This window comes from Ceratotherium simum, chromosome 7 (assembly GCF_057802395.1).
Source record: "Ceratotherium simum simum isolate JZ-2026a chromosome 7, ASM5780239v1, whole genome shotgun sequence".
NCBI lineage: Eukaryota > Metazoa > Chordata > Mammalia > Perissodactyla > Rhinocerotidae > Ceratotherium > Ceratotherium simum.
This window is the reverse complement of record NC_141906.1, coordinates 24088500-24232678: the sequence shown is the minus strand read 5'-3', so window position 1 is coordinate 24232678 and position 144179 is coordinate 24088500. Positions and strand designations below refer to the sequence as shown.

Below are 144179 nucleotides of genomic sequence, written 5' to 3'. Positions count from 1 at the left end.
TTTGTTTTGTTGTTCCATTTTCTTTACCTCTGTACATCTACACATATGACCAGTCTGAAATGGTTGGACAAATGGTTCTGGAGATTCACAGGAGCAAGATAACTTTCACTAACCTTGGTATCGCCTTGTAATTTCCTTCTACTTCCTTTCCTTTGGGAATATTAATGTCTCATAGTTTGAAAGGAAATTTGGATGTGAGTTCTTTGCACCTGATACTTGGGTTCTAAATCTAATCAAACTATGCCAGGTTGACATGGGAGAGCTGGGCCCACTGAGCTCTGCCTTGGTCTCTCGGGTGGGAGATGGAATTTGAAATGAAGTGTCTTCCACCATTTTTTCCAGTTCTCACTTCTACTTTCCTTTTCTTCCCTCCCCTCTCACTCTCTCTCTCTCCACGTGAATACTGAGTAGAATTTTCTTCCATCACCATCTATCTTATAATTAGTTTTAAATTTCTCAATGATTCTGGCTTGATGGCTCTAATTCAATTGAATCTTAATTTTCAGAACTATATATATTATTTTTTCTGTGAAATTCATTTTTGAGTTTGTAATGGGGACGATGACATAAATTAATTGGAGATTGTTCCTCAGGTGCCTCAAATAAATTTTATTTATTGCATTTTATTTCTACAGATTTTCAAGTTTATGTTCTGGTTTTACTTTGTTGCTCTTTTTTTGTCCGCATCACCCCCTATCCACAGCATAGGCCTATTAACATATTGTATTTACACTTTAATATTAATGTTCTGAGATTCATCCCATCTTGCTATTTGTGTAGCTCATATTGTTCATCTATAAAATGAGGATAAGTCTAGCTACATCACAGTTTGAAAGTAAAAGTTCAACAACACATTATATATGAAGCCTTATTATATCTGACAAAATATATATGTTTAAAAATGGCAGTTTAGGAAAAGCAATTTCTTGATCTGTTTGCTAGTGTTTTGGTGTGGTTTAAATGAGAATACCTGATGAAGAAAGTGTACCAAACCCAGAAACATAATTTCAAGACACAGCAACTTTACTAAATGTAAGTTTATAATTTACATTGCATAGAGGCACTTTTATAATGTTAATTTTTTTTCAAACGCAGGTTTTGCTTTCAAACGTGAAAATTATATTGTGAAAAAAATACATGGTCTACTTACTATATTTCATAGTCATTTGACTACATATAACATGATATTAAAATCTATTCTCATATTAACAGATAAGAATGTAATCTTGAGAGAGGTGACATCAGTGTCAGCATCATGGCGGAGTGAGCTTTCCCGTGAATTCTTCCCCCACAAGATACAACAAAAGCAACAGCCACAGACCAACAACGGAATCCCAGACAGTGAAAACCTAGAGCGGAGGGATCCACACTGCCGCACATCTGAGAGCGGAACGTGCTGGGCCCCCGGAGGAAGTGGGGAGAGGTAAGGAGAACTCCGCTCCCTCCCCATCAGATCAGCGATCCCGGTCCGCGCGGCTCCCAGAGAGGGGGGAGGGGCGGCCCTCGGCGGGAAAACTGTAGCTCTTCGGGCTCTCTCAGCCAGTGGGAAACTCCTGCACAGAGGACTCAGAGGAGCCACAGGGCTACCATCAACATCTGAGCACCCCAGAGAGCGGATAAAGAGGGGCAAACAAGAAGCCTCTCACGTCAGAGACCCAGAGGGCAAAAGAGAGAGCTCCCCCCTCCCCGCAACCCGGAGTCTGCAGCTCGACCAGACCTAGCGATCCGAGGCAGACCTGAACAAACTGGACTGGACCCGTGGATCGCAGCGGGGAAAAAAACAAAAACAAAACTGCGGATCGCAGCAGAAAAACTGGGGCAGAGCGCAGGGGGCTTAGACTACACAGCCCTTTACCACCAGACAGTGGCGGCAGGTGGAAATTGCAACCAGAGACTTCCAGGATGAGGAAAATCAAAACCAACACAGGAACCACAATGCAAAAATATATGAAATCACCAGACCAGAAACAAAATGACAAGCACCCAGAAATCAACCCCGAAGACACAGAAATCCATAAACTAAATGACAGAGATTTCAAAATAGCTATCATAAAAACACTCAAGGAAATACGAGACAACACAGACAAACAATTCAATGAGATTAGGAGTTTCTTCACAAAAGAGATTGAAATCATAAAGAAAAACCAATCAGTGCTGATGGAGATGAAGAACACAATGGAGGAGATAAAGGAGAATCTGGAATCTTTAAAGAACAGAGCTGACAATACGGAGGAAAGAATTAGTGCTTTAGAGGTTAGGAATACAGATATACTCCAGATGGAAGAAGAGAGAGAACTAAGACTAAAAAGAAATGAAGAAAGACTCCGAGAAATATCTGACTCTATTAAAAAATGTAACATAAGAATTATAGGTATTCCTGAGGGAGAGGAGAGGGAAAGAGGAACAGAGAGCCTATTTAAGGAAATAATAGCTGAAAATTTCCCAAATCTGGGGAAGGACCAGGAAATACCAGTAAGCGAAGCCAACAGGACACCTATATATATTAACAGACAAAGGCCTTCACCACGACACCTAGTGGCAAGGCTAGCCAGGGTCAACGACAAAGAAACAATATTAAGGGCAGCTAGACAAAAACAAAAAATAACGTACAAAGGAACTCCCATCAGGCTCTCAGCGGATTTCTCAACAGAAACTTTTCAGGCTAGAAGAGACTGGAATGATATATTCAAAATACTAAAAGACAAAAACTTTCAGCCAAGAATACTCTATCCAGCAAAAATATCCTTCAAATATGATGGAGAAATAGTAACTCTCCCAGATAAACAAAAGCTAAGGGAGTTCATGGCCACGAGACCCCCATTACAAGAAATACTCAAGAAGGCCCTCAGGCCTGAAAAAAAGAAGAGAAAGGGAACACAAAGCTTGGAGGAAGGAGAAAAGTAGGTAGACAAAATCAGAGAAATAGTAGATCTTTACCGGAATAGGTTAGCAACCACTTAAAAACTAAACTCAAAGATCAAAGGAAGAAATTCACCAAAAATAAATTTAACCTCATCACTGTAAACACACAGCCACAACACAAGATAGAATAAAGTATAACAAGAGCAACTTAGAAGGGGAAGAAGAAAGTGACTGAATTGACTTAGTATAAGGAAATAGGAGGCTATCAGATAATGGACTATCTCATACACAAGATTTTTTGCCCAAACCTCAAGGTAACCACTAAACAAATAATCAAAGCAAAACCACATATGATAAACAAAGAGAAAACTAGAAGAATCATAAGACAGAACAACCAAACTGAATTGGCAGTCCAAAACAAATGGGACAAGAAACAAAGGAAATGCAAAAGAACCAGAAAATAAGTGACAAAACAGCAACATTCAGCCCTCATATTTCAATAATTACCCTAAATGTAAATGGATTGAACTCTCCAATCAAAAGATACAGAGTGGCAGGATGGATTAAAAAGCAAGAGCCAACAATATGCTGCCTTCAGGAAACACATCTTAGCACTAAAGACAAGCACAGGCTCAGAGTAAAAGGATGGAAGACAATACTCCAAGCTAATGGCAAACAAAAGAAAGCAGGTGTTGCCATACTCATATCAGACAAAGTAGACTTCAAGATAAAACAGGTTAAGAAAGACAAAGAAGGGAAATATATAATGATAAAAGGGACACTCCACCAAGAAGACATATCACTTATAAATATATATGCACCCAACATAGGAGCACCAATGTACATAAAACAACTATTAACAAACCTAAAAGGAGAAATCAACAACAACACAATAATAGTAGGGGATCTTAACACCCCACTTACAGCAATGGATAGATCATCCAGACAAAAAGTTAATAAAGAAATATTAGACTTAAATGAAAAACTGGACGAGATGGACCTAGTAGACATATACAGAGCACTCCACCCAAAAACAGCTGACTACACATTCTTCTCAAGCGCGCATGGAACATTCTCTAGGATAGACCATATGTTGGGAAACAAAGCAAGCCTCAATAAATTTAAGAAGATTGAAATCATAACAAGCATCTTTTCAGACCATAAGGCTATGAAACTGGAAATGAACCAGGAAAAAAAAACTGGGAAAGTGACAAAAATGTGGAGATTAAACAACATGCTACTGAACAACCAGTGGATCATTGATGAAATTAAAGGAGAAATCAAAAACTATCTGGAAACAAACGAAAATGATAACATGCCATATCAAACCATATGGGATGCAGCAAAAGTGGTCCTGAGAGGGAAACTCATAGCGATACAAGCCCACCTTAACAAACAAGAAAAAGCCCTAATAGGCAACCTTAAATTACACCTAACAGAACTAGAAAAAGAAGAACAAACAAAGCCCAAAGCCAGCAGAAGGAGAGAAATAATAAAAATCAGAGCAGAAATAAATGATATTGAGACCAAAAAAACAGTAGAAAGGATTAATGAAACAAAGAGTTGGTTCTTCGAGAAGATAAACAAAATCGACAAACCCTTAGCCAGGCTTACTAAGAAAAAAAGAGAAAAGGCTCAAGTAAATAAAATTAGAAATGAAAGAGGAGAAATTACAATGGATACCATGGAAATACAGAGGATTATAAGAGAATACTATGAGAAATTATATGCCAACAAATTGGACAATCTAGAAGAAATGGATAAATTCTTAGACTTATACAACCTCCCAAAATTGAGCCAAGAAGAAATGGAGAATCTGAATAGACCAATAACAAGTAAAGAGATTGAAATAGTAATCAAAAACCTCCCAAAAAATAAAAGTCCAGGGCCAGATGGCTTCTCCAGTGAATTTTACCAAACATTCAAAGAAGATTTAATACCCATCCTCCTCAAACTATTCCAAAAAATAGAGGAAGATGGAACACTTCCTGAATCATTCTATGAGGCCAACATCACCCTGATACCAAAACCAAAGACAATACAAAGAAAGAAAATTACAGGCCAATATCGCTGATGAACATTGATGCAAAAATCCTCAACAAAATATTGGCAAACCGAATACAACAATATATTAAAAAGATCATACACCATGATCAAGTGGGATTTATACCAGAGACGCAGGGATGGTTCAACATCCGCAAATCAATCAACGTGATACATCACATCAACAAAACAAAGAATAAAAACCACATGATCATCTCAATAGACACAGAGAAGTCATTTGACAAGATACAACATCCATTTATGATAAAAACTCTCAATAAAATGGGAATAGAAGGAAAGTACCTCAACATAATAAAGGCCATATATGACAAACCCACAGCTAACATCATACTCAATGGGGAAAGACTGAAAGCCATTCCTCTGAGAACAGGAATGAGGCAGGGCTGCCCACTCTCACCACTCCTGTTCAACATAGTACTGGAGGTTTTGGCCAGAGCAATTAGGCAAGAAAAAGGAATAAAAGTAATCCAAATAGGTAACGAAGAAGTGAAACTCTCACTATTTGCAGATGACATGATTGTATATATAGAAAACCCTAAAGAATCTGTTGGAAAACTGTTAGAAACAATCAACAACTACAGCAAAGTTGCAGGGTACAAAATCAATCTACAAAAATCAGTTGCATTTCTATATGCTAATAATTAACTAACAGAAAGAGAGCTCAAAAAGATAATACCATTTACAATTGCATCAAAAAGAATAAAATACCTAGGAATAAATCTTACCAAGGAGGTGAAGGACCTATACAATGAGAACTACAAGACATTATTGAGGAAAATCCACGATGACATAAAGAAATGGAAAGATATCCCATGCACGTGGATTGGAAGAATAAACATAGTTAAAATGTCTATATTACCTAAAGCAATCTACAGATTCAATGCAATCCCAATCAGAATCCCAATGACATTCTTCACAGAAATAGAAAAAAGAATACTAAAATTTATATGGGGCAACAAAAGACCCCGAATAGCTAAAGAAATCCTAAAGAAAAAGAACAAAGCAGGAGGCATCACAATTCCTGACTTCAAAACATACTACAAAGCAATAGTAATCAAAACAGCTTGGTACTGGTACAAAAACAGACACACAGATCAATGGAACAGAATTGAAAGCCCAGAAATAAAACCACACATATACGGACAGCTAATTTTCGACAAAGGTGCTAAGAACTTGCAATGGAGAAAGGAAAGTCTCTTCAATAAATGGTGTTGGGAAAACTGGACAGCCACATGCAAAAGAATGAAAGTGGACCATGTGCTATCGCCATTCACAAAAATTAACTCAAAATGGATCAAAGACCTGAAGGTGAGACCTGAAACTGTAAAACTCATAGAAGAAAATATAGGCAACACACTATTTGACATTAGTTTTAAAGGAATCTTTTCGGATGACATGCCTACCCAGACTAGGGAAACTAAAGAAAAAATAAACAAGTGGGACTTTATCAGATTAAAGAGCTTTTATAAGACAAATGAAACCAGAATCAAGATGAACAAACTACCAACCAGCTGGGAGAGAATATTTGCAAAACATACATCTGACAAGGGGTTGATCTCCATAATATATAAAGAACTCACACAATTGAACAACAAAAAAGCAAACAACCCGATCAAAAAATGGGCAGAGGAAATGAACAGACACTTCTCCAAGGAAGATGTACAGATGGCCAATAGGCACATGAAAAGATGCTCAACATCACTAATCATCAGGGAAATGCAAATCAAAACAACACTAAGATACCACCTCACGCCCGTTAGAATGGCTATAATCACCAAGACAAAAAACAACAAATGTTGGAGAGGATGTGGAGAAACAAGAACCCTCATGCACAGCTGGTGGGAATGCAAATTGGTGCAGCCTCTATGGAAAACGGTATGGAGATTCCTCAAAGAATTAAAAATAGAGATGCCCTATGATCCAGCCATCCCACTACTGGGAATCTATCCAACGCACCTGAAATCAACAATCCAAAGAGGCTTAAGCACCCCTATGTTCATTGCAGCATTATTCACCATAGCCAAGAAGTGGAAGCAACCTAAGTGTCCCTCGACTGACGATTGGATTAAGAAAATGTGGTATATATATACAATGGAATACTATTCAGCCATAAAAAAAGACAAAATCGTCCCATTTGCAACAACATGGATGGGCCTGGAGCGTATTATGTTAAGTGAAATAAGCCAGAAAGAGAAAGACAAACACTGCATGATCTCACTCATATGTCGAATATAAACCAACACATGGACAGAGAAAACTGGACTGTGGTTACCAGGGCAGTGGGGGGTGGGCACAAGGGGTGAAGGGAGTCATATATGTGGTGATGGACAAACAAAAATGTACAACCCAAAATTTCACAATGTTAGAAACTATTAAAACATCAATAAAAAAAAAAAAAGAATGTAATCTTAATCGATAAAATTAATATCTCCACCTACTTATCTATTTGTATCCGTTTCCTGACCACATTTTATTACTCCACTTTCCTCTTGGGTTATGCTCTTCTTCTTTCTTACTTTTCATTCAGTCTTTCTGTTTCTGAATACCACATTTATCATTCCACTTTCATTTCTTTTTTCTCTGTTATTTCCAGAAATGTAAATACGATACTCCTTTGTCCATTATCCCTGATCACTCAACATCTCCCTCTATGTTAAAATCAAGTAAGGCAGTCATGCCGAGGTATCCTTGATTGGCAAAGTATATGGATTTTCTCCAATTCTCCTTTCTTCTATGGACAAATCCTTTCCTCAAACAGCTGTCAGATGGTATCCACTGGGTCTTTCAACCTTCTGCTCCATGTTAACCGCAAGGAGTATGTCCCAGATTATGACCAACTCCAGTAATTGTATTTACTCCAGCTTCCTTTGTATGTACACTGGTACATTCATAGGAATCCAAATAATTATCTAGGCAGCGGAATGCCAGAGGTAAATGAGAAGACAAGATTTTTTTTCCCTAAAGTTATACAAGTTTCACATAAATGTGGCATAGGAAGGACGACAGGACCTCTGGAATTCAGCACAGATGTTCTGGGGAAGTGTTTCTTACTTCCCAACACATGGGACAGTTTGCTTCTGTGCCTTCCCAAATCTTCTGGAGTTTCTCTAGGCTGACTTCTTGATTCTTTCCCATAAACTCCGCCACAGTGCTAAACCAAAGTGCGTTAATCATCAGAGTTTACTTGAAGTTGGACATCCTAAATAACCCATTCTGTGCATTCCAGAAGCTCTAACTAAAGCTAAACTATGTGAGAAATATAATTATTTCCTGTCTATTTTATTTTTTTCTTTCAAGTTGCAGGTCTCAGGTTAAAAATTTTGTGATTATTTCATAAATTTTACAGCAGAATATTGACACGTATTTTCTCCTGACCTCATGGTTGTTGAATTTTGCATTTACTCTCTTCCTCTATAACTTGTATCTTTATCTTTATGCTAAATGAGGAATTCTACATCATAGATTTATCTCATACTCAAAATATCTTTCCCTCTAAAAAGCAATTTGATCACTCCTTCACGGATCTGCTTGGTCTTCACTCCATAGACAACTGGATTCAAGGTGGGATGCAGCAACAGGTAGAGGTTGGCTATTAAGATTTGGACATGATGAGGTATAGTGCATCCCCCAAAGCGATGAGTGAAGAATTTGAAGAAGGCTGGGACATAGGTGATGACAATTGCCCATATGTGTGATGTACAGGTGCTGAAGGCTTTGTGGCGAGCATCTGCAGATGACAGATTGACTACAGCACGGATAATCATGGTGTAAGACATGGAGATACAGAAGATAGCGAACCTTCCAATCAATATGGCAGCTATGAGACTGTAGATAGCATTAATCTTGATGTTGCCACAGGATAAATTGGCCACAGACATATATGGTCACAGTAGGTGTGGTGGATGAGATTGCCCCTGCAGTAGGAAAAACACTTGAGCAGGAAAGTAAATGGGATCATGAGCAACACACTTCAAATGAAAGTGGCAAGACCAACCTTGGTAATTACGGTGTTGGTGAGGATGGTGGCATAGCGTAGAGGGTAGCAAATGGCCACATAGCGATCCAGAGCCATAAGCATGAGCGTGCCAGACTCCATGCCCATCAGCATGTGGATGAAAAGCATCTGCACAAGGCAGGCATTAAAGTCAATCTCTTTGAGACTGGACCAAAAGATACATAACATACTGGGGACAAATGAAGTGCACCCACTAATATCTATAAGGGACAGCAAGGCTAGGAAGTAATACATGGGTTGATGCAGGGCCTCCTCATGGCTGATGAGATAAATTAGCCCACAGTTCCCCACAACAGCAATGATGTACATGAAGCAGAATGGCAGGGAGATCCAGATGTGTGTGACTTCCAGCCCAGGAATCCCATTGAGAATGAAGTACCTTGGTGTCAGGTTGGAGCTGTTGGCTCCATGCATGATGGTCAATTGCAAAGCATGTTACTTTTTATACCAATAAAGATGTCCTACACAAGAAGATAGTAGTGATGTTATTTTCAGCTAGATAAAAAAGAAGAAAAACTATTTTGCACAATATAAATAATAATTTTAGGAGAAAAATCATCTTTTTTGCACCTGAGCTATGTTCTTTGATGCTATTTAGTGGTCTTGACCCTGTTACTGAATCACAAGGATTCAAACATAATACAAGCATAGTAACAAAGCCCTGGTCTTCCTTAGTAAACTTACTGTAAACTCTGTCTGTATATACCTGCTTATTATATTGCTTGACCAGTCACTCATGCTTACGTTTGCCTCCTTGACCAATTTCAAATTATGGACCCTGTTTAAATAACACTGATTCTCCTAACTCCTCACATAATTTCCTTTCTTCCAAGTAGTCCTTTCAGCTGTGTCTAATTAAATTATGTGAGCACCTACTTATTGCACACGGGTATTAGAGGCTGAGCATGATCCATCTACAAGACTAAACATGGCAAGTCTGGATTTTCCAAATCAGAATACTCAAGCACAGAAGATTGGAAAGGCCAAAAATTTATGTAATAAGTTAAAACTTTCAAGGCATGGCCATGTGCATTTTGCATTATATCTCTAAATATTTCTTGCTGGTAAACATGAAAGATTTAAGCATTTACATTTAACCAATGACATTTTAAGCTGTAATTAATTTTCATAGTTTCTATTTCTTCTCTCAAATCTCTATGTAGATAAGCATGGTATATATCTATAAATAATCTTAATTTGTATGTCTTCTTTTGGTGTATTATTCTTAGCACCCAAACAACTATAATATTTATATTGGATAGGATGGAATTTTTATTAATTAATTTGTTTGTTTTTTCAAAAAGGTTAGCTTTCCACCTTTCTTCTATATTCTGGGACATGGATCAAACCTGAAAGCTTTCTGATTAAAATCATAATACTCTGGATCTCTTTCTTTTTCTGAGAAAATTCTTCTCCATCTTACGTTTTTAAAAGCTGTTTCTTAGTTGTTTTTCCTTTGAGATTACCAACTTGAGTTATTCATTTTCCCACAGAATTGTATTGTATATTCTATTGTATTTTCAAAAATTATTTTATACATTCTTCTGTTGTATTTTAATCTCCTCCAGAGAACAGTCTTTTCCAAAGTTCTATTTTTGATTGCTTTTATTTTCTCTCTCTCCAATAATTGTTTTATTGGGGAGATTTAGCTTAGGGTTTTCTATATAAGTGTTTTTTTTTTAACCATTACTTATAACCAGTTGAAAATTTTTCCAATGATGCTATATAAACAATATCAATACATAGAAAAGATAAAAGCAAATTTTTCTAGAAAATAGGAAAATATTAGAACCGTTGACATTTTAAAGCCATTTGCTCAACTCTAAATGCCTTTAACATGAAGTAGAGTAAACCACAGAGATTTTTACCACAGCCTGGAACCTAATAAGCAAAATGTATAGTACTATCATAATTATTGTTGGTATTATTATCATTATTTTGCTTTATAAAATAAATGTAAGACCATATCTAACCTTCCGTTAAACCTCCACTGTCTCTACAGCTCGCTCAGAGTAAAAGCCAACATCCTTATATTTGTTTACAACATCCTACACAATTAGGACCCTTTTAAATCTCTAAATGTGTCTCCCACTGCTCCAACTCTGACCCACCCAGTCTATCCAAATCTGAGTAGAGATTTCTCAAACTCAGCAATCATGTGAAGAGTTCAGGGAATTTCCACTTGCCACTGTCACTGCCTGCTTTATTATTCCCCAGATAATATCGTGGCACTTACCATCAACGGTTTCAGATCTCTACTCAGAGTCAAACCCAAAGTAAAGCTTTTCCTTACCTCTCAATTTAAAATTCAAACCTCCAGACCTCTGTCAATCTTGTTATAATATCTTCCTTTTATCTTTTCCTTACTCCACAACAATTAGTATTGTCCTTGGTCCCTCACCAGAATGTAAAATCTATATGCACAGGGATTTCTGTGTATTTTGTTCACTGCTATAGCTCTTTCACTTAAAATAGTAACTAGCACAGGAAAAAAGTTGTATAACAAATGAACAAATGAACGAATTCGGAAAAGTACTTTTCAGTTCTTCTTCTAGATTGTACATAAATACCTTAAAAAATTTCTGTGCCTATTGAAAAGTAAAGTGTGTATGGACGTAGGCAAATATGGTTTCAATCTGTCTGGAATCTTAAAGTTTTTTTTTTTTTTAATGAAATTGGAGATATTTAGAATTTTGATGAATACATGGAGTAGATGCACGCAGTTGCCTTTTCTATTATTTAGCACACCCTAAAGTCATACATATGGTGAATAGGAAAAGTTAAAGGAAAGTAGATTTGGGTTCAAGTAATGTTCATTCGTGCAGATAGAGATCTCTAGTAAGATATCAAGATTACTGTCATCAGATGTATTCAAGCAAAGAGAAAGATGCGTCATGAGTTTTGTTGTCAGGATGTTGGACTACAAGGTCACTGGAATTCCTTCCAACACTTGCACAAATTCATTTTCATTCATAGAGGTTTTACCACTTACCACAGAAGACTCCTCCATCTATGGGGAGCAGAGAAGTTTTTTTATTATTATACAGAAATTTGTTTGCCTATGACATTATCCCTTTGGTCTTTCTCAGATCAGCACTATGGAATCTCCTTTCTCCAGTGCCTAAACTACATTTAATTTCCCCCTACTTTTCCTTGTCCCTCTTCAAGCTAGTTTGAAAATCCATTTGGTTTCAAAAGTCTAAATAGTGAGATAATTTAGTGCTTCATATGTAACCACCCTCTGACTCAAATCCCTCCCATTTAGTTGCAAATTTTCTGTGTATCTTATATAATTTTTTTCTTCCGAATCACTCAAACTCACCCTGATGTCAGATGTTTTAAAATCCCCATTCATGACTGACATTGTTCAGAAAAATTGCACAGCATTGGTTAGGAACCCTAGATAACAACACCTTGTGGCTTCTCTGGGGATTTTCCAAGCAAAAGGAGAAAATTTGTTTGAGACTTTTGTCCTATGGGACATCTATGGGACATCTCCCATAGGACATCTATGAGACATCTCCTCTGAAGGGAGAGTAGGTAAATTTAGCTTTGTTGAAACTAGATGTATATTTAGAATATATTTGATCAGGGGGAGAAAAATCTCAATAATTACCCTCAAATTTTAATAACATTTTTCTGATGGGACATATGAACTGTCTGGTATCCATTGCAGTATAAACCTGGAATTACGTTTGGCTTCCTAGAGTGCTGTAATCCTAGTTTCATAACTTTTGTCATAGCTGTATCTACATGGGATGTATGGATCTCAAATGTTCCTCAAAAATATTGAGCAAACAATTTCAACATCTGTGTTAGAGACTCACTAAAATATATTTTGTGCAATAAGGCTGGGTTGTATGCTCGTTTGAAACACTGCACTGTAAAATGCATCATTTCTTCACTCCTGATACCTTCTACCTTGGTAGAAATACAGCCGTCTTTTAAGTTTTAATTCCATTTAGTAAATCTTGATCAAGTCTAAGGAAATATAAAAGACTGGATTGAAATTCTCCCAACAGTAAAGGGATTTGGGGGAAGGATGCAGCGAACATCATGATCACAATTTAATATCATCCCTAGGGTTTGTAGAAGTGAGTGTAGGCTATTGGAAAGTGAAAATAATAAGAAGGAGTCTCGTGTGTGATACATCTTTCTTCTAGAGCAGGCAGCTACAATGGACAGAAACATAGCAAATCTAGATTTTTCTTTTGCGGTAAACAAACCCACGCACCAAAGCACATAAAACAAAACAAACAAGCTCTATACTACAGAGCTTCTGCCCAGTGAGAGTCTTCAATTAGTAGAAATCTGGTGAGTGATAGTTTCATTCCAAAGCGGACAGCTACAATAAATGAAAAGCCTAGAGGCAAGACTTCCTCTTGAAATATGCCGAGTTACAATATTAATATTATTAGGTATAATAACATTTAAATAAAATAAATAATAAACTAGCAGATGGCAGGCATGCTCCAAGTCTTAAGCTCTATTAGGAGTTCCTCAAGTAGAAAATCTGTGAATGACAACATGCTTGCTTAAAATATTTTTTGTTATTCTTTCATTTTCTAACTAAAAACTATATTAAGCAAGCATACATGCTTATAAATATTATGCATTTATTATATACTTATGTATAAATAATGTATGGATGTGAAAGGTTAACAAATTCTGTTTATGCATATATATTTTATAAAATGTTTGTTATTTGGGAGTGTGTGATGATACATACCAAGACGTCTAATAAAGACCATTCCTCTACGTTTATGGGTGGGCTTTTTGAAGGGAAGAAATATACAAAAGTTCCAATTGATAAGAGGGATTTAGAAAGTTCTTTGTTTTTTCCCATCATATAACTGAAAACATGTTTAGTATTAGGTAAATGAGATAAAATGGAGGTGAGAGGGCTCAGAAATTTATGTTAATACTGCTTTCTTTGAGAAAGTCTCCCTGAGTCAAGCTTGGCCTCAACTACTGCCTGACACATGTCAAATTACCAAGAGATTCTCCTAAAATTCTATCAGCCAAAAGTTTCCTGATATATGAGACCCCTAAGACCACATCCTGCAGGATTGATAGTAGGGTTCAGTATTAGTTATACCATAACAGCAGGCAGAAAGCTGGTATGTAACTATCAGTACAATGTAGTTGTGAATAATAGTCTTCTGGTGAATAATAGACCTGAACTTGAATCCTCCTATTCCATTTAACAATTGTATGAATTATTATGTTGTTTATCATCTACAGACTTCCACTGGTACTAAATCATTTTAATCTCTATAAGACTGTAATATATATCTCAAAGTAGTTTTTCAGTTTTAAATGATATAATGTATTTAAAGATGATATGGCTTTTCTCTTTTATTCTTTTAATATCAAAAACAGCATTGACTGATGTTTAAATGTTAATTTAACACTGTATTTATGGGATAAACTCCAATTTGGTTATAAGTTAATATCTTTTTCATGCATTAATAAGTTCAATCTCAGTAATAATATCTTGTCTGAGATTTTTACACCTGCATTTCTAAGATACACTAGCCTGTAAATTTTCTTTCTTATAATGTCTTTGTAAGGTTTTGGTATTGAGGTTGTGTAGCTTCATTTAAAAAGTTTGGAAGTATTACATCTTTCTCTGTTCTTTGAAAGAGTTTAGTTCTTATTTGAATATTTGGAAGAATTCACCATTAATGTCATCTGGGCCCGGAGATTTTTTTTATGGAAAGCATTTAATTGTAGATTCTATTTCTCTAACAGATATAGGCTTCTTTAGATTTTTTTCTGTCTTCTGTCAATTTTGGTAATTGTATATTTCAAAGAATTTATCTATTTCATCTACCTTATCAAATCTATTGTACAATTCCAGTTAATTTGTAAAAATTATGCTATCGAAAATAGAAATGCAAAGGTGGAATAAAAACACCTTATTGAGAATCAGAGACACAAACTCATTACTCTGAAAAGAATTCTCTTTAGAAAATATAAACAAGCAACTCAAACACTTTAACTCACAATTTAAAGAAAATACCAACTTATGGGAGAAAAATTAAACTATATTTCTATAAAAGTAGTAGCAAATGCAGGCACCCTTTACAAAATATATTTTCCTAAAGAAGACATATTCCCTTCAGTCAGTTTCTTGGATGTAGACACATATAAATCTAAAACTGGATCTTTTTTCTTCTTTTCCTCATGACTTCATAATCACACAACTCTGTCTTTTGGTAAGAAATAATAACAACTTGAGTTGTTCCACATGGAGAAATGACGTTTTTACCTTGTTTGTTTTGTTAGGTGAGAAAATAACCCAGTGGTGATTTGTACACTGTTAGTTTGCGTAAGATTAAATTACATTTCCCAGAATCCTCTTCTTGCATGTTGGTGGGCTAGAGTTGGGCAAAAGAGGAATTTGCATGAGATTTGGAAAGTAGAAGTGAAGCAGCAGCTGTGGCACTCTGAAGGTCATCACGGAAGATGTGGTGCAAGACAGACACAGAGGTGATGGTCAGTTCCTGCTTGTCTTTATGCCTGAAACAGCAGAATACACATCCTTTTCAAATGTATATGGGTCATAAAACAAAGAAGAATAAATTTAAAAAGATAATAATCATAAAGAATACGTTCTCTAACTAAAAATAATAAATTAGTAATCAATAACAATAAAATATCAAATACTTCCAAGAAATAACACTGGATGTGCCCTTTTAAGCCTAGCATCTCTCACTAAGCAGTAGGTTTGTGAGATTCATCCATATTGCTTCATATAGCAGCACTTCATTCTTTTTCATTGCTGTGGAGTATTACAAGGTTTAAGACATATAATAAAATTATATAAATGTAATAAATAAATATAAATAATATTAAATTAAAATTTTATTAAAGTTTAAATATGTAAATGTTCTTACTCTCTATATAAATATATATATACATGCATACACGTGCTTCCGTTATGTTGTTGACCGACATTGTTTTCTATTTGGGGATATTATTAATACTACATTGAACACTCATGTACACATACTTTGGTGGATATAAGTACTTACTTCTTTTGGGCATATATGCAAAAATGTAATTTATGGGTCATAGAATATGCATATGTTTAGCTTTAACAGATGCTGCCAAACAATTTTCCAAAATGTTTGTGTTAATTTACACTCCTACCAACAGTATATTAATGTTTTAGTTGCTTCACATCCTGCCAAAATTGATATTGTCAGTTATTTTAACATTAAATATTCTGTGTGTTTAGAGGTATCTCTTTTGGTTTTATTTTGAATTTCCCTATTGATTGATGCCGTACAACATTTCACGAGTGTTTTTGATTTTGGTACTCTCTTTTGTGAAATGTCCAAGCCTTCTGCCAATTTTTCTATTGAATTTTATAATTTGTTGGAGTTTGTGTTTCATTTGTTAAATGTGGCCACTGCAAATTCTTTCTCTCTCTGTCTCTATGTCTCTTGCTTAGTGCAATTGTCAAATTTAGAGAATCTAGAATTGGCAAAATATTTTAAACTGATACACAGTTCATATACAAATTCTTTCAATTTTCCCCATAATGTTCTACTACAGTAAATTTTGCTCCCCATTTCAAGATCCAATCCAACAATATAAATTGTACTTGGTAACCATCTTAGGTTTTTTAAAACTGAAACAGTATTTCTGAATTTCTTTGAATTTTATAAAATTGACTTTTTTTAAGTTTTCTTTTAATAGAATGGCTCTCATTTTAGATTTGTCTAAAGATTCCTCATGATTAGATTCAGATTACGCATTTTTGGAATATATATTACCTACTGTGTCCTTTTCAGTGCATCACACTAAATGCATGTGATGTCAGTTTATTCCATACTTGGTGATATTAACATTGACACACTTTCAGTCCAACCAATTGGGATTAATACTTGCTGCGACAGTCTGCAAACCACATGAAACTGTGAGGCATCTCAGCAAAAGGGTTTTAAAAGGGGCACTTTTTTTGTCTTAAAAAATGGAGCTTGGGCACAAACTCAAGAATGAAATTCTGTGGAGTTGAGGGGCTGTCTTTCAATACGTGGTAGATATCTGCAGTAGAGTAATCACATGGTCTTGTGTCTTTGATAACTAAACCACAGCATTCAGAAGCCAATGGGTAGAAATAGAAGTAGCATTTATGTTATCACTCCAGTAACCCACGTTTTTCTTTCTCTCACTTTAGTCTCTACTGGTAATAGGTCCTAATTTTCAAGGGTAGAGAACCTCTTTTACTAGAGGACACAGTGCCTCAAACTATAGCTGCTGCTTGATAATTGTGCTCACCATGCTTATAAACTAGGAGGTAGATAAAGGAGTGACTCTGCTGGCAGAAATACTTCCCCCAGATTGTCATGAGGAGATATGATTGCTGCTACGTGGTGGTGGGAGGACAATGTCTGGAAGCAAGGAGAGTTCAGTGAGAGACCTATTGGTGCTTCCAATATCTGGTGATTATCAATTGGCAAGTATAGCTTAAAAGTACTAAAAAGTACATAAAAACCCTGGGTCTTAGTCCCCTCAGGGATAAAGGTGTAGAATATTTGCCTTGCAAAAAGCCTAAACTAGCGGATATTCTAGCCATGGGAGAGGGGAATCTCTAATAGGAAGTATAATAGGGGAGTGATGGTTATCAGTTATGGCCTCAAGATCAACTACAGCAGTGGGTTTGTATTTTGTCCACTTAACCCTCCTGTTGCAAGCTGTCTCTCTCTTTTTTTGTTTTTAGAAATCTTGGCAGGTGACTAACTCTAAAAGGCCATGAAAGTCTAGAGTTAACATAATGTGGGAACCAACTGTGTTGGATCTTGCAAGTGGTCGAAAATACTGGATGCTGTTGGTACCCCTCCCATGTCGCCTTGGCACTCACAGTTCCTATAGTGTCTTATTGAAAGCTATGACTCTGCGTGAGTGCTTTCTTCAGCTATCAGGCAGGGAAGTCCAGAAGTATCCAGGAATTAAGTCACCTAAGTTCCATGAGTGGGAATTTGAGGGCAAATACTCAAAATTTTTCACTTTGTGGCAGGAAAATGCTAATATGTGTCTCGTCTCATAACATTATAAAAAAGATCCCCAGTTTTACTGAGCCCATGTACCTACAGCCAGTAACCTGTTTATTTATATACCTTGCATTAACTTCCACTTCTTCCCTGTCATGGTCCTCTCAAAAATATTTCCCAGTATCATCTCTCAAATAAAACATATGAGTCAAATTCTCACCTCAAATCTGCTTCTGGGAGAACCCAGCATAGGATAGTGTCTCTTCTAAATCAGACTATAGTGTGAGAAAACAATTACTTACCCCAAAATTGATGCTCAGTATTTAATTTATTTATAATATATACGAATACTAACAGGTTGGATAAAAGAGAACATTATTTTCCACATTTTAGTGATGAAGTTCAGAGACTGAATAATTGTTTTCTAGTCATATAGATAATAAGAGGCCAATTTAGGGTTTGAAACCTGGTCTGTCTGATCCCAGAGCCAAAGTTTTTAACTGATGCACTCTTTCTTTATCTTATAGCTACCTGATGTGAGGTAGAAAAATGAACAGAAACAATTTATATTATTCAAATAGTAATTGGGAAATATTGATTCAATTATTTACTTTTCTCTAAATTGCTAAGTAAAGAATAGAAAAGAAGCCACAAAGCATACAAAAGTCATACACTAATTTAAGGAATTATGGATAACAGTATTCATTGCAGTATAAGAATTAACATACAATTATTTATAGACTGTTTAATTAACAACAAGGTGGCGTTTATAAAGTTCAAAAACAATAGAAACTAATCGATGTAGCTAGAAGTCAAGAGAGTGGTTACTCTCAGGTTACTGACTGAGATGGGGCATGAATGGAGCAATTCAGATGCTGGGAAAATGCATTTCTTGTCCTGGTTTGTGTTCTCTTCGTGACAATTCATCAAGCTGTGTAGTCATGACTTTTATTCTCTTCTGCCTGTTTGTTTTACCTCAATTAAAATATTACTTAAAAAATAAAGTGGCGATGTTTTATTCTTTAAATTAATTTAATATTTGTGTCTCAAATAATGTAGCCCATTGCAACAACTGGCTAGGCAGTGCACTAATTTTGGCATAAATTTATAGTGAAAACTTGTTCTATTAATCAAAAATATATACTGAGAAGATGCTTGGCATTATACAACGTGCTAACTTTACATCTATGAAAGCTTTATAGTCTCTTTCAAGGGAAAGTTCAAATCTAGAGGTGAATAGAGTCATGTAAAGATACTTATCATACAGTTTTTTAAAGATCATTTCAGAGACATATTTCAGTTTGTATGTCAATGCAGATGAGAGCTTTAATCCCTATCTAGTGCAAGTAAGGTCTGTAATTCAACCTTACCATTGCCAGATTTATGGGTCAGCTCTCAAGAAGAAACACCTGCTGACTCCTAGCTTGTTGCTAATGAATGAACTCAAATCTTTAACAAGAGTTCAAATAAAATAGATAATGCTAATAACAAACTTGCCTGAAGAGATTAAGGTATGCTTTATTTTATACTTGGATTAAAAAGATGAGCCATATCCTGTCAGACGTATACTATTTTTGTTTTTCCTTTTGGTATCCATTACCCTGAGATCCCTAGTAAGTTAAAACAGAGTGCATTGCTACTAGTAACCCATGGTCTTGATTTACATTGTACTGACTCTTGCTCTTTGTAGTACATCTCTCTCACAGAAGCTGGATACAATTCTGCAGCTCTATATGAATCAAACAGGGTCTAGAGGTAGACCTGAAACTTCTCCAGGTGGTTCCATGAGACTTAATGAATCTCTTAGATATATTTCTGCAAATCTCAAAATTCTTCCATACTATGTATATTCTCTGAAGAAGCTATCTATCTAAAACTTCACAATGAGCTAGTTACCATGCTAATTGTATATAAATTATAAGTCAATGACTGTTAAATTTAAGGTAAGAAAACCTACTTGCTCAGTGAGAAGTATTTATTTAGAACTTACACTAGATACCTGGCATTATGGTAAAATGCTATTGATGAAAAGATGATTAGATAACTCATCTTATCATGAGATAGTTGATCCAGAATTCCAGACATGTATAACAGGCACATATGCTATAATATGAACTACTGTATTATAGGAATTAAGAAGCTTCTCCGATATTGCAGATGAGATCTTCAGACTTCATCTAGGGCAAGCCTGTACCTATTATATAACTAGTTAATTAATAAAAAGTATGAATTATCCCTTAATTAACAACACATTATACTAGCTATAACCCTAATTTGTTTCTAAAAAAATTAACTAATTAATTTTATTTATTTTATTGAGGTCATGCTTGTTTACAACATTACATAAATTTCAGGTGTACGTTATTATGAGTCAACTTTTGTATAGCCTGCATCACGTTCACCACCAAAATTCTAGTTTCCATTTCTGTCACCGTACATACACACCGCTTTACCCCTTTCAACCTCCCCCCAGCCCCTTCTCCTCTGGTAACCACCAATCTGTTCTTATCTATGTCATTATTTGCTTGTTTATCTTCCACATATGAGTGAAATTATGTGGTAACTGTCTTTCTCCATCTGACTATTTTGCTTAGCATAATACCCTCAAGGTCCATCCATGTTGTCACAAATGACACTATTTCATATTTATATGACTGAGTGATATTCCATTACATATATAGAATATATATATATCACATCTTCTTTATCCATTCATCTCTTGATGGGCACTTAGTTTGCTTCCAAGTCTTGGCCATTGTGAATAATACTGTAATGAACATAGGGGTGCATATAATAACTTTTTGAATTAGTGTTTTCATGTTCTTGGGATAAATACCCTGAAGTGGAATAGCTGGATCATATGGTAGTTCTATTCTTTTTTATTTTTTTAAATCTCCATGCTGTTTTTTCATTGTGGCTGCACCAATTTATATTCCCAACAGCAGTGTTTGAGGGCTTCGTTTTCTCCACATCCTCTTCAACTCTTGTTATTTCTCGTCTGTTTAATAATAGCCATTCTGATAGGTTTGAGGTAATATCTCATTGTAGTTTTGATTTGCATTTCCCTTATAATTAGTGATGCTGAACATCTTTTCATGTGCCTGTTGGCCATCGGTATATCTTCTTTAAAAAATGTCTGTTCAGATGCTTTGCCCATTTTTTGATTGAATCATTCATTTTTTTGTTGCTGTGTTGTATGAGTTCTTTATATATTTTGGATGTTAACCCCTTATGAGATATATGATTTGAAAATATTTTCTCTCAGTTGGTGGGTTGTTTTTCATTTTGTTGATTGTTTCCTTTTCTGTGCAGAAACTTTTTAGTTTGCTGTAGTTCCATTTGTTTACTTTTTCTTATTTCCCTTGCCTGAGGAGACATGATATTCAAAAAGATACTGCTAATACCAATGTGAAAGAGCATACTGCCTGTTTTCATCTAGGAGTTTTATGGCTTCAGGTCTTACATTCAAGTCTTAAATCCATTTTGAGTTCATTTCTGTGTATGGTATAAGACAACGGTCTACTTTCATTCTTTTGCATGTGGCTGTCCAGTTTTCCCAACACGATTTATTGAAGAGACTTTCCTTTCTCCATTGTATGTTCTTGGCTCCTTTGTTGAAGATTAGCTGTCCATAGATGTATGGTTTTATTTCGGGGCTCTCAATTCTGTTCCATTGATCTGTGTCTGCTTTTCCATGAGCACCATGCTGTTGTGATTACTATAGTTTTGTAGTATATTTTGAAGCTAGGGAATGTGATGCCTCTAGCTTTGTTTTTTCCCTCAGGATTGCTTTGCCTATTCATATTCTTTTGTTGTTCCATATAAACTTTAGGATTCTTTGTCCTATTTCCATATTATATTTGGAAATATATGTATATATTTATATCCATATAATATTTTGTTGATGTTTACATCTATGTTCCACACCGAAACTCTTCTGTAACTTTCCTTTTTTGTGTTGTCCTGGTCTGGTTTTGGTATCAGGGTAATGTTGGCCTCACAAAATGAGTTGGGAAGTTTCCCATTCTCTTCAATTTTTTGGAAAAATTTGAGAAGGAATGGTATTAAATCTTCTTTGAATATTTGGTAGAATTCACCAGGGAAGCTGTCTGGTCCTAAACTTTTGTTTTTTGGGAGGTTTTTGATAACAGTTGCAATCTCTTTACTTGTGATTGGTCTATTCAGATTCTCTATTTCTTCTTGATTCAGTTTTGGGAGGTTGTATGATTCTAAGAATTTATCCATTTCTTCTAGTTTATCCAATTTTTTGGTGTATAACTTTTCATAGTATTCCTTTATAATTCTTTGTATTTCTGTGGTATCAGTTGTAATTTCTCCTCTTTCGTTTCTGATTTTATTTGTTTGAGTCTTCTCTCTTTTTTCTTAGTTTGTCTGTCTAAAGGTCTGTCAATTTTGTTTATCTTTTCCAAGAACCAGCTGCTAGTTTTTCTATTGTATTTTTACACCCAGTTTCTTTTGGTTGCCATTTGCTTGGAGTATCATCTTCCATCGCCTCACTCTGAGCCTATGTTTGTCTTTACAGCTGAGATGTGTCTCCTGTAGGCAGTATATTGTTGAGTCTTGTTTTTTAATCCATACAGCCACTCCTGTGTCTTTTTATTCATGAGTTCAGTCCTTTACATTTAGAGTAATTCTGATATATGAAGTCTTAATACTGCCATTTTGTCTTTTGTTTTCTGGATGTTTTATATTTCCACTCTTTCTTTTCATTGTATTTCTGTCTGCCATTTCAGTTTGGTGCTTTTCTGTGTTGTTTTTCTCAGTTTTCTCTTTATTTAAGTTATGTGACTCTTCTCTGATTTTTTGTTTTGTGGTAACAAGGAAGTTTGTAAAAAAGAACTCATAGATACGATAGTCTTTTTTCTGCTGATAGCATCTTATTTCTATTAGCCTCTGCAGGTTCCATCTTTTTCCTCTTCCCCTTCTATGTTTTTGTTATGACAAATTATCCTTTTCTGTATTGTGGTACATAGGCTGGTGCAGGGTTGCTTCTTGATTGATGATGATCAGGATAAGGGTGTTGGCGCTGAGAGCTAAGAAGTAGAGCAGAATCAGGCGGCAGGGAGAACCAGTGCTGCCAGCTGTGAATGCCTGGGAATCCCATCAGAATGAACTCAGAGACGTGGAACTTAGAACTGTTGGAATCTCTGAGATCCCAGAACATCCTTCACTAAGAGGAAAAGTATTCAAGGTTACTAATCTTTTTTTTTTTTTTTGAGGAAGATCAGCCCTGAGCTAACATCTCCCATCTCCCAATCCTCTTCTTTTTGCTGAGGAAGACTAGCTCTGGGCTAACATCCATGCCCATCTTCCTCCACTTTATATGAGATGCTGTCAGAGCATGGCTTGACAAGCCGTGGGTCAGTGCCTGCCCGGGATCTGAAACTCCAACCCTGGGCCACTCAGCGGAGGGCACGCACTTAACCACTTGCGCCACCAGGCCGGCCCCAATGGTTGCTAATCTTAATAATCTCTCTGAAAGTACTTGAAAAGGAGTAACCCAGGTTCATGATATTGAAGGAGGGGATTCATAGTCTTTAATATTCCCATGCTACCACTAACATTATTGGACATATGAAAAAGGAATGGTTGTTGCACATTCTAGATGTTAACTCAGAAAATCATCAGAAAAACTCCATAAGGCAAGTAATATAATCTCCACATTGTTGAGGAATAGAACCTTAGAGAATATCAGGACCTTGGTCATTATCTTCTGTTTCATAAGTCATGGAAGCTGGACAAGAGGAAAGCGATCTGATATCCAAGCCTGGTCTCTTAAGTTTCATTTTGCTAAAGCATTGGTTTCTATAGAAACTTAATGTATAGAATAAGTGTAGAGTTTTGTATGCACGGAGGCCTTTAGGTAAGAGATTAGAATATAGAATACTGAAAAGAACTCTTTTTATTCAAGGACTTGAGAATATGTGAAATATTCATGAATATCATTTAATTTTAATTAAGAAATATGAGGTATATTTATATAACCATGTTTTAGTGAGGAAACTGATGTCTAAAATTGCTCATGACCTGTTTAAAGCCGAGTAAGTATAAGAGAGAAATGTGGTTTAGGAATCTCAGCGTTCTTTAAATCCAGTTGCTTCTCATTTTGAATACCCCTCCCGTACTTGTTCACATTTTTCATTCTTAGAGCACTGAAGATAGACACAGTATAAGGAATAAAGCAGACATTTAAAAAAATCAGTTTCAAGTAAATGTTTTTTATATCAAAATACTAGAATCAAATCATTCTATATCTAAGAAACTTCCTTTTTTTAATCACTTATTCATTTTAAGGTAAAAACTGAAACATTTTCACGATCTGTTTCAACCATTTGTGTGCTATTTATTTTTTGTTTCCTTTCAATATTTCAAATGTTAAGGACATAGTATAAAGACACAGAACATTTAGAAAATATAGTGGTTTAAAATTATATTATTTGAAGAAGAAAAATGTGGATATAGACTTGGTGGATATATTCATCTTAACCCAAAGACGTTCCATTGTGCTTAACATATAATGAAGAAAGTTAAAGTAAAGGGATATATTGATATAAATACATCTATTCTTCACAAATACTATTTTCATAGCTTTTGAAATTCAGTCCTTTATTTTTTTAGCTTGCTCTTTTTTTATCCTTAATTTTGGAACTATTTCTCAAATGTCTTGCCATCTTTGACTACTGATTAAGACTTAACAAAGAGTCTTTAGAAAGCTGATTTGAAACTCCAGATAATGAGTGAGTCTCATCAATTGATAGGGTTTACATTTAGTGCTCTTGCAGGGACCTCTTTGCTTCATGTTCTTAGTTATCAGTATTTATAGATCTTTTCTCAGGAACTTTCAGTTTTTCCAGAAAAGAATCTACCAGTCTACACCCTTACACAAAACAAGGTCTACGCATAGAGCTTCTCCCCAGAATGAGAGACTTCAATTATTATAAATCTGGTGTGGTATAGCTTCGTCTCAGAGCAGATAGGTATGGTAAATGAAAAGCCCAAAGGCAAGCCTTCCTCTTAAAATATGCTGAGTTACAATATTAATAGCATTACGTAAAATAAATGTAAATACATTAAATGGTAAACTAACAGATGGCAGACATACTCCCAGTCCTAGGCTCTGCTAGGAAGTTTCTCAAGGTAGAAACTCTTTGAATGGCAATGTACTTGCCAAAATCTCTTTTGCTTTGTGTTTGTTTTTCTATTGAAAAACTACATTAAGCAAATGTACATGCTTATAAATATTATACATACATCGTAACGTATTATATACTTACGATATAAATAGTGGATGGGTGTGAAGGGTTAACGAATTCTGTTTATGCATAAATGTTTATAATATGTACATTATTTGGGAGTATGTGATAATATATGCTAAGATGTTTAGGAAAGACAATCCCTCTATGTTTACGGGGGGGCTTATTGAAGGGAAGAAATGTACAAAAGTTCCAATTGATGAGAGGGAATTAGAAAGTTCTTTGTTTATTCCTATCATATAACTGAAAACAGGTTTAATACTAGTTAAATGAGATAAAATGGGTGTGACAGGGCTCAGGAATTTATGTTAATACTGTTTTCTTTGAGAAAGTCTCCCTGAGACAAGCTTGGCCTCAACTACTGCCTGATACATGAAATTACCTAGAGATTCTCCTAAGATTCTATTAGCCAAAACTTTCCTTATATATGAAACTCCTAAGGTCATAGCTTGTAGGATTGATAGTAGAGTTCAGTATTAGTTACAAGATAAGAGCGGGCAGAGAGCTGATGTGCGACAGTCAGTACAACGTAGTTGTGAATAATAGTCTTTGGCAAATAATAGACCTGAACTTGAATCCTCCAATTCCATTTACGAGCTGTATGAATTATGTTAAGTTTGTTATCATCTATAGACTTCTATTGGTCTAAATCATTTTAACCTCCATAAGACTGTAATCATAATATCAATCTCAAAGTAGTGTTTCAAGTTTTAAATGAGATGATTCATCTAAAGCTGATCATATGCTTTTTCTTTTTTATTCTGTTAATATCAAAACAACATTGATTGATGTTTAAATGCTAATTCAACCTTATATTTCTGAAATGAACTCCAGTTTTTTATAACTTATTATCTTTTTCATGCATTAATAGGTTCAATTTTCAATATTAATACTTTGAGATTTTTTACATCTGGATTTATAAGATACATTGGCCTATAAATTTTCTTTCTTATAATGTCTTTGTAAGTTTTTGATACTGAGGTTGTGTGGGTTCATGAAACAAGTTTAGAAGTGTTACTTCAATCTCCATCTTCTGCAAGAGTTTAGTTCTTATTTACGTATTTGGAAGAATTCACCGCTAATGTCATCTGAGTCTAGAGTTATTTTTATGGAAAGGATTTAATAATAGATTCTATTTCTCTAACAGATATAGGCTTCTTTAGATTTTTTTCTACCTTTTTGAGTCAGTTTTGATCATTGCATGTTTCAAGGAATTTGTCCATTTCATCTACCTTGTCAAATTTATTGTTTATTTCTAGTTAATTTGTAAAAATTATGCTCTCAAAAATAGAAATGCAAAAAGTGGAATAAAAACTACTCTGATTATTGACAGTCACAGACACGTACTCATTACTCTGATAAGAATTCTCTTTGTAAGACATAAACAAGCAACTCAAACACTTTAACTCACTGTTAAAAAAAAGTAACAATATATGGGGGAAAAGTTAAACTAAATTTCTCTCAAGGTAGTAGCAAATGCAGTAGGCTTTCACACAATATGTTTTCCTAAAGAAGACATATTCCTTTCAGTCAGTTTCTAGGATGTAGACTCATATGAATCTCAAAATGAATATTTTTTCTTAATTTCCTCATGACTTCATATCCACACAGCCCCGTCTTTTGGTAATAAATAACTACAACTTGAATTCTTCAACACAAGGAAATGACTTTTTTATCCTATTTGTTTTATTAGGAGAGAAAATAACTCAGTGGTGATTTGTACACTGTTAATTTCTAAAGTGAAATTACATTGCCCAGAATCTTCTTCTTGTATGCTGGCAGGTTAGAGTTGGCCAAAAGAGGAATTTGAATGAGATTTGGAAGGTGGAGGTATAGCAGCAGTGATTACCCTCTGAGGGTCATCGTGGTGAAATGTGGTGAAAGACAGACACAGAGGTGATGGTCGGTTCCTGCTTGTCCTTGCTCTGTGCCCAAAACAGCAGAATACACATTCTTCTCAAGTTCATATGGGTCTTAAAACAAAGGAGAAGAAATTTAATAGTATAGAAATCATAGATAATATGTTCTCTAACTAAACATAATTAAATTAGTCATCAATAACAATAAAATACCAAATACTTCCAAGTTATGTATAAATTAAATATCTGAATACTCATGAGTAAAAGAGCTCATGCAGAAAATAAGCATATTTCAGTCCATCAAAATTTGAGAGAAACAGAAAAATATAGTTTAGAGGGAAATTATCAGATTTAAATACTTATAATAGTATTTGATATCAGTTATCTGAAGTTTTACCTGAAAATCTAGAAAAAAAGAGGATTGAATAAAAAACAAAATAAGAAAAGCAAATAATACAACTGAAATTAACTTCATTTATATTTAACAGCAATAAACATTAGGAAATTGAAAGTCTAAAAAAATTAAAATGATTTATCACAGGTTCAAAATTGATAAAACACAGGTATCTATTTAGTAAAATATTTGCAAGATCTTTACACTATACATCACTAAGAGAGTTCAAAGAAGATCTAAATAAGTAAATTTAATATGTTCAAGGATTAAAAGACTTGAGAGTGTTAAAATATCATTTTTCTCAAATTGATCTATAGGTTCAATACCATACTCATAAAAATCCAGGAAAGATTTTTATAAGTATAAAAATTAATCTAAAGTATCTATGGAAATGGAAAGGACAAAGAAAATATAAAGCAATCTTTAAAAAGAAGGAACAAATATAAGGGGCTTTCACTGACTAATTTAAAGACTTATGAGGCTACAGTAATCATGATAATGTAGAGATACTACAAGGATAGAGATAAAAATAAAGGAAACAATAAAGAGAGTCCAGTAATAGACTTACATATATGACCAATCGAATTTCAACAAAGGGATCAAAATATGTAATGAGATGAATAGGTTTTCCAAGTGGTGCTGGAACAGTTGTGTGTTTCTAGGGACAAATGAATCACTGCCTTTTCCTCACTGCATACACAAAAATTACCTGAACATGGAGCACATAATTAAACTAGAAGTTAAAATTACAGAATCTCTAGATGAAAACTTAAGGGATGTCTTAATGACCTTGGGCTAGGCAACATATCTCAACTAGGAAACAAAAGGTGTAAACTACAAAATAAAAATTTGGTGAGATGTACGTTAAAAACTACTCCTCTTTGAAAGACACTTAATAATATGCAATAAGAAATGACAAATTAGAAAATGAGAGAGAAAAGACTTGCAATAAATATATCTTAGTAATGAGTTTTAGTCATAATATATAATGAATATGTTCAATTCAATAATAATAATACAAATAACCCAAATAAAAATGGCAAAATATTTGAACAGACACTTCACCAAGGAAGATGTACAGGAGACAAGAACATAAAAAACACTTACTATCGTTAGTCGTTTGGGAAACAAAGCAAAATCACAATGAGATATCACTATACACACACTAGCATGTTTGAAATTAAAAAGACTGACCATATTAAGTGTTGGTGAGAATGTGGACGACCTGGACTACCATATACTGTTGGTTGGAATTTAAAATGGTAAAATCACTTCGCAAAGCACTTTGCCAATTTTATGAAAATTTAAACATGTATCTATTATATAATTCAACAATTCTACTCCTAGATATTTACCTAAGAAAACTAAAAATATGTCTCTGTACAAAGAATTGCCCGTGAAGGTCTAGAGTTAGTTATTTATAATAGCCCCAATCAGGAAACAAATGAATATCCAATAATGCAGGTGAATGATTAAACAAATTGTAGTAAATCCATGCTATGGCATACTAGAAGCAGTTTAAAAAGAATAAACCACTAATACTCAAAATTACATGAATGAATCTTACAAATATTATGCTGGGTGAAAGAAAAGACACAAAAGAACATACTGTATTGCTCCATGCATACTAATATCTAGGATCATTAATCTAGTATATAGTGTTACAAAGCAGATCAGGAGTTATTTGGGACTGGAAATGTGGTTGAGGATTGACTGAAAGAAGCACAAGGAAATTTTGGGGAAATGATGAAAATTTCTATAATTTAATTATATAGTAGTTGCCTAGGTGTATATATCTGTCAAAACTTCTTCAATAATATCCTTAAAATATGTGCATTTTAGTGTGTGTGAATTCTACATTATAAAGTTGAGATAAAAACTAATCAACATAAATCAATATATCAATAAAATGAAGACTAATCATATGATCACACTAATAGATGCAAGTTAATAACAACATTCAAACTCCATTTTTTCATAAGAAAAAATATCTAAGTGATCTTGGAACAGAAGGGAACATCTTTCAGCTGATTAAGAATATCTATTCATGGGGCTGGTCTGGTGGCTTAGTGGTTAAGTTGGCACATTCTGCTTCTGCGGCCTGGGGTTCTTTGGTTTGTTTCTTGGGCACTTACCTACTCACCGCACATCAAGCCATGGTGAGGTGGCATCCCATATAGAAGAATTATAACTCTTCAACTATGATACATAAGTATGTACTGGGACTTTGGGGAGAAAAAAGAAAAAGAGGAATATTGGCCACAAATGTTAGCACAGGGCCGATCTCTCTCAAAAAAAAGGCACAAAGATCTATAAGAATGTTTAAAAAAGAAAAAGAATATCTATGCAAGTGACGTCACCATGTTTACACTCCCAAACTCATTTCATGAGGTCAGCATTACCAAGAGACCAAAGCCACTTAAGAACATTACAAGAAGAGAAAACTACAGGCCAATAACCTGACGAATATAGATGAAAAAATCTCAACAAAATACTAGCAGACTGAATTCAACAACATATTAAAAAGATCATACACTATGATCAAGTGGATTCATTTCTGGGATGCAAGGATGTTTCAACATATGCAAATCAATCAATGTGATACACCACGTTAATGGAATGACAGAGAAAAATCATATGATCATCTCAACAAATGCATAAAAAGCATTTGACAAAATCCAACATCCTTTCATGATAAAAACTCCTAACAAAGTGGGTATAGAGGGAATGTACCTTCACATAATAAAGGACATGTATGACAATCCCATAGCCTCGTCTTATTCAACAGTGAAAGACTGAAAGCTTTTGTTCTAAGATCAGGAACAAGGCTTGGATGCCCACTCTTACCACTCTTATTCAACATAGTACTGAAAGTCCTAGCCAGAGAAATTAAACAAGAAAAACAAATAAAAAACATCAAAATTGGAAAGGAAGAAGTAACATTATCTCTATTTGCTGATAACATGACTTTGTATCTTGAAAATCCTAAGGACTCCACCAAAAAACTTAGACACAATAAACAATGCAGTAAAGTTTCAGGAAACAACATCAGCAGACAAAAATCAGTTGAATTTCTATACACTAACAATGAACTATCTGAAAGAGAAATAAGTAAAACATTTCAATTTACAATAGCATCAAAAACAGTAAAAACTTAGGGATAAATTTAACCAAAGAAGAGAAAGATCTATACACCAAAAATTACAAGACAGTGATAAAAGAATTTGAAGAATACACAAAAAAAATGGAAAGATAGTCCATGTTCATGGATCAGAAACATTAATGTTTTTAAAATATCCATACCACCTAAACCCTTCTACAGATTCAATGCAATTTCTATCAAAATTCAAATGAGATTTTCCACAGAAATATTAAAAAAACCCTAAAATTTTTATGGAATCACAGAAGACCCCAAATAGCCAAGCAATCACAAGAAAGAACAAAGCTGAAGACATCACACTTCCTCATTTCAAACATAATACAAAGCTATAGTAATCAAAACAATGTGGCATCATCATAAAAACGGACACATAGACCAATGGAACAGAACCAAGAGGCCATAAACAAACCCATGTATATATGGCCAACTAATATTTGACAAGGGAGCCAAAAATACTCAACGAGGAAAGGATAGTCTTTTTAAAAAGTGGTCTAGGAAAACTGGATAGCCATATGCAAAAGAATGAAACTAGACCCCTATCTTACACGACTCACAAAAATTAACTCAAAACAGATTATGGGCTTGAATGGAAGATCTGAAACCATAAAACTCCTTGAAGAAAACATAAGGACAAATATCCTTGACACGGGTCTTGACAATGATTTTTTGGATATGACACCAAAGGCACTAGAACAAAAACAAAAATCAAGTGGGACTACATCAAATTAAAACCTTCTGCACAGCAAAAGAAACAATCAACAAAATAAAAAGGCAACGTACAAACTGGGAAAAGATATTTGCAACCATATATCTGATAAGGGGTTAATATCCACAATATAAAAACATCTCATACTATTCTAGCAAAAAAAAAACCTAACAATTTTATTAATAATGTGCAGATGACTTGAATGGATGTTTTTCAAAGAAGACATACAAATGGCCAACAAGTACCTGAAAAGGTGCTCAACATCACTAATCATTAGGGAAATACAAATTAAATCTACAACGAGATATCACCTCACATCTGTTAGAATGACTATTATCAAATAGATAATAGATAGCAAGTTCTGGTGAGAATGTGGACAAAAGGGAAGCCTGGTGCACTGTTAGTGGGAATGTAAATTGGTAGAGCCACTATGGAAAACAACGTGGAGGGTCTTCAAAAAATTGAAAATAGAACTACCCTATGATCCAACAATTTCATTTATTGGTATAGATCTGAAAGAGATGTCACTAATCTTTATCTTAAAGAGAAATCTGCGCTCCCATGTTCATACAGCACTATTCACAATAGACTAGGACAGGGAAACAACTGAACTGTATGTAGATGGATGAATGGATAAAGAAAATGTGGTATTTGTACAATGAAATGTTATTTAGCTGTGAGGAAGAAGGAAATCCTGCCATTTGCAACAACATGAATGGGTCTTGAGGATAGTATGCTAAATGAGGTTAAGTCAGACAGAGAAAAACAAATACTGCATGATATCACTAATATGTGGAATCTAAAAACATCAGACTCAGAAAAAGATAGAATGGTGGACATCATAGACTAAGGGGTGGGGAAAATTGAGACATGTTGGTTAAAGGGTAAAAACTTGCAGTTATAAATATAAATAAGTTCTGGGGATCTAATGTACAGCACGGTGACTATAGTTGACAATACTGTATTGTATACTTGAAAGTTGCTCTGAGAACAGAACTTTAAGGTTCTCACCATAATAACACAACAAAGTGGTAATTATGTGAGGTGAAGGATGTATTATTGTGGTAAATATTTTGCAATATACACCTGTATAAAATCATCACATTGTACACCTTAAACTTACACAATGTTATATGTCAGTTATATCTCACAGAGAAGGGAAAACAGTATCTATAAAGCTCTATAGCAAGTATCATACACAATGCTGAATTATTCGATGTTAATCCAGAATTATCTTCTCAGTAATGAATTATACTTTCCTGAACATTGCAAACAGTCCTTTCAGGCTTTGTATGGGGATATATTTCAAAGTCCAAGTGAGTTTTATCAACCAGGAGGCACACTCACATTACTACAAATTACTGTGTGTCACCAAGCAGTTAGCCAAATACTAGTTATTCAGAATAAGTGACTTTTTATTTTATAATAATTTTAATCATTTCACAGCTATTCTGCATTGTAGCATAAGTCCATGTCTTCACACGACTGCTGGGAACCAGGTTGCCCTACCTCTAGTCGGCTTCACTGTACCCAGTCATCACTATACCCACTATAGCCGATGAAACAAAGATGTCCAGGATCACTCCTCCTGTTAAACATTGCAGAGGAGAGATATCTTAGCCAGTTGAATAAGGCAAGAAAAAAAATGTAACAAAAAAGATAGTAAAGGGAGAAGCTAAATGTTCTTCATTCACAATGAGATGTTATACATCTAGATAATCCAAAATAATCTATACCAAAAAATGTCAAAATTAATAAGTAAATTTATCAAAGAAAATTAAATACAAGATCACATATAAAACTTAATTATCTGCACACCAATATTGTTTAATTTTTCTCCAAAAATATTTTTTTCAGTACTAATTTTGTACAAGATGTTGTGCTAAGTTTTGAAAAAGATAGAAGACAGGTCCATCTTCCAAAAGGATTGATTTCTGAAAGTCCAAATGATTCCACATCTACATATTCTCTGTTGTACATGTAAAAAATTATGCCTTCAGGAGTCCTAGACTCTGACATCTAACAAAATAATTCCTAAGACAATTCCCAATGGCTGAGCCAGGGTTTTTAGGATGCAGATATATCTGATTCCTAAGTCTTCTTTTTTCACATTAAAAACACACATGGAAAATCACTTCTCTGAGATTATAGTAGAATGAGATAGCAACAGTTAAGTTTTCCCAGCACCCCAACTTCAGAATATCATACACATACACACACACACACACACACACACACACACACACACAGAATGGAAATGCTCCCTCCTCCACCTGCCTCCACCTGGTCTCAATATAGGTCTTCTATCTCTCCTGCAGGGCCAAGTCCGTCATATAGACATGAATATGACTTAACCCGTGCATATGTCTTCAGCTTGTTGAAGAACTCCAGAAGCTTTCAGGGTGAGCAGATTTCTGAATTGGGGTTCATGCTTCTTATTTTTTTTTAATTTTTGTTTATTGCAGTAACATTGGTTTATAACATTGTATAAATTTCAGATTTACATCGTTATACTTCTATTTCTGCATAGATTACATCACGTTCACCACTCAAATACCAATTACAACCCATCACCACACACATGTGCCGAATTATCCCTTTCGCCCTCCTCCCTCCCCCCGTCCCCTCTGGTAATCACCAATCCAATCTCTGTCTCTATGCGTTTGTTTATTATTGTTAGAGTGAGCACAGATTAGGATAGCTGAGGGGAGAGGAGGAATAAGGGAGTCATCATATACGGTTCTTCTCCTCACTTTTGAAAAGGCACGATGTACCGTACCATAAGGCTGCTTTTACAGACTGGCTTGGATGCTTCATTTTTATTTTGGATAAAACATTGGTGTTTCAACTACTGAAACATAATTTTTGTGAAGAGTATTCTAAAGAGAGATAATCAGTCCCGCTGGCTATGAAAGCTAAAAAGAGCATTTCTGAGAGAAAATAATTTATACTGTGGAAAAAAGAAAAGAGTGACGACAGCCTTATTCCATAATTTTCTCTCTTTCTCATCTACTTTTCCTTTTAAGGAACTGCCTCCATTTCACACTCATAATTATGATATTTGAATTATTTCTCAATTCAAAGTGTCCCTAGATTTCATCTATTCAGCCTTCATCTTTTAAAGAATAAAGATATAAAATTTTATAAATGACACATGAAGAAAGGAGAACCAATTTTACACAACCTTAAATTTCCAACAGAGACACCTCAAGTGGCAGGTGGGTCCCCCTCAGACGTCCACCAGGTACTCTCAATTTCAACATTGATATTTTGGTTTCAAAGAGACTATTTTTTTCTCCAGTAGCCTCCTGTATAGGACTATCCCCCTCATTACACTACTTGTACATTTTTTTCTAGTCAGTGCATTCTAGCCCAACATAGCCCACTTTTTCAGACTTGTGTATCCTACTTGCATCCATTATATGGTCATTAGTTTGTTCGTGTCTCCTCACGATAGACTATCACCCCTAATATTCTCCTCCTTACCACCCATAAGTGTTTTGTCAGTCTTTATTCTCTCGCAGCTTGTTTTTCCTATGGACTTAAAAAAACCGTATTGAGCTCTCTTTTATGCTAAAAACAACTTAGCTTTAAAGAGTATGTAGCCTGAGAAATATTTGATTCTATGATTCTCAGAAGTTGTGATATAGATAGAAAATAAAATGCTATGTACTAAAGGAAATGTCTATTGTCTTAGTTTAAGATGATGACTGTCTTTATTCTCAATGGATTCAACTCTAGAGTCCATTGGACTAGACTATAACCTTAGAAAAATATTAACTTCCCTAAGTTATTGCATTTCCAATGAATCTTCCCCATCTATTTATTGTGGAACTGATCAAAGGAACTAATAAGTAGCCTTTTGATGATATTTGAAGAGGATCATTATTTTTTTACTTTTAAGATCATTCTATGATTTCTCTAAAGAAAGCTTTTGACACAAGGGGATGACATACTTTTCTGCATTTAAGTTTCCTGAAAATTGAAAGGGGTGGGGATTTGGTTAAAATTAGGTTAAAATCACTGTCAGAATGTCAACTAGGTAAGACTGATCAACTTTGAAAAGTGAACCCACAAGAACCATAAAAGATGGCTAATATTTCAGAATGGAATAGGCATCTCTGATTAAGACGGTGAGCACCTAGAACACAGCAAATATTCAATCAATTCTTGATCATCCAGTTGGTCAGTTAGTGACCAACTTCAATCTGCAGAATGGAGTATGTGATTAAAAACAAAGACACATCTAGATTCAGCAAATTCACTCGAGTCAGTCAGTTCATTTCCTTAATGTCTAATGCTTAAGACATGGACCCAAAAAGTGGATATGTTTTGTATTCAACACAAGAGACCATGTATCATGATTGGATGTACGAGAAAGACTAATTAGCCATCAAGGTGAAGAAAATCTTGCTTACCAGCTACCCTCTGAACTTACTTTTTTTTTTTTTTTTTGCATATAGAGCAATCCTGTAACTGCCTTACCATGAACTTCCAACAGTCATTGTGTCATTTCTAAATGGCACCAGCCTAACTCCAGCTTCATTCATCCTCAATGGCATCCCTGGGCTGGAAGAAGTGCACTTGTGGATCTCTTTCCCCCTGTGTACCATGTACAGTATTGCCATTGCAGGGAACTTTGACCTTATGTACCTTATCTACTCTGACGAGTCCTCACACAGACCTATGTACATCTTCCTAGTCCTTCTTTCCTTCACGGATGTCCTCATGTGTACCAGCACTCTTCCCAACACCCTCTGCATATTGTGATTCAACCCAGGGAGATTGATTTTAAGGCCTGCCTGGCCCAGATGTTCTTGTGCACACTTTCACAGGGATGGAGTCTGAGTTGATCATGCTCATGGCCCTGGAATGCTATATGGCCATTTGCTACCCTCTGCGCTATGCCATTATCCTCACTAATTCAGTCAATGCCAAAGCCGGACTCCTCACTTTTCTTAGAGGTGTAATGTTTGCTATCCCTTTCACTTTCCTCACCAAGTGCCTGCCATACTGCAGGGGAAATTTCATACCCCATACATGTTGTTACCATATGTCTGCGGCTAAGATATCCTGCAACAATGTTAAGACCGATGCCATCTATGGTTTGATGGTCGCCCTCCTGATTGGTGGCTTTGCCATCTTGTACATCACAATCTCCTGTACCATGATTCTTCGTGCAGTTGTGAGTCTGTCATCAGCAGATGCTCGACAGAAAACTTTCAGCACCTGTACTGCCCACATCTGTGCCATCATCAATACCTATGTCCCAGCTTTCTTCACCTTGTTGATACACCATTTGGGGGGACACACTATTCCTCCACACATACACATTATTATGGTTTATCTCTATCTACTCATGCCTCCCACAATGAACCCTATTGTGTATAACCAAGCAGATATAAGGAAGTGTCATTAGGTTTTTGCTGAAGGGAAATGACAGTTCTTGTAATATTTAAATCGAGTCATCTGAGAAATTAGAGTTCTCTTAGCCAGGTTGAGATCACCAAGTCAGTAGAAAACCCTCCAAATAAAAGCAGACGTCTGGCCATAAGAAATGTTTTCATATGACTTTTATTCTTCTACCTCTTTTGACCCGTATGCTTTTGACCCCCTATAAGGGTACTCCTATGCTCATGTAGACAAAGACCCTCTTTTCTGAAATTCCATATTATTCAAAGCTTCTTTACTCATAGGGGACTATGAAGTTCAATGCATTTAATCTCCTAGACAGATATTTCCCTCCTGAATGACAATCTATACAACTTTGTGGCACAGTGGTTGGATCACTAGGATTGGAACTGAACTTTTTCAAAATTTTAACTCCCTGGAAAATCAGAAACCATGTTCACCAATGTCTGTGCTAAATTGTTTATCTCAGCATTCTTCCGACAAAATCATTTGGAGTTTATTTCCCAAGTTCTTATTTCCTGCCTTCTTTGCCAAGTTTGTCAGTTGTATATCCAGCAATGTATACATATGTTGACCAAAACACTTATAAAAGATGTAAGTTGCAGCTTGCTCATAATACCCAGAAGCTATGTCCATCAACATCAAACTGAATACGTAAATAATTGTGGTCTACTCAAATATAATGCAAAGTGAAAGAGACAAGATGATATATATTGTATAATTTCATTTATATAAAGCTCACAAGCAGGCGAAACTAATTTATGGTGTTAGAAATTAGTATGATGTTAAATTTGAGAATTAGAGTCTAGGTAATGATTGGACCGGGTATGAAGGGTATTTCTGAGATGCTGCCAATGATCTAGTTCTTGACCTGAATGGTAATTACAGGATGTATCCACGTGGTGGTATTTCATGAAGCTGTACACTTAAGATTTGTGATCTTGTTTGCATGCATATTACACTTTGGGAAAATATTCATTTTAAACAATAAGTCTTGAGCATACTCTCAGATCTTTCTAAACTATGAAACATTTTCTTTCTTGACTCTCATGCTATCTGCCTATGACTTACAAAGTATATATACTCTCTTTATTTAAAGATGTATGCTAAATTTAGTGTAAATAATGTGTATTTGTACAAATTATAATCAAACAACACAGACAAGGTAATTATGAGAAAAATAAAAATATCCATCTTGAAAATCTCTTCCACCTAGTTGCTTGACAGAAATAGCCTCTTAAAAATACTGTGTGTGTATGTGTATGTTTTTGTTATTCTTCTTTTCGGTGATTACTTCTTTTATTCCAAGCTAGGTTTGAATTTTAATTCAATTACCAAGTACTCTGTTGTAGGGAATGAGGATTTTAACTCAATTACAATATCTGTCACCTGTGTGTTATTTATATACGTGTCATGTATACACATGTATATAAGTATATACGTGTATAAACACGTATCGCATATATCACACACCAATATATTCAATGTTATATATTATAAAATATATTGTAATATTATATTATAAAATAGAATACATATATTAAATTTGTGTGTGTGTGTGTAGTTTCCTCTTTTTCCATACCACTTCGAAGCTCAATGTTAATCAGTTATATCTTTAATTTTCTGTTCTAAGATAATTACTACTTGCTATGATTCTGGATATCTTCCAAGATTTGTTTATAATTTGATTGTATTAGTGGAAAACTAATAAACAGTATTTGAATTACTGTAATTATGTGACTATTGAGTCTGAATGTATATTACTTTAAAACCAAGTCAGGATTGTATTTCCTTCTTTATTGGTACAATGTCACCATCCTTATTATTTTTGCTAAGAAATTTCCAGCATCAATATTTTTCAGAGATATCAGATAGTATACTCCACTCATAAAACAACAAAAGGATTTCTATGGAAAAGGAGCAAGCAAACAATTAGAAAATAACTTTTATAACATAAAAGAGTGAATGATGGAAAATATCTAAGGAAAGGAAAATAAAGTTCCAAAAATTTCACAGAAAGGAAAGAAAAAGTCAAGACAATGTAAAACATGAAAGAAAAGTAAAGAGATATAGAACTTCTGTCCAGGAGGGCAAAAGTCTGACTTTTAAGATTTACGTTAAAAGAGAAAAGTATTAAGGCGAAGGGAGAATTTATCTAAACAACTGTAAAATAATATTTCCTATAATGAAGTTCAAAATTTATTTTAAGAAATATCAAGAGACATCAAAATATCCAGAAAATTGTTTATAAAAGACTCAAACCTGGGTACACTATTGTGAAATTAAAGAACATAAAGATAACAAAAAGACCCCCAACATTTTCAGGTAGAAAACAAACATTAAAATATCAAAAATATCAATTCACACTTACAGAATTGAAAAGACTATCTACTAGCAAATATCGATGATGGAAGATAACGGAGCAGTTTTCTTACTTATGAAGAGAAATAATTATATTAGACTAGAATTCTGAACTCAACCCAATAATCAAATACATGAACAGTAAAATTATCTTAGATATGACAAAAATGAAGAATGTAGATATGCATAACCACTTTTCTTTGAAAGTTATTTGAGGATACACTCAAGAAAAATGAAGGAATAAAGCAAAAATATGGTGATATATGGGATTAAGGAATTAGCGGTTTCAGTCTAGAAAAGGAAAAAAAAGAATTCTCAAAGCTCAGAATGGAGAAGACTGAAGATAGACACAATTTCCTGTAGACCAACTTTCAATTATTACTCTTGTATTCATCCAATTTCTCTTTATTACCATTACCAGAAATGCTTAAGATTATTGTCACAACCTCTCTTGAGGGTGGTTTAAGTAGATCAGTTCCAAAGATCCTTGCAGCTCCTCTTGAGAGTGTTATTCTGAGAAGAATTTGTTATGCTTTCTTTCTTATGAATAATTCTGCAATGAACATGGGAGTGCGAATATCTCTTAGAGATCCTAATTTTAATTCTTTGGGATATATACCAAGAAGTGGGATTTCTGGATCATATGTAGTTCTATTTAAAATTTTTGAGGAACCACCATATTGTTTTCTGTAGTTGCTGCAACATTTCCCACCAATAGTGTACAAGTGTTCCAATTTTTCCAGATCTTCACCAACACTTGTCTTTTTATTTAATAGGTTTCCTGATAGATACAGGTGGATATCTCATTGCGGTTTTGATTTGCATTTCCCTCACGATTAGTGATGGTGAGTATATTTTCATATACCTGTTGATCTTTTGTATGTCTTCTTCGGAGAAATGTATATACAAGTCCTTAGCACAGTTTTTAATTGGCTAATTAGTTTTTTCACAATTGAATTGTAGGAGTTCCCTATATATTTTGGATATTAATCCTTTATAAGACGCATGGTTTGCAAATATCTTCTTGCATTCTGTATGTTGACTTTTCACTCTGTTGGTTGCATCCTTCTCTCATTAAAATCATCCGTCTTATTTCTTGCGAGAATTTGTTGAAATCTTTCATCCACTGCTAATCAATCACTTCCCTTTACTACTTTTCTTAACTATACTTTGCTGTTATGTGTCTTTTTGCATTTTGCACTTTTTTTTCTTTTTTGCCGAGGAAGATGCGCCCTGAGCTAACATCTGTTGCCGATCTTCCCCTTTTTGCTTGAGGAAGATTCACCCTGAGCTAACATCTGTGCCAATCTTCCTCTGTTTTGCATGTGGGTTGTCACCACAGCATGGCCGTCAACAAGTGGTGTAGGTCCATGCCCAGGAACTGAACCCAGGCTGCCAAAGTGGAGCACGCCAAACTCAACCACTAGGCCACAGGGTTGGCCCCACATTTTTCACTTTTTAATGCCAGAGGAATACAGCACTCTCCTCAACTTTAGCTCAAAACCACATCTTTAGTTCCATTTTCTCAATAGGAGTTGTATAAATAATTAAGGAAAGTGATTTGAATAAACTCATTTAAACTAATGTGTAAGTCACTGAAAATTCATTTGGTCTTTTTTTAAAACTTATTTTTATGAGATATAATTGACATGTAACATTGTAGGGGTTTAAGATATACCATGTGTGTTGATTTGATACATTTATATATTGTAATATGATTACCACCACAGCATTAGCTAACACCTCTATCACGTCACATAATTATCATTTGTTTTTTTGTGGTTGGAACAATTAAGATCTAGTCTTTTAGCAATTTTGAAGTTTATAATTGTTGCAATTATAAAATATTGTTGTCTGTAATCACTAAGCTGTGCATTACATCTCCAGGATTTATTCATCTACTAGCTCGAAGTTTGTACCTTTAAACAACATATACCCAATTTCCCCACCCTCCAGCCTCTGGTAACCTCCATTCTAGTCTCTGTTGTTATGAGTTTGGCTTTTTCAGATTCCACATATAAGTGATACCACACAGTATTTGTCTTTTCTCTATCTAACGTATCTCATTTAGCATAATGCCCTCAAATTCCATCCATGTTGTCGCAAATGACAGGATTTCTTTCTTTCTCATGGCTGAATAATATTCAATTGTGTGTATATGTAAACAGAAGCATTCAGTGATGAAATATGTAGCTGGTAAATTACGATCTTGATTTTTAAAAAACCATTACTTATACATGGAAATAAAGTCACACAAAATCCTAGTAGCAGGCAGTTTCTAGTGTCAGAAGTATGTGTTATTTAAAAATGTTTTCATTGCTATATTTTTCTCTATTTAAATTAACGAATATAATATTTTAGAATTCAGAATAACAAACAACTAAACACTTATTATAAAACAACACACAAACGTATACATTTTGCTTTACTTTTAATTGCCTTTTTTTTTTTTTGACGTTTTATTTATTTATTTATTTTTTTTATTGCAGTAACATTGGTTTATAACATTGCAAAATTTCAGGTGTACATCATTGTACTTCTATTTCTGCATGGACTACATCATGTTCACCATGATGGCCAACAGACACATGAAAAGATGTTCAAAATCACTAACTATCAGGGAAATGCAAATCAAAACTACAATGAGATATCACCTCACGCCTGTCAGAATGGCTATAATTAACAAGACAGGAAACAACATGTGTTGGAGAGGATGTGGAGAGAAGGGAACTCTCATACACTGCTGGTGGGAGTGCAAACTGGTGCAGCCACTATGGAAAACAGTATGGAGATTCCTCAAAAAATCAACGATAATTGCCTTTAGTTAAGAATTTCCAACTTCTAATCCTAGTGTTGGGATATCTGTACCACCAGAATTACTTTCTAGACTGCCCTTGTTTGGGCGCCAGCTATGTTCGGGGTGTTATTTTTTCCCAAATATATGAACTTTTGAGTTATGCTCTCCCTTAGGCTCTGTAATTTCTAGGGGTGCTTAAGCCCGTTTCACATTGAGATTTAGGTGTCCTGAGGATATGAGATTATGCCTGTTTCCTGTGGGAAGTCAGCTAGACTGAGCACTTCTGATCTAATGTCTATAAGATGAAACTAGGGTGCTGCCATCATTCACGTTCCTGGACCTTCTCCTTGGCATGAGCACCTTACACATTCCTTCTTGTCTGGCACTCCATTGTAGGTAAGGTAATGCCTTCCAGACATTTCATTCCTAGGCTTTGTTGGAGAAGAGGGAGAATCCCCCTTCGCCCTTTCTCTTAAGGTTCTTATGGCTGGCCAAATAATTAAAAGATAGGTAAATGTTTTGGTAAACAGAACTTTGAAAAGAATGGGCTTAGCAAGAACCCTCCCAGTCTGTCAATTTAAGGCATAAGTTTGGAGGAAGGTTAAAGTTTCTTTCAGAGAAAATAATCAAGGTAAAGAGATATGTTGAGGTAGCCAAATTTTGATCTCCCACAGTTTATTGCATGAAAAAGCCTAATTTTGCTCCAATCTGCCTGTATCATCTCAGGGATCACGGGCATTGCCCTACAGAGGATGTTGTTGGTGATTTCTTAGTCTGGGAAAATTAAGAACATGTTCATTATACATTCGAAACAGAAATAGTACTAGTAAGGGATGTGTGCTCTCGTGTGGGCAACTGAGAAGCCAGATGTTCACAAAATCTTCTTTAGATTATAGAGAATTCTTCCATTATTTTTATTCATTGTTACAAATATGTGGCAAAATGACAGAGGTAGAGAATTAGACAATAATAACCCAAAGCTGCCTTAGTTCAAGAAAAGATAAATTGGTACAATCTTTTCCCTCGAAATCACTAGCCCACCTGTCTGCAACCCCTTTCCTTTCTTCAATTCAGTCACACAACTTGCAGTCTGCCAATCTAACTCCAAGTTACTTCTTTTTTAATCCTGGTACTGTCCTCATTCATGGGGTCAAATAGGTGGCAGATTTGGCCCATATACTAAAAGAGCTCACAGGTCACTACAGGGATATGATAAATATACAAATAGTTCTCACACAGGTCCCCAGGTTATCATCACGAAAAATGGGGAAAATGTGAGGGTAGCAGAGAGGGAGAAAGGCGACTTTCAAGTAGAGAGCATGGTCTGACTTAAGACAGAAGCGGATGTGTTTCATTAGCATTTTGTGTAGAGAGTACAATATCCTGTATCTTTGGGCAAGCCATTGAACATACTGAATCTTGGTTACAGAAAATGGCTATGACAATATTGAATTGGTAGACTCGTTATAGGAATAAAATGAAATTCATCTTTGAACTTAAATAACAAATATCTAAATATGTTTAAGTAGGTAAATACAGAGAACTAAATACTACTTGTGATTTTTCTGTAGGCATGTGGATAAATATTTGAGTTGGTATGCAAGTTGGCTATTACACACCTAAAAAAACCAGAGTAGAGACACAGAAACGCCTTAAGCTGAGTGCCACCATGGCGTATGATGGATGCTTAATGGAATTTTTTAAAATCTAACAAATGAAATTTTTAATGTAATTTAGAGTCTTGAAATACTTAGTCTCAGTGATAACATTGTATGTCACTAGTCAATTAAATTTGACATTTCAGGAAAAACATTTCAAAACAGCAATAACAAAAAAAGCTGAAATAGTCTCAGAGAATCTAGAACTCTCTTTTCTGGATCCTACTTTTCCTGACCTTGCTCCCCAGAGGATCAGAGAGAGGATTCCTTAGATGCCCGATAGGATTTTATTCTGTGTCACAGACCCTAAATTCCTCTAAACAAATGCTGTCCTAGGCCGTCTCTAGAGAAACATAGCAAGGAAGTGAGAAGGACATGAAAAAGAAAGTCTCCTCATCCTTCTCAAGTCCTGAGCAGTATCTGATTTGTCCTGATTTTTCTGGGGGCTGAGATCAAGTGATAATGTAAAGGAGCTTGTTTTCTGTTTTAAACAGCCAGAGGCAACAATGGGTGCTTCAGGCACTTTGTGTCAAATGGCTGCCTAGTGTGGGATGAGGAAACAGCAGAAACAGCAGTGACGGTATCAATCATAGTATTTCCCATCAGATCCTGGAAGCATAAACACCTGGATCAGGTAATGGGACCTATGGTCATCAAGGGGGGAAGAGAAGTTGTGACTGACATGAGGTGGTATGGTGTAGCACATGTAGATGTGGTATGCCTTTTGTAGTAGAGTGCATTGTTGGTCTCTTTCATTGAAAAACCCTCAGTGCAAGACTGAAGAAAGAACGTGAGGTGAACTTCTCTTCCTGTGCTTTTGTCATATTGTACTTCTAATACTTTCCTATGTTCTCTCTCCTTTTTACTTTCCCAGAACCAGACAAAAATAAGGAAGTGGGGGATATTCGGGGTAAGTCTGAATGGTACTTGTAACCAAATTACCTTCCCCTTTGAAACAAAAAGTATGAATCATCCCACACAATCCTCTTGTTCTTTTTTTTTTTTTTTTTTTTTTTTTTTTTTTTTTAAGATTTTATTTATTCAGTTTTTCCCCCCAAAGCCCCAGTAGATAGTTGTATGTCATAGGTTCACATCCTTCTAGTTGCTGTACGTGGGACTCGGCCTCGCGTTGGACGGAGAAGTGGTGCCTCGGGGCGCGCCCGGGATCCGAACCCGGGCCGCCAGCATCAGAGCGCGCGCACTTAACCGCCAAGCCACGGAGCCGGCCCAATCCTCTTGTTCTTTACCTGGAAGATGGCTAGAGTACTGGACAAGGAGAAATTATAAGTAGGAGCTGTAGAGGTCCCAAGTTAGAAACGTGAAGCCTCATATTCCTCCAGAGAAAATAAACACAAAAACAAATCAATGAGAAGCAAATCACTGGTCCACTGCTTGTTAGTCTTTTTTGTTTGTTTGTTTGTTTTGTTTTGTTGTTTTTTTGTGAGGAAGATCAGCCCTGAGCTAACATCTGCCAATCCTCCTCTTTTTGCTGAGGAAGACTGGCCCTGAGCGACCATCCGTGCTGATCTTCCTCCACTTTATATGGGACGCTGCCACAGCATGGCCTGACAAGTGGTGTGTCCTTGCCTGCCTGGGATCCAAACCCGGGCCGCCAGCAGCGGAGGGCATGCACTTAACTGCCACGCCATGGAGCCAGCCCCCACTGCTTGTTAGTCTTTATAGAGCATTTTGTTTAATGGAACAAATATGAATTCTGAGCTAGAAAAACCTGGATTTCACTCTGAATTAATCACTAATAGCTTTGGACAAGCAAATTAAACATCCTGCTCCTGGCTCAGGGAGTTTAGCGACAACAGCTTCCCCTGGACTCTAGAATGCACAGTCCCCTGTAAAGGAAGTGACATTCTTTTTTTTTTTTTTTTTTTTAATTTTTTTGTTTATTGCAGTAACATTGGTTTATAACATTGTAAAAATTTCAGGTGTACATCATTGTACTTCTATTTCTGCATAGATTACATCATGTTCACCACCAAAATACTAATTACAACCCATCACCACACACATGTACCCAATTATCCCTTTCACGCTCCTCCCTCCCCCCTTCCCCTCTGGTAACCACCAATCCAATCTCTGTCCCTATGTGTTTGTTTATTGTTGTTATTATCTACTATTTAATGAAGGAAATCATACGGCATTTGACCTTCTCCCTCTGACTTATTTCACTTTGCATCATGCCCTCAATGTCCATCCATGTTGTCACAAATGGCTGGATTTCATCGTTTCTTATGGCTGAGTAGTATTCCATTGTGTATATATACCACAGCTTTTTTATCCATTCGTCCCTTGATGGGCACTTAGGTTGCTTCCAAGTCTTGGCTATCATGAATAAGGCTGCAATGAACACAGGGGTGCATGTACCTTTGCAAATTGGTGTTTGCAAGTTCTTTGGATAAATACCCAACAGTGGAATAGCTGGATCATATGGTAGTTCTATCGTTGATTTTTTGAGGAATCTCCATACTGTTTTCCATAGTGGCTGCACCAGTTTGCACTCCCACCAGCAGTGTATGAGAGTTCCCTTCTCTCCACAACCTCTCCAACACATGTTGTTTCCTGTCTTGTTAATTATAGCCATTCTGACGGGCGTCAGGTGATATCTCATTGTAGTTTTGATTTGCATTTCCCTGATAGTTAGTGATTTTGAACATCTTTTCATGTGTCTGTTGGCCATCTGTATATCTTCTTTGGAGAAATGTCTGTTCAGGTCTTTTGCCCATTTTTTAATTGGGTTGGTAGTTTTCTTGTTGTTGAGATGCATGAGTTCTTTATATATTTTGGAGATTAAGCCCTTATCAGATGTATGGTTTGCAAATATCTTCTCCCAATTGTTAGGTTGTCTTTTTGTTTTGTTGATGGTTTCCTTTGCTGTGCAGAAGCTTTTTAGTTTGATGTAGTCCCATTTGTTTATTTTTTCTATTGTTTCTCTTGCCCGGTCAGATGTGGTGTTTGAAAAGATGTTGCTAAGACTGATGTCGAAGAGCGTACTGCCTATGTTTTCTTCTAGAACTTTCACAGTTTCAGGTCTTACATTCAAGTCTTTAATCCATTTGGAGTTAATTTTTGTGTATGGTGTAAAGTAAGAGTCTACTTTCATTTTTTTGCATATGGCTATCCAGTTTTCCCAACACCATTTGTTGAAGAGACTTTCTTTTCCCCATTGTATGTTCTTGGCTCCTTTGTCAAAGATTAGCTGTCCATAGATGTGTGGGTTTATTTCTGGGCTTTCGATTCTATTCCATTGATCTGTGTGTCTGTTTTTGTGCCAGTACCATGCTGTTTTGGTTACTATAGCTTTGTAGTATATTTTGAAATCAGGGAGTGTGATACCTCCAGCTTTGTTCTTTTTTCTCAGGATTCCTTTAGCTATTCGGGGTCTTTTGTTGTTCCATATAAATTTTAGGATTCTTTGTTCTATTTCTGTGAAAAATGTTGTCGGAACTTTGATAGGGATTGCATTGAATCTATAGATTGCTTTAGGAAGTATGGACATCTTAACTATGTTAATTCTTCCAATCCAAGAGCACGGAATATCTTTCCATTTCTTTGTGTCTTCTTCAATTTCTTTCAGAAATGTTTTATAGTTTTAGTGTACAGATCTTTCACCTCTTTGGTTAAGTTTATTCCTAGGTATTTTATTCTTTTTGTTGCAATTGTAAATGGGATGGTATTCTTAATTTCTCTTTCTGCTACTTCGTTGTTAGTGTACAGAAATGCAACTGATTTTTGTATGTTGATTTTGTATCCTGCAACTTTACCATATTCGTTTATTACTTCTAAAAGTTTTCTGGTGGATTCTTTAGGGTTTTCTATATATAAAATCATGTCATCTGCAAATAGTGACAGTTTCACTTCTTCCTTTCCAATTTGGATCCCTTTTATTTCTTTCTCTTGCCTGATTGCTCTGGCTAGGACTTCCAATACTATGTTAAATAGGAGTGGTGACAGTGGGCATCCTTGTCTGGTTCCTGTTCTTAGAGGGATAGCTTTCAGTTTTTCACCATTGAGGATGATATTAGCTGTGGGTTTCTCATATATGGTCTTTATTATGTTGAGGTACTTTCCTTCTATACCCATTTTATTCAGAGTTTTTATCATAAATGGATGCTGGATCTTGTCAAATGCTTTCTCTGCATCTATTGAGATGATCATGTGATTTTTTTCTTCATTTTATTAATGTGGTGTATTACGTTGATTGATTTGCGAATGTTAAACCATCCCTGCATCCCTGGAATAAATCCCACTTGATCATGGTGTATAATCTTTTAACGTATTGTTGTATGCGATTTGCTAGTATTTTGTTGAGGATTTTTCGCATCGATGTTCATCAGTGATATTGGCCTGTAATTTTCTTTTTGTGTTGTCCTTGTCTGGTTTTGGTATCAGGGTAATGTCAGCTTCGTAGAATGAGTTAGGAGCTTCCCCCTCCTCAATTTTTGGAAGAGTTTGAGAAGGATAGGTATTAAGTCTTCTTTGAATGTTTGGTAGAATTCACCAGGGAAGCCGTCTGGTCCTGGACTTTTATTTTTGGGGAGGTTTTTGATTACTGTTTCGATCTCCTTACTGGTGATTGGTCTATTCAAATTCTCTACTTCTTCTTGATCCAGTTTTGGAAGGTTGTATGATTCTAAGAATTTATCCATTTCTTCCAGATTGTCGAATTGGTTGGCATATAGTTTTCTATAGTATTCTCTTATAATCTTTTGTATTTCTGAGGTGTCTGTTGTAACCTCTCCTCTTTCATTTCTGATTTTACTTATTTGTGCCTTCTCTCTTTTTTTCTTGGTGAGTCTAGCTAAAGGTTTGTCAATTTTGTTGATCTTTTCAAAGAACCAGCACTTGGTTTTATTAATTTTTTCTTTTTTTTTTTGGTCTCTATTTCATTTATTTCTGCTCTGATTTTTATTATTTCCCTTCTTCTACTGATTTTGGCCTAAGTTTGTTCTTCTTTTTCCAGTTCCTTTAGGTGCATTGTTAGCTTGTTTATTTGAGATTTTCTTGTTTGTTGAGATAGGCCTGTATTGCTATAAACTTCCCTCTTAGAACCGCTTTTCCTGTATCCCATAAATTCTGGCATGTCGTATTTTCATTTTCATTTATCACCAGGTATTTTTGATTTCTTCTTTGATTTCTTCATTAACCCAGTCGTTGTTTAGTAGCATTTTGTTTAATCTCCATGTATTTGTGGCTTTTCTGATTTTCTTCCTATAGTTGATTTCTAGGTTCATACCTTTGTGGTCAGAAAAGATGCTTGGTATTATTTCAATCTTCTTAAATTTATGGAGACTTGTTTTGTGGCCTAATATGTGATCAATCCTGGAGAGCGGTCCATGTCGATTTGGAAAGAACGTGTATTCTTCGGTTTTGGATGGAATGTTCTGTATATCTCTACTAGGTCCATCTGTACTAGTGTGTCGTTTAAGGCCAGTGTTTCCTTATTGATCTTCTGTTTGGATGATCTATCCGTTGGTGTAAGTGGAGTCTTAAAGTCCCCTACTATTATTGTGTTACTGTCTATTTCTGTTTTTATGTCTGTTAATAATTACTTTATATATTTAGGTGCACCTACATTGGAGTGCGTAGATATTTACAAGTGTTATATCCTCTTGTTGGATTGTTCCCTTGATCATTATGTAATGCCCTTCTTTGTCTCGTTTTACAGTTTTGTTTTAAAGTCTATTTTGTCTGATATGAGTACTGCTACCCCAGCTTTCTTTTCATTGCCATTTGCGTGGAGTATCTTTTCCATCCCTTCACTTTCAGTTTGTGAGTGTCTTTAGGTCTGAAGTGTGTCTCTTGTATGCAGCATATATATGGGTCTTGTTTTTATCCAGTCAGCCACCCTATGCCTTTTAATTGGAGCATTTAGTCCATTGGCGTTTAAAGTAGCTATTGATAAGTATGTACTTACTGCCATTTTTAACTTTTTTTCCTCAGTGTTTTAGTAGTCCTTCTCTGTTCCTTACTTCTTCTATACAGAATTGATGGTCACTTTAGTTTGACCTCTGTCTGAATGCTGTAGTCTTTTACTACCCTCCTCCCTCCTTTTATGTTTTTGATATCATATCCAACCTCTTTTTGTGCATTTGTATCCATTATGTTCTAATCGTGGAAATGGATAATTTTCCGTATTTGTGCTCTTCTCTTTTCCCCTTAAATCAGTCCCTTTAACATTTCTTGTAACACTGGTGTCTTGGTGACAAACTCCTTTAATTTTTGCTTATCTGGGAAAATTTTGATCTCTCCTTCCCTTTTGAGCGATAACCTTGCTGGGTAGAGTATTCTTGGCTGTAAGTTTTTTCCTTTTAGCACTTTAAATATATCATGCCATTCTCTTCTAGCCTGTAAGGTTTCTGCTGAGAAGTCAGCTGATAGCCTTATGGGGTTTCCTTTGTATGTAACTTGACATTCTCTTGCGGCTTTTAGGATTCTCTCTTTATCTTTAATTCTGGACATTTTGATTATGATGTGTCTTGGTGTGGGCCTCTTTGGGTTTATCTTGTTTGGGGCTCTCTGTGCCTCCTGTACCTGGATGTCTGTTTCCTTCCTTAGGTTAGGGAAGTTTTCATCTATTATTTCTTGAAATAGATTCTCTGCCCCCTTGTCTCGCTCTTCTCCTTCCGGGACACCTATAACACGGATGTTAGTGCGCTTGATGTTGTCCCAGAGGTCCCTTAGACTGTCCTCAGTCTTTTTAATTCTTTTCTCTTTTACCTGTTCACCTTGGGTAATTTCTTCTAGTCTTTCTTCCAGCTCACAGATCCGTTCTTCTGTATCCTCTACTCTGCTTTTGAGTCCCTCTAATGAGTTTCTCATTTCCAGTATTGTATTCTTCATTTCTGATTGGTTCTTTTTTATATCTTCCATTTCTTTGTTGACATTCTCACTGAGTCCATCTATTCTTCTCCCCAGATCAGTGAGCATCCTTAACACTCTTAGTTTGAACTCTCTGTCGGGTAGGTTGCTCATTTCTGTTTCACTAAGTTCCTTTTCTGGGGTTTTGTCCTGTTCCCTTACTTGGAATGTATTCTTTTGCCTCTTCATTTTGCCTCTTTCCCTGTGCTTGTGTCTACATATTAGGTAGGTCAGCTACGTCTCCTGCTCTTGGATAGGTGACCTTATGTAAGTGATGGCTTAGGAGGCTTCCAGTGTGCTTCCCTCAGTTCTCAATGTTCCAGGGTGACCCTATGTGGGCTACGTGTATCCTTCTGCTGTGGCCTGTTTGCTCTCCTGTAGGCGCCCAGGAGGCTGAGTTATGCTCCTGGCCAGCTGTTGTAATGCTCAGCTGCTTGTAGTTGTTGTGGGCCCTTCAGTCTCTTTATCAGCTGTGGGGAGCCCCAGCACAGTTGGCTGCAAGTTCTAATACCACATTTGTGTTGCAGTATTTCTTTTAAGTGAGTAGGCCCCCACTGTGGCAGGTTGTTAGGCTCAGGGCCTTACAATTGCTGTAAACCTCTAGCCTATTAGGTCTCTTGTCAGCTCTCTGAGGATTGCAGCTGGGTGGGGCTGGCCTCAGGCACAGGAGCACCCAATTGTTTCAGGTTTTGGAAGGTGGAGCAAACCTCCTATGTGGGTCTTTGAGAAGCACAAGTCTTCTGCAGCTGACAAGCCCTGTTACCCACAGGTCCACACACACAGTCAACACAGTCCTGCCCCGTGTGGCGCCCGACCTCCCAAGTGGACCCAGTCTCCCCGGCGGGAGCCCCACACACTCTGCCACCGCCCCACACTCTCCACCCGCTCCTTGTGCACACCCTGCCCCGCTCAAGTCAGCTCAGTTGCCAGGCTGCAGAGAATCTAGTCACCAATCTATGCAGGCCCACACGTTGCCTGAGGGCTTGTTGTTGGGTGGGGCCAGTCTCTAGGGTGGGCTGCCTGCCCTGGCTGAGCTGGATTAAATCGGTGCTCTAGCGGGTGGAGCAGACCCTGGGCTAGCAGGTCTCAGGGAGAACTCCAATGGCGTCTGTGTCAGCACGCTCACACCAGGCCACAACAATGGCCGCCGCCAATGTCCCAGTCCCTGGAGAGGTCTCACCCCTCACCGAGATGCACTCAGGGCCTATTAGGTGAGTCTCTTGTCACCGAAGCACTGTGCACCTTTCTTTCTGGTGATTTTAGGATGCTTTCTGGAGCAGGTGAGTTTGTGCGGGCCCTTTAAGAGCCAGTTTTAGTTTCTTTGTGAACCGGGTTTTCTGGGGGTGCTCCCCAATGCTTTAGTAGCAGGCACAGTCAGATATTATGCTGCTGGTCTCGCTTGTGCTGGGTCCACAAAATGCCCACAGCGGGGGCGCTCCCCGGCTCAGGGCCCCGCGCCTCCAGGGAGGCTGCGTACCTGTGAGCTGCTCCCGGCGGCCGTGAAGCTGGCGGCTTGTGAAGGCGGCGTTTTCCTCTCCGGAAGGGAGTCTCTGCCTCTTCTACCCCAGTTAGGATTGTCCGTTGTTGCAGGAGTTCCTCTTATCCAGTTTTCTGTTCTGTCTCAGGGGTAATTTTTCCACGAGTAGTTGTAAATTGGCTGTGTCCACGGGAGGAGGTGAGTTCAGAGTCTGCCTACGCCGCCATCTTGACTCCCCCTATGTAATCAGGAAGTGACATTCTATCTCAGTGTTCAAAGAAGGCTTTTCAAGATAAGTATATGGCAGAGAGATTTTCAAAGACGTGAAAAAATTTAGCAAAGTCAACGTAGGTTTGAAGTGTATGTAGTATTTTGGGCTTGGCAAGTAGTCCAGCAATATTTAAGCATGAAATGCTAGGATACAGTGACCATATAATTTATCACCCAAACCAGGACACTTTTGGGTGCTTAGGGAATGGAAATAAATATAATGGGAAAGAGAAGATAAGACCTAAATTTTACTTTATTAAATGCCATGCCAAGAAATTTAAGTCCTACCCTCAACTTGTTGAGAATACATGTAAGATTATTAGGCAGTGGATTAAAGTGTCTTCAGAATTATGCTGTAGAACAAATTTGATTTGAAAAATGCAAGAGACAAAACAAAGAAGTGGATGGATATAGCTAGGTGGTCTTTAAAAGACAATAAGAGTGGGCCGGCCCGGTGGCTTAGCGGTTAAGTGCACGCGCTCCGCTGCTGGCGGCCCGGGTTCGGATCCCGGGCGTGCACCGACGCACCGCTTCTCCGGCCATGCTGAGGCCGTGTCCCACATACAGCAACTGGAAGGATGTGCAGCTATGACATACAACTATCTGCTGGGGCTTTGGGGGAAAAAAAAAAAAAAAGACAATAAGAGTGAGGATAGAAATGAAGGGCTGATATTAGAAATATTTCTGGATTAAAAATAGAAGTTTTACTTGTCTGAGGAGAGAATACAAGAAAATAGACATACTGAGGTGACCAGGACAGAGTAAGAATCAAGACACTTTGAGCTATAAAGAAATTATACCTAAGATGAGGTAGAGGAATAGCTGAGAAGATCACAAAGAAGTTGGTAGATGATGACAGCATTATATGAAAGACAGAACTCAGAATTGGAGTTTATTTTGGCATGGACAAGAGGTTGAAGTGATGAGTTTAGTCTTGGACGCAGTGAATTTAAACTGTCCGTGGAAATAGCCAGTATGCATTTAGAAGGAGGACTCAACGATTTTGACATAGCTTTCTCATAAAATTATCTAAAAAATTATCTTCATGTTGGCTCTACTTGAGGTCACTAGAGTGCAAATATTTCTAAGAAGGAGAAAAAAGAGTGTCCAGAAAATATGGTTCTTAAGAATTGTGTAAAAACAGAAGACAGAAAGGTAATAGATGATCTCAATGACATTGGACAGTTACAGGGTATTTAAGTAAGGGAGATTTCTCATTTTTTCTTTCATGGGACAACCAAGTTAGATTGACCTTCATGACCATTATCCTTGAATCCCATATCTGTACAGCATCTACCCTTGCATTTGAAATTAGTATATTCAATCCACTTGGATACCAACCAAGGAGTCAAATAAACTTCTGATTATTGTTCAGAACTCTATGAGGTAGATATCATTAGCCTTGCTTTATAGAAGAGCAACTGAGACTTTGAGATTGAAGCAAACCTCGCCAAGTTATACATTTTGTATGAAAAGAGCTGAAATTTGAATAAGATCTTATTTGGTGTACATAACCATAATCTTCCCATTACAAAGTGCCACTCAAAATTAATGTAATAAACAAACTTCAGGCCATCCTTCATGCAATTATAACTTGCTGTCCTAAGCTATGTACTCTGTCAAACCAAGAGGCAGAGCAAAGAGATTTCAGGAATATTGGAGTCATATGTTAATATCATTTCTATCCCTGAATCTAATTTTCTGACATTCAAATTATTTGCTCTCTCTATGCCTCAGTTTCTTCTTCTATTTGATGACAAAAAAACCATTACAAGTTTGTAATTATGGCTTCAAAAATTACTTTTACACTGTTTATAAAACTTTCAAAATATTATCTGTAATGTAGTACTATTCAATAAATCGTGTATTTTCAGTCACTATTAGTCAAAATTGTTGGTACTATTATAAATGTAATTTTATTCCAAATTTAAGTCTGAATTCTCAAGGATGATGAATTAAATTTCTATTTCTTAATTCCTTCTCCTCAGGATAGAGAATTCTGGAAAAGTGAGTTCCTCTGTTGAATTAGTTATGCTGGTTTCCAATAATTCATATGTGGCCCCCAAATCTTTTATTCTTAATGGAATTCCTGGTCTGGAAAGAGTACATATGTGGATCTCTCTTCCATTCTGCACAATGTATATCATTTCCCTTGTGGGAAACCTTGGCCTTGTGTACCTTACTCATCATGAGGAGTCCTTACATCATCCAATGTATTTCTTTCTGGCCATGCTCTCCCTTATTGACCTCTTTACCTGCACCACTACTCTACCCAATGCACTCTGCATGTGCTGGTTCAATCTCAAAGAAATTAACTTCAGTGCTTGCTTAGTCCAGATGTTCTTTGTCCATGGGTTCACAGGTGTGGAGTCTGGTGTGCTCATACTCATTGCTCTGGACCGCTATGTGGCCATTTGCTACCCATTGCGTTATGCTACCATACTCACTAACTCTATCGTTGCCAAAGCAGGGCTTGCCACCTTCCTGAGAGGTGTGTTGCTGATGATTCCTTTCCCAATCTTGGCCAAGTGTTTGCCCTTCTGCCAGAGCAATATTATCTCCCATACATATTGTGACCACGTGTCAGTGGTGAAGTTATCCTGTGCCAGCATCAAGGTCAATGTCATCTATGGTCTGATGGTTGCCCTCCTTATTGGAGTGTTTGACCTCTGCTGTATTTCCATATCCTACACTATGATCCTCCGGGTAGTGGTCAGCCTCTCATCAGCAGATGACTGGCAGAAGGCCTTCAGCACCTGCACAGCCCATATATCTGCCATCATCATCACCTATGTTCCAGCCTTCTTCACTTTCTTTACTCGTCGTTTTGGGGGACACACCATTCCCCCTTCTCTTCACATCATTGTGGCTAATCTTTATCTTCTTCTTCCCCCAACTCTGAATCCTGTTGTTTATGGGGTAAAGACAAAACAGATCCGAGACAGTGTCATAAAGCTCTTCTAGGGTGAGAAAAGTGCAAGTATTCAGGACAACTGAAATTAGATAGAAGAAAGATGAATGCAAAACGACAAAGAAGAAACTCATATGTGACATCATACATTTCCTCATGTATGATATTGTATGTTTTCCATGACATATCCCAGAGTATGTGTTCTGTAACTATGGTGAGGAAATTTATAGCTAATTCTGGATTTACATCCAAATGCCTGTCCCTTATTTTTTCTATATCACCAGTTTTAATCAGGCCATTGATAGGGGCTCACAACAGCTTTCCTCTAATGTATCCATGTAAAATATTCTTAACATTATGAGAGGGTCCTTAAGTGTCTTCTCTGTGTTAGTAATCCTCCCTGTAGATATGAAATGAAATGGCTTTTCAAGAAGTTTTTCAGCCTGGGAAGTCTTTGAATCTAAAATTCGGTTTATGAGTTATGCTGATAATGCATAGATACAGGTAAAAATGGCAGTCAAGGATTTTAAAAGAATGGCATTTAGTAAATATCGTATTGTAAAAAGCTGTGCAGACCAATTTACATAAGAAATAAAGAGTACATATAATATATAGGTTAGTCCTCAAAAATAATAAATGCAATACACAACTCAAAACACTTATGCTGTTTCTGAATATCTATTTTTCCTCAGTTATTCAATGATATCAAAGTTTTTCTCTATTGAATAAAATTACTTACTAAAAATAGCCATGAATACTACATAAATAATGTTCGCAACTGCCAGGTGTGTGAGAACGTCTTGGATATAGTCTCTCCATATAATCTCTCAGCTCAGTAATCTCTCTTTCCTGGCTCACTAATCATCAATGATGTATCTCCAGTTTCCTCTACTTTAACCCCTGGAAGATCTAATGCAACAGTCATTGCAGTGTTATCCATGGACCCACGAAGATCTCAAGACCATTTCAGGGAATCTGTAAAGTCACAACAATTTTCATAGTAATACCAAGGCATTATTTGCCTTGTTCAATTTCATTGCCTTACTAATATACAAAGGAGTTTTCCAGAGTCCACTTAATGTGTGATTATTATCGGAAAATAAACTATGTCAGCATTTGGAAGATGTGCTTAATTCAAAAACACCAATGTTTTCCAATGACACATATTTGATGTTCCAGAATGACAAATGTGTAAATAGTAATTCCAATGCAAGATAGACCAATGGGTTTTAACGCAACAGAATGCCAAATGTCCATTGATACGGTTTCAGATTCTACGTTGCAAGTAATCTTTAAGCAACTATTGGTTGCCAATTTTGGGTGTAGTATCCAAGAAGAATATCCATAATTAACTGAAAAAGCTATTAAAAACTCAGCTCCTCCCTCTTCCAACTATATATCTGTGTGAGGTCATATTTTCTTCATAACTATTGTACAAAACAACATATTGCAACAGGTTGCATGCAGAAGCAGATATGAGAATCTAGCTGTTGTCTATGAAGTCAGACATTAAAATGCTTGCAAAAATGTAAAATAATATGACATTCTATTATTTTTTGTTTTGAAAAATATAATTATTTTTCATGAAAATATGTTTTATGGTAACATAGTAGATTCATTACTGCTATTTTAAAATTAATTAAGAAATAAACACTTAAAATTTCTGTTTTAATTTTCAATACAGTTATTATGTATAGATATGAACCACATAAGCAAAAGCTCTTTCAGGTTTTGGTAAAATTTAACAGGGTTAATTGAATAGTGAGACCAACAATTTTGAGAATTGCTGATGAACCATTTCTGTGAGGTCTTTCTTTTGTTCCACTTCTTTAAATTGAGATAGAACTTTTATAGAGTATAGTGCACAAATCTTAACTATACCTATGTTAGCAGTGCCAGGACCCAAGTGTAGAACATTTGCAGCACCCAAGTAATTTTCACAGAGCCCCCAAAGATAACCCTAGTGTTGACGCCAGCATCATGGATTTCCTTGTGCTTTTTTAAACTTTATTTCATAGAAATAACACAGGATGAAGTCTTTTCTGTCTAGCATCTCTCACTCAAGGATAGGTTTGTGAGATTCATCGGTTTGCTTCGTATAGCAGCACTTCATTCTTTTTCCTTGCTGTGTAGTATTATAATAAAAATATGAAATATAAATAATATACATTTTTATTAAAAATTTATCTATGTAAATGTTCTTTATATATTATACATATATACTAATATATGTGTATAATATATATATACACATTCTTTCATTCTGTCATTGATAGAAATTGTTTTCAATTTGGGAGTATTATTGACACTACCTTGAATATTCTTTACATGTCCCTTGGTGGATATAAGTGCTCATTTCTTCTTTTAGGCATATATCCAGAAATGCAACTTATGGGTCACAGAAAGGGTATATGTTTAGTTTTAATAGACACTGCCAAACAATTTTTCAAATTGTTTGTGTCAATTTACGCTCCTGTTAACAATATATGAATGTTTTAGTTGCTTCATATCCTGCCAAAAATTGATATAGTCATTTATTATAAATTTAAATATTCCGTGTGTTTAGTACTATTTTGTTTGGTTTTAATTTGCATTTCCCTATTGATCGATGCCATGCGACACTTCATATGAATGTTTTTTATTTTTATATTCTCTTTTCTGAGATGTCTAAGCCTTCTGCCAATTTTCTGTTGAATTTTATAATTTATTGATGTTAGTGTTTCATTTGGTAAACGTAGTCATTGCAAATTCTCTCTCTCTCCATCTCTATCTCTCTTGTTTAGTGAAACTGTCAAATTTGGAGAATCTAAAATTGGCATAATATTTTAAACTGATACACAGTTCAGACACAAATTCTTTCAACTTTCCTCATAATGTTCTCCTACAGTAAATTTCACTCCCTATTCCAGGATTCACTCCAAGAGTATAAATTGTACTTCATTACCATCTTCAGTCTTTAAAACCTAAAATAATTTTTCTGAATTTCTTTGAATTTTATAAAATTGACATATTGAAGTTTTTTTTTAGAATGGCTATCATGTTAGATTGCCTAAAGATTCCTCATGATCAGATTCATATTATGCCTTTTTTGAATATATATTACTTATTTTGTCCTTCTCAGTGCATCACACTAAAGGCATATGATGTCAGTTTTTTCCATACTTGGGGATGTCAAGATTGATATTTGGTTAAGGTTGTCAATGCCTTCCAGCCAAACACATTAGAAACACATTTGCACTCCAACCAAGTTGGATTAATATTTGCTGCAAAAGTCTGCAAAGCAAGCGAAACGTGAGGCATCTCAGTAAAAGGGTTTTAAAAGAGGCTCTTTTTCTGTCTTGAAAAATGGAGCTCGGCACCAACTCAAGAATGACATTCTGTGGAGTTGAGGGGCTGTCCTTCAGTATGTGGTAGATATTTGAAGTAGAGTAATCACGTGGTCTTTTGTCTTTGATAACTAAACCACAGCATTCAGAAGCCAATGAATAGAAATAGAAGTAGCCTTTATTGTTATCACTCCTAGTAACCCACGTTTTTCTTTCTCTCACTGTAGTCTCCACTGATAATAGGTTCTAATTTTCAAGGGTAGGGGACCTCTTCTACTAGAGGACACAGTGCCTAAAACTATAGCTGTTAATTAATTATTGTGGCTCACCATTCTTATAGACTAAGAGGTAGAGACAGGAGTTACTCTCCTGGCAGAGATACTTGACCCAGATTGTCATGAGGAGATATGGCTACTGATACAGAATGGTGGTGGGAGGATAATGTCTGGAAGCAAGGAGAGATCAATGAGAGACCTCTTGGTGCTTCCAATATCTGGTGATTATACGGGTAAGTGTAGCTTATGAAAACTAAAAACAGCATAAAAACCTAGGCTCTTAGTCCCCTCAGAGACAAAACTGCAGGACATATGTCTGTGCAAAAAGCCTAAACTAGCAGACATTCCAGCCGTGGGAGAGGAGTATCTATGATAGGAAGTATAATAGGGACATGATGATTATCAGTTATGACTTCAACATCAACTACAGCAGTGGGTTTGTATTTTGTCTCTTTAATCCTTCTGCTGCAAGTTGTCTTTTTTTCTTTTTTTTTAAAGAAATTGTGACTAGGCACTAACTTTAAAAAGCCATGAAAAACTGCAGTTAATATGATGTGGGACCAAACTGTGTCTGGATCTTGCAAGTGGTCAAATATACTAGATGCTGTTGGTACCCCTCCCATATGCTCTTGGCACTCACAGGTCCTACAGTGTCTCATTGCAAGCTCTGACTCTGATTGAGTGCTTTCTTCAGCTATCGGGCACGGAACTCCAGAAGTAACCAGGAATTAAGTCACTTAAGTCCCATGAGTGGGAATTGGAGGGGAAATACTCAAATATTCTCACGTTGTGGTGGGAAAATGCTGATGTGTGTCTCATAACATTATCCAAAAAGTATCATTGTACTGAGTCAAATTTTTATCTCAAGTCTGCTTCTAGGAGAACCCAGCATAGAATAGTGTCTCTTTTAAATCAGACTATAATATGAAAAATCACTTACCCGAAGAGAGATGTTCAGTATTTAATTTATTTATAATTTAATTTATGTACTAATACCAATATGTTGGGTAAAAGAGAACATTATTATCCACAATTTTAGTGATGAAATTCAAAGAGATTGAATAATTGTTTTCTAGTCATACAGATAATAAGAGGCCAATTTAGGACTTGAAACCTGGTCTGTCTAATCCTAGAGCCAAAGTTTTTAACTGGTGCACTCTTTCTTTATCTTAAATAAATACTGGCTGTAAAGGAGAAAAATGAATAGAAACAATTTATATTACTCAAATAGTAGTTGGGAAATATTGATTCAATTATTTACTTTTCTCTAAATTGCTGCTAAGGAAAGAATAGAAAAGAAACCATGAGGCACACAAGAGTCATACAATAATTTCAGGAATTATGGATAATAGTATTCATAACAGTATAAGAATTAACAAAGGTTTATATATAGACTGGTTAGTTAATAACAAGGTGGCATTTATATAAAGTTCAAAAACAAGCAAAACTAATTGATGTAGATAGAAGTCAAGAGAGCGATTACTTTTAGGTTAACGAATCTGAGGGCACATGTGTGGAGCAAGTCCGATGCTCTGAAAATACATTTCTTGTCCTGGTTGTGTTCTCTACATGATAATTCATCAAGCTGTGTAGTCATGACTCATGTTGTCATTTGCATGTTTGTTATACCTCAATTAATATATTACTTAAAAAATAAAGTAACAGTATTTGATTTTTTAAGTTAATTTAATATTTGTCTCAAAAATTTTAGCAGATTGCAACAGTGGACTAGGTAATGCACTAATTATGGCTTAAATTTATAGTGAAAACTTATTCTTTTAATCAAAAATATATACCTACTGAGAAGGTGCTTGGCATTATACAATGTGCTAACTTTATATCTATAAAAGTTTTATAGTCTATTTCAAGGGAAAGTTCAAATCTAGAGGTGAATAGAGTCATGTAAATATACTTATCACACAATTTTTTAAAGATCATTTCAGAGACATATCTCAGTTTATATGTCAATGCAAATGAGAGCTTTTATCTCTATCTAGTGCACATACAGTCTATATTTCAAAGTTACTATTGCCAGATTTATGGATCAACTCTCAAGAAGAAAGAAGACCTACTGACCCTTAGCTTGTTGCTAATGAGTGAACTCAAATCTTTAACAAGAGCTCAAATGACATGAATAATATCCATAAAAAACTTGCCTGAAGAGAATAAGATGTGCTTTATTTTATACTTGAATTAGAAAGGTGAGCCATATCACATCAGATACACACTATTTTAAGCTTCAGATATTAGTTTTATTGAATTGCATTTTAAATTATTCCTTTGTCCTGTATTGAAGCATCCAGTGTAAGAAACATTTATTTATTTATTTATTTTGGTATCTAGATCCTGAGGTCCAAGCAAATTAAAACGCAGTGTATTGATAATAGCAACCCATGGCCTTGGTTTACACGGTACTGACTCTCATTCCTTGCAGTCCATCTCCCTTACAGAAGTAGGACACAATTTCACAGCTCTGTATGAATCAGACAGGATCTAGAGGTAGACTTGAATCTTCTCCAGGTGGTTCCATGAGGCTCAATGAATCTCTTAGACATAGTCCTGCAAGTGTCAAAATTCTTCCATGCTACTTGTACTCTCTGGAGAAGCTACATATCTAAAACCTCACAATGAACTAGGTACCATGTTAATTGTAATATAAATTAAGTCAATGACTGCTAAATTTAAGATGAAGAAAATCTACTTGCTCAGTCAAAAGTATTCACTTAGAACTTACACTATTTATCTGGCCTTATGCTAAAATGTTGTTGATAGAGAGATGAATAAGTCCTTAATATTTTCACAGGATATGTGGTTCAGAGGTCCACACATGTATAACAGGCATGTATGCTATGACACGAACTGCTGTATTGTGAGAATTAAGAGGCTTCTCTGATCCTGCAAATGAGATCTTTTGACTTAGTCTAGGGCAAGCCTGTACCTATCATTTAACTAGTTGATTAACAAAAAATATGAATTATCCCTTAAGTAACAACACATTAGACTAGCTGTACCCCAAATTCCTACTAGTATTGATAACCATGAATATATAAAAAAGTCCAGATAGATATGATATCAATACAGGATTAACTAAAGGAAATCCAATCCTTGCATTCATCTATATATCCACAACTTTATACTTAAAGGGGAAAGAATAATAGAGAACTTTATTACCAGGACCACAATGCTATCAATGTTGCACCCTTACGAAATGGCTTTTACTGAATCTTTGTTTCTTATTTCCTTGATCTTATGAGGTATACCACGTGAAACAAGAAACACCAATTGTTTTTATTACACAGATGCTATTGGGAATGCCATATATTATAACAATTTGTTACATTGATTAAGACTCATGCAAAATAACATCCCTACCATTCAGTATCAAGAATGTGGTGCATCCCAAGAACAAATGGTTTTGATGAAGCTTTCATAAAACTTGTAACTTAGAATTTCTTTTTGTAGCCAAAATGGTTGAAGGAAAATTTGAAATCCCAAGTGGGGCAATTTTTTAGAAGCATGGTATGATTTTCTGTTTGTGAATTTGTAATTATATTATATTTTATTCATATTTTACATACACTGTAATTGGGTAAATAAATAAAAAATAAACAGAAAATAAAAAATGAATTTGAGTTGACTATGAGACGGCTTAGAGAAGCCAAATAAGGTTTGATTGAATCTAGAGGCTGACTTTAAGTAATGAAGCCTTCTTGAAAAAAATGAGCAGTCTGGGATAGAAGAATAAAAGGCTAAAAAGTGATCCTGAATGTGATCGTGATCTTTTGGTTATAATCATTGAGAATTTTTAAAGAATAATGTAACATTGACATTGGCAATATGAAAAACAGTCCTGACAACTTTTTCAGTCATAGTGTTTGCTATCTATTTCATACACAGTGAAATTATGAGGGTATATCCCCACCCCAATATAAATTATGTTGAATATTTCATCTATTTTACTCTCTCACAGTCCATTGTCCCCAGTAACATTCCTCCTGTCTCTGAGAACTGCCCTTCTATTCCTTCCCAATTTATCAACATGGAAGCTGTGAGAGTCACCTTACAATACACAAGCCACAAAGTAGTTTAATAATTGTAGAAGCCCTGAGTTCAAAATATGAAGGTGCTCTAATTGTACACAATTTTTAAGGTTTTATCAAGTTACAAAGATACCTATTTATGTTGATATTCATAATGTTTTTCTCTAGACGCTCAGATTGCAATATTAATAGTCCATGAAAAGTGCTCTATTCTCATGATTTTCAATTCTCATTTTGCTGGTATCCTAAGTACATCATTTAGTTCACTTATTGAATGATGTGTGAAGGATATGACTCTTGGGCAATGATTAATTATTCCATAAAGGATTTCCCAAACCAGACAAGAAAAATGAGAATGCTTCACTGGGCTTTTTTAGTAGGAAAAAAATATTCCAAATGATTCTGAAATGTCTTGGACTAATGAATATGATCAATTTTGGCAATCAATGTTAATCTTAATTGTGAACTGAGAAATAGAGAAAGACATTCTGAAGCAAGAAAAAAGAGTGCAGAAGATGCATATAAAGAAGACGTATGTGGAAAAAACAAAAGTCTGAGAATATACAGGTAATATATTTCCCTTGGATTCTTTGAGACAATAAACATCATAATGATACTCTTTTTTACTAAGATTTTTGCTTGCAACCCAAACGTTTCAAATAAGTCACTTTTTCTTTGTTTCATTTACTGCCACTGATTCCTTATAATAACTGGAAACCTACAAAGTGCCCCTTTTCCTAAGTTCTTCTGCTGTTAAAGACTCATTGGATATTGTACTGAGTAGATATCTGGAGAAATTAGGAAAGTGACGATCCTCTCTCCATTAGTTGCTATTGCTGTCCAGTTTAAGAACCTTATATAAGCCCTGCCTGAGCTCCTTGTTCTTGAGTACATACACCATGGGGTTGAAGACAGGAGGAATGACATTGTGTAGGACATTGAGTAGAACTGGGATGAGGGGAACTGCCATTGCTGCACTGTGAGTGATGGAAATGACAATGAGGACAGTATAGAAGAAAAGGATTAGGATGAGGTGGGAAGTGCAGGTACTTAGGGCCTTGGATGCAGCTTCTGCTGAGTTCAGCTTCAGCACAGAGTGAAGTATCAAAGCGTACGACAAAATAATTAAACCCAAGTCACTTCCCATGAGTGTCCAGGCCAGAAGGAGCTGGTAGATGCTGTTGATTTTCCTGTCATCACAGGATAGGCTAGTGACTCCAAGATTAGAGCACAGACAGTGCTCAATTTTGTTCTGGGAGCAATAATGTCTCTGAGCAGCCAACACAGGCACTGGCATGGTAGACACGCTGTTCCTGAGTGCCATGAACACAGTTGCTTTCACCACAAAAGATTCAGTAATTGTTGTTGGATAGTGTAGGGGTCGGCAAATGGCTACGTATCTATCTATAGCCATGCAGACAAAGATGCCTGACTCCATGGTCACAAAACAATGTATGACATACATTTGAAGAAAGCACTCAGGGAGACTGATGGCCTTAAAATTAAACCATAAGATGACCAGGATCTTTGGCATGATGGTGGTAGCCAGGCCCATGTCCACCGCAGCCAGGATGCCCAGGAAATGGTACATAGGCTGGTGCAGGGTTGCTTCTTGATTGATGATGACCAGGATAAGGATGTTGGCACTGAGAGCTAAGAGGTAGAGCAGAGCCAGGGGCAGGGAGAGCCAGTGCTGCCAGCTGTGAATGCCTGGGAATCCCATCAGAATGAACTCAGAGACCTGGAACTCAGAGCTGTTGGAATCTCTGAGGTCCTGGAACATCCTTCACTAAGAGGAAAAGTATTCAAGTTTAAAATTTTCAATAATCTCTGCCAGTATTTGAATTAGAGTAACCCAGTTCATGATATTGAAGGGGAGAATTTCATCATCTGTAATATTCTCACACCACCAGTAACATTATTGGACATTTCTAATGAAACAGGAACCGTGGTAACACATTCTATGTGTTAAGTTAGTTAGTCATCACAAAAACCTCATAAGGCAGGTCACGCTATTTCCAGCTTCTCATAAAGGAGGAATAGAACATTAGAACACATCAGGACCTTTGTTATTATCTTCCATCTTGTAAATCATGAAAAGTGGACCAAAGGAAAGCAAACTGATATCACAGCCTGGCCTCTTAAATTTTGTTTTGCTAAAGGATTGGTTTCTTTAGAAACCAAATGATAGACAGAGAGTAGAGGTTTTTATGCACAGAAACATTTAGGTAACAGAGCTGATAATAGAATATAAGAAAAGAACTCTTTTTTCGAGAGGTGCTTGAGAATTTGTGAAATACTCATGAATGGTATTAATTTTCGTTAAAATATACAAGGTAAGTTTGTATATCCTTTCTTTAGTGAGGAAACTGACGTTCAAAAATGGTCATGACATGTCTAAAGCCAAGCTACTATAAAAGAGAGAAATATTGTTGGGAAATCTCAGTATTCTTTGAGCCCAATTGATTCTGGTTTTGAGTAATTTTCCTGTACTTGGACATAGTTTTGCTTCTTGGAGTAATCCAGATAGCCACAATATAACGAGTAAAGCAGACAGGAAAAAAATAAAAAACGAGTTGGAGATAATGTTTTGACAGAAGTCCTGCTAAAATCAAATTACTCTATATTGAAGACATTCTTGATTTAATTATTTATTAATATTTCAATATCAATAATGAAAGCAGATTTTCATGATATTTTACCAAGTGTACGTTATTTATCATTCCTTTCCTTTCAATTTTTCAAATATTAAGGATGTAATATAAAGACATAAAGTTAACAACTTTATGGTTCAAAATTATTGTATCTAGAGAGAGGCAATGGGGATGTAGACTTGGGGCATATATTCATCCTAACCAAGTAATGACATTCCTTTATATCTATAATATGATGAAGAAAAGTAAATTGAAGAAGTTACATATTTATATAAATATATAAATTGTGCTTCACGTATATTATTTTCATAAATTCTGAGGTTCAATCATTTATTCTGGGAGCTTCCTTTGTCTTTTAATTTTAATTTTGGAACTTTTCCCAAATGTCTTTCAGTCTTTGACTCCTAAGTCATACCTAATAAAGAGCTTTTAGAAAGCTGATTTGAAACTCCAGGTGATGAGTGAGTCTCATCAATTGGTAACACTTACTTTGAGTGATCTTGTCGGGACCTCTGTGCCTCATTGTAGACATCCTTAGTTACCAGTGTTTACAGCTCTTTTCTTAGGGAATTTCAATTTTTCCAGGAAAAAAACCCACTAATCTACATTCTAGAGGGATATTTGACTGGCCACCAGTGTTCTTGGCATTGGGTAGTAGAAGGACACTGGGGATCTCACAGTTAAATATGATTATGTATTTAACCATCTAATATTTTTGATACCTTATCCTTGGCTTTCATCACATATGATATATAGGCATTCATAGTATTTGTTCAAGTTTCTCCACAGCATAAACTTCCAGTCATCATAAGAGTATAGTTAACATTGTTTAAGATCGTGAATAAATTAGAGATATTACGTTGTTCCTTATTCAGTTTTTCTGCCTACATCTCTGTTTTATCCTTATGTGTTTACATCAAAAGATGACAGATTAAATTCTTCAAAAAGTGACTTGTTTGGAAATAGAAAAGCACAAAGCAAATTATTTGATGAGTGCTTTTCAAAAACATCTCTTATGTCATCAGAAACTCTTAGAGTCATACAGGAGTAGACAGAAATGGAAACTAAGCAAAATTTTGGAAAAGATTAGGAAATTTTTCAAAGAGGAAAAGAAAAATGCTCTTAGACCTGAAACATGATTAGGATTCTGCCAGATCAGTGATCCGTTCTGTGGCTTTTTGCTAATTCTTACTCACACCACACCGATATTTTTAGTTTTGTGATTTTGCAATCCCCTGTCTTATTCTGTGCCCTGGCATGACCAAATCTAGCTTCAATTATCACCTTCTTCAGGAAGACTCAACTTTCTCCCAGAAGGGATAGAAAGCCACCCTTTAAATCTTCTTAGTGTGATGTAATTATAAAAGTGGTGGGCTTCATAGGTAAAGAATATATTTGTTGATGGATGAATATATTTCTTAAAATTTTAATATGATGGTATTATAAAAGCTTATTTATATTTTTGAGTCAACCACAATATAACTAAACTCTTAGTATATGGACATATTATGCTTACCTTTGTATTTCAGTGTCTAGCAACACATCATGCACATATTAGATGTTATAAATGTTTTTCAGTGAATGAGTAAATGAATCCAAGTTCATAACAGACTTTAAGAAATGTTACACAGTAGTCTAAATATTATTGTTGGGGAAGCATAAGATAACCATCAGAAGAAACAGAACTATAATGTCTACTTCATAAATTAACAGAGAACATAAATTCCTAAAAAAATTCCACATCATAAAATAGAGAAAACAAAGAAAATCCCCAAAAAGCAGAGAAAAAAATAAGGTAGAAGAAAAAACAAATATGTTGGTAGGGCAATAAAGGTTAATTAAAGGAACATATTCCACAGTGATTTTGTGTACATCTATGCAATAAAATATATACATATATAATTTATGTACATATAATATATACACAAATAAATTATTTATATATATATATATAAATATACAGGTATGAAGAAAAGCATACACAAAGTATAAACAAAGAGTTTTTGGGAAAACAAGAACCATACTAACACATTAAACACATAAACCAAAATTTGGGAGGAAATTATAATATCAGATAGAACAGAAACCAAAACGAAAAAATGTTAGATCAAGTAAATTTTGAGAAACAGTGGGTGACATTCTTGACATAGTGAAATTTAAAGCCAATTGTACCAAACTGTTTCGTCATCAGGTTTAATACAGTTTTTCACAAGCAAAGTAACAGAAAATACTGAAATTATCTTTTTCACTTTATCAGTACGTGGTAGAAAATTTAAAAAATGGAGATTTCAATTAAATTAATTGCAATTTATTAGCTAATTGTCAATTTTCTACTTAGCCACACCAGTGTGGACTAAAGCTAAGAATTGTAAGGCTAAAAAAAGCCCTGTAATTTGCATTATAGAAAAAAGAATAATATGAGTTTACAATATAAGAATGTTTCCTTACATACAATAACTGTCATCAAGTTTCTTTCTTTTAGGCTTGTAAATTTGTAACTAATGTTTGTATACAACATTATATTTTTTAGTTTCTTTTGAAACTTATCAAGAAACAAAGCTGTAACTATTCATGTGTAGGTATATTTATGTATATATTAAAACACGTATATATTTAACTACTGTGGAAGTAAGATAGACTTTGTAACGTATTATTGATAAATATTTGACTAGCATGTACACATTGTCATAGTAGTTGAACAAATTGGATCGTTACTTCTTTCTCTCTTTCAATATACTTGAATAGTCAACTCTTAACTCTATGTGTCCACGCAAGAGAAGCAAGTAGAGAAGTTAGGGAAAGCATAGATACCCATAAATTGAGAATAAGAAATATATCTCTGAGATTATTTATGCTTTATTCCTAAGAATGTATTTCCTACATATGAGATAAATATCCTATCTATGTCTCTTGCATTTCCTTTTTATAGTTCTAGTGTCAATTAATAAAACTGATTTTACTGTTACGTGAGACACTTAGGTTCAATACATTCTCAAAACTCTCAGTTAAAGATCCAAGCTTATACTAAGCAATATAATATTAACCACAAATTATATTAGATTTTTTCCAAGACAAATTTAAGTGATTCTGATACATTATAACTTAATTTTTCTGCAAAAGGACTCATATTATGCTGTAGGTGGACAGGTATAGTAAAGTTGTAACATTAACACACAAATGTGGCCACTTATAAAGTATAATTTGTATATCATCTGTTGTCTATTTTCATTCCCAAACCCCAGAGACAGTAGGTTTGTTTCCTCACTAGATGTTTCTCGGTTTTACAACCCATAAGCTTCTCTAAATATGATGATGAGTTCCTCCAAGTAGATTTTGCTATCAAAAATGGATTAAACAGTCACAAGTAAGTCTCTCTAGAAGTGAAACAAATGAAATAGATTCTCATTCTGAGAACAATGGGAGGTAAGTTAAAAAAGCAAAAGTGTTCTGACCATGATCAAGAACTATTCTCTATCCCAATCTGATACACTATACTCCCTGGTTAAGGCTGGAGGATTTAGAGAATCTCTGAGCAGATATTTTTTTAATTATCATATTAAACATTGAAAAGCCAATTGCTTCATTGAAGAAAATACTGTTTGTTTTCTATCAATCGAGTTGGTTCTTATCTAAATTTTAGATCAATTAAGTTGAAAATCACACATAGTCAAAATAGTTATAGTAGATAATTAAAATCTCAAATGTTAAATGCATTTGTTCTAGGAACTCATTTTATTGTATTTTTGTTGAACATTTATATATGTTGTTTTTTTTCCCTTAATCTTCATGAATGCATTTTTTTGAGGTAACACTGGTTTATAACATTATATAAGTTTCAGGTGTAGGGGCCGCCCTGGTGGTGCAACGGTTAAGTGCACGCGCTCCGCTTCGGCGGCCACCCGGATTTGCAGGTTCGGATCCTGGGCGAGCACTGGATGCATCGCTTGTCAAGCCATGCTGTGGCTGCATCCCATATAAAGTAGAGGATGGGCACAGATGTTAGCCCAGGGCCAATCTTCCTTGGCAAAAAAAAGAGGAGGATTGGTAACAGATGTTAGCTCAGGGCTGATCTTCCTCACAAAAAAAATGAAAATAAAAAAAATAAATGAATAAAAAAAAAAAAAAAAAAAAAAGAACTATTCTCTAGCTCTTCCCCCGTTTCTCCTTGTCATAAGAGTGATTCATATCTGACTTCCACTGCAAAAGAACCTACGATACCTAGTTGTTTAGGAGAGTGGCATAGATATTCACAATCACGATGGAAAGTTACACTGAATTGCAATCTGAGAATTGGGGAAATAAACATTGTCAGGAAAACCCAATCTTTTATAATACTTTTGCCTTCAAATGGGTAGATAAAGTCAAATCTGGGTTTCTGAGAATATAATAATCAATTCATATATACTCAAAGCCTCTCTCCACTTTATCAAAGCCTTCAATTTATCTTAGTACTAACAATAACAAAAATCATGCGATTAGTCTCACTTTTGTATGTCCTTTTAATACCTTAGTTTGTAGATAGCAACACAGTGAGCTGAATGCAATCTGGTCTATGTGTTCAGGATCTTGGTCAAAAATAATTACAATTCTACAATATATGTACATACACAGCCTTCAACCTCTAAATCCCCTGGTATCTATACAATTGAAATTAATCTTTAAAGAAAAATGTGTGCTACATATCCCAAGGGATATCACACAATGTGAAATACACAAGCACTGTTCTGGGAATCAAGCTAACATCTATCTGAGGAGAAAAATGAGTGGAAGGTTTACATTCTCACTGCCTATAAGACGATACATAAATAAAAGAATAATTTCATAAATGTATCTATATCTCTTTGTGTGTGATAAAGTATGTATAGGGGAATGAGAAGACACACAGCAATGTTAAATGAATATTTGCAATTTTAATATTTATTGAAGAGTTTTGTTTCTGTGTCAGGTTCTTAAGAAAGCAAGTTGAAATTACGTTTCAGAATATTGCAATCGTGCACACACATTCATATGTTCTTTTATTGGTTTAGTTTTTCTTTCAAGTGAGGTTGATGATGAATATTATGGCTTTGTAGAGTTTCATCAAAAATTCGGGAGGAGTGACGTCAGCATCATGGCAGAATGAGTTGCTCCCTTTGTCTTTCCCTTCTAAGCTACTACCAGTCCGACATCCCTTGACCCACAAAGGACTCCCTACAGAGCACACCAGGATGCCTGAGAGATCAATGCATCTATACATCTTAAGGACGGTGGACTGGATCCCCAGGAGGCAGTAGAATGAAGGGAGAAGCCCCCTCCCCCTCCTCCTGGCAGTGGCAATCCAAAATGCAGATCCTCACACTGGCATGCGGCAGCAGCAATCCAAAGTGCAGATCCTTACAACAGCGCACGCACCAGACACAAGCTTCTTAGCCCCTGCCAATTCCAGTGGTGGTGGGTGGTGCACATGTCCAGAGGATTCATGACACAGAGCAGAGAGGGTGACCCAGCCCCACTCCCTTTCTTGGCAGTGACACCACTCTTTCCAGCAGAGGGAATACCATCCTAAACATGGATTTCACTGGTGGGGACAGAGTGCCCTGAGCTGAGGTTTCAAGGCACACTGGCACAAGCCATCAGCCAGAGCCTGCAGGTGAGGCAACAACACTCACTCTTGGCTAAGCCTTCCCCCTGCAGTGGTGGTGAGTGGCACACACATCCTGAAGCTTCAGGACACGGAGTGGTGCTAGTGACCCAGCCTTCTCCCCCACCACTGGCAGTGGTGCTGGTCTTTCCAGGAGAGGGACAGCATCAAAAAAAAGGATATCCCTGGTAGGGGCATGATGCCCTGATCTGAGGTTTCAAAAAGCACACTGGCACACACCAGCAACCAGAGGCTACAGGACCAAGAACAACACTCACAGCTTAGCCCCTGCCTTCCCACAGTAGTGGCTGGTGAGATTTGTGACCTAAGGTTTCAGGAACCACAACAGAACTGGTGACCCATCCCCCAGTGGTGGTACCCCTGACACTGATTCTATCAGCAGTGGGAGCTGCATACAAGATCCCTGGCCCCCAGCAGTGACAGAAACACCTGTAAACTCAGCATCACTGGCAGTGGTGCTGTCAGCACCACCAGACAACCTGGGAATAGCAGTGTGGGTGGTGCATGGGGCAGAAGCACCCGAGCCCCTGGAGATCCTACTGAGAGCCAGTGGAGGAATGTGAGAGCCAGTGGGGGAACACGAGACCCATGCAACTGCAGAGGCAGCAGAAGTGCTTGCAGCCTGGTAACTCTGGTGGTGACACCTGATACTGCTGTGACATCAGAAGCAGCAAGACACCAGCAACCTCTGAGGCACAAGCAGCACAGGGAGGGCACTGAACACCTCTAGCAGAGGTAGTGGAGAGTGGAATATTCAGGCTCTCAAATACAACCAGAAACAGCTCAGAATCAATGTAACCAAAGCCTTACTCCAAAAAGAAAGGTGTTTATTACTACAAATGTGCTGGAAGAGGAACGACTCATCAAGTACCATGATGACCTACAGTAATACAGCAGAATAGAAAGAGAATGGCAACTCCCTAGAAACCAATCTTGAAGTCAAAGAACATTGCAATCTAACTGACAAAGAATTCAATACTGCTGTCATGAAGAAACTCAATGAGTTACTGGAAAACTCACATAGACAGTTCAAGAAGCTCAGGAATAAAATCAATGAACAGAAAGAATACTTCACCAAAGAGGTTAAAACTCTAAAAAAAAAAAAAGAGAGAGAGAGAGAAATTCTGGTGATGAAGAACACAATTAGTGAGATGAAAAATAAAGTAGAAAGCATTAAAAATAGAGCAGATCATATGGAAGAGAGAATTAGTGAGTTCAAAGAAAGAAATCTAAAAATGATTCAGGTGGAAGAGGAAAGAGGACTAAGATTTTAAAAATTAATAAATTCCATATTTCTTATGACTGAATTAGGAAAAGCAACATGAGATTAATAGGCGTCCCAGAAGGAGAAGAGGGGGACAAAGGAGAAGAGAACTTATTCAAAGAAATAATAGCTGAGAACTACTCAAACCTGGGGAGGGAATTGGATATATAAGTACATGAAGCTCACAGAATTCCTGATTATCTCAACGCAAAAAGACCTTCTCTAAGGCATATTATATTAAAACTGCCAGAAGTCAATAACAAAGAAAGAATATTAAGGGAGGCCAGAGAGAAGGAAATAACATACAAAGGAACCCCCATAACACTATCAGCATATTTCTCAGCAGAAACTCTACAGGCAAGGAGAGAGTGGAATGATATATTCAAAATATTGAAAGACAAAAACTATCAGCCAAGAGTACTCTATCCAGCGATGTTATCATTCAGATACAAAGGAGAAATAAATGCTTTCCCAGAAAACAAAAGCTGAGGAAGTTCATCACCAAGATACCTGCCTTACAAGAAATGTTGAAAGGAGCTCTTCTGCCTGAAAAAAAGGCAAAGGTTTACAAAGCTTTGAGCAAGGTGCTAAATAGACAGACATAATCAGAAAACTATAATTCTCTATTGCAATAGGTTAATAAACACTTAATTATAACACAAAAGCAAAAGGGAAAGAAAGCATATGTTAAATAGGTTATGTAAATATGACCTCAATAAAATAATATAATGAGAAATAACTATAACCACTTGAATTTGGTAACAAACTCATAATACAAAAAAAAATAATTTGCGGCAACAAAAACATACAAATGGAAGAGGAAAGGACGGAACATGCATAAGCTAATGTAGATAAGCTGGTATCAGCCGAAAAAGGGCTATTTTATCTATGATATCTTTTGTACAGATCTCAGAGTAACCATTAAACAAAAAATCAGAGCAGAGTCACAAAACATAAATAAAGAGGAAAATGAAAAAAATATCACAGAAAACCACCCAACTGAAAATCCAGACAGAAATACAAAGGGAAAAAAATTAATGGAACTATAGAACAACCAGAAAAGAAAAGATAAAATACTAGTATCAAGCCATCGTATATCGATAATCACTCTAAACACAAATGGATTGAATTCACCAATCAACAACACAAAGTGGCTGGAGGGATTAATAAACAACACACAAAAATATGCTGCCTTCATGATACCCATCTTGGCTGAAAGACAAACATAGGCTCAGAGTGAAGGGATGGAAAATGATACTCCAAACAAATGAGAACCAAAAGAAGGTAGTGTAAGCATACCTATATCAGATAAAATAGACTCTAAGCCAAAAGGATAACAAGAGACAAAAATGGCCCTTATATAATGATGAAAGGGACATTCCACCAAGAAAACATAACACTTATTAGCATATATGCATCTAACATAGGAGCACCAAAGTATATAAAGCAACTATTAACAGACCTAAAGGGAGATATTGAGAACAATACAATAACAGTAAGTGTCTTTAACACCCCACTGAATCAATGGATAGATCATCCAGACAGAAAGTCAACAAGGAAACTGTGGCCTTAAATGAAACACTAGACAGATGGCCTTAATAGATATACATAGAACATTCCATCCAAAATCTGTATAATACACATTCTTTTCAAGTGTCCATGGAACATTCTCAAAGATAGACTATATGTTGAAAATCAAAGCAAGCCTCAAAAAAATTAAGAAAATTGAAATGATATCAAGTTTATTTTCTGACCACAATGGTATGAAACTAAAAATCGACAACAAGGAGAAAACCTGAAAGGTCACATATATGTGGAGACTAAGCAGTATGCTACTGAACCACTATTGGATCAATAAAGAAATCAATGGAGAAATCAAAAAATATCTGGAGACAAATAAAAATGAAAGCACAACATACCAAAATATAGGAAGCAGCAAAAGCAGTACTAAGAGGGAAGTTTATAGTAACACAGGTCTACCTCAAAAACAAGAAAAATCTCAAATAAGCATTCTAACACTATACCTAAACGAACTAGAAAAAGAAGAATAAAAAAAGACCAAAGTCAGTACAAGGAAGGAAATAATAAAAATGCTAACAGAAATAAATGAAATAGAGACTACAAAAACACTACACAGGATCAACAAAACTAAGAGCTGGTTCTTTAAAAAAGATCAACAAAATTGATAAATGGTAAGCCAGATTCCCTAAGACAAAAAGAGAGAAGGCTCAAATAACTAAAATCAGAATGAAAGAGGAGAAATTACAATTGATATCACAGAAATATGAGAAATTATAAGAAAATACTATGAAAAGCTATATGCCAACTAATTGGATAAACTAGAAGAAATGGATAAATTCTTAGAATCATACAACCTCCCAAAATGGAATCAAGATGAAATGGAGAATCTCAATAGACAAATCACAAGTAAAGAGATTGAAACAGTAATCAAAAACCTCCCGAAAAATAAAAGTCCAGGACCAGATGGTTTCTCTGGGGAATTCTAACAAACATTCAAAGAAAATTTTATACCTATTCTTCTCAAACTCTGCTACAAAATTGAGCAGGATGGAAAACTTCTTAAGTTATTTTACAAGGCCAATATTACCCTAATACCAAAACCGGTTAAAGACTACACAAAAAAGGAAAATTACAGAATAGTATCACTGATGAATATAGATGTAAAATTCATCAACAAAATATTAGTAAATTGAATACAATAATACATTAAAAGATCATATACCACAATCAAGTAGGATTTATTCCAGGGATGCAGAGATGGTTCAACCTCTGCAAATCACTCAATGTGATACACCACATTAACAAAATGAAGAATAAAAATCACATTATATTTCAATAGATGCAGAGAAAGCATTTCACAAAATTTAACACCCATTTATGTCAAAAATTCTCAAAAAAATGGAAACAGAAGGAAAGCACTTCAACATAATAAAGGCTATCTGTGACAAACCCACACCAATATTACACTAAATGGTGAAAAACTGAAAACTATTCCTCTGAGAACAAGAACAAGACAGGGATGTCCACTCTCACCACTCGTATTCAACATAGAATTGGAAGTCCTAGCCAGAACAATTAGGCAAAAAAAATAAATAAAAAGGATCAAAATTGGAGAGGAAGAAGTGAAAATATCACTATTTGTGGGTGACATGATTCTGTGTGAAAACCCTAGAGAATCCACCAAAATACTATTAGAAATAGTTGTCAAATACAGAAAAGTTGCAGGGTACAAAATCAACATAAAAACTAGGTTGTATTTCTATACACTAACAATCGCCTAGAAGAAAGAGAAATCAAGAATACAATCCCATTTGTAATCTCAACATAAGGAATGAAATACCTAAGAATAAATTTAACCAAGGAGGTGAAAGACCTATACACTGAAAACTATAAGACTTTCTTGAAGGATATTGAAGAAGCCATTAATAAAGGGAAATATATTCCACACCCATGGATTGGGAGAATATACATAGTTAAAATGTCAATATTACCTAAAGCAATCTACAGATTCAATGCTATCCCAGTCAGAATCCAATGACATTTTTCATGTAAATAGAATAAAGAATCCTAAAATGTATATGGAAAAACAAAAGACCTCAAACAGCCAAAGCAATCCTGAGAAAAAAGAACAAAGCTGGAGGTCACTCCCTGACTTCAAAATATACTACAAAGCTATAGTAATCAAAACAGCATGGTAGTAGCAAAAAAAAAAAAAAAAAAAAAAAGACAGATCATGGAACAGAATTGAGAGCCCAGAAATAAAACCACACATCTATGGACAGCTGATCTTTGACAAAGGAGCCAAGAACACACAATGGAAAAAGAAAAGTCCCTTCATTAAATGGTGTTGGGAAAACTGGACAGACAGATGCAAAAGAATGAAAGTAGACCATTATCTTACACCACACACAAAAATTAATTCCAAATGGATTAAAAACTTTAGTGTAATACCTGAAACCCTAAAACTACTAGAAGAAAATGTAGGCAGTATGTTCTGTGACATAGATCTTAGCAGAATCTATTAGAATACCATGTCTCCTCAGGCAAGTGAAACAAAAGAAAAAATAAACGGATGGTATTATATCAAACTAAAAATCTTCTGCACAGCAAAGGAAACCAACAACAAAGTGGAAAGACAACCCACCAACTGAGGTTAAATATTTGCAAATTATATATCCAATAAGGAGTTAATTTTCAAAATATATAAAGAATTCATACAACTCAACAACAAGAAAATGAACAACTGGATTTAAAATAGGCAGAGGGGGCCGGCCCCGTGGCTTAGTGGTTAAGTGCGTGCGCTCCGCTACTGGCGGCCCAGGTTCGGATCTCTGGCGCCCACCGACCACCGCTTCTCCGGCCATGCTGAGGCTGCGTCCCACATACAGCAACGAGAAGGATGTGCAACTATGACATACAACTATCTGCTTGGGGAAAAAAAAGGAGGATGATTGGCAATAGATGTTAGCTCAGAGCCAGTATTCCTCAGCAAAGACGAGGAGGATTAGATGGATGTTAGCTCAGGGCTGATCTTCCCCAAATAAAAAAAATAAATAAAATAAAATAAAATAGGCAGAGGATCTGAACAGACATTTTTCCACAGAAGATATACAGATGGCCAACAGGCACATGAAAAGTTGTTCACCATCACTAATTATTAGGGAAACGCAAATCAAAACTACAAGGAGGTATCATCTCATATCCATCAGATTGGCTAGTATTAAATAAAAGACAAGAAACAATTGTTGGAGAGGATGTGAAGAAAAGGAACCCATATACACTGCTGGTGGGAATGCAAACCGGTGCAAGATTTGGAAGCAACACAAGTGCCCATCAATGGATGAATGGATAAAGAAGATGTGCTATATATATACATACAATGGAATGCTACTCAACCATAAAAAAAGATGAAATCGTGCCATTGTGACAACATGGACGCGACCTGGAGAGTATCATGTTAAAGGAAATAAGTCAGACAGAGAAAGACAAATATCATTTGATTCCACTCAAGTGTGGAAGATAAACAAACAAACACGTAGATAAGGAGAACAGATTTGTGGTTAACAGATGGAAAGGTAGTGGGGGAAGGGTGAAAGTGCTAAAGGAGCATGTATGGTGATAGATGGAAACTAGACTTTTGGTGGTGACCATGATGCAGTCTATACAGAAGCCAAAATATGATGATGTACGCCTGAAACTTACGCAATGTTATAAACCAATGTGACCTTGAAAAAATAATACAAAAGTAAAAAATAAAAAGACTAACAATATTATGTGTTGCCAAATATGCAAAATGAATGTAAATGTTTTATATTGCTGCTGGAATGTAAAATGTTACAGCCACTTTGAAAGAGCGTTTGGCAGTTTCTTCTAAAGTTACGTATATATCTACTCTACGACCCAGCAATCAAAGTCTTTGATATTTATCCAAGAAAATGAAAACATACTTCCATACAATGACTTGTATTCAAATGTTAATAATAGCTTCATGTCTTGTAGCCAAAATCTGAAAACAATCCAAGTATTCATCAATTGGTGAATGGATAAATAAACTGTGATACATTCATACAATGGAATAGTACTCAGGAATAAAAAAAGAAAATTAATGATACACAAAACATATAGGATTAATCTCAAAAACATTATACTGAGTGGAAAAAAACAAACAAAAATTCTATATGAGGTATAATTTCATTTATATGAAATTCTAGAAAATGCAAAACTATAGTGACAGAAAATATAAGTGGTTGCCACAGGCTAGAAGGGGAGGAGATTAATGACATTGGAGCATGAAGGAATATTTGGATGTAATGGAAATGCCCTACATCATGATTGTGGTGGTGGTCACATGACTGTATGCATTTGCCAAAATTCATCAGATTGACTCATAAAATTAGTGATTTTTATTATATATGTTATATTCCAATAAAGTTTCTTTAAAAGTCAAAAAATAATTTCAGACTTATTATGCAGACATAATAAGTTAGGATGGTGATAGTAGCAATAATAATAAAACACAAGTGACTTTAGTATCATATTCCTTTAATTAGATAATAAAAGTAATGCTCATATATTTTTATTAATTGGAAAACAAAAGTGAATTTTAAGGAGATAATTTGAACCCTTAAATTTAAAAAAGTACAGGTTACTTCTGATACATTTCTTAACATACATTTGCTATATATGTTTTTGAAATAAAATTTGGATAACACAATATTAAAACAAATTCTGGCATTTTCAACTGACATTATGTAAGAAGCACATTCAAAACAAAATTATTCAGTAATATGATTAAATAAAATTGCATCACATGTATTTACACAATTTCTTTAACCATTTTCCTATACATATATTCTCAGACATATATGTTCTTTTACTTTGCAGGAAATTATACAAGGATATACATAGAGAACACTTTTAACACAGTTTTTTTCACCGTATTTTTTTTATTGAGATGAAAGTTATATACCATAAAATTAAACATTTTGCCATTTGAAATGTAAATTGAGGAGCTTTAGTACATTCACAATTCTGTGCAACCATCGCCACTATATAGTGCCAAAACATTTTCATTACCTCAAAAGGAAGCTCCATAACCATTAATCAGTCATTCTTTACTGCCTTGTCTCTCCAGCCCCTGACAGTAACTAATTTGTTTTCTCATTCAATGGACTTACCTATTCTGGATGTTCCATATAAATAGAATCATACAACAGGTAGCCTTTTGTGTCTGGCTTTTTTCGTTTAGCAAAATGATTTCAAAGTTTATGTACATAATACCATGTTTCAGTACTTCATCCTTTTTATGGATGATTAATAATTCCTTGTATGAATATATCTAACTTTGTTTTTCCATTCAACAGTTGAGGGACATTTGGGCTCTTTTAATCTTTTGGTTAATAATGCTACTATGAAAATCATGTACAGGTTTTCATTGTAACATCTGTTTGCAATTATTTCAGGTATTTACTTAGGAGTTGAATTCCTGAGTCATGCAGTAATTGCATCTAACCCTTTACCTGTCAGTACTTTTTTATGCAGCTCTTGTATGATTTTATGTTCCCACCAGCAATATACAAGGATTCCAGTGTATTCACAAAATCACCAACACTTGGTAATTTCTTTTTATAAAAATTATTGTAGCCACTTTAGGGAATATAGTGATGTCTTACTGTGGTTTTGATCTGAATTTGTCTAATGACTAATTATGCTGACCATCATTTCACGTACTTGTTGGCCATTGCACATCTTCTTTAGAGAAATGTCTATTCAAGTCTTTTGTCCATTTAAAAAGACTCATTAGAGGCAAATAGATGACAAGAGTAAGTCATGCTATCAGTAACTATATCAATGTACGTGAATTAAACTCTCCAATTAAAAAGAAGAGATTGTCAGGGCCGGCCCGGTGGCCTAGTGTTTACGTTCGCGCACTCTGCTTCAGCAGCCAGGGATTAGCAGGTCCAGATCTGGGCATGGACCGGTACACCACATATCAAGCCATGCTGTGGAGGCAGCCCATATACAAAATAGAGGAAGATGGGCACAGATGTTAGCTCAGTGCCAATCTTCCTCAGCAAAAAGAGGAAGATTGGCAATGGATGTTAGCTCATTGCCAAGCTTCCTCACAAAAAAAGAAAAAAAACAAAAAGAGATTGTCCAGTTTTTTGTGTATGTGAGGAAGACTTGCTGTGAGCTAGCTTCTGTTGGCAATCTTCCTCTTTTTGCTTAAGGAAGATTGGCCCTGAGCTAACATCTATGCCAATCTTCCTCTATTTTGTAAGTGGATCTCTGCCACAGCATAGCTTGGTGAGTTGGTGTAGGTCCACGCCCGGGATCCAACCCATGAACCTGGGTCACCATAGTGGAGTGTGCCAAACTTAACCACTATGCCACTGGGCTGGCTCCAAGAAATTGTCCATTTTGAGTGTGTACCTTCAAATAAGAAAAATATGGAATAAATATGTTGGTGTGCTATGTTTAAAATCTCACTAAAATTTCTAATAATAAAAGAAAAGAAATTGGCAGATATCTGCTCTAACCACCCCTATTCAACAGTATGTAGAAGTTCTAGCCAGGGAACTGGGGAAGAGAATGAACTGAATATTCCACTTGTCTTTCCCTTGTGTTCCTTGAGACAATCAGCATCGTGTTATTCTTTTGGATGAAGATTTTTCCTGACGATCAAGATTTCAAATATTAGTTTCATCATTTTTTCTGAGCTTTCATTGATTGCAATTGATTTTTATACTAACTGAAAAATGTCTATGTTCTTTAGTTCTGCTTTCCGGAATCCTTGGAAATATAATGGATATATATGTGGAAATATATCTCTGAGATTATCTGTGCTCTAGTCTTAAGAACCTATTTCCTAAATATGTCCCTCACAATTCCTTTTCATCATTCTACTGTTGATTACTAACACTGGTTTTATTGTTACAAAAGAATGTTAGGTGCCATTTTCAATAGATCTGTAAAACTCTTAATTAATGACGTCAACTTATACCAAGTAATATAGTATTAACCACAAATTATATTAGATTGTTTCCAAAACAAATTTAAAATGATTTTGATATATTATAACTTAATTTTTCTGCAAAGAAAATGGATTCATATTATGCTGAAGATGGCAGTTATATTGAAATAGTAACATTAACACATGAATGTGGCCACTTATGAAGTACAATTGTTGTATTGTCTGTCTATTCTCATTTCCAAACTCCATAGAAAATAAGTTTGTTTCCTCACTAGACTATCCTCTATTTTACAACCTTTGTTCTTCTCTCCATATGACAGCAGGTTTCTCCAAGTAGATCCTACTGTCTAAAGTGGAGGAAACATAGTCACAGGTAAGTCTCTAAAAATGGAGGAAGCAGATTAGATTCTTATTCTGAGAACAAGTGGAGGACAGGTAAGAAGCAAGTGTGTTCTGACCATCATCAAGAACTGTTTTCTAGCTCTCCCCTCATTTCTTCTTGTCATAGCGATGATTCATACCTGACTTCCACCACAACAGAATCATTGATTCCTACTTGATTAGGGAAATAATATAGATAGTCATAATCCTAATGGAAAGTTAACACTGAATTGCAATCTGAGAATTGGTGAAATAAATATTTTCAAGAAAACCCAATCTTCTACAGCATTTTTACCTTCAAGTGGGTAGATGGAATCAAACCAGTGTTTCTGATGATATAATTATCAACTCATATACACTCAAAGCCTTTCTCCAATTTATCTTAGAACTAACAACAACAATGCTATCATTAGTTCCACTTTCTTATGTCCTTAATACCTTAGTTTCTGGATAGCAAAATAATGAGCTGAATGCAATCTGGTCTAGTCGTTCAGGCTATTGGTCAAAAAACATCATGATTCTATAATGTATATGTATTCACAGCCCTCAATCTCTGAACGCCATAATAACTGTATTATTGAACGAAATGTTTAAGGAAAAATGTGTGTTATATATCCCAGGGGTATATTGCAAAACACTAGTTACAGGTGCTGCTATACAAGTTAAGCTAACTCCTATCACAGAAGGAAAATATTGGAAACTTACTGTTCCTACAACCAATAAGATGAGACATAACTAAAAGAATAATTTTATATGCATGTACCTATATATACGTGCTTGTGTTTGAGTAATATATATGGGGGAATGAGAATGAACACTAATTTTAAAGAATATTAACAATTTTAATATTTTTAAAGGGTTTTGTTTCTTTATGTGTAAGATCCTTTAGGACACAGGTTGAAAGCCCATACAGTGTTTCAGAATGTTTCAATTACTCACACACATTCATATGTTCTTTTACTGGGTTATTTTTTCTTTCAAGTGAGGTTGATGACGAGTCTTATGGCACTATAGAAATTCATCCAAAGTTAGGCTTATCATGCATGCACCTTAAGTTAGGAATATTTGATGCTCAAATTTTGAGATAGTAGTGATGATGGTGATAATATTAATAATATTTTCAATACACATTTGTTATATAAGTTTTGGGAAAAAGTTTGAATAATACCATATTAAAACATAAATTCTGCCATTTTTAATTGACATTATATGATAAGCACATTCCAAGGAGGATTATTCAGCGATATTATGATTAAATAAGAGTATGTCATTAGTATTCATATAATTTCTTTAATCATTTTCCTAATATTAGATATATATATTCTTTTATATTGCAGGAAATATACAACAAATATATATGCAGAGAACAGTTTTAGCACAGTTTTTGTCCATTTTATCAATTTTTATCGAGGTGAAATACACATGCCATAAAACAACCATTTAAACAATTTAAATATGTACAATCAAGTGCCTTTTAGTACTTCCACAACGCTGTGCAAGCATCAGCACTATATAATTCCAGGACATTTCCATTGCCTCAAAGGGAAACTCCATAACTATTAATCACTCACTGGTTATTGACCTGTTTCTCCAACTCCTGCCAACAACTAATGTGCTTTCTGATTCAATGGATTACCTATTCTGGAGATTCCACATAATTGGATTCACACAATATGTAGTCTTTTGTGTCTCTTTTTCACTTCGCATACTGTTTTCAAAGTTCATCTATCTAAGAGCATGTAACAGTACTTCATTCTTTTTATGGATGAATAATAATGTCTTGTATGTATATGCCTAAATTTGTTTATCCATTCAAAAACTGATGGACATTTGGGTTTTTTTCCATTTTTTAGCTAACAATGCTACTATGAACATTTGTGTACAAATTTTGTTATTACAGTTGTGTTTGATTATATACTTAGGAGTTGAATTGCTGAGTCACGTAGTAATTGTGCTTAACTATTTGAGTAATTGCAAAACTGTTTTCCACAGCTCATCTGTGATTTTACATACCCTCCAGCCATGCAGGAGGACTCTAATGTTTCCAGAAAATTTCCATCTGCTATATTTTTAAAAAATATATATTATAGCCATTTTAGGTTATATAGTGGAATCTTATTGGAGTTTTTATTTGAGTTTAGTGATATTGAGCATCTTTTCATGTGCTTATTGGGCCTCGCACATATTCTTTAGAGAAATGTGTGTTCAAGTGCTTGGTTCATTTAAAAAAGATATAAGACACATTTGAAGGCAAATAGACAAATGGCAAGAATAATTCCTATCCAATTAGTAATTACATCAAATATACATGGATTAATCATTCCAATTAAAAAGAAGAGAGTGGCAGATATCTACTCTAATCATCTCTATTCAGCATTGTCTGGAAGTTCTAGCCAAGGCAACTAGGTAAGAAAATGGAATGTATACTCCACTTGTCTTTCACTTGGATTTCTTGAGACAATCAGCATCCATTGTGTCATTCATTTGGATGAAGATTTTCTTGACAACCAAGATTTCAGATATTTGTTTCACCACTTTTTTTGCAGTTTTTTGCAACCACTGATTCCTTTTACTAACTGAAAAGTTGCCACAGTGTCCATGGGCCTTAGTTCGTCTGCCATGTCCAATCCTTGCAGGATATAGTGGATATATATGTGGGGAAATTCCAAAAGTATCTTCTCCATATTAGTTGCCCTTCATGTCCAGCTTAAGAACCTTATATAAGCCCTGCCTGAGCTCCTTGTTCTTGAGTGCATACACCATGGGGTTGAGGGCAGGAGGAATGACATTGTGTAGGACATTGAGTAGAACTGGGATGAGGGGAACTGTCATTGCTGCACTGTGAGTGATGGAAATGACAATGATGACTGAGTAGAAGAAAAGGATTAGGATGAGGTGGGAAGTGCAGGTACTTAGGGCCTTGGATGCAGCTTCTGCTGAGTTCAGCTTCAGCACAGAGTGAAGTATCAAAGCATATGACAAAACAATTAAACCCAGGTCACTTCCCATGAGTGTCCAGGCCAGAAGGAGCTGGTAGATGCTGTTGATTTTCCTGTCATCACAAGATAGGCTAGTGACTCCAAGATTAGAGCACAGACAGTGCTCAATTTGGTTCTGGGAGCAATAATGTCTCTGAGCAGCCAACACAGGCACTGGCATGGTAGACACACAGTTCCTGAGTGCCATGAACACAGTTGCTTTGAACACAAAAGATTCAGTAATTATTGTTGGATAGTGTAGGGGTCGGCAAATGGCTACGTATCTATCTATAGCCATGCAGACAAAGATGCCTGACTCCATGGCCACAAAACAATGTATGACATACATTTGAACAAAGCACTCTGGGAGACTGATGACCTTAGCATTAAACCATAAAATAGCTAAAATCTTGGGCATGATAGTGGTAGCCAGGCTCATGTCCACCACAGCCAGGATGCCCAGGAAATGGTACATAGGCTGGTGCAGGGTTGCTTCTTGATTGACGATGGCCAGGATAAGGATGTTGGCACTGAGAGCTAAGAGGTAGAGCAGAGCCAGGGGCAGGGAGAGCCAGTGCTGCCAGCTGTGAATGCCTGGGAATCCCATCAGAATGAACTCAGAGACTTGGAACTCAGAGCTGTTGGAATCTCTAAGGTCCTGGAACATCCTCCACTAAGAGGAAAAGTATTCAAGGTTACTAGTCTTTTGTGTGTGAGTGTGAGGAAGATCAGCCCTGTGCTAACATCTGCCAATCTTCCTCTTTTTTTGCTGAGGAAGACTGGCCCTGAGCTAACATCCAGGGTGACCATCTTCTTCCAGTTTATATGGGACACCACTACAGCGTGTCTCTCCAAGCAGTGTGTCGGTGCTCGCTCGAGATCCGAACCGGCGAACCCCGGGCCGCCACAGCAGAGTGCATGCACTTAACTGCTTGTGGCACTGGGCCAGCTCCTCAAGGTTACTAATCTTAATAATCTCTCTGACAGTATTTGAAAAGGAGTCTCCCAGTTTCATGATATTGAAGGGTGGGATTCGTCATATTCATTATCGGTATCCCATCACTAACACTCTTGAGCTTTTCTAATGAAGCAAGAACTATGGTATCATGTTCCCTGTATTAATTCAGTTAATCTTCACAAAGACCACATAAGGTAGGTCACATTATCTACCTCTCATAATTGAAGAATAATACATTAGAGAAAATTGGAATTTGCTCATGATCTTCTGTCTCCAAATTCATTGAAGCTGGATGAGAAGAAAGCCATCTGATATCACAGCCTGTTTTAGGTTGACATTGCTAATATGTTAGTTTCTTTAGAGACTGAATATATAGACTCAGAGTAGTGGTTTTCATGTATACAGTCTTTTTAGATAACAGATTAGACTGTAGAATGTGTGAAAAATCACTCATTTTTTTCTTAGCTGACGAAGATTCGCCCTGAGCTAACATCTGTTGCCAATCTTCCTCTTTTTGCTTGAGGAAGATTTGCCCTGAGCTAACATCTGTCACCAATCTTCTTCTGTTTTGTATGTGGGCCACCACCACAGCATGGCTACTGATGAGTGGTTTACGTCCACGCCTAGGAACCGAACCAGGACTGCCAAAATGGAGCACAGTGAACTTAACAACTGGGTCACCAGGCCTGGCCAAAAATAACTCTTTTTTATCCAAGGACTTAGAATTTGTGACATGCTCAGAAATATTATTTAATTTTCATTAAAACGTAGAAGGTCAGTTAGTATACCCATTTTATAGTGAGGAAAGTGATGTCCAATATGCTAATGATCTATGTAAAGCCAAGCAGCTATAAAAGAGAGAAATATGGTCTGGAATTCTCAGTATTTTTAAATCCAATTGTTTATAGTTTTGAGTTATTTTCCTGTATTTGAACATATTTTTGCTTCTTGGAGAAGTCTGGATAGTCATATCGTAATTAATAAAGCAGAAGTAAAACAAAACTGAAAACAAATCATACTAACGAGTTCAAGATAAATTTTTTGTTTAGAAAGTCTGCTAAAATCAAATAATTCTAGATCTAAGACACTTCCATGATATAATATTTTATTTATGTTTTATTTTAAAACTGACAGCTTATTTTAATTGTATGTTCATACCAAATGTGTGCTATTTGTTGTTTATTTCTTTTGAAGGATTTCATATATTAAAAAGAGAATGTTTAAAAATTATTATGGATTAAAATTATAATATGTACAGAGGGGCAGTGTTGATGTAGACTTTGTGGATATATTCATCTTAACTCAAATAATGGTACTCTATACTACTCATAACAAAACAAAGTAAGGTAAATTAATAAGACAGAACTACAAATATTTAATTCTTAATAAAATATCACAAAAAATAATTTTAATAAATATGCTAAACATCAAATTAAAACTTAAAAATATCTGAGTTTGAAATGAAGAGATAAATTTAATCCAGATCTCTAGAATTGCCAACTGATGCCACAATAGCTTGGAGAGATACTCTATAAAAGAAAAGCTCTAATGTCTATGGTTTGTCATTTTAACATGAACCAGATCAGGAAAATGGTCTTGGGCATGCTGTATTGGGTACTGAAAGTGAGATTGCTTCATCAATTCAGAATAGTGAAGTAGCTTCAACCTTACTGAAAAGAGCAATTAGAAAGAGTTTCTAACTGTCCAAAGTAGGAACAAGGATGTATATCAATGTCTAGGTCATTAAGTCAATATGCACATCTCCCTAAGAAACCAAAGGCATGATATGTTTGTCATTAACGTCACTGATTTATCCCGAGAGCCAGGCACTTAATAGGTACTCCGTGTGTATTTGTTATAGGAATGAATATTGGAGGAAGATTAAACCATTTACATGTCCATGATTTTTGTATTATTCAGGAGAAGGTTAAAACTATTGACAGATAAGCATGTTAAAAATGTAAATGAAAGATGCTGGGGTAGTGGGGGGAGAATCATATCAAAACAAAGGATTAGGAGAGAATAATGGATATGGATAGAAAAACAATGAAAAATTAAACTTTAGGGATATAGTTAAAATGGTATTTAATAAATCTGTAACTTTAAATGCATACATTACAAAAAAAGTGTTTATGAATTAGTAAACTAATCATTTAATGCAGGAATTAGAATTAGAGTAAACAAAGGAGAGAGAATAAAAAATGAAACAATGAAGTATTGGAATTGAAAAAATGTAATAAGAATTGTTTAAAAATGAAAGACATTATTAAAAGAGAGTCATAAAATAAACAAAAATCTCAGAAATTATTTATTGGAAAACAAAAATAAAAAAATTGAGACATGGCATGTAGAAAAATTATTTTAAAATACTAAAGAATGTAATGAGATACTTTACAACTCCAAATTGAACATTTAGAAACTGTACAATATTATAAGAAGTGTATAATTCACTATAACTAGCTAAAACAGATTAATAAATTGAAAAAGAATTGGAAATGTACAAAATACTAAAAAAATTTCCCAAAGAATTTAAAATATAATTCTTAAATTTTATCTTAAAAAATAATTTACTTCTTGGAAGATATAATTACTACCCTACATACATAGTTCAAGGAATTATAAAAAGAAGTGGAATTGCTGGATCATATGGTAATTCTATTGTTAATTTTTTGAGGAACAACCTTCGGCTCAATTTTGGTCTGAACCTAAATTACTCTAAAAATAAAGTCTATTAAAACATTTTAAAAATTAAAGGAAAAATCAGTGTAGCTAAGATAGATCAAAGAAGTATTTACCTATTTATACTTAAAAAAATTCAAACCAGGTAAAAAGGGAAACTTTGTAATATGTAAGTATTATATAATAAAATTCAATGATTACTTATTTAATGAACAAGACAGTGGTGCCCACTATCTCAATTTCTATTTATCAACATAGTTGAGATCCAAAGGCTAACAAATCAGTAAGGAAAAAAAATACAGCTCGTATCTTAGAAAATACAATGAACTAGATTGAAATACCAGAAAACTTTCAGACAAACCTTTTAAAACATGAAAAATTGAGTGGAACAAAACTGCAATATATTCTTACAGTGGATTATGTTTATTTATCCACTGATTGTGCTAAATATTAATATTATATCTTGTCAGGTGTTTAAGAGAAATTAAATGTCCTTTCAACTACAGAGTTGCTCATTGAAAACTCACACTTGAATGTGTTATTCTTATTGTTTGGCAAAAGTTCAAATATTTTGGATAAATTGCTGTTGCATATGGCTCTATGAATTTGAAAAGGTACCCTAGCCTCTAGGATCCTCTGTTGCAATCTATAAAATGAGATAATTCATTTCTAGCTCCTAAGGTAGGGTTAAGAATTAAATTCTATTAAAATCTTAGTTAAAATCCTAGCAGGACAGAAGGAGAATTACTATTTATGTGGTCAATTTTAATAAGGTCCTGGATAGCTGTTTCCTCAATCAGGACTGTAGCCATCAAGGCCTGATACCATGACACTGCTTAGGAGTCAGAAAGCTACGAAAAACACGTGCATGAATATGTGTAGAAACTCAATGGAGCTGGAGACTGATGACTTCTGATACAGCAGCTAAAACTTGGGCTTGGAAAATTTTTTGAAAAATTATAAAGATACAAAGTGTCTAATAAAATAAAATTGACAAATTAGTGAATATGATTCTAAAGAATATTGGTGCTAATATACTACAATTTTTTTTACATATATGAGCGTAATCATACGGAAATTCTAATATTTTGTCATATCAAGTTCGATAAAATTTTCCAATACTTAGGTTAATTTGACACCGAGCGGACTCCATGATTTCTATAGAGTCACTGGAGGATTATTACACAGATGTCCCTATCATAGATGCGTCCTCTTCTATAGGCATCCAAAATCTCTGCAGAAGAATAAAAGACTGGATCTGACCCCAACTATGTACTTACCGTGGGGGTACTGTACTCAACACATCCTAAGTAGTGTACCCAGAGCTGGTTTACAGCTATGGCAGATGAACTCTAGGAATTTATGACCAATAGAGAGAAACTCAGGGGCCTGCTGTGACAGAGAGAAAACCAATTCCCTAGAGCTGTAAAAGCCAAGTCAGCCGGAAGTAGTCAAACCCAGGGGGTCGAGGTAATTAGGGATAAGTATTGAAATCATATCATTTAGCTAACATCCTAATTGGGGTTTGCTGGAGCCATCTTTTATTAAAAACAGGCATAAATGTGTTTAAATATCTAAGTTTTAGTATAGTTTTCTCTTTAAAGAAAGCCTTTTAGGAATTTTTTGAAAGAAAAGCTGGATGTAAAATCTCTTCCTCCTTATATTTTTAAAGTTTTATATATACAGAAATTGCAGAGGGATTTTTCTCTCAATTTGTGTCTCTAGGACTTGTTAAATTTTGAGTAAGAGAAGGCACTCTGAAAATAATTGGGTTGGTGAGCTTTAGATATCAGATAACACTAAGTACTTGATAAACCACCAGAAAATAGAGACTTGGAATTCTTGAGTCTTGTTGTTCTTGGCTTGGATAGTCTGAGCTCCATTATATAAAGGGAGAGAAAACTATACTCTTACTTGTCTGATAGTCTGCCGAGTAGCTTGATTCTCTCTGGATAACCCTAGGAATAGTCTTCAGGAAGAGTTCAATCAATCAACTCAGTCTTACTCCCCCAACTCATCTCATATACACATACACAAATCAGGAAAGTGCATGAATTTATAATATTACATATCAATACATATGCATATTTTAATAGCATAGAGTGTCCACAACATGCCTTCCCAAACTATTTCCTGCAACTGTCACACAACTTTTTCTTCAGGCGAGCTAGATTCAGAACTATACTTATTTCAAAATAAAAATAGCAAACACTTCCATAGTGCTTCCTATATGCCATAAATTATTCTAAGCTAGATTAATAATTTAATAAATTAATCCTCCTAATAACCCCCATTGAGTTAGGTATCATTGTTTTCCATCTTATAGATGAGGAAACTGATGACATAAATGTTAAGACACAGTTAGTATGTGGTAGAGCTGAACTTGGAATTCATGTACTCAGTATTTCCCATTGATCCCATCTACACCAACAAAACCCCAGATTTAACTAGATTAAAATCTCTAATAGTCAAATTTCACCCTATTTTGAGGCCTATTCCAAATTCCATTTTATAACAAAACTTTTCTTTATCCAAGAGTATATTTAAAACACTGATAGCAAAACCAGTACTGTTGAATTTTTGAACATTTCTCCCATTATCATCACCACATTCTCCTCACAGATTTCTGAGTACAAAGGTTATTGAAATCTGTGTGAGTGTTTACTGAAGTATCTAATAATTGTAGATTTTGACTATATAGGCTTTCAAAAAAGTAAAAATATGCTCATTCGTGAAATTAAATTTTCTGTTGTGATTACTTTTACTCACACATCAAAGGTAAGTATAAAAGATCCATTCATTTACTCATAAAAATACACACATTTAATGAATATTTAGGAACTTTAACCATGTTTAGACATTTTCATTTGCTGTAAATTTTAAACAATGAACAAAAGATCTTGCATTTGAGGACATTATCCATGAAAGGTGAAATTCATATTATTATTCAATATAAGATAATATGCATTTCTGTATCAAAAGGGGTATATAGAAGCAAGTAATTAGTTACATGTGATGAGTAAGAAAAAAGTTCTCAGAAGATGTAAAATTTGAGATATAACTTGGAGGGTGAGCAGGAGCCCTCCAAAGAGATAAGGTACAAAGTGAATTGCATTTCAAGCACAAGGAATTGAATGTGCAAGAAGTAGGGCAAGCTACACAGGGGTAAGATAAAATTTTGGTTAAGACACAGGGGAACTTTCAAATTAAGGGCCTGGGCAAGATGTTAGTTTTGTTCTCTTGAGATGATATGGGTTAAGGATTAAAGACAAAAACAAACCCTTATAAATATATAAGATCGTGAGAAGAGCGTTCCATATTAGAGGGTACACATACACCAAAGGATCAGAGGAGAGAAGAAGAAGGAAGACAATATTTTCTCTAAGTTTTACCAACTTCTTACAACCAAAATTGCAAGCACAGCTACATTTCCCCCCTTTTCTACCAGGCTGGCTGCTAATGTGAAAGAGAGAGCTCTTCTTGCTCCTAATGCCCCCAGTCATACCCCTGGTTTCAGATATTCATTTTCTTATCAACTTCCTGCCTTTATGGTCTTTATTTCAATTTCTACTTCTTCCTCCCTCAAACATTTAAACATGTTTAATCCTCAATAATTTTAAGAAATACTCTAATATTCTCTTTGCTCCATAGATGAGATTTTCATTCTTTTTGTGAAGAGATTAGTCCTGAGCTAACATCTGATGCCAATCCCCCTATTTTTTGCTGAGGAAGATTGGCCCTGGGCTAACATCCGTGCACATCTTCCTCTACTTTATATGGGACGCTGCCACAGCATGGCTTGACAAGTGGTGCATCAGTGTGCGCCCGGGATCGGAACCTGCTAAACCTGGACCACCGAAGTGGAGTGTGCGCACTTAACCAATGCGGCACCCAGCCGTCCCCTCCATAGATGAGATTTTTTTTGTGTTGTTTTCATCCTTTCCTGCTGATTGTTAATTCCACTGTAATATAGCTTCTTGTCATTAAATCCCCCTACTAATGAATTCCTTGTACCTGAATTCAATCTATATATTCCAAACCTCCTCTTATTCATTCTCTTTGCAGCTTTTGACATTATTCAGTAGGTACTTGTAATAGATTAATGGCATCAATAACTTAAATGAATGGTCTTTTTTAAAAATTATTTTATTGAGGTCATAATGCTTTATAACATTGTGTAATTTCAGTTGTACATTATTATCCATCTGATTCTGTATAGACTGCACTGTGCTCACCACCAATAGTCTAATTTTTATCTGTCACCATATATATGTGTCCCTTTAACTTTTTCATCCCCCACCCATCCCTTTTCCTTTCTAGTAACCACTAATCTATTCTCTTTATCCATGTGTTTGTTTATCTTCCAGGTATGAGTGAAATCATGTGGTGTTTGTCTTTCTCTGTCTGGCTTATTTCGTTTAACATAATACTTTCAAGATCCATCCAAGTTGTTGCAAATGGGACAATTTTGTCTTTTTTATGGCTGAGTAGTATTCTGTTGTATATACATACTACATCTTCTTTATCCATTCATCTGTTGATGGGCACTTGGATTGCTTCCATGTCTTGGCTATTGTGAATAATACTGCAATGAACATAAGGGTGCGTAAATGTCTTTGAATTGTTGATTTTAAGTTCTTTGGATAAATACCAGGTAGTGGGATAGTTCATCGTATGGTAGTTCTATTTTTAATTTTTTGAAAACTCTCCATACTGTTTTCCATAGTGGCTGTGCCAGTTTGCATTCCCACCAGCAGTATGTGAGGGTTCCCTTTTCTCCACACACTCTCTCCAACATTTGTTAATTTTTGTCTTGGTAATTATAGCCATTCTGAAAGGTGTAAGGTGATATCTCATTGTAGTTTTGATTTGCATTTCCCTAATAATTAGTGATATTGAAAACCTTTCCATGTGCCTGTTGGCCATCCGTATATCTTCTTTGGTAAAACATCTGTCCACATCCTCTGCCCATTTTTTGATTGGGTTATTTGTTTTTTTGCTGTTGAGTTGTATGGATTCTTTATATATTTTGGAAATTGACTTCTGGTCTTTCTATATCGATGTCCTCGGACTCATAAATCTGTAGTCCTCTGTCTATTATCTTGAGATTGGTTATGTGACTTGCTTTGGACGATGGGGCAGTAGCAAACTTGATACAAGCATAGGTTTGCAAAAATATTTGTACTTTCCACCTCCTCTCTTGGAACCCAACCAGTGACACCCTGAGAACAAGTGTGGGCTTTCCAGCTGAAGTTGCACGTCCACATGTAGCAAAAATGAGGATTCCCAAAAGATGCTGTGCTATGCTAGTCAAGATCAAGTCAACCAGCCAGCCGACTACTGGATAAATGAGCAAGCTCAGTGGAGATCAACAAGATAATTCTCACCTAAATTAGCAGATTTACTCATGAACAAAAATAATGATTTATTGTATTTCACTGAGGTTTTCTATTTTCTTGCCAAGCGATATTATTTTTACTGACTGATTATTTGTATTTCTAGGATCGATTCAGCCCTTCATTAGAAAACACTGTATTCAGAGACATTATACACCTATAATTCCTTTCACATCTCTGTTCATTTCTTTTTAGCTCCTTGAATGGCCTTTTATTCTAATGTCCACTCTTTAAATATTATTGTTCTTTAAGATTTGGACTGAAGACTCCTTTCCTAAAGTCTCCTTTCTTCTCACTTACCTGATCTATTTTTTTTATAATTTCATCAGGGGGTTTATTCATTCAACAAATGTATTTTGAAGGTCGTGTGCATGTATATATGTGTGTTCATGTACACATGAATCGTGCTCTATGCTGAACAAGAAGGAAAAAACATGTTTTGCTTGGAGAGAAAAATCAATAAAAAGCATATAAATAAGATATTTAAGGAAATACAAATCTTGGTGATATAGTAATTGAAGAAACCCCTTTAATGACATTGGATCATAGACCAGACATATGTGAATAAACAAGCCATGAATAAGATGATTAACAAGTATGAGCAAAGAAGGTATACAAAACCTTACAAGTAAAGAGAAATCACACACTTATTAACAAGACCACAAGATGTGTGCACATAAATCAATATATATTGAGTTCCAAAGAACGTCTCAACCTCCCCAAAATCCACACCAATAAAATATATTTTCTGACTATAAGAAAAGAAAACTAGAACATAAATACAAAAGAACAGGCCAAATCTGAAATACATGCTACTAAATAACTTGTGAGGAAAAGAAAAATATGTAAAAACAAATTATAGTTAAAAAACTTCATAATAAAATGTGGATAAAATATTTAAAGCATATATCAAAAGACTTTTTCTTTTTTTAGCTCGATAACATCTATCAAAAGAAAAAGATAAATTACCGATAATTAAGCAAATATTTGATACAGAAGTCTAGATAAAGAGCAAATGAGTTAACTCCAAAAAGATAGAAAATCTAAGACAAGGGCAGAAATTAGTGCAATAATAAACAGGAAAGAACTAGGAAAAATAGAGAAAATTAATGAAAACAAAAACTGACTCAAAGTGTTATTAAGGTAAACACATTTCTTATAAATCTGATAAGGGGAAAATTATAAATAAGATGAAAATAAACCAAATTTGATCTAAAACACAAGAAATACATGGCATACGCTCACTTTAAAATACTTTGTAAATTATAATCACTATATGCTAACAAATTTGAAAACAAAATTAACACAAAAGAACTAAAAAACAAATAGGGCAAAATTATTAAATAGATTAAGATCATTTTCAAACCCCTCCAATTCACTGCATTCCCCCAACAAGCAAACATACTGTCAAAAACGATAGGCCCATATTTTTTCTCTTTATAGGAGAAGAACAAATTTCAAACAATACATTATTCTTGAATTATACAAAGTATACCAGAAAATGGTATAACAGGAAAAAATGAATAATTTGTTTTTCAAAGCACTTATAATGTTAGTTTCAAATGTGTGAATGGTATAGTATAGCTTAAGGAAACAAAATTATAGACATAGTTTCCTCATGAATTTATAACAAAAATTATAAATGAAAGATTAGTTAACCAATAACAGTGTATTAAAACTACATAACAATCAAGGAATATTAATTCTAATGATATATATATATATTATTTAATTCAGCAAAGTATATACTTCTTTACAGTATTAAAAGAAAAAACAAAAATCGTATAATTATCTTAATATTTATAGAAATTATAGAAATGATTTTATGTGGTTTTATACCAATTTACAATAAAAACCTTAATAAAAGAAAGAAGAAAACTTTATGACTTAATGAAAGATATATACAAAAATTCCAGTTTGCATCATACTCAACAGAGAGTGTTTACGCTCCATTCTATTAACATCAAGAGCAAGGCAAACATACCCAGTATCACCCCGTAATACTCATGAGTATGAAGGGCGTTCAGCAAAAGTGGAGAAAAACATGAAATTTTTAGTGCTTCTGAAGTCAAGAAATATATTTCAAGACAGGAAGAATAAATGAATTACATTCAATATTTTTGAGAGGTAATGTTAGATGAAAATAGAGAATAATCTATTCAATTTAACGTGAAAGGCAATGGTGAAATTGCCAAGAGTAATTCCAGGTGATGCATAGGAAAGACAAACTACAGGGAGAGTGGTTTTGTTTTAAGAGGAGAAATAAATGTTGACGATTTTTTGTAGAAGGCTTGCTGTGAAAGTGAGAAGAGAAAAGATGATGCATAGAGAGTACTTACATTTTGAAGGGTGGGGAGGTTGTTTTGTAGGTTTTTAAAATGGGATTAGTAGAAGGAAAGTTGATATAATTAAATAAAACAATAAGTATACACAAATTGAATCAGGGGAAGAAATGTGTATTCTCATTGGTTGGATAGGGAGGGATTAGAGTAAATAATTGAGTTTACTCTATATTCTATTAAATTGACATTATTTCTGTGATATTAATATAAAATTAATATGTTCTTTGGTCTATCCTCTAATTATTAATTTGTTAGAACCTTTGAAATTAAAGATAGATTTTATTCCTTTAGTTTCATTCTCAAATGGAAATAAGACAAGATAACTACATTTTGTTCCTTTCTTACCCTGTGCTCATAAAATAACATTTACTATTATGTTTCTTAATTTGGTTAACAGATTTTTCTATCTCTCCAGAATGTATTTTTGAAGGTCACCTTGAAAAGAACTGCATATCCCACTGATCTTTAGGAAACAGTTTTTTGGGGGACATCTAGGAAAGATGTGCTCAGGTGATTAACTTATTTCCAAATTAGAAACCCAGAGGCTGAAACCTCATTAAACTAATGACCATATAAATATTTTATAGCTTCCCCATCAAGAAGACAACACTGAGAAAATAGAGGAATTTTGGTACTGATGAGAAAAATATAGCATTTATTTTCCAAAGGAAAGTAACAATATCTTTCAAACAGGAAATTCCAATACTACTTGGAAATAGGAGAACTGGCATCTGGTTGTAGATGATCTCCTTCCATCAGGCATTCATCAAAACTAATTTCACTTGTCTCAGTTGTCTCACCATCCTATTATGTTTTTATTCATGGAAAGCTTGGTTAATGATGAGACCAGCACTTCAAAATATGAGAAGATGAAAAACGCATAGAAAGGGTTGTGGGCATGTCAGTAATGTTGGGATTCTGAAGACACTTAACAGAAATGTACCACTCAACACCATCCCTTGTCATAGCCAAAATGGTACTTTCATGAAGGTATTAATAGACCCTGACAAAACTGCTGACAGCAGTATCCCTTTTCTCCACTTGCTCCCCTGGATTCCCTTCCCTCTCCTCTTCTTTTTCCTTTCTTCCTCTTTGCTTCTCTTCTCTTCCCTGACAAATGTACCTTTCATATGCCGTGGGGCATGATGTCCTGAGAACTTGAGAGTATCCTTTGACACATCTCATATCTGCTTTGTTTTCACCCCATAGACAATAAGGTTCATGGTGGCAGGCAAGAGCAGATAAGTATTGGCCACAATGACGTGGCAAGATGGAGGAATCATGTGACCCCCAAAGTGGTGAAAAAAGAAAAAAAAAGAAGGCTGGACTATAGGAAAAAACAATGGGTCAGATGTGGGCTGTGCAGGTGCTGAAGACCTTCTGCTGAGCATTTGTAGAGGAGAGACTGACCACTGCTGGGAGGATCACGGTGTAGGAGACAGTGATGCACAGAGAATGTCAAAGCCCCCAATCAGGAGGGCAACCATCAGATCAAAGATAACATTGACCTTGGTATTTCCACAGGATAACTTGGCTACAGACATGTGGTCACAGTAGGTATGGTGTATTATATTGCCTCTGCAATAGGGAAGGTGCTTGATGATGAAAGTCAAGGGAATGATGAGAAATATCACTCTCAGAAAAGTGGCAAGCCCAAGCTTTGCAATAACAGGATTGGTGAGGATAGTTGAATAGCACAGAGGGTAGCAGGTGGCCACGTAACGATCCAGGGCCATAAGCATGAGCACCCCAGATTCCATCCCTGTTGAGGTGTAGATGAAGAACATCTTGATAAGGCATTCATCAAAGCTGATTTCCTTAAGATGAAACCAAAAGATGCAGAGGGCTTTAGGTATTATAGTAGTGCACATGACAAGGTCAGTAAGGGAAAGCATAGCCTAGAAGTAGTATATGGACCTATGCAGTGAGTCCTCATAGTGGATGAGTTAGAGAAGCCTATGATTTTCTATCAAAGCCACAAAATACATAGTGCAGAATGGGAAATAAATCCAGTGGTGCATGTCCTCCAGTCCTGAAACTCCATTAAGAATGAATGAGGCTGGGTCAGGTCTGTTTGGTTCAGCATTAGCACGATCAGGCTATTATAATCATTAAGCAGCTTATAGGATTTTTTTGTGCTTCTTAGTTTGTCTTTTTTGTTTTATGATCCTCCAGGATTAGGAAAAAAAAAATAAAGAAGAAAAATCTTAGTCGTGCTCTGTCTTTCACTCTCCCTTTTTCTCGTTCTCTCTGTCAAATGTGCATGTTAATATCAAAAAACTTAATATATTACATATGAGAGAATATTTACTTAAACGCACTTCAAACCAAGTATGTGTTGTTTGTTAATTCATTAATTTATCCATCCATTCAGCAAATGCACGTTTAGCACCCACTATGTCCCACATTCTATCATATATATTGTGTCTACATCATTTTGAATCAGAAAGGTCATAGATTCAGTCCTCATCAATGTGTAATTAAGGGTAACTATGTTATGATCTTTCTAAGGATATTTTCGTTAGAATATCTTATTTAAGTGTTATTTACTATACACGTCTTTGCATGTTTTCTTATGGAAAAACTCATCAATCACTTCAACGATCTAGCAGATATGATGAAGATGTTTTTACTGTTGTTATTACTCTTAACGGGTCATATTTATGCTATGCTAAATACTGTTCCAAGAATTTTCAGGGGCCGGCCCTGTGGCTTAGTGGTTAAGTGCGTGCGCTCCGCTGCTGGTGGCCCGGGTTCGGATCCCGGGAGCGCACCAACACACCGCTTCTCCGGCCATGCTGAGGCCACATCCCACATACAGCAATTAGAAGGATGTGCAGCTATGACATACAACTCTCTACTGGGGCTTTGGGGGAAAAAAATAATTAATTAATTAATTAATTAATTAATTAATTTTCAAATATTAACTCATTTAATTTTCTCTACAAGCCCAGGAAGTATCTTTATTAATCTTCACTTTATAGTTGAGTAAATGGAGACACTGTGTAGATGAGGCTTCTTCATGTCTGAGTTGCTGTGCATTCAAAACCAACACTGAGCCTTTCTCTGACCACTTCCTTTTAAATCATTTCTTCTAAATTTTGACATAGAAATGCGTGTTGGAAAGAAATAATACCATGGGATAATAATGAAAATAAAAATAATATCCAGCTCCACAATTCTGACTGTTGAAGTCCACCTTCTCATAGGGAGTCCTTTTTACATAATTTAGCTCTCCACCAGCATCGATCTACTCATTTCTAAACCATATGTGTAGTTTGCTTTTCCTTACTTTTTCCCTTGAAATAGTTTTGGTTAAAATTATTATTTAGTGTTTAATTTTTATTTTATATAAGGATTATCCCTTGCTAAGTCTTATGATATGACAATTATATTTTCTTCCCTATTCAATATTTTTCCTTTTGATAATAATTTATTTTGCTTAGTATTCGGTGTAAATATCTCAAAATTTTCAACTCGTTTTCAGTACTGTAAAACATTTTTACTATTGTTTCTTTTTTGTGTGTGTGAGGAAGATTAGCCCTGAGCTAACATTCGATCCCAATCCTCCTCTTTTTGCTGAGGAAGATTGTCCCTGGGCTACCATCCGTGCCCATCTTCCTCTACTTTATATGGGATGGCGCCACAGCATGGCTTAGACAAGTGGTGCATCAGTGCACGCCCGGGATCCGAACCTGCAAACCCTACGGCCGCTGAAGTAGAGCGCGCACACTTAACCACTGCGCCACCAGGCAGGCCCCCTTTACTATTGTTTCTTAATGGTTATAAACATGATCTATCAGTGCTAGTCCTTCAAACACTGTCTGCTTCTGGGAAGTCTCTGTCCCCTTACTTCTCTGTTTTTTGGCCCTGAAATGTATAAGAACATTTTAAAATTTTCGTGCTTTGAAATTTAATGGTGATGATAGAGGTGCATATATGCTTCTGTATGTCTTACTGTGAAGGCACTTAATGGGCTTTTTGATACTAAAAATCTATGACCTTTGCTTTTGGGAATCTTTCTTACTTAACTTTTGGTAATTTCTTCCCAACTTTATTCTTGTTATTTTTCTACAACTCCTTTTAGTCAGATATCGGTTCTTCTGAATCTAGTCTCTTTTTTGTCACTACTTAAATTTTTTTCAGTTGTATCTCTCTAGTTAGATGTTCCATTTTCTATAAAAGTTCCTCAGTGGAATCTCCTAAATATCTTGGTAATTTTTGTTGTTGTCTAATATTCTAAATTTCCAAGTTCTTATTTTCTTCTAAATATTGTGAATGTACAAAAATTATGTATATATATTTATAGATACATATATATTTATTCAGCTTCTTGTACACTATTCTATAACTTCCAAGTTTTAATAATTTACTTTTATAGCTTGCATTATTGTTTATCTTTTATTTTGTGTTTCTCAATTGTCTAGTAATCTTTGACTATTAATTCAGACTTAGTAAAGAGCCTTTAGAAAGCTGTTTTGAAAATCTGGGTGATGATTTAGCTTCATCAATTGGTAGCATTTACTTTGTGATCCTGTAGGGACCTCTATGCTTCGTTGTAACCATCTTTGGTTACCAGTGTTCATAGGTCCTTTCTCAAGGACTTTCAATTTTTTGGAAAATAATCCACCAATCTCCATCCTGAAGGAATATGTGATGAGCTACCAGTGTTCTTTGTATTGAGAGTAGAAAGACACTAGGGAATCTCACACTGAAATATGAATATTGGCTTCAACCCTCTCATATTTTATGATACATCATCCTTGGCCTTTGTAACATCTGTTATACATGCATTCATAGTACTTATTAAAGTTTCTTCCCGGAATAAACTTCCAGTCATTATAAGAGAACAATTAATATTGTTTAGAATAATGGACTAATCAGAGATATCGAGTTGCTCCTTCTTCAATTTTTCTGCCTACATCCCTGCCTTATTTTCATAGACTCACATTGAAGCGTGGCAGACGAGATACTGCAGAAAGCAATTTCTTTTAGAAATAGCAAGGCAACATAAGAGGAATATGTTAATAAGAGTGACATGCTTCTCACGTCATCACAAAATCTTTGTGTCATAAAGGAGTAGATAGAAACGGCAACTAAGCAAAACTGTAAAGAATGTCAGGAAAATTTTCAAAGAGGAAAAGACAAATCCTCTTAGACCTGAAGTATAACTAGAATTCTGCTAGATCAATATTCTCTTCTGTTGCTTTTCTCTATTATCTACTCACATCACACTGATATTTTTAGCTTTTGATTTTACAGTTCTCTAGTCTATTTGTGTCCCTCTCCTCCCACCAAATCTAGCTTCAATCATCACCTTCTTCAGGAAGACTCAACTCTCTCCTGAGGATGATAGCATGCAAGAAGTCCTCTATATATGATATAATATGTGAGATGGCAGATTTACAGATAAGGAATAAATTGTTGATGGAATCAATCTCTTTCATTATTTTAACATCATGGATAATAAAAATGTGTTTATATTCTTGAATAACCCTCAATTTAACAAAAGTCTTAATATTTGTTCAGATTGTATTTATATCCGAAGTGAGTAGCAAGACATCAGGACACATTTTAAATGTTGATAAGACATTGGCGGTGGCCAGTGTAGTGGCCTGGTGTGGGCGTGCTGACACAGACGCGAGCAGATGCCATTGGAGTTCTCCCTGAGGCCCGCTAGCCCAGGGTCTGCCCCACCCACTAGAGCACCGATTTAGTGCAGCTCAGCCAGGGTGGGCAGCCCACCCTAGGGACTGGCGCCACCCAACAACAAGCCCTCAGGCAACTTGTGGGCCTGCAAAGTGAGCTGCCTGGATTCTCCACAGCCTGGCAATTGGGTCCACTTCTGTGGGGCAGGGCATGCACAAGGAGCAGGTGGAGAGTGTGGGGCAGTGATGGAGTGCTTGTGGATCCTACCTTGGAGAGACTAGGTCCACTTCAGGAGGTCGGGACGCACACACAAGGCAGGACTGTGTTGACTGTGCGTGTGGACCTGTGGGCAGTGGGGCTTGTCGGCTGCAGAAGACTTGTGATTCTCAAAGACCCACATAGGGGATTTGCCCCTCCTTCCAAAACCTGAAAACATTGGGTTTTCCTGTGCCAGGGGCCAGCCCCACCCAGCTGCTATCCTCAGAGAGCTGACAACAGACCTAAAGTCTTGAGGCTTAAAGCAATTGTAAGCCCCTTAGCATAACAACCTGCCACGTTGGAGGTCTACTCACTTAATAGAAATACTGCAACACAAAGGTGCTATTAGAACTTGCAGCCAACTGTGCTGGGGCTCCCCACACCTGATAAAGAGACTTAAAAAATAGAACAAATTAATAAAACTAAGAGCTGGTTCTTTGAAAAGATAAACAAAATTGGCAAACTTTTAGCTAGACTCACCAAGAAAAAAAGAGAGAAGGCTCAAATAAGTAAAATCAGAAATGAAAGAGGAGAAATTACAACAGACACCTTACGAACACAAAGGATTATGAGAGAATACTATGAAAAGCTATATGTCAACAAATGGGACAATCTTGAAGAAATGGATAAATTCTTAGAATCATACAACCTTCCAAAACTGGATCAAGAAGAAATAGAGTATTTGAATAGACCAATTACCAGTAAGGAGATCGAAACAGTAATCTAAAACCTTCCCCAAAATAAAAGTCCAGGACCAGACTACTTCCCCGGTGTATTCTGCCAAACATACAAAGAAGACTTAATACCTACGCTTGTGTTATGAGAGGTTTGGGGATTTGATCGGAGATGTAAAAGACATTTTTTACTCCAAATAAATGGACTGAAGGTATATTTTATTATATAGAGGATAGTAAAGGCGATAGTCCGTAAACAGATCCGAATAGGTCAAATAATAAGAGGGAAAAAACACCAGCTCGACTGGAAAGGGAAAACATCCATATCGGCTGAGATAGCAGCAGATCCGAATAGGTCATATAATAAGAGGGAAAAACATCAGATCGATAGGAAAGGGAAACACCAGATCGACTGAAGGGAAATGACATAAATCAACGGGAAAGAGAAACACCAGGTTGACCGAAAAGAGAACACATCAAATCAGTTACTTCACAGTAAATCAATTACTCACAACATCCACGCCCCACTGCCGGGAGAGTCCTGTCAATCGACACGGCTGGGCAAGGATCACACATCCTGGGCAAGGCGTCCCTTCCACAGGTGGAACTCTCACCGGGTCTCAGTCTCCAGCAGTTTATATAAGCAGTTACAGAGTTTACAGAGTAAGCATCCAGTGTTCCCATGCACAAATGGTTATCAGTGGCGTACGTGCACTGAGCCCCTTGGCTAACGTCCCAGCCCAGTAGTTGTGTACGTGCATTGTTTTCTTTGGTTATCGTCTTAGCCTGGCACAGATGGCCAGTCCATCCCGCGCTACGATGCTCCAAGAGTCTTGAACTGTTACAACTTGCAACTCCCTCCGTGGGAGAAAGGCCAGTTCCCGGGAAAAGGCCAGTTTCCACCATACAGAAAGCAGCTTTGTATTTTTTTGTGTGCTGGTGGCTATAGGTCAATGGAGTGGCCAAACATGGCTGTACTCATGTCAAGACACCTTGTTAAACTCTTCCAAAAAATTGAAGATGGGGAGAAGCTCCCTAACTCGTTCTACAAAACCTAACTCCTTCTACGAAGTCCTAGCCAGAACAACCAGGCAAGAAAAAGAAATAAAAGAGATCCAAATTGGAAAAGAAGAAATGAAACCGTCACTATTTGCAGATGACATGATTTTATATAGAGAAAACCCTAAAGAATCCACCAAAAAACTTTTAGGAATAATAAACGAATACGGTAAAGTTGCAGGATACAAAGTCAACATACAAAAATCAGATGCACTTCTAAACACTAACAACAGAGCAGCAGAAAGAGAAATTAAGAATACAACCCCATTTACAATTGCAACAAAAAGAATAAAATACCTAGGAATAAACTTAACCAAAGAGGTGAAAGACCTGTACACTGAAAACTATAAAACATTGCTGAAAGAAATTGAAGAAGACACAAAGAAATGGAAAGATATTCCATGCTCTTGGATTGGAAGAATTAACATAGTTAAGATGTCCATACTTCCTAAAGCCATCTATAGATTCAATGCAATCCCTATCAAAGTTCCAACAACACTTTTCACAGAAATAGAACAAAGAATCTTAAAATTTATATGGAACAACAAAAGACCCCGAATAGCTAAAGGAATCCTGAGAAAAAAGAACAAAGCTGGAGGTATCACACTCCCTGATTTCAAAATATACTACAAAGCTATAGTAACCAAAATAGCATGGTACTGGCACAAAACCAAACACAGAAAACGATGGAATAGAATCGAAATCTCAGAAATAAACCCACACATCTATGGACAACTAATCTTCGACAAAGGAGTCAAGAACATACGATGGAGAAAAGAAAGTCTCTTCAACAAATGGTGTTGGGAAAACTGGACAGCCACATGCAAAAAAATGAATGTAGACCATTGTCTTACCCCATACACAAAAATTACCTCAAAATGGATTAAAGACTTGAATGTAAGACCTGAAACCATGAAACTTCTGGAAGAAAACATAAGCAGTATGTTCTTCGACATCAGTCTTAGCAACATATTTTCAAGCACCATGTCTGACTGGGGAAGGGAAACGATATAGAAAAAATAAACCAATGGGACTACATCAAACTAGGAAGCCCCTGCACAACAAAGGAAACCATCAACAAAACGAAAGACAACCTAACAATTGGGAGAAGATATTTGCAATCCATACATCTGATAAGAGGTTAATCTCCACGATATATAAAGAACTCACGTATCTCAACAACTAAAAAACTAACAACCCAATTAAAAAATGGGCACAAGACTTGAACAGACATTTCTCCAAAGAAGATATACAGGTGGCCAACAGGCACATGAAAAGATGTTCAACATCATTAACTATCACTCCCTTCAGAAAGGCTATAATTAACAAGACAGGAAACAACAAGTGTTGGAGAGGATGTGGAGAGAAGGGAACTCTCATACACTGCTGGTGGGAGTGCAAACTAGTGCAGCCACTATGGAAAACATTATGGAGATTCCTCAAAAAACTAAGGATAGAACTACCATATGATCCAAGTATTCCACTTCTGGGTATTTATCCAAAGAACATAAAAACACCAATGTATAAAGATACATGCACCCCTTTGTTCATTGCAATGTTATTCACAATAGTCAAGACTGGGAAGCAACCTAAGTGCCCATCAAGGGATGAGTGGGTAAAGAAAATGTGGTATATATACACAATGGAATACTACTCAGCCATAAGAAATGATGAAATCCAGCTATTTGAAACAACATGGATGGACATTGAAGGTACTACCCAAAGTGAAATAAGTCAGAAGGAGAAGGTCAAATCCCGTATGATCTCATTCATTAAGTAGTAGATAATAACAACAACAAACACATAGAGATAGAGATTGGATTGGTGGTTACCAGAGGGAAAGGGAAGAAGGAGGAGGATGAAAGGGATAATTAGGCACCTGTGTGTGGTGATGGATTATAATTGGAATTTGGGGGGTGAACATGAGAATATGGTGTAATCCATGCAGAAATAGAAGTATAATGATATAGACCTGAAATTTATACAATGTTATAAACCAGTGTAACCGCAATAAACAAAAAGAACGTATTGCCTAAATGCGAGTTAAATATCATATTTATGCCCCTTATGTTTCCTTTTTATAGTTCTAATGTCAATTAATAAAACTGACATTATTGTTACATGAGAATTTAGGGTCCCATCTTCTATGCATTTGCAAAACTCTTAAAGATCCACCAAGCTTATGCCAAGTAACATAGTATTAATGACAAATTAAATTAGCCTTTTCAAAACAAATTTAAAATTATTTTAATACCTTATAACTTAATTTTTCTTCAACAAAAATGGACTCATGTGATGCTGTGGTGTGTAGGTATATTGACGTAGTAACATTAACACATGAATATTGCCATTTATGAAGTACAATTTTTATATAATCTATTTCTATTCTCATTCTCAAAACTCATACTCAATAAATTTGTTTCTTCACTGGATGGTCTTCAACTTTGCAACTCATGTTCTTCTCTCAATATGGCAGTGGGTTCCTTCAAATAGGTCTTGATATCTAAAATGGATGAAACACAGTCAGAAATAAGTCTCTCTGGAAATGAAGCAAGTAAATTAGATTTTCATTCTGAGAACAAGGGGAGGGCAGGTAAAAAGCAAGGGTGTTCTGACCATGATCAATAACTATTCTCTAGCTCTCCCCACATTTCTTCTTGTCATGGAAGTAATTCACACCTGACTTCCACTACAATAGAACCAGTGATTCCAATTGGCTAGAAAAATGACAATGATAGTCATAATTCTGGTGGAAAGTTATACTGAATTGCAATCTGAGAAATGGAGAAATAAACATTTTTTCCAAAAGAACTCAATCCTTCACAGCACTTGTGCCATCAATTGGGTGGATGGAATCAAACCTGTATTTCTGAGAATATAATAATCAATTTGCATACATCCAAAGACTATCTCCTCTTTATCGTATTACCTATAAAATAAAAAAATCCTGTTTCTAGTACCACTTTTGTGTATCTTTTAATACCTTGGTTTCTGGAAAACAAAACAAGCTGAATGCAATCTGCTCCAGGTGTTCATGATCTTGGTCAAAAAAACACAGCAATTCTATAATAAGTGTACATGCACAGCCCTCAACCTTTATATCCCTTGATATCAATGCTATTGAACTAAGCATTTGAAGAAAAATGTGTACTTTATATCTCAAGGGGATATTTCAGAATGTTAGAGACGCAGGTGCTGATGTAGGAATCAAGCTAACCTCTCTAGGAGAATGAAAACTAATGGAAAATTTCCATTCTTAATACCCATATCATGATACAGAAATAAGTGAATGATTTCATATGTGTGTATCTAGATTGTGTGTTTGTGTGTGAGCATGTGTACATGGGGGGAATGAGAATGACCACAAATTTTTTAAATGAAAATTAATGATTTTAATATTTACTGCAGAGCTGTTTCTTTCTATGTAAGGCTTTGTGGTGCACATGTGGAAAGCACATAAGTGCAGAATGTTTCAGTCATTCACACATCCATCCATTTATTTCTTTATTCACTTATTTTTATGTCTCTAAATGTCACCATTGAGTATTTAGTCTGCAAGTCAGGCTAGGAACTACGGGAAAACGATCAGAAAATATGGTCCCTGGTTTTCTAGAAGTTTACTTTCAACAGAAGTAGATGAATATTATGACATTCTAGAAAGTCATCAAAATTTCAGACTTGTTATACATATATACCAAATTAGGAAAAATTAGATGCCCAAAATTTGATATAATAATGATAATGGTGATATTAGCAATAATAAAACATAACTGATTCTAATTTTATGTTCCTTTAAATAATAAAATATGCCTGTATATTTTTATTAATTTTGAAATATAAAAATAAGTTTGGAAGGAAATAAATAGCACTCAAACTGTATAATATAGAGGTAACATTTCTGTGATATATATACACATATATAGCTAATGTGTATATATACATACACACATACATATGTATACATGCAAACACACACTAGCTACACAGTCATACAAGATGAATCACAAGAGGCCTAAACTAAGACACGTTATAATTAAAATGTCAAGAATTAAAGATAAAAAGAGAATCCTAAAGACTGCAGGAGAAAAGCCACAAGCCACATACAAATGAAACCCCATATGGCTATGAGCTGACTTGTAAGCATAAACCTTACAGGCTGGAAGGGAGTGGCATGATATACTCAAAGTGCTGAAAGGAAAAAACCAAGACCAAGAGTATTCTGTTTGGTCAGGTTATCATTCAGAATAGAAGGAGAGATAAAGAACTTTCCAAACAAACATAAACTAACGGAGTTCATCACCATAAGATATGCACATTTTCATCTTAAACAGATACTGTCAAATTGCTCTTCAAAATAGTTGTTTGTCTGTATTCCTACTAGCAGTTTATGACAGATCCCATATTTTAACATCCTTGACAACACTTTATATTATCAGACTCGTACATTTTTGTGAAAATGATTAATAAGAAATATTAGTTCATTATTTCAATTTACATTTTTCATATATTTATTGGTCATTTAGACTTCCTCTTCTATAAATTGCCTCATCATTTTCTTTGCTTATTTTTCTATTCAGTTGTCTACTTTCCTCCTGTATTTTTTTATACCTTCTCTATATGTTCTAGATACCAAGCCTTTGTTTTATGTTGGATATATAATCTTCCAGTTTGATAACTATCTTTTAATTTTGTTTATGATGCCACTTGTCTTACCTGAAAATTTGAATTTTAGTAAAAAGCACATTTAGGCCATGTGCTTGTGTATTTTTTAATAAATCCTTTCCTACCCAGATATTGTAAAGATATTATTATACATTTTATAGTGTATAGACATTTTTACATTTAATTCTTTTAATCCACTTAAAATTTATTTTTGCATGTAGGACATGAGACTAAGATCTAGTTTTATGTATTTATTTTTCTTATAAGGAAACTCAGTTGTCCCAGTACTTTTATCCACTGATATGCAATTATTACACACTAAGTTCCCATATATAATACATATGGTCTAGGCTTCGTTCTTTATTGCATTAATACATTTCCTAATTCCTCACCACTATTAATTACTGTAATTGTCTTTACATCTGGCAGGAAAGTCACCCTTGCTTCTTGTGTGTGTGTGTGTGTGTGTGTGTGTGTGTATCTCAGAGAGAATATATATATATTTTTTTTTCCAGAAACATCTTGGCTCTTTTTGTACCTTTATTCTTCCACTTGGTCATTAGTATCACTTTTTAAGGCTCCACGAAAAATCCTATGGGATATTAAACGGGAATTAACTTAGTTTTATAGATTAATTGAGGAACATTAATATCCTTCCAATATTGAATCTTTCCATTCATAACATGTTGTATCTTTACATTTTATTCAATAAACTTTAAAGATTTCTCCATGATGATAATGCAAATCTTTTGTAAACTTATTCCAGGTTTCTTATAGTTTTAAAAATAAATTTTATTGAGGTAAATGCATCCATATTAAATGTATAATTTGATAAGTTTAGACAAATGTATACCCTTGTATGAGCACCATCCCAATAAAGAAATAAAACATTTTCATCATCCCCAAATGTTCCCTTCTTACACTTTGCAGTTAATTCTCTGCACCCCCAGCCTCATGGAGCTAATGTTCTACTTTCTATAGTCCCTATAGTTTAGTTTTACTTTTTCTATAATTTTATATCAATGGAATCATGCAGTATGTACTATTTTGTGTATGGCTTCTTTCTCTGAATGTGTTTTTCAGATTTATCCATTTTGATGCAGGTATCAGTAGTTCATTCCTTTTTATAGTTGACTAGTATTCCATTGTATGACTATTTCACAATTGTTTATCCATTAACCTTTTGATAGACATTTGGGTTGTTTTCAATTTTTTTTTACTATTATGAATAAAGCTGTAGTGAATATTCATATACAAATATTTGTGAGGAAATATGTTTTAATTTCTCTTGGGTAAATGCCTAGGAATGGTATTGCTGTGTCACATGGTAAGTGTATATTTAACTTTATAAGAAGCTAACAAATGCTTTTCCAAAGTAGTTGTACCACTTTGCATTCCCAACAACATTGTATGAGATTTCTAGTTACTCCACACCCTTGCCAACACTTAGTGCTGTGCCCCAAGTTATGATTTATTGAACACTTACCATGAGTCAGACACCGGACTAAGCACTCTACATATATCATCTCATTCAATATTATATCCTTATGAGGTAGTACTATCATTATTTCCATTTTACAGATGAAATAACTGAGACATGGACATGATAGCTAACTTCTGATCACAAAACTTCTAGTGAGTCTGGATTTGATTCCAGGTCAGTGTGAGTCCAAAGTGGATTCTTTTAATGACTATATAGTATCAGGGTTATTTTGGCTTCATAAAACTAAATCAGGTTGGTTTCCATCTTTTTACCCTGAGTAATTTCATTTCTCCTTAGCCTATATTTTCTCTTCCTTCCCTAAAACAACGCACCAATTCAGGGTTGAAGGAGCAGCCATATTGCTGTAGGCAAACAAGAGAGCTTTACTTCTGACGTTCAAATTTACTTGAATATTCTTGCATCCACCCAAATCAAAGTCTTCTGTGAATTTCCATTATAGTTTCTGTACATGATGCATCCAGGACTATTCTGTCTCTCCTCTGTAGTTGTTATTGTGAATTTTATGCCTTGTGACTCTCCTCCCCCGTAGGGCTACAGTTGTGACTTCCAGCTTCCCTAAAGATGCACAATGTTCATGATTCCCTGGTCAGCATCTCTTCTCTCTCTTCCCTTGTGCACTGAAAACAATTTAAAACACCCTGTAGAATTTGCTACACTGTAAGTTTGTCACTGACCCGTGCTGAGGATTCACTGCAAATGTCAGTTTTTTCTGTTTTCATATTACTCACATCTGCCTCCTTTCCAATGTGAACAGTGCCAACGTCACTTTCTGTATTGGCCAATTGCTTCTGTGTGTGTGTTCCTAGCCCATTCTTCTTTTTTTTTGTGTGGAAGGAACAATGTCATAGAGTCGTTTGATAGTCTAAGGAGCCTGGGCATGGACTGTCTTTTGAGTCTGGACAATATGTTGTCACAGCTTTATCTTCCTCATTCCGATGTTTGATTCTTCTGCTTAGTCTATTCTCACTGAACCTCTCAGCTTTCTTCTCTCTTTGGGGTCTCACCAATTTCCTTGCAGATAAAAACTGCATTTGCCTCATTTTGCAAACTTTGCACCATTTGAATATCACTGTGCTAAAAGCAGACTACAGTCATATTCATACGACTCATATTCTTAGACTTTCATCTTATTGGATTGTCTGCCTTTTTCCAAATAATCTAAAAATATTTTTAAAATCTTTTCTTATTGTCTCTTCCAAAAATTCAAATTTCACAAGTGTTTACTGTAACCTACATTATAAAGATGTATAAGGAATAAATTTAATAATTTCTCTTCATCTTGTCCTATTTTTAACCCCTGCTCCACTCTTCAGGTAATTTTTGTTAACATCCTTTTGTTCACACCTTTCTCCATGCTCATACTCACTTATACAAACACATAGAACTTATTTCCTTATTTTTATAATTTTGGGATCAAATTGTTTGTATTTTATGCAATCTTCTTTTATTCATTTGACAAACATTTAATGGAATACCTACTTTATACCAGGTACAATACTTTGGTGGTTAACAGTAATACATTGTATATTTTTCGTGTTAATAAATATAGCACTAACATATTCTTTTTAAATTGCTCTCTATACACATACCCACACACTCCACACATGTACATTTTTGATTTTGAGTTAATAATATATGCATATGCAGTTGTAAGAAACTATATTGAGAAATTCTGTGTAGCATTCATCCAGTTTCCCTCAGTAGTAACAAATTGCAGAGCTATAGTGCAATATCACACCCAGGATGTTGTCACTGATACTGTCAAGGTAGGGAACAATTCCATCACCGTAGGATTCCTCTTTTTGCCCTTTCATAGGCACACCCACCTCCTTCTCTCCCTCCTGCACTCCTGCCCATAACTCCTAGAAACCAATGGCCCCCTCTCCATTTCTATGCTTTTGTCATCTCAAGAATGTTATATAAAAGGAATCTTACAGTATATAACATTTTGAGATTTTTTTTGACTTAACATATTTCCCGAGATTTATCCAAGTTGTTGTGTGTATCAATAATTCATTCCTTTTTATTGCTGAGTGATATTTCATGGTATGGATGTACCACAGCTTGTTGAACCATTCATCAATTGAATGACATCTAGGGTGTTTCCAGTTTTTGGCTATTACTAATAAAGTTTCTATGAACAGTCATGTATGAGTTTTTGTGGGAACATAAGTTTTCAAGTCTCTGAGATAAATGCCCAAGAGTACAATTGCTGGGTAATATGGTAGTTGCATGTTTAGTTTTATAAGAAACTGCAGAACTATGGACCACTTACCTTCCTACCAACAATGTAGGAGTGACTCAGTTTCTCACATTTTTGTCAGCATTTGGTGTCACTATTTTTTTTTTATTTTTAGCTGTTCTAAGAGGTGAGTATTGATATTTCATTATGGTCTTAATTTGTATCTTTCATGGATAGTGACATTGGACATCTTTCAGATACTTATTTGCCATCTGTATATCCTTTTCAATGAAATGTTTCTTCATGCCTTTCCCAATTTGTAATTGGATTGTTATTGTTATTGTTTAATTTTGAGAGTTCTTTATATGTTCTAGATACTAGTCTTTTGTTGAGCATGTGGTATCAAATATTTTCTCCCCGTCTGTGGCTTGTCTTTTCATCCTTTTCACAGAATCTTTTGCAGAGCAAGTTTCAAATTTTGACAAAGTCCAACTTATCATTTTTCCCCCTTTTATGGACTGAGGTTTTGGTGTCAAGTCTAAGGCCTCTGCCTAGACCTAGATCTCAAAGATTTTCTCCCATGTCTTTTCCTAAGGATTCTTATAGTTTTATATTTTTCACTTGTCTGTGATCCATTTCGAGTTAAATTTTGTATAAGGTTTAGGTCAAGGTACACTGTTTTGCATATAGATGTCCAACTGCCCCAGCGTTATTTGTTGAAAGGTCTATCCTCCATTGAATTGCTTTTGCACCATTGTAAAAAATCAGTTGGACATATTTGTGTGGGTCTTTTTCTGGGTTCACTATTCTGGTCTATTGATCTATGTATCTATCTCTCTGCTAGTACCATACTGTTTTGATTACTTAGCTATATAGTAAGATTTAATATCAGCTAGAGTTGTTCTTCCTACTTTTTCTTCCCTTTTTTCAATATTGTTTTAGCTATTCTAGATTCTGTGTCTTAACATATAAATTTTAGAATAAGCTGTCCATGTCTACAAAGAAATTCTTGCTGAGATTTTTATTGAAATTGCATCAAATGTATAGATCAATTTAGAGAGAACTGTTGTCTTTAATGTGTTGTATCTTCCAACCCATGACCACGGTATGTCTCTCCCTTTATTCAGGTCTTTTTTGACTTCTTTCACTAGCATTTTGTAATATTCAGCATATAGATTCTATACATGTTTTAAGTTTACCTAAATGTTTTATTTTATTTGGAGCAATTGTAAATTGTATTGTATTTTTTTACCACTGTATTGAGGTATTATTGACTTATAAAAAGCTGTACATATTTAATGCATACAAGTTGAGGAGTTTGGGCATAGGTATATATCTGTGAAACCATCACCACTATCAAGGTCATAAACATATCAGTCTCTTACCAAAGTTTCCTCTTTCCCCCTTTATTATTATTATTATTATTATTATTATTGTACGTGGTAAGACACTTAAGATCCATACTCTTAGCAAATTTAAGAGTACAAGACAGTATTGTTAGCTATAGGCACTACACTGTATGGTAGATCCCCAGAAATTATTCATACCGTATAACTGAAACTTTATATCCTTTGACTATCACTTCCCCATTTCCCTCTACTCCAGCCATTGGCAACCACCATTCTACACTCTGCTTCTAGGAGTTTGACTATTTTAGATTCCACATATAAGTGAGAGCATACAGTGTTTATCTTTCTGTGTCTGGCTTATTTCACTTAGGAAATTGTCCATTCATTTTGTTGCAAATGGCAAGATTTCCTTTTTTAAGGCTCAAAAATATTCCATTGTAAGTATATGTCACATTTTCTTTATTCATCCATCTGTCAATGACCATTTAGGTTTTTTCTACATCTTGGCTATTGTGAATAATGCTGCAATGAATATGGGAGTGCAGATATCTCTTCTAGATCTTGATTTCAATTTCCTTGGGTAAATAACCAGATGTGGGATTGCTGGCTCATATGGAAGTTCTATTTTTAATTTTACGAGGAACCTCCACACAGTTTTCATAATTGCTGTACCAATTTACATTCTCAGCAACAGTGTTCCAGAGTTCCCTTTTCTCCACATCATTGCCAACGCTTGTTACCTTTTGTTTTTAAAATAATAGCATTTTAACAGGTGTGAGATGATATCTCATTGTGGGATTTTTTTGTATGTGTGTGAGGAAGATTGTCCCTGAGCTAACATCTGTGCCAATCTTCCTCTATTTTGCATGTGGGTTGCCACCGTCGCGTATCTTGATAAGTGGTATAGGTCTGCACCTGCGATCCGAACTCCTGAACCCTGGCTGCTGAAGTGGAGTGCAGGGAACTTGAGCCACTCGGCAATAGGGCCGGCCCCTCATTGTGGTTTTGATTTGCATTTCCTTGATGATTAGTGATGTCAAGCACCTTTTAGTGTACTGTTTGGCTGTTTGTATGTCTTCTTTGGAGAAATGTCTATTCAGGTCCTTCGCCCATTTTTAATCGAGTTGATTCTTTTTTTCTATTGAGTTCTATGAATTCCTTATTTATTTTGGATATTAATGCCTTATCAGATATATGGTTTGCAAATATTTTGTCCCATTCCATGGATTGCCTTTTCATTGTGTTGATTGTTTTCTCCATTGTGCAGAAGCTTTTTAAATTTGATGTAATTCAACTTGTTAATTTTGCATTTGTTGCCTGTGCTTTTGTTGTCATATCCAAAAAATCATTGCCAAGCCCAGTGTCAAGGAGATTTTTCCCTATGTTTTCTTCTAGGATTTTATTGTCTAAAATAGTCTAAAATAAAAAAAAAGGACATGTTTAAGTTTTTAAGCCACATTGAGTTGAGTTAGTGTATCGTGTAAGACAAGGGTCCAACTTCATTCTTTTGCACATGGATATCCACTTTTCCCAACATCATTTATTGAAGACACTATTCTTTCTCAATTTATATTCTTGACACCCTTGTTGAAGATTAGTTGACTGTAATGTGTGGGTTCATTTCTGAGCTCTCTGTTCATTGCATTGGTATTTGTGTCTGTTTCTATGCCAGCAACATACTGTTTGATTACTATAATTTTATAACATAATTTGAAATCAGGAAATGTGATGCTTCCAGCTTTGTTCTTCTTGCTCAAGAAATGCTTTGGCTATTCAGAGTCTTGTGGTTCAATACGAGTTTTAGGATTCTTTTTTCTAGTTCTGTGAAAAATGTCATTGGAATTTTGATAGGGATCGCACTGAATCTTTAGATTGCTTTGGGTGGTATGGACATTTTAAAACTATTAATTCTTTCAACCCATGAACATAGAATATCTTTCCATTTATATGTGTCTTCTTCAATTTTTTTCCATCAATGTTTGATAGTTTCTAGTGTACAGATTTTTCACTTCCTTGGTTCAATTTATTACTAAGTAGTTAATTCTTTTTGATGCTACTGTAAATGGGATTGTTTCATTAATTTCTTTTTGTTGTTAGTGTATAAAAATGTAACTGATTTTTGTATGTCAATTTTGTACCCTGCAACTTCAATGAATTCATATATTAGTTCTAACAGCTTTTTGGTGGAGTCTTTAGGATTGTCTATGTATAATACCATGTCATCCGCAAACAGAGACAGTTTTGATTCTTCCTTTCCGATTTGGATACCTTTTATTTCTTTATCTTGCCCGATTGCTCTGGTGAGGACGTCCAGTACTATGTTAATTGGAAGTGGTCGGAGTGGGCACCTTGCCTTTTCCTGATATTAGAGCAAAAGCTTTCAGCTTTTCACTGCTGAGTCTGATATTAGCTGTGGGCTTGTCACATATGGCCTTTATTATTTTGAAGTACATTCCTTTTAAACCTAATTATTTGAGAGTTTTTCTTTTTTTCAATCACGAATGGATACTGAATTTTGTCAAATGCCTTTTCGGCATCTATTGAGTTTATCAGATGATTTTTTTTATCTTTCAGCCTGTTCATGTGGTGTATCACGTTTACTGATTTGCATATGTTGAACAATCCTTGCATCCCAGAGATAAATCCTACTTGACCATGGATCCTTTTAATGAGCTGTTGAACTCAGTTTGCTAGCATTTTGTTGAGGATTTTTGCATCTATGTTCATCAGGGATATTGGCCTGCAGTTTTCTTTTCTTATAGTGCCCGTGTTTAGTTTTTGTATCAGGGTAATGCTGACTTTGTAAAGTGAATTTGGAAATATTCCCTCCTCTTCAAATTTTTGGAAGAGTTTGAGAAGTTTGGTGTTAATTCTTCTTTAAATGTTTGGTAGAATTCACCAGTGAAACTATCTGATCCTGAGCTTTTCTTTATTGGGAAGTTTCTTGTTACTGATTCAATGTCCGTATTCGTTATTGTTCTGTTCAGGTTTCTATTTTTTCCTGATTCAGTCTGGGTAGTTTGTGTGTTTCTAGAAATTTGTTCATTTCTTCTAGGTTATCCAATTAGTTGGCATAATTATTCATAGTGGTCTCTCATGAGTCCGTATTTCTGTGGTATCAGTCGTAATGACTCGTCTTTCATTTCTGGTTTTATTTATTTGAGTCTTCTCTCTTGTTTTCTTAGTGTGGCTAAGGGTTTATCAATTTATTTATCTTTTCAGAAATGAGCTCTTAGTTTTGTTGATCTTTTCTAGTTTTTCTGGTCTCTATCTCATTAATTTCTGCTCTAATCTTTATTATTTCTGTTAACTTTAAGATTAGTTGTTTTTCTAGTTCTTTAAGGTATAAATGTAGGTTACTTGTTTGAGATCTCTTTTCTTTTCTGAATGTAGTTGTTTATCGCTATGAACTTCCCTCTTAAAACTTCTTTTGCTGCATCTCATAAGTTTTGGTATGTTGTGTTTTCATTTTCATTTGTCTCAAGATATTTTTGGATTTTCCTTTTGATTTCTTCCTTGACTTACTGATTGGTCAGGTGAGTGTTGTTTAATTTCCACATATATTTGAATTTTTCAATTTTCCTCCTGTTATTGTTTTCTAGCTTCATAATATTGTAGTCAGGAAAGGTACTTGTTATGATTCAATTTTCTTAAGTTTGTCAAGACTTGATTGTGACAACACATGACTATCCTGGAGACTGTTCCATGTGTGTTTGAGAAGAATGTGTTCTGCTATTCTGCTGCTATTGGGAGGAATGTTCTGTATATCTGTTAGGTCCTTTTGATCTACAATGCTCTTCAAGTCTGCTGTTTCCTTGTTGATTTTCTGTCTGAATGATCTATCAATTGCTGAAAGTGGGGTATTAAAGTCCCCTGCTATTACTATATTATCATCTGTTTCTCCCTTCAATTCTGTTAATATTTGCTTAATATATTTAGGTGCTCTGAATTTGGGTTCATATATATATATACAATTGTTATATCCTCTTGAGAGACAGATCCCTTTATCATTGTATAATGACCTTATTTGTCTCTTCTGACAATTTTTGAGTTAAAGTCTATTTTGTCTGTTAGAAATGTAGCCACCCCTGCTCTCTTTTCATTATCATTTGCATGCAATATATTTTTCCATCCCTTCACTTTAAAGATAAAGTGAGTCTCTTGTAGGCAGCATACAGTTAGATCTTTTTTTTTTTTTAATCCATTCGGTCGCTTTTTGTCTTTCGATTGGAAAATTTAGTCCATTTGCATTTAAAGTAATTATTTATAGGTAAGGACTTACTATTGTTATTTTATTAATTGTTTTCTGCTTTGTAGTTCCTTTTCTCCTTTCTTTATCTCTTGCTATCTTCCTTGATGATCTGTAGTGATATGCTTTGATTCCTTTCTCTTTATCTTTACTTTGTCTGCTACATGCTTTTTATTTGTGATTAACATAAGTCTTACAGAAAATATCTTATTGTTATTACAGTCTATTTTAAACTCATAATAAGTTCAATCATACATGAAACTCTACCTCTAAACTCTCTAAACTCTCTGCCCTACTATTTATGTTATTAATGTTACAGTTTACATATTTTATGTTGTGTGTTCATTACCAAATTATTATAGCTAGAGTTATTTTTAATTTGTCTTTAAACTTTTATACTAGATTTAAAAGTGGTTTTTGCATTACCATTGCAGTATTACAGTATTATGAATTTGACTAGATACTTCCCTTTATACTTTGAGTATAAAGTTTTATACTTTCATATGTTTTCATGTTGCTAATTAGTGTCCTTTTGTTTCAACTTGTAAAGGTTCTAGTGGTGATGAACTCTCTCAGCTTTGATTTGTCTGGGAAAGTCTTTATCTTTCCTTCATTTCTTAAGGACTTCTTTTCCTGGTGTAGTATTCTCGGTTGCCAGTTTTTTTTCTTTCAACACTTTGAATATCATCCCACTGTCTTCTGACCTGCAAGATATCTGCTGAGAAATCTGCTTATGTGGATTCCGTTGTATGTGATGAGTCGTTTTTTTCTTGCCGCTTCCAAAATTCTCCCTTTGTCTTTGATTTTGACAATTTGATTATAATATGCCTCAGTGAAGACCTCTATATGTTTTGTCTATTTAGGGTTTTTTTTGCTTCATGGATCTGAATGTTCATTGACCTCCCCAGATTTGGAAGTGTTCTGTCATTATTTCTTTAAATAAGATTTCTGCCTCTTTCTTGTATATATACATATATAAATATATATTTGCAAATTCTTTTGGATTTTTGTATCTAGACAGTCATGTCATCTGCAAATAGGGACAGTTTTATTTTTTCCTTTCCCATCTGTATGCCTTTTATTTCTTTCTTGTCTTATTGCAGTGGTTGGAACACCAAGTGTGATGTTGAATAAAATTTGTAAAAGTGGATATCTTTGCCATGTTGCTGACCTTACAGGGAAAATATTCAGTGTTTCAGCATAGATATGATGTTAGTTGTAGTTTTTTTGTAGTTGCCTTTAATCAAGTTGAGACTGTTCCTCTCTATGCCAAAGTTGCTAAGAGTTTTTTATTATGAATGGATATTGCATTTTGCTAAAAACTTTTTCCTGCTTCAGTTGCTATTATTATATGATTAGCCTGTTGATGTAATGAATTAAATAGATTGATTGTTGAATGCTGAACCAACCTTGCATACCTGGAATAAATCTCACTTGATTGTGGTGTATAATTTTTAAAATATGTTATTGGATTTGATTTGCTAATATTTTATTGAGGAATTTTGAGAGATATCGATCTGTAGTTTTCTTTTTTGTACTTTCTTCATCTAGTTTTGATTCAGAATAATACTGGCCTCATGAAATGTGCTGGGATATGTCCCCTCCTTTATTGTTTTCTGGAAATGATGGTCTAAAAATTGGCATTAGTTCTTTAAAGTTGTTAGAATTTTCCAGTGAAACCATCTGAGCTTAGATATCTCTTGTCCAGAATATTTTAATTAAAATTTTAATATTAACATGGTTATAGGATAATTCAGATTGCCTACTTCCTCTTGAGTTTTGGTACTTTGCAGTTTCTGAGGAATTAGTTCATTTCCTTGAAATAGTCAAATTTATGAGCATAAAGTAGTTCCTTACTATCTCTGGTGATAGTAGAATTTATAGTGATATATCCCCCATTTCATTTCTGATATTAGTGATTTCTATCTTCTCTTTTTTTATCTTTGTTAGTCTTGCTAGAGTTTTATTAATTTTGTTGATTTTTGTGAAGAATCAGCTTTTTATTTCATTGATTTTTCTCTTTTTCAATTTTATTAATTTCTGCTGTAAGCTTTATTATTTCCTTCATGCTGTTTGCTTTGGGTTTATTTTTTCTCCTCTAGTTTCTTCAGATAGGAACTTAGATTCTTGATTTGCGACCTTTCTCTTTTTCTAATGTAGGCATATTTAATGCTATAAAAATTCCTCTTGTCCATTGATGGATGAATGGATGAAGATAATATGATATATATATGTGTGTGTCTATATAAATATATATATATACTGATATATACACATACATACAATAGAATATTATTCAGCCATACAAAGAAGGAAATCCCGCCATTGGTGACAACACAGGTGAACTTTTAGGGCATTATAATAAAAGAAATGAGTCAGACAGAAAAAGAGAAATACCATATGATCTCACTGATATGTGGAATCTAAAAAAAAAAAAAAGAAAACCTATAGATACAGAAAACTGATGGTTGCCAAAGGTGGGAGGTGGGAGATGGGCAAAATGGGCAAAGGTGGTCAAAAGGTACAAACTTCCAACTACAAAATTAGTCCTGGGTATGTAATTTACAGCACAGTGACTATAGTTAATAATACTGTATTGTATATTTGAAAGTTGCTGAGTAGATCTTAAAAGTTCTCATCACAAGAAAAAAAACTGTAACTATGTGTGGTGATGGATGTTAATTAGACTCATTAACATAACCATTTCATAATATATACATATATCAAATCATTATATTGCACACACAAAACTAATATAATGTTATATTTCAATTATATCTCAATAAAAAAGTCCCACTCAGCACTGCTTTAGCCACATTTCACAAATTTGGGTATTTCATATTTTCATTTCCGTTCGGTTCTATATTGATTGAAAATTTCTTTGATGAATTCCTCTTTGACTTATGGTTTACTTAGAAGTGTGTTTAATTTTCAAGTGTTTAGAGATTTTCCTGTTCTCTCTTTGTTACTGATTTCCAGTTTGATTCCATTGTGATCAGAGAACATAATCTGTGTGATTTCAATTCTTTTAATTTTGCTAAGAATTGGCCCCAGTTTGTCTTGATTAATTTAATCTGACTTCATTTTCTGCCTTTGCTCAAGCTTACAATATGCCCTGATCATGATAAATATCTCCTTATTCAGGGAGTATGTCATATTCTTTAATGCCTCCCTTGCACATTTTTCTTCCTTTGTCTGATATTTATCTTGAACTCCTATTCTCCTTTCAAACACTTCATTACTCATTTCAGATATCTCTTCTTCTGGTATTTAATTCCCTAACTCCTTGGGAAGTAATGGGTTTTCCTACTCTGTTTTGCCATAGAATATTGTATACTTCTTTATCAAATATTGACCAGATTTTTACAATTTTCCTTGTGAATTATAGTCCTCCAGTATTGTAAGGTATTCGAGAACAAGAACTACATATTATATAAATTCTATAATCAATCTCATGCTCAATCCATGTTAGCAGTTCAAATGTGTGCGTGTTTAACTGTTTGATTGAATAAACAAATGTCATATATTAGACAGAATTCTTCAGAGAAACAAAACCAATAGGATCTATCTATCTATCTATCTATCTTCTATTCATCTATCTCTCTAAGAAGAGATTTATTATAGGAATTGGCTCATGTGGAGGCTGAGTAGTCCCACAATCTTCTATCTGCAAGCTGGAGAATGAGGAAAGCCAATGGTGTGATTCAGTTTGAGTTTGAAGGCCTAAGAATTGGGAGGCTGATGGTGTAAGTCCTGACCTGAGTTGGAGAGCCTGAGAACCAGGAGTGCTGATGTCAAAGTGCAGAAGAAGATGGATATCTCGGCTCAAGCAGAGAGAGACAGAATTCGCCCTTCCTCTGTATTTTTGTTCCATTCAGTCTTTTAACTGGATTGGATGATGTCCACCTGCATTAGTGAAGGTGATTTTTTTTTTACTCAGTCTACTGATTCAAATGTTTTATCTTTTCCAGAGACATCCTCACAGACACACACAGAAATAAAGTTTAACAGCTATCTGGACATCTGTTAGCTTAGTCACATTGACATATAAAATTAAACATCACACTTTTTAAGAATTTTTTCACATTATCTTAGAAATGTATATTTTAAATTTTTTAGGGAAAGCTTAGAAATAAAGAACAAATTGAATAATATGAAAGTAGAACCACCATAATCTCAACAAAGGAATTAAGTCATTATTAACTTATAGTGTTTTATCTCCTCCACCTTTCCTATGTAAACCAATAAATTCCAATGATGTCAGAATGTTTCTTTTTGGCATTCAAGCATGACAACATTGCTGTTATGTGGTGGTTAATTAAAAGAAAATATTAATGGCATTGCAACAAGTCCATTTTCCTTAAAAAATAAAATTGAGTCCTCCAAAATGTAGTATGGTTTTAAACTTTTATACTTAATATTTTTTGTGTTTTTGATCCTGGGAAAATTTTCTAGTTTCCACAATGAATAACACTATTAAGCAGGAAAAGCACTCATTTCAATAACATGGTATTATATAGTAATGAAAGTGACTCAAATAATGTGAACAAGTGAATAGTCAATATTACTATTCTATCGTACTTCCTTTGACTTAACAAATGTTTTACCACACACATTAAAGAGAATTTTTAAAAATTAGCCTGGATTAACAATGAAGTTCACTTGAATACATATATGATTCTAAAACATAAACTTTAACAGTTTTATAATACAACTCAGGTACTCTTATAGAAAAATTAGAATGTAGAAATAAACAAAAAGGAAAAATAAACAACACTCCAGATATCATCTCTTAGAGAACCTACCCACTGTTAATATTTCGGTATGCATATTTCCATATTTCTACCATATGTTAGCTATATAAAAAAAAGAAAAGACCAAACTGTACGCTTTGTTTTTTCAAGCATTTGTCCTAACTATATATGTATAATTGTATATATGTCTAAAATGATATGCATGAAACCTCTGACAAAAAAAAATTGCTGAGGTTTGTTTTATGGCTCAAGATAAAGTCTATCTTGGTAAGTGTCCAGGGTCCTTGAAAAAAATGTATATTCTGCTGATGTTGGGTGTAGTCTTCTATATATGTCAATCAGATGCTGTTGGTTGATTGTATTGGTCAATTTTCCTATATCCTTGTTAACATTCTGTCTAGTAGTTCTATCAGTTGCTGAGATAAAACTTCAACACTGAGGGGGCTGTTGAGTTCCTAAATTATAATTGTGATTTTTCTATTTTTCCTTTCAGTTCTTTCAATTTTTGCTTCATGTGTTTTGAGGCTTTGTTGTTTGGTGTGTACATACTTAGGATCATTATATCTTCCTAGTGAATCGATCCTTTTATCATTATGTAACGTGTCTTTTTGTGACTAGTAATTTTCTTTGCATTGAAATCTACTTTATCTGATATTAATATAGCTATTCCTGCTTTTTTTTTGATGAATGTTTGCATGATATATATTTTTCCATCCTTTTATTTTCAACCTAGCTATGTCATCGAATTTGAAGTGAATTTCTTGTAAACAGCATATATTTGGGTTGTGTTTTTTTAAATACTCAATCTGTTTTTCAATTGATATATTTAGACCATTTACAGTTAAGGTAATTATTAATATGTTAGAGCTTAAGTCTGCCATTTTATTATTTGTCTTCTGTTTGTTTCCTCTGTGTCTTCTTCCTCTGTTTTTGTTTTTTGCCTTTCTGTGAGTTATTTGAACATTTTTAGGATACTTTCTTGATTTATTTACAGTTTTTGAGGATATGGCTTTGTATAGTTTTCTTTGTAGTAGTTTTACTAAAATATATACATGTGACTTATAGTCCACGGGTATCAACATTTTACCACTTTTAGTAAAGTTTGGAAACCTTAGTTCCATTCAGATCCCTTTACTCTTCTCACTTTTATGTATCATCTCAAGTATCAGATGGTGTTATGATTTTTGTTTTAATCATTGCTCATAATATAAAAAATTCATGAGAAGAATTTACCCATGTTTCTGCTCCTTTCATTGCTCATTATTCCTTCCTGATGCTCCAAAAAATTGCTTTTTTTGACAAATGCAGACACACATGTAACTCACATTCTTATCAACGTACAGAATATTTTCATCAAAGAAACTCCCTTCTGCCTTCTCCCTCCCAGAGGCAATCAGTATTCTGATTTCTATCACCATCGACTAATTTTTGTCTGTCATAGAACCTCATATGAGTGGAATCACATGGTATGTAGCCTTTTGTATCTGGCATCTTTCACATGACATAGTGATCTTCAGTTTAATCTGTGTTGTTGCATGTTTTAGTAGTTTCTTTATTTTGATTGCCAAATGTTATTCCATTGTATGAACATGTCACAATTCGTTTACCCATTTGTTTGTCCATTCTTCTTTTGAAGGACATTTGGGCTGTTTGCAGTTTTTGGTTACTATGAATGAAGCTCTTATGAACATTTTTGTACAAGGCTTTAGTGGACTTATGTTTTTATTTTTCTTAGGTAAATATCTGAGTGGGATTGCTGGATTGGTGTATTTTCTTTCTTTTTTTTTTTTTTTTTCCCTTATTGGGTTCCTAGCAACTTCTTTGCTCCAAAAGTTATAAGATGAGTTTGGAAAAGTTACTCTCCTCCCAACAATGTTAGAGTGCTTGAATTAAGTGCTCACACAAAGTAAAATTTGCTTTTAATGGTGTGAAAATTTTAATCAGCCTTTCATTTATTCTGTCTCCTTTTTTCTTGAATTTACAGTGAGTGATTGACCCTGCAGGGTTCCTTCAAAACTATCCCTCTCATCTCCGTTAATCACTGTTTCTGGACTGAGTCTGAACACCGAGAGCTTTTGTCTTCTCTCCTTATCAGCTACTTGGTTTCTCTAAGCCTCTGTTTTCTAATTTTCCAAATGGATATAATAATAGTGCCTAATCTCATTGGGTTGTTCTGAGAATTAAATGAGATACTTTATGTTAAACCCTAACACAATGACAGGGAAGTCGTATGGGCTTGACAAATGTTAGCTATTATTGTGTTATTATTTTGTAGCTGAGATTTCTGTCACTACTCTTATATTGTGTCTTAAAATACTTTACGTGCGTTTTGTCTGGAGCTGCTATCCTTAGAGTTAATGCTCCCTCTTGGCAGTAGGGGAATAGTTTTCATTTCTCCCTTGGTTCATTAACCCCATGCTCAATGATCCCAGGGGTGATTCAGACACCTGTCTCCAGAAAAAGGAAGCATGTGGCTTCTCAGTCTCTAAATATAAGTACCCGGTACTGAGCAGGAATAGTGACACCCCTCATGCCAACATGATCAGTCTCCAGCCTTCTCTTCTCATTCCTCTTCTCTCAGAACAAGCAAAGTTTTTAGCTGTTCTCTACCACTTTCTCAATCCTTCAGCTGATCCTGTACTGTAGTAGGTGAGTTTAAGAGTATTGACAGTGGCAGGAGGAGAGATTGGCAGGCGTGTGTGTGTAGGTGTGTTTGTGTGTTTAGAAGTATCTATGAAGGACAAAGACTAGAGCTTAGAGAGAGGGAATGGATCTTTGGGAGAAAGACAACTGTCGGTGAGACAAAGGATGAGAGAGGGATTGCAGCATGATAGAGCACAGGGTGGGGAGTATGGGCATTGGGGGATATGTCAACGAGACTAGGAGAGGGACACTCGTTAGAGATAGGAGTGGGAATGCAAAGGGGCATCAGGAACAGCACCAAGAGAACGTGAAGGAGGAGAGACTTCTTGATAAAATGTTTGAGTGCAGTTCATAGAGCAGTCAGAATCAGACTGTACCAGGACAGGGGCTATCAGCGGGGGCTACTGATGAAAATGGTTCGGGTTTTGATCACCACCTTAACACAACAAACAAAGCTACTGGTAAAAGATTCATTCACTAATTCCATGGTTCACTTGAACAAGTATTTCCTAAGTACTTCCAATGTGCCAGACTCTGTGCTTAGTGCTGTGAACTCCCCAGTCCCACAGCGAGGACTCTCGAGGAAACTTTCTCTCGGTAATCTGGGTGTCAGGTGTGTCTAAACTGGAAAAATCCTCCTCATTCTGTCTCCCATCCTGTATTTTGCAGAACAGGTATAGAGATTGGTAGAAGAAGAGGTTGTGCCTTGGAATTGGGTTCTCCACCTTTTTACCATCATATCACAATGAATATGGCAGATGGTATTTACACATGATGCACCACCATATACTACTCAAATTTTGACAAAATTCCCAAAATGTTCATAGGGAGAAAAACAAATAGGTAAGTGGAAATTTTTCTTGAGATGTCTATTTATTAAAAGCTGTGAGTCAGGGCCAGCCTGGTGGTATAATGGTTATGTTTGCATAGTCTGATTTGGTGGCCCGGGGTTCATGGGTTCAAATCCTGGGCACGGACCATGTACAGCTCATCAAGTCATGCTGTGGCAGCATCCCACATACAAAATAGAGGAGGATGAGCACAGATGTTTCCTCAGCAAAAAGAGCAAGATTGGCAACAGATGTTAGCTCAGAGCCAATCTTCCTCACCCAAAAAAAAAAATAAATGTGAGTCATTATTAAGGGTATCTCAGTCCCTCTGAGGCATAGATAACACTGGCTTTACATGCTGGCTTAAAGTACATGTGAGCAACAGTGGAGTTATTAGAGGTATAAACCTGAATTTGCTCCAATTTATTAAAAGGGAAAATCATTTACAAATTTTGATACCTTATATATTAGTAGAAACAAATTTCTTGCAGCACATCTCACAACTAATTCTTCTATATATTATGCTGCAAACAGAGCCCATCCTTATAATCTGGGGAGAGTGGCAGGCTGTTTTATTTATTAGGGATGTGGCTTCGGTGTGTGAAGCCTGTGTATTTTAAAGAACCCAAGAGTGGTGAAAAAGATGAGATCTGAAGCACGTGTATGAGGAAAATGGAAAATTGAAATTAATACTTGTTTAAATAAATGTCTAGTAATACAGCTAGAAAAAAATTAACAGAGTCAACTCCTTATAGCTATCTAGCAGTTTTTCTGATGTGGTTTCTGGGTACATTTTAATACAACGTAGCAATGTTAGGAGAATCTTCCAAAATTAAGATTGCATAAAAACGTGAAAGGCCTTCATCTAACCCCTTACAGAGGGAATGGGCATAACGAAAAAATAGGGCTGGATGACACTCACAGGAAGAAAAAGAGAGCAGAGTCTGGTCAGGGGATGCAGGGAAGAAGTGGTTCCAGTTCTCCTTAGCCTGGATCGAATCTTCCCTGTGATTCTAGAAGTGAACTCTCCTTGGTTCTAGAGCTGAAGCTATGACTCCCACCACTCTGCCATGTCCCTGGGGATCTTGTAAATGATGGAGATAATCTCTCTTTGTTTCTGCCAAGACAGATGAGTGTTTCTCAGATCATTTGAAGAAAGTCTGCTAGGTACTTCTAACACAAGCTAAGTCCATCACTGGTGGACCTGCCTGGTGCAGGTCAAAGCCCTCAGGTCTGTGTTCTGAGACACCAGGTCCATCTGAGAGATCTGTTCTCAGGCTATTTTTCTGTCCTTGGGCACTTCTCTTATCCCTTTCCCTCTTCTTTACTCCTGGAAAAGAAATTCATTTTGGTCATATTTGGATGAAGAATAAGACTTTAATGTTGCTGAATGTTCACTAAGATGCTTTGCCTATTAGAAAAAATACAATAGGACAATAACAAAAATGTTTATAAATAATAATAATAACAACAAAAATAATAATCCACTCTTCTGAGTACTAATATGAATTGACTCATTTAATCTTCCTAATTACCTCATGGAGTTTATTGTTATCCACATCTTGCAAATTAAAAGATAGAGGCATGCAGAAGTAAAGTAACTGCCCAAGATCACCCAGCTACTCAGGGAAGACCTGGGAAATTAACCCAGGAAGTCTGGGTCCAGAACTCAGTGTCTTCATCTACTGTGCTGTGTTCTTTCCCACTCAGCAGGGCTCCTTGCCCCTTCTCTGCTGTTTGGCTCTTTTTTTCTTGCTTTTTTTCAGGGCTCTGGGAGGTACTTTCTGAGAGACTTTGGATGTGCCTCTTTGCACCTGTGACCTTCCTCTCTTTTCACCTCTTTCCTAAATGAGCTTAGAACTCTCCTGCTGAGAACCCTCAGCAGGGCTGAGATGGAGTCCTGAATGAAATGAAAGCCCTTCTTCACATAGAAGGTAACCTCCTTTCCAGAACCTCATTAACAGCCACTCAGGCCTTGCTGCCCCTCTCCCCACTCTGCATTTGGTATCTCACTATTGAGGTTATAAAACATCATTGGAATTGTAAGCAGAGAGCCAGAGTTTTTTTCATGAGGATTTGGTATCTTTTATTGAAAAGGGATATCTTAGTAATAACTAATGGGGTTGGGAGAAGTAGTGAGAAAAATTTTCAGTAAATTTCCTTCTAAGGACAATAAATTTTTTCTTCTGGTAGGGCTTTTGTTTAAATAAATTTGGGGCCAGTGCTCTAGAATAGAAACAGACCAGTGCTAGCTGCGGCCCTTCTTCTCTGTTTATCCCTGCAAAGCTCAGCCTCTCCTCTAAATACAAGTTGAATGCACATTTAAAATATGCTAGCTTAAAGGATGTCAAATTATTAGCCCACCTGGGGCCCTTACTTGTCTGAATATGGCCCTGTTCCCTTCCTTGTACCCAGCTGGAGACCCATTGCTCCCTCCTCACAGCCCATCATGTTCTGCAAGTGCATCTGCAAAGAGGCAGCGGGATGGATTCACAAACTGAGGGTTTCATTCCTTGTGATGCCTTCCTCCCTGGAAGATCCATCTAGTATTTATCTGTCTATACTCCTGACTGTCTCCATGGTCCCTTTTGTCCATGTTCCCTTCCAGATTCTTAATCACTTATCCTTTCCCTCATCCTAATAAACAACAGATAGTCCAGAGCTTCAGAAGGAAACAGATCTTACCTGGGTAACGGGGAGAGCTCAGGCAAGAAAGGCCCTATGTTTTATCCTTCTTAGCTGCAGGGAAACCTGAATCTTTTTGAGGGTTAAGGAACAAGTAGGGTGACAAGGAAGGTTATATTAATGGAGACAGAAAGGAGTGTATTGATTCCCTGTGTTCAGAATAGTTTTCCTGGAGGTTCTTAAGGATAAGGAGATCTAGACGCAATCAAAAGCAACTTGTATGGGACTATTTGAGGAGGAGCATGAGAAGTTCATGAAGAGCAGGTGACGAATATGGCCCCTCACAATTTTATTGGATGCCCCACTCCTCACTGCCTTTAGGGAAGATCTGAATCTGGGTGAGAGTGGAGAAATATATCCCTTAGGCACCTTCTGGATTTCTACTTGGTGCTCCATTGCCACGCACAGGAAGCCACAGTGCTAAGACACTAGGCAAGTCTTGTATGAAATATTCAACCTAATACCTGGATAAATTTAATGTGATTAAATATAATCAAGTTAAGATATAGCTTAGCTAATAGATCTTCAGGAAGGAGACATATTGTTACAAACACAGGCCATTACAAAGTGGTGTGCCCTAAGGAGGTATTTTAAAGTTAAAATTTGAGTAAGCAGAAGTGCAATGGAAAGGAAGTTCAGGTAAACACAGAAGGAGCAAAATCTTGGGGGAAGAAAAAAGTACAGCACAGGTAAGGGGGCAAATTCTGCTTAGGTGGCAATGGTAGAATGGGGTCAGAAAGGTAAGGTGGGCCAAAGTTTGGGGGCAGGGTGATTGGGGGCCGGGTGAAGGCTCTCTTGGTTCTGGAAGCACAATTACCACAGAAGCTCTACATGCAAACGAGGCACCAAAGGCCAGGAAGTCATCCTACACCCAAATGTGCATTCTCTGAAAGGACTTTCCCCTGGAGAGTCCCGCAATTCAGAAGTCCATGCTATCTGTTATGATCTCTGACATACTCAGAGATGCTTTCTGTTCCTATCACTTTCAGCGACTCATCAGCTCCTAAGTCACGATAGAGAGTACCTTAAAGTGCATCATGACTCATGCCAACCTTACCATCTTCCACCCTGCAGTTTTTGTCCTAGTTGGCATCCCTGGGTTGGAGGCTTATCATGTTTGGCTGTCAATTCCCCTCTGTCTCATGTATATCACTGCAGTCCTGGGGAACAGCATCCTGATAATGGTCATCATCACAGAACACAACCTTCATGAGCCCGTGTACTGCTTCCTCTCCATGCTGGCCATCACGGACATCCTGCTGTCCACCACTACTGTACCCAAGGCCCTAGCCATATTTTGGCTCCATGCCTATGACATTGCCTTTGATGCCTGTGTCACCCAAGTTTTCTTTGTCCACGTGATGTTTATGGGGGAGTCAGCCATCCTATTAGCCATGGCCTTTGACCGCTTTGTGGCCATCTGTGCCCCCTTGCATTATACGACAGTGCTAACATGGCCTATTGTGGGAAGGATTGCTCTGGCTATTGTCACCCGAAGCTTCTGCATCATCTTTCCAGTGATCTTCTTGCTGAGGCGGCTGCCCTTCTGCCAGACCAACATCATCCCCCATTCCTACTGCGAGCATATTGGAGTGGCCCGCTTAGCCTGTGCTGACATTACCATTAACATCTGGTATGGGTTCTCAGTGCCCATTGTCACGGTCATCTTGGATGTGATCCTCATCGCTGTGTCTTACTCACTGATCCTCCGAGCAGTCTTTCGTTTGCCCTCTCAGCATGCCCAGCAAAAGGCCCTCAGCACTTGTGGCTCTCACCTCTGTGTCATCCTCATGTTTTATGTTCCATCCTTCTTTACATTATTGACCCACCGCTTTGGACATAACTTTCCTCAACATGTCCATATCCTGCTGGCCAATCTTTATGTGGTGGTGCCACCAATGCTCAACCCCATTGTCTATGGTGTGAAGACAAAACAGATCCGGGCGGGGGTAGCACACTGGTTTTTTGACATCAAGGCTTGGTGCTGTGCTTCGTTTCTGAGCTGACGACTCCCCATGAATCCCTACTCCCAGCTTTATTAAGGAAACTAATATTAAGGAAACTGTGAAATACAGAGATTTCCTGGACCGAGACGGCTTTTCCTTTTCTTCCTCTTTTCCTGCTTCTTCATCTTTTCCTCCTCCAACTTTTTTCTTTTCTTCTCTCCTGGTTCTCCCTCTTTGCCTCCTTCTCCTGTTTCTTTGTTTTCTCTATCCTCTTCTTGTCTCACATCCCTTTCCCACAACCCTGAAACAATAACTAAGTGTACATGCTTCTGACGTGAGCATTTGGTATCCTCAGTAGATCTGAGGTAGTCCGGAAACACAAGGAGCTGAACGCTGCCTGAAGTGATTTATGAGCAAATGTATAAAAATAATTTTACATTTAACATCTGAAGGGGTTCCAGTTTTTTTAAAATCTCAAAATGTGCATTGATTCTTTATACAGACTCAAGTAGCTCTCCACTCACTTCTACAATAGCAGGTGTTTTTGAAAAACAGCCATGCATGCCCTTTAGGCATCTGGAAAACTCTTGCTCATTCTTCAAATTTCAGTTCAAGAACTGCCTTCCCTGGGAAGTCTTACCAGCTTTTGCCAGGCAATCCAAGGCTCCTATATTCATATACCTATTGCATCTTCTACAAGTCTCCAAATGTGTGTAATGAATTGTAGTGGGTTGTTTATTTGTACCCCCAACTGACTGTAAACTCCTTGAAATCAGAAGAGTGTGTGTCATTCATATTTGAATTCTCAGTGCACCACAAAATGCCTGGCATATAATGAATGCTTGTAGAATGCGTGAGAACATAATTACTCCCTAAAGTTAGAACATGCATCTCTCTGATACACTGAAATGATCAGCTAAATTACAAAGCCAATGACTAGTAAATCAGTTCCTCCTAAAGACAATTTAGCGTTGTGGGGCAAATAAACTGCTAATCGCCGTGCCTCTTACTTCTCACAACTTTGCTATATCTCAGAGACTAGGAAATAGACAAGAGTGGGAGGAAGCAGAGTACTTTTGATTTTCTCTTCTACCTGTCTTCTGACCATCCCCAGTATTAGGAATTATAGCACATTGTTCATGACCAGGTTAGCAAATTTGGAGAGGTCTCTAGGAGTTCAGAATCTTGACTCTCATTCTTTCATACCGTTTCCAAAGGTCATGTACTCTCATTTCCTCGACCACCACCAACACTAGTGAGTCCCACATCTCTCCCTCCATCCTAGAACTCTCTTTTGAGTTTTAAATGCATAAATCAACCTATCAGCTGGATATCTCCTCCACAATATAGAACTCCCACACACGCTAGCTTTTCTTCCTGTTTTTGTTCCTTTTCTTGGGAACTAGATTATGATGATCCCACCAACTTCACTGAGCTGGAAACACTGAGGAGCTTCTTAACTTCTTCCTGTCTGGCCTGCTCCTCAAGAAGTTACTGGTTGTTACTTATGTTGATTGTACCTCTAAATGGTTATCTGGATAGTATTTGGAGTCGTATCAGGATTCAAGTCTTGTCCCCACTGTTTCCCAGCTGTGTGAACTTGTGAAATTTGTTTACCATTTTTAGTCCTTAATTTTTTCATCTGTAAAGTGGGGATAGCAATAGCATCTCATAGGGTTATTGAGACTATTAAATGAAATGAACAATATATACAGCACTTACAATCCTTAGCTCATAGTAAGTATCTGAGAAATACTTCATTTATGTTATTAGTATTGTTAGTTTTCCTTTTAATATTACCTCTACCAATTACTTATGTCCCTTATTATCTTTCACCTCAGATATTACATTAGTTTTTTAATTGATTTCAATGTTTTCAATATTTTACAGTGTAACAAACTATACATTGGCTCTGTTAAGTATTCTAAAATGCAGAACAAATCATACTACTTTCTGTCAAATACTTTTGAGTGTTTTCCATTACTTACGGATGTGTTTTCCACAGAAAATTCTGTAGAAATAGATATCAGACATCATAATGGACATTTTATAAAAAGTTCCATGGTCAAATAAGCGTGAATAACGCTGATACTCTGTGAATCATGCACATGGCTGTCCAAAAGAAGGACTGAGTTCACAGTTTGCAGTTTCTCACACTTACGTGACCATAGATGTTTGTATCTATGTCCATATAATTTTTTGATAGCCTATCAATTTTCATCTCTAAAATTATCTAGTGTTCTGTGGTCACAGTTTGGAAATCACAGGACTGCAGAGTAATTTCTAAGCTAAGTATTAATTTAGTAATCTGGTCCTAACTTATTTTTCTGTCAATATCTCAACACACACCACCATATAGTAATACATTGATATATAATATAATAATATTAATGATAATAATAATTACAAAAATAGCTAATGTTTAGTAAGAGCTTACTCTATGCTAGGAACCAGGTTAAGTGTTATGCTGCATTAGCTCATTTAATCCTTGTACAACCTCATGAGATAGTACTGTGTCAATCTTTGTTATATACATAGGGTCGCCCAAAGTTCAGAAAGGATTAATAATCAAGACCACACAGCTGGCAGACGGTAGAGTCCTGATGTCAACTCCTCTTTGAAGTCTTTGCTGATCCCCCCAAATCAGAGGTGACCATCTTGTCCTCTGGGTTTCCACAGCAATGACAATTATGGTTTCAGCTGAATATTAATTACTCTATGAAACCACCAGAACTTGAGTTCTATGAGGCATAGAATATGTCTTATTCACCATTATAGTTCCAGCATCTGGATAGGGTTCAATATGTATATTTATAGATTGACTAATTTGAAATATGGGGAAGTGGTTGACCTCTGGACCCTTCACTGCTAAATACTGTCTAATTTTATTACTGAAAATCATTTTCACACACACATGCACACCACACCACTTAGCTGCTTCTGATCTACTATTTCTTCTATATCTGCACAGATTCCTACGTACACTGAGGTCTAGCAAGTATAGGCAGAGCTTTAAGTCTATGTATTGACTAGCAATAACCTAAATCCACTCTGTGTCCATATGTTAGCTATAAATATGGAGTCATTAGCAGATGCAGTTTGTACAGACTGCTGCAAGTAGGACATAGTTACATTATCCACACTCTCTTGTTCCTGAGTCAGTGAGCTCTGGAGGCTGGACCTGCTGGAGTCAGCTTCTGTCTAATTAAACCAGATGCTCCCTAAAAACATAATGGAGTGGAAGCTCTGTCCTCACCCAAGGGATTCCTGCAGATGAGGTACAAATAGTGTGCTATTTCACCCCAGAATATGCATCTGGCAGCTTCTTTCACATGTTGGGGAAGATCTTTCTGTTGAACTGGGAAAAAAGATTCTGGGAGGGAATAAATGTTTGGTTCCTGGGATTTTTAGGTTTTCCTGTTCCAATAAACTATTGATCAGACAAGATCTAGTCCTCTGGATAATGTAGTTTAGCACACACTACCTGGTCTATACATCTTGACATCGTGAACTGCTGCAGACATATTTTACTATGCAGGGCTGGGACTAGGGTTAATTTTTTTCCAGAATATTAAAGTGGTTTAAAAAACATTGAAACATTTAAAAGAAGGTATATTAAAACTCATGACATTAGTTTAAGTTTAAATATATTATTTATAGAAAAATTAGAATTTATTATACTTTTATTGGCTTTAATGGAAGAAACTCATAAATATTTCAAAATAAAATTATGGAAAAATTTAACCATTAAAAACACATGAAAGCATATATATAGGAACTGTCATTTTTCCTTTTTCCTTGGGCTCCAGTATGGCTCAGTATAGCATTGTCAATCCTATCTTTATTTAAAATTTTGATATTTTGTTCATCATGAATATTTTGAATTAATTTTTATTTTAAAAAGATTGTATTAAAATATTATTTATCGTGTTTACTGAGCTTTTTGGTACACACTTACATTTTGTACCCGGGGTAAGTGCCTCACTTGTCTCACCTTAGGCCTGGCCCAAGGAGAGTCAAGACCTGGAGGGCAGAGCTGAGAGTCACAAAGAATGGAGCCCCTGATGATGTCTTGAATCTTTAGAAAAACTTGATACTAGAAACATACTTTTCAGTTTCAGGAGCAAGGACATTTCCATTTGTGCTCAAGCCAGAGTGGGTTTGAATTTTCTGTTACTTATAACGTAAAGTGTCCTAACTGATACACAGAGAGAGAAATAGAATTATCTTACACAAGTGAATCTTCATTTCACTTAACTATATGCCATGATGAATACTCCTTTTTTAAAAATGGAAACAAAACATTCCATTGTAATATATGTACCATAAATTATTTATTGCCCTATTGATGGATGTGGAATTTGTAATATACATTTCTTTTACAATTGCAACAGTGTAGCAATGAATATCTTTATAAATATATCTATATGTTCTCATGTTGTGCCACCAGCACTGGAGGCTAATTGTTATTCTTATGTTTTCCAATTTGACAGGAAAATGACAATATTTTAATATGATACTGATTTGCATTTCTTTAAATTTTGAGCATCTGTTCATACCTATATTGGTCATTTATTTTTCTTGTATTTTGAATTACCTTCTTTGATTCTTTGTACATTTTCTAATTTTTGCTTATTCATTTATACCAATTTTTAGTATTTAAGGATCTTAACCTTTAGTCCATTACATGCTTTGTAAGTTCTTCTAGGATTTTTATTTATCCTTGACTGCATTTTTGCACAATTACATCATTCAATTGTTAATGTCTATGAAAAATGGTTTTCTTATCTTAGGAAGATCTTGCCAACCCCTAAAATATTTTCCTGTTTTCTCCTAAGACCTTTATTTTAATTTTTAATATTTTGTAGTTTTATTTTTTAAATGTGCATCTTTAATATTTCTGGAATTTCTGTATGTTTACTGAGTGATATGTGAACTAATTTATTCACTAACAAAAATAACATAGTCCAATATCCTAATGCCATTAATTGAGTACCCCTTCTTTCCCCACTAACTTGAAATGCTACTTTATTACATTTTAAATTCCAAATACGTTAGTTCCTGAACTCTTTGTTAAGTTTTACTGACCCACTAAATAATAATAATTAGCATTTATTTAGTGTTTCTATGCCAGACAATATACTAGGCAGTTTGCAGAAAGTATTTAATTTAATCCTTGCAAGATAAATATGAATTTTCAAAGAGAAGGCTAAATTTTTGAGATTTGAAAGTTGCTTTTTGTCAATAATCAGAAAGTTGGAAACCCAGAATTTGAGCCTGGGGAAGGCTTCCCAGATAATAAATATTGAAGCCGTGAACTGGTAGATCAATAGGAGTTTAATAAAGACCAAATGCAGAAGAGTATGTTCCAGATTAAGAGAAAAGTTTGAGCAAAGTCATGAAGGTTGGAAAACTCAGATCTTGTGTGGAGAATGGATTGTAGTCTAATTTAGCTTTGTTAGAGTACCTGAAGTGGCTTAAAGCTAGAGAGGAGAGTACCAGTGGGATTGTGGAAGGCTTTGCATGCTTGAGAAGTCTGGGCTTTATCTTGTAATCAATAAATCATTATATAAGAGCTGTAAGAGAAAACACAATAAGATTTTTGTTTGGGGCATACCGTCCAGGCTGCAACATAGGGTATGGAGGGGTTGAGGATGGGAAGCTGGGAGATGGGGAGACCAGATTAGTGAGGAAGCTACTGCAACAGAACAGGTGAAGGATGACGAAAGCCTGCGTAGGAGCGTGTTAGCGAGAATGGCGTGGTATGCATGGATTCTAGATAATGCTGAGTTGTGATCAGGAACCTATGTTCATATTTATGTTTGCAATGATAATGTAGGAACTGAAAACATAACATTACATACTCTAAGTCAAGACATTAGTGATTGATTTCATTATCTAATGTTCAACTTTCAGTGAAACGTAGAGCTGGTTCTGACCACTGACTCTCACTTTCTCTAGTCTTCACGGAGAGACTGCAAAGCAGGCATATTTGGTGCTAGCCTCACCACCTTTCACCCCACCATATTCATCCTATTTTGCATCCGAGGACTGGAAAACTACCACACTTGGCTTTCCATCCCCTTCTTCCTCATGTACATCACTGCAGTCTTGGGAAATGGAGCCTTCATCCTTGTTGTTCTCAATGAATGCACCCTCCATGAACCCGTGCGAGTCTTCCTATCCATGCTGGCTGGAACTGACATCCTGCTGTCCACCACCCCTGTGCTCAAGCCCCTAGCTATCTTCTGGTTCCCTGCTGGAGAGATTGCCTCTGATGCCTGCATCACTCAGATGTGTTTCATCCACATTGCCTTTGTGGCTGAGTCAGGAATCCTGCTGGCCATGAATTAATTGAGTGTGACTGCTACGTGGCCATTTGTATTCCCTTGAGATACACAGTCATCTTAACTTCTATGGTAATTGTAAAAATGACCCTGGCAACCTGGGGATGAAGCATTGGGACCATTTTCCCTATCATATTCCTGTTGAAGAAGCTGCCTTACTGTAGGACGAATATCATCCCCCACTCATACTGTGAACACATTGGGGTGGCCAGATGGGCCTGTGCTGATATCACTGTCAACATCTGGCATGGCTTCTCAGTGCCAATGGCATCAGTTTTGGTAGATGTTGTACTCATTGGTATTTCCTACACTTTGATCCTCCAAGCTGTGTTTAGACTTCCTTCCCAGGATGCCTGGCACAAGGCTCTCAGGAACTGTGGTTCTCACATTGGAGTCATTCTTTTCTTCTTCATCCCAACCTTTTTTACTTTCCTGACCCACTGCTTTGGCAAGAATATCCCCCGCCATGTACACATTCTTCTGGCAAATCTCTATGTGTTAATTCCCCCCATGCTTAATCCTATCATCTACGGAGCAAAGACTAAGCAAATCAGGGACAGTCTGGCTCACATGTTATCTATTGTGGGGACACCTTGAGAAAGCTCATGGTTCCTTCATAGTTTTCTCTTACGAGCAGAAAAAAAAGAGAACTTACCAACCAAGTTTAGGTTTTGTAGCGTGTTGCAGCAGAAAGCACACGGGCTTTGAAATAAAATGCATCTGAATTCAAATCCTAGCTCCCTTACATTCTGGTTTTTGACCATGGGCAAATTCCCACCTTTTAGAAATTTAGCCTTAACTATAAAGTGGACTCACTTGTACCTATGCTCAAAGGTCTTTGTAAGGATTAAATTAAATATATAAACTCCTTGGTATATTGCTCAGCATTTAGTGGGCTCTCAATGTTGGCTATAATTCTAATTTGAAGATATTTTAGATTTGATATATGAGTTTTCCAATATTTCCAGAGGCTCCTCTGCTTTCCCCTGCTTACCTTCCAATACTGTATGATGACCACCATCACCTCTAACACCACTGCCATCATCAGCACACATTGGTTTTACAAATCAAATTAGGTAATAAATATAAAAGAGGGCTTTTAAAAAATATATTAAGCTGTTGAAACAGACTAATGTTGATATTGACTACTTTTTATATGTAAGGAACTCTCCTTATATACCATTATTATATTTTAAAAAACCTCTTTACTCATGCAGAAAATGGGTGGATTGACACAGACACAGGCATTGCCCTTAGAGAGCTGATTCTTGGAGCTAGACACATGAACAAAGAAGTTATGGGGGTCACACTGGTAATGGAAAATTTGATATATCCCACAAGTATTCAGATGTTAAAAAGAAAAAGCAAGGTAATACTCTATGATTCTATGTCATCTTCTCTATCTATTTTTTCTTACTTAGAGACAGTTTTATGGCTTTAAAATTCCATTTTTAAATTAGGATGACTTCCAAATTGATATATCCAGCCTAGACTTTTCCCTTGAGATCCACATTCATATATTCAACTACTTCTTGACATCTCTAGTTGTTTGTCTATTAGACATCTCAAAATAAACATGTCTGTAGTATGATAGATTAAACTATGCTTAACGTCAGTGAATTAGCAAAACAAATTTAATTACTCTCTCATTTAAACTATAGTGTGTCAAAAAGATCTATTCTCCATTTAGTGACTCAGAAATCGTGGATCCCTCCGTTCTGTGAAATTGTTATATCAGCACGCATTTTTCAGATTTGCCAAATCAGGGAAAGTGAGGCACTCCAATTATTAACTGCTTTGGTCTTGAAGTGATTCATCACTTTTGTTCACATTTTCATTTGGTGAGCCTGTTGTCTTAACATGGCCCCAACTCAACTGCAAGGGAAGGTGGGAAATGTAGGAGTGTCTCTGGATTTGCAGTGAGTGCTAATTGTTTCTGCCACCATCTATGCTTTTGGCCACTTACTATTTTTTTGTTCCCTTCTTCTCATGTATAAAACACACACAAATCTTCTCTATAGGAGAGACCCCAAAGTCTCATCCAGGCACTTCACTCAGCTCAAAGTGTAGGATCTGAGGTGATATACAAGAACTTCTCCATCAGATTTGGTTGGGGCTCTTCTTGGTCTAGAGATCTATGACTTAAAAAAATTTATCTGCTCACTCATCACCCTCTTATTAAATATATAATAGTATAACAGGTATGTTTAAAAACAATAACTTCTCCCACTTGCAAAGATGAAGAATATGACACACAATAGTCATTAATTTGTAGCAATTTTGAAATCTCCATTGGGAAGACATTGAGAAGTCTTGGTGCCCCGAGTTTGGGAGAAATTTCTTGATTAGACTCTTGCAGAAATTCTCTTGTTCTTTCCTCTCTGTGACCCCTAGAGGCTTCTCTGAAAGCTTCTTTCTTCATTATCTTCTTGGGCCATATCTAAAATGGGTGTTCGAGAATATGTCCTTCTTGGGGACAGCACAACTTTCTTAGTCCACTTCCTGGTGCTGAAAGGTTGGGTCCCAAGGGTTCTGTTAACTCTTGAATAGTCAAGAGTTAGCTGAACTCTTGGTTTCTTTGGTGATATATGTTGATTAAAAACCTAGTACGCTTCTCATTTATTTGGTTCCACTTATGTACCAGTAAACATGCTCCAAAGTCTTTTAAAGACATAATACTCAATTTTTCTCTATTTTTCCCTTTGTCATTCCCATGCACATCCCTCAGAACTAAATGGAGACTAATTTGGGACTGTGAAGCTTTAGTGGGAAGGTACCACCTTTAAATTGACCTTTGCTCTCAGTTGCTTTAACCGTCTGAGATGTTTGCTGAACAGCACACTCATAACATGATCTTCATCTTTAGGCACTTTGAGAAATTTTATAGGGATATTTTGCTTGAAGCTTTTGAAAACCATTTCTTATCATTTGGAGTTTAGAAGCAGTTCATTTTCCCATCTCTGCAAAGCTCTGAGGTTTTTTTTTTTAGCCTTCTGTGGTAGGCAGCATCATGCCCCCCAAAGATGTCTACATCCTAATCTCTAGAAGCTGTGACTATATTAGCATACATGGCAAAGGGGAATTAAAGTTGCAGACAGAATTAAGATCACGAATCAGCAGATGTTATTCTGGATTATGTGGGTGGGGCCAATGTAATCACAAGGGTCCTTATAAGTGAAAGAGGGAAGCAGAAGTGTGAAGTGTTAGAGTGAAATAAGTCAGATAGAGAAAGACAAATACTGCATGATATCATTTATGTGTGGAATCTAAAAAAGCAAACTCATAGAACAAGTAGAATGGTGGTTACCAGGGGCTGAGGTGGGTGGAATGGAGGAAATGAGGAGATATTGATCAAAGGATACAAACTTCCAGACATAAGACAAATTCTGAAGATCTAATGTATAGTATAATTATTATAGCTAACAGTACTGTATTATATACTTGAAAGTTGCTAAAAGAGTAGATCTTAAATGTTCTGGCTACAAAAAGAAATGATAATTATGTGACATGATGGAAGTGTTAGCTAACACCATGGTAATGATTTTGCAATATATAAGTGTATCAAATCAACACATTGTACCTGTTAAACTTACACAGTGTTATATGTCAATTACATCTTAACAAAGCTGGGAAAAAAACACTTGGAGGAGAGCTATCAGTAGAGTCATTCAACCTGAAACATCATCATTTTTTCTTTTCTGTGTGAATAGCAAATAATGTTTTACTGTGTTAAATAACTGAAAATTTGAAGTTGCATTTTTACTATACAGTCACTGAATTCATCTGATTCTCAGATTTTTTGAATGTCAAAAAGCATATTTAATTAACAGGATTCTATGAGGATTAAATGAGATTGTGTTTGAGGCAATTTTTAAGCTGCCAAGTACTCTATATAGGGCATTACTATTGTTCTTATGCCCCCTCCAGGTGGAAACATGGAAGCTATTGTGTTAATCTGGAGAACTCTTCAGTGACTGCCTCTCTCCTCCCCCTAATCTTTGGACTGTGAAATTGCTGATCACTGGTAGAAGACTCAGCCTGATCTGTTGGAAAAGAACACAGCTTCTCTCATCACAGCTGTCTCTAAAAACAGTTAAGTTCACCTATCCCAGTTTAAAGGCTGATTACTTGTGGCTCTGCTGTGGGTTTTCAGCCTCTATATCCTGCCCTGCATTAAACCACTCTGGCTGATCACCTCATGGTTCCTACCACTGCTCCACATCCATCCAGATGCTGTCCTCGAAGGATCTGTTGCCAAGCTTGTTGCCACAAGCTTCCTTAAGGCTCCCCTTAGTGCATTGTCCAGAACATTTTTTTAATACTCTTGGAAAGTCTACATTTACTGTCCTATGACTGACTGGGCCATTCACACAGAATTTGTTAGGCAGCTATGGGGTGCAGAGTCCTGTGCTAAACATACTGTTCAGTCCACAGTTTCACTAGAGAGGTAAAAACAGTAAAAAATCATTTTGTTTTCTCCAAAAGAGTGCTTGGAATCATTTGTTCAAGTTTAGAATTTTATTGCAAAATAACTTTAATTACCTCTATATGGATTGCCCATTCAAGGCACATTCTCTTCCATTATCTTTGAATTTTATCAACATCCTAGCTACATAGGGAATAGTGACTATTGCCAGTATACAAATAAGAAAAAAAAAAAATAGGAAGGTTAGATAAGTTGCAAAGGATATTGCTCTTAGTTTTTTTTTTTTTTTGGTTAGGAAAATCGGCCCTGAGCTATCATCTGCCAATCCACCTCTTTTTGCTGAGGAAGACTGGCCTTGGGCTGACATCCATGCCCATCTTCCTCCACTCTATATGGGACGCTGCCACAGCATGGCTTGACAAGCTGCGCGTCTGTGCGCTCCTGAGATCCGAACCGGCGAACCCCAGGCCGCCACAGGGGAGTGTGCGCACTTAACCGCCTGTGCCAGCGGGCGGCCCCAACATTGTTCTGTCTCTTGAGTTGCAGTTGAAAAAAATAGAACACAGGTTACAAGCAAAATTGCAACTTACTATCTTATCAGGTTGAAGGAAAGACTTAGGAACTAGGTGGTAGGAAGGGCAAGGATATTAAACCATGGGAAGAACTGGAACTATACCCCTCCATCTATCATCTCTGTTTTCTCTGTGTGGTAGCTATATATCATACCACAGATTGGTTTTCTCCACGGCCTGGAAACAGAGTTTCTGAGTTTTACATTTTAAAATTTTGTCTACTGGAGAGTGACTGTCTAAAAACTTTGGAGAAAGATCTCTTTGGCTCAGCTTAAGTCAGATTCCTACTGCTAGTCCAAAGTGCTATGGTGAATCAATGAGTGGGCTGTCATTACACAGGCACGGTGCCTCCATGTCAACCATATGAGGATGGACATTTTTCAGAAAAGCAGATAAAGGAAGCAATCTGTCAACTGGAGTTATATGGCAAATCAGAGGTAGAATTGGGCATAGGATCTAGATCTCCTGATTCTCAACGACCTTTGTATTTAAGTATATTTATGTGTTTACTGTGTATATTCCCTTTTAGACTGTAAGCAGTTTGAGGGTGAGATCATGTCTTCCTTTTTCACTACTTTACCTCCAGCATCTCACACCCAATCAAAAAAAAAAGTTGTATCATTCTCTTCTCCAAAGCATATCAAACAGTAAATACAAAAGAGAGAGAAAGAGAGAAGAGAGAGAAGAGAGAGGAGACAGAAGAGAGAGATATCTTACTGAAGAAACTTTATTGTTTTCTTTTATAAATTAATATTATTTCATGAGAATTTCCCCCTGTAACTATAAAGTCTTATAGACATCATTTTATGGACTTCATTTTATTTTTTGAATAATGATGCAATGAACATTTTTCTAAATAAAATTCACTGTTTTTACAGATTATTTTCTTTAAATAAATATTTAGTATAAATTACTGGGTTTATTTATTTTCTTTATTGTATTTTTTTTATTCTATTTCATTGATTTCTGTTTTGTTTTTATTATTTTCTCCACTTACTTTGGTTTTAATTCTTCCAATTTCTTTCTTTTTTTTTTTTTTTCACTTGAGGAAGATTAGCCCTGAGCTAACATCTGTGCAAATCTTCCTCTATTTTGTACGTGGGTTGCTGCCACAGCATGGCTGACAAGTGATGTAGGTCCATGCCCAGGATCTGAACCTGAAAACGCAGGCTGCCAAAGTGGAGCACACTAAACTTAACAACTAGGCCATGGGGCCAGCCCCTCTTCCAATTTCTTAAAATAGAATCTTAGATTATACATTTAAGATTTTTCTTCTTTTCTAATACAGGTATTTAAAGCTATAATTTTCCATCTATGCACTGCTTCAGATGCATTCCACAAATTTTGATATGTTGCATTTAAATTTTCATTTAATTTAAAATATTTTATAATTTCCCTTATAATTTCTTCATGACCCACAGTTTATTTAGAAATGTGTTGTTGTTGTTTTATCTCTAAACATTAAACATTTGGGGATTTTCTAATTTCTTTTTGTTGTGAATTTCTAATTTGATTCTGTTGGGATCAGAGAACATATTTTGTATGATTGCAGTTTTTTAAAAGTTGTTGAGACTTGTTTCATCATGCAATATATGATCTATCCAGGAGAAATATCCAAATGTACTTGAAAAGGTATGTATTCTGCTGTCATTGGGTAGAGTTTCATGTAAATGTCAATTAGATCAAGTTGGTTGATACTGTTGTCCAAGCCTTCCATATTCTTACTGTTATTCTGTCTAGTTATTCCATCAGTTACGGAGGGTGGCATATTAAAGTCCCCAACTATTATTGTTGAGCTGTCTGTTTCTTCTCTCAATTATGTCAGATTTTACTTCATACATTTTGGAGCTGTGCTGATAACTGCCTATACATTTAGAGTTGACATATCTTTCTAAGGTATTGACCCTTTTAGCATTATTAAATGACTCTAGAAATATATCTTGTCTTAAAGTCGATTTTCTCTGATATTAATGTAGTCACTCCAGCACTAATGATTTTTTGTTTGCACAGCTTATATTTTTACTTTCTTTTTCTTTCAAATTATTTTTATTTCTCAAAGTACTTTTGATTGGAGTGTTTATTCCATGAATATTTGATGTTATTGTTTATATGTTTGGATTTATGTCATTTTGCTTTTTTATTTCTATGATTATGTTCCTCTGTTTTTTGTTCCTCTGTTACTCTTTTACTACTATTTCATTTATTTTGCATGAAATAAATATTTTTAGTGTACTATTTTAATCCCTCTGTTGATTTTTAAACTGTTTTAGTTATTTTCTTAGATATTTCTTTATAGATGCATCTTTTTTTTTTTTTCTTGTGAGGAAGATCAGCCCTCAGCTAACATCCATGCCAATCCTCCTCTTTTTGCTGAGGAAGACCAGCCCTGAGCTAACATCTACTGCCAATCCTCTTACCTTTTTCTCCCCAGAGCCCCAGTAGATAGTTGCATGTCATAGTTGCACGTCCTTCTAGTTGCTATATATGGGATGCCGCCTCAGCATGGCCAGACAAGCGGTGCGTCGGTGAGTGCCTAGGATCCGAACCCAGGCTGCCAGTAGCAGAGTGTGCGCACTTAACTGCTAAACCGTGGGGCCGGCCCCTGCACCTCTCTTTTTTTTAAATCACAATTTACTTTAGATGAATACACACTCAACTCTGATAGAATATAAGAACTTTATTCCAATATATCTACATTACTTCCTCCTTCTTTATTATTACTGTCATATAAATATATTATATCTATATGTGTTATAAACCCACCAGCAGAGTGTTATTATTATTGGTCTATATAATCTTATGCCTTTTGAAGAAATTTTGAGAGAGAAAGAGAAAGAGTATATCTGCGTAGTCTTTTATATTTT

General features: G+C 35.7%; 4 protein-coding genes, 1 long non-coding RNA gene and 4 pseudogenes across 5 annotated transcripts; 5 read left to right on the top strand and 4 right to left on the bottom strand.

Annotated features, from left to right (window-relative positions):
- Positions 1-8390: 8390 nt before the first annotated feature.
- On the bottom strand, positions 8391-9355 carry LOC101389309 (olfactory receptor 52N2-like; annotated as a pseudogene).
- An 8374-nt stretch (positions 9356-17729) lies between these two features.
- Positions 17730-36758, top strand: LOC101408681 (olfactory receptor 52N1-like; annotated as a pseudogene).
- A 14767-nt stretch (positions 36759-51525) lies between these two features.
- LOC147916587 (uncharacterized) lies at positions 51526-141758 on the top strand. The gene is made up of 3 exons (XR_015552790.1): positions 51526-51651; positions 140245-140409; positions 141039-141758. It is a non-coding gene; the product is annotated as an uncharacterized LOC147916587 (long non-coding RNA).
- On the top strand, positions 54198-55247 carry LOC101390097 (olfactory receptor 52N5-like). The gene has a single exon (XM_014791044.2). It carries the CDS (start codon positions 54219-54221, stop codon positions 55149-55151), a length of 933 nt encoding a protein of 310 aa, XP_014646530.2. The 5' UTR covers positions 54198-54218; the 3' UTR covers positions 55152-55247.
- LOC101389556 (olfactory receptor 56B2-like) lies at positions 63563-64522 on the bottom strand. Its single transcript, XM_004418332.2, has one exon. The coding sequence runs from the start codon at positions 64520-64522 to the stop codon at positions 63563-63565; it is 960 nt and encodes a 319-aa protein (XP_004418389.2).
- Positions 83859-84818, bottom strand: LOC101389833 (olfactory receptor 56B2). Its single transcript, XM_004418333.2, has one exon. The coding sequence runs from the start codon at positions 84816-84818 to the stop codon at positions 83859-83861; it is 960 nt and encodes a 319-aa protein (XP_004418390.2).
- LOC101390357 (olfactory receptor 52N4-like) lies at positions 96653-97612 on the bottom strand (annotated as a pseudogene).
- Positions 129056-130030, top strand: LOC101408938 (olfactory receptor 52B2). The gene has a single exon (XM_004418623.2). The coding sequence runs from the start codon at positions 129062-129064 to the stop codon at positions 130028-130030; it is 969 nt and encodes a 322-aa protein (XP_004418680.2). The 5' UTR covers positions 129056-129061.
- Positions 135690-136914, top strand: LOC101387080 (olfactory receptor 52B2-like; annotated as a pseudogene).
- Positions 141759-144179: the final 2421 nt, after the last annotated feature.

Excerpts from the sequence above, each read along its gene's own strand:
- LOC101390097 (XM_014791044.2), top strand. The coding sequence starts at position 54,219 with ATGCTGGTTTCCAATAATTCATATGTGGCCCCCAAATCTTTTATTCTT.
- LOC101389556 (XM_004418332.2), bottom strand. The coding sequence starts at position 64,522 with ATGTTCCAGGACCTCAGAGATTCCAACAGCTCTGAGTTCCAGGTCTCT.
- LOC101389833 (XM_004418333.2), bottom strand. The coding sequence starts at position 84,818 with ATGTTCCAGGACCTTAGAGATTCCAACAGCTCTGAGTTCCAAGTCTCT.
- LOC101408938 (XM_004418623.2), top strand. The coding sequence starts at position 129,062 with ATGACTCATGCCAACCTTACCATCTTCCACCCTGCAGTTTTTGTCCTA.